We start from the raw sequence: 115,560 nt of genomic DNA, 5'->3' as shown, positions 1-115,560 counted from the left end.
AATTACGTTTGCGCCGATTATGTGCACTGTAATATAAATGACTGCTTCCATTGAATACTAATAGTAGACCGGTAAAGTGTAATTAATACCCCGTTTACTTCAGATTCTTGAAATCTTGAAATATTTCCGTAGTAATGCGTTTAAGGATTAACATCAAACTTACTTCCCATCAGTTTAGTGAGTATAACTTTATAATAACAGTGCATTGACATTTTTACAAATAATAATTTTATTTTATTTTAACACACAATACATTACAGGTGCACAACATCACGGTAAATGCTAATATTCCAATTAAAACAAGTAAATACGTTTGATCGAGATATAGATTATATTGAAACCCGTCATCTATTATCCACCTTTTTGTCTAAAATCTGCATTAACACATTGGTAAAGTGGGTTATTTTCGGGGGTCAACCTTTTATCAACTTCGACTGATAAAAAGAAACCCTAATTTTAGCGTTTTTTAAATATCGCGCTTTCGGTAAACAGTAGAGTAAATAGAGTTAAGGCAGTTATCAATTTTTTGCGGTTCATTGTCATGTCACGCGAATTCTTGATAACATCATCTTTGCGAAAATAATCGGTTGTACGGTATTGCGTATACTGTACTGTAAACCGACTGTCTTTCGCGGCTTTTGTATTTCGCGTTTTCCGTTTCAAATCATTTATATGGAGATTAAGTTTCGCCGATTTAAAAGTGAATTAAGATACCTTTGAATATAATCGTGTAAGAATATAAGAAGATATCAATTCGCGGAGATCAACTTTCGCAAAATTAACTTGATCGCGAAATTCGCGAAAATAAATCGCACGCTTAAGAAAATTGGTTTACAGTAACTAAATGCATTAACTATATATAACATTTTCATAATGATTTATAACCTATTGGAAGTTTTATTAGCAACAAGTTTCGAGTTTGCATGATTCTGGTATGTATATTGTTTGGTAACTATTAACTTCTTCTACCTGTCACCATTACATCATAGATAAACGTATTTACCCTTAGGACACATTTCAAACTCTCCTAAACTCAAAGGTTGATTAGTTCATTATGAATTCCTTGGATGAATGAGTTTATTTTGTATAAACAGTGTAGATAAATGCCATTGTAATATACCACATTACTCGTATTTTAAATTACCTTCTGTGGCTTGTTAGAAATATATCACAGATTGCTTTGTTGACAAAATCATGGCCGGATATGACGTGTACCTGACGTCATGCATTTTGGAATGTTGAGTTTGTTCAGTTTTGAATTTATTTCAGCGTGCGTACTTGTTGGTCCATTCCTGTGCAATTTCATTGAATTTTTGTCTGTCATGTTCAAACATTTTTCCAATTTCTGGTACCAATGGATCTGCCGGATTCGGATCAGCCATCAAAGAACTTATAGACAAAAGAACTGCAAGTGAAACAAGAACGAATTCAATAAAATGAAAATACACCTTAATCATTGACTTTCGCCATTTAGTATAATATAACGCCATTTAAGTATGATATGCCGCCATTTAAGTATGATATATATACAAAGTAACAAAATCATTGTCATAGCAACAATGCACATGTTTGTTTCGTTACAATCTTATTAAAATACATTTCTATTTTCCAACTGGTTTTTTAGAGGATCTCACGAAATCCGTTATAAGTCACGTGACCTTCTAGATCGACCAATCAAAGTTACGGCCTTCGGGGCCCGGAAGTTTAAAACTTTCTCCGACAGATTTTTCACTTAAGTGAATTTAAAATCATATACCGGAGTAAACAATCTGTCTGAGAATAGTTTTATGATGCCGGGCCCAGAATCTAGGTGAAAATATAGGAGACAGATTTATATACAAAATGTTAATGATAGAGCATATATAATGTTTTTTGTATAAATAGGAATTCGATCTTAATATAGACGTCATGCCGAAATGCCGTTTTCGTCTGATATAGGAAAAAAATCGCATTTGAACTGAGGTATTGGAAGCATAAAAACGTCAGAACATGACTCCTATGGGATATCATCATATTCTCTATAACACGGAGAAAATTAAGGATCTGTATCATAAACATTAACATCGTAATTTTTGTTTTACTTTCGTTTTCTACATATATATATATATATATATATATATATATATATATATATATATATATATATATATATAAAAAGTTCATAATTTTAGATTGTACATTCTTAGCATCATATATTGAAAATAAACAACATTATATTTTTGTTCTACTTTCGTTTTCTACATATAGTACGTGTACCTACCTTTATTTACGGTGAAGGCCGGTGACCACTGTGACCTTAAGATATCTACACAAATACTCCCATTACTGTTGATGTTAGGATGATATATCCTCGTTTTAAATGATACCTGAAAGTGAATAATAAACGGTTTGAAAGATAATCCATATGAAAAGATAAAGTATTTTCTGTGTGTCCATTTTTTGAAGAAGGCACTTTTTAAGAAACATCTAGAGCAAGCCAGGGTCTACATAAAAACACCTCCCTTTTGAGATAGACGGTGGTGTTAAGTATACATATGTACTATGTTTTTGTAATGAGCTAATGTGTTTTATAGCACAATCCCATTGAAATAAACTACATCACACCGAATTGCATTACCATGATAATGGACAAACCAGACGTTTACTTTCAAAACTCAGACATAAAATGAAACATTTGTGTAGATAGACAATTACATTTTCCAAATTTAGACTCACTCTACGAATGTTCACCTTATATTGTATGTTGGGTATAATTAACTTCAACCTCTATAAACAACTTGTTTCAAAGTAAGACCTACCTTTGGTGCTTTAAATGGATAATCTGTAGGAAACTTCATATCCAGGAAAAACAAACCCCCTTGATATGGTGTTCCTTCCTAAAATAAAACAATAGATACATCATGATTTGGTACAATAATACAAATAATCCAGTTAAGTATTACAATTGGTCTGTGGAAACTGAAGGTTCGGAATAGTAACACAGAGAATGTTTATGATTGAATTCAATAGAAAAATTTGGTCATTTGACTTTAACTATTGAATATAATGTTCACATAAAATTTAACAAATCTGTTAGTGAGAAAGTCTTACTATTTATTATTTGCATAAGTATACATGTACTTACTGGTCCAAATATTGTAGCAGTCCAATGAAACACTACAATACAAAAAAGACAAACTTTCTAAGAAACCGTCCATGTCATTATCTGTGACATGTGCCACGTGATACCCGATTTCCCGCTGAAATGACGTTAGCACGGTTAATCATCTTTTAACGTCATTCTATCACTAATAGAAACAATAGTCCCGCACAAACATTCTTCAGTGAATGCAGTGTGTGAAGTGCGTGCGTGTTTTGGGAGGCTGCTGTATGTTTGTGTTGTGTCTCTTTCTGATAATGAAAACGAGGCTTCAACTGTATGAATTTTTTGGAGAGAAGATTCATGCATAGGTTTCAAACATACCATCTAATTGATTATTACTTTTTGAGATTACTTTCCAAAAGTCAAAGCACCGTTTTCACATGCATACGACTGTGTTAATGTATTGTTATGTTAACAATGTACAGCGTGAATGTTTGTGTTATGACGTCACGGCGATGTGAGGTCATCACTCAAACCACTTTGCTTAGCTATAAACTAAACTATAAAGATAATTAAATGAAGAGGATACTATCCTTTTGCGTGCATCGATATAGATAAATATTAATATCCTAAAACCAAAATGGCAAAATTCGGTAACGCAAATTAATATGGTATTGTAGTGTCAGGCTAATTTACAAACAGAAAAGTCAATATCATGACGTAACAGGTGACGTAACGTCATCGCTCGAATCACTTTGTAAAAACTCAAAAGTATGAAATATTTAGTAGGACAAAAAAGAGTATTATTAATAGAGTTTGTATATTTGGGTTTTTGTTCAAAATAACAAACAAAATACGTACAATTTTACAGTTACTTTTTCTCTTTTATGTGTTGCAAGTTGACAAAATGGAAAGCATTTAAATTGAATAAAAAATTAATCTGTTGCTACAATTTAGGTTAGAGGTACAGTTGGGTGAGGTTAGTTTTAATGCAAATAATGTTACTTTTTTAATTATGAAATAGGTGTACTGAAAATATTGCGTATAACCCAATTTTCACATTTATTACTATATTATAGATAGACCAATCCATTACAGAAATATCCTATTATTGGTTAATTTGAATATTAATATTTTGTTTCGAACAGCAAGAAGAATCGACTTCAGAAATAACTCCCATGTGAAATGTTTTTGTCAAAATTGTGAAACATATCCTGTACGAAAAAAACGAAAATAACAACATTTATATAAAAATTTAAAGCAGTATAAGGAAATAAAAAGTATTTTAAAGCTACATTAAATGTATAATACAGTTTTATACTAACTGTCGTCACCAACAAGCCCAGCCGAGCAGTTTTCTGGAGGGTCGCTCTGCATCGCCATAAGTTCCTGAAACATGTTTATAATGAAATGGCTTTATCAAGTGACTCTTATTGTGACGTCTTCCAGGTTGATATAAAAAATTATGATTCCAAAAGATATTGTATTGTGACGTCATTTTATATTTTATATGACGTTACAATCACTTTCGGGGCTGATATAATATTCCAACAGACCCAGTTGTACCAAAATATTTACATTTCCGTTTTCTCTTTGCTTTATAACCTTACCAACTGCGAAATCGTTTACACTTGCGTAAACGCAGTGGTTGCCGCGCAAGAATACACACACCGGAACACTGACTTCCGCAAGTAGTGTGAATGCGCATCCGGTTAGGCCTATTGTTTCTGTATGAAACATCTTCAATAGATTGCATGTATGAATGTTATGTAAATCTTAAATTATATGTCAGCAAATAAAAAAAAAATAACAAATATTGTGTAAATGGGATGAAAAAAGATAAAGTCAATGTGGAACTATATTTTGTGTACTCTCTAAATTTGACAACATTTCCCGCCAAATTGAAGCCAGCTGTTCCGGGATTCCATCAATGGACCGGCTGTTCCAACGATGGTATAACATTGGAAAAACAGAGTTTTATTTTATTTAAACACTTGATTTGAATGAAATGGTCAATCGAAATGTAAATATAAGAAATAATTTTTATTGTTTGTTGTTTACTGGTGTATAAACTGCATTTTTTGTACATATATTTTAACATGACGCGCTGACGCGCGTCATTTAAAATATCTGTACAAAAAATGCAGTTTACACACCAGTAAACAACAAACAATAAAAATCATTCCTTAAATGTTTACATTTACTTGCCACTTCTACTATATAAACTAACCAAGGCAAAGTGAAGTATACGATGGTATAAGTGACACCCGAAACGTGACCATTATGACCTCACTAATGTTGACGTGGAGACGTCAATTGATCACCGTCAAAATGGCTGTTCCATCTTGTGGATTAAATCGTCATTGATAATCGGTTTTCCTGGTTTAGCTTAAACAATGTTAATGCAGAGACCCTAAAGTGAGTTGATAATGTAAATATAAGCATTAAGATAGCAGTTCACAGTTAGACCGAATCGCTATGGGTGATATTTTTATTAGCCAGAAAGCCCCTGTTTATTAGATGCATGAAAATTAAAAAAATGTATATGTCCTAAAATTGGTGAATTCAATCTAGAGACTAATATGCAGGCTTTATTTGCATAAAGAAATTCATAAAAAGGGTTCGAGATAGTTAAGAGGGTATCCGAATGTGCGTCTAAGATGGAAAAACTCAATACTGTAGCAGCAGAAATTGATAGCTTCGGGATGAGGTAAGATTGCACAAAACTTTAATGTTATACCTATGTCGAAAAATACTCAGTTTCGTTATCACGACAGTGATGCTTGGTTTTAAACTGGGTTCAAGAAAAAAAAATCTTCTAGAGAGGGTGTAATTTTGGCTTTTAAATCCCAATTTGTTGCAATTTTTCAGAAAAACTTGGGCTTCCATGGTTTTTACAAGCTCACAAAACTACAAAAAGCAGACCTGTCCAAAATGACAATTGCAAATGTTGTGTAGATTAAATACTGTATATATATACTTTAATATAGGTGTTATTTAAGGTTAAAAAGCTGTGTGTTCATAATTAAAGCCTGCATTTTATTTTGCTGATTTTTTAAAAATCTACTGTACACTATTACCTAAACTATCTTCTTATGGAATCTTTGGTCTATATAGATACCAGAGCTTTGCAAACAATCATCTCATAATGCGCGGTATGTCTGCAAAGCTCTGTCATCTGTATAGACCATATATGCCATAAGGAGATAATCCTTAAATGTAGCCAAAAGGAACTCTCCATGACGTCAATATACGCTATCATAACGTCATCATTCAGCATAGTATGACAGAGCGCAGCAAGTTTACTGCAATCAATATGACTCTGTCAATATTTGTATGTACATTTTTGTAAGATAGAACGTAATGTAACATATTGATATCATCAGCATTCATGTTTTTCTTAGTAATATTTCTACAGGACTACTCAAGATTGACCTGTGGGATTACTCAATATCATGAAGAGAAGATACGTATAGTCAAAGATTTACATTTTATCAATGCCATATAATTAGCTGTGATATCAGAACGACAGAATGTTGGACGCTATATTATCAGATGAAATGGCAATGTATATTTTATGGTTGCTATAACTACCGTGCTATATTCTAATTCTGTGATCATCGCGGGGTAAAACAGAGCACAGTCTTATGTTCGATAAAACTGATTAATCATGCATTAAAACAATGGGTTTTGTCAAGATTAACAATAGACTAATTAACACACTTAATTGATGAAAAAGTATAAAGTCATTCAAAAGTTATTATGTGATGCAATTCAAAAGAAGTATTCTTTACTACGGATTTTTCCTACCACTAAGGATATCGGTTTAATCAAATCTGAATGTGAATGTGAATATACGATTTTTGAAGTGCATAACTACATATATATACTATTCATCGAGGTATAGCAGGAAAAATCTGTTTCCTGAAATTTCTCTATGACATTTTCTGCAATGATTTAAATATCATACGCATGATTTTATATCGAATTCCATTGTATCTATAGCAAGTCATTAATTAATTCACTGAAACAAATATATATATTTACCTTCTTCAGTCGTTTTGAGTTGGATCCCATTTCGCTGTTTGTGAATCTGTCTAAAGAAATACCAATATGCGCCAAGTACTATCCGAGGTTTAGCAGTTATATGACGCACAGCGAAGGCTTGGACAATACATGTATTCTATTTTAGTAACACACGTCAGTAGTAGCTAACGATTGGACGGCAATACACATGAATTGACGCACATTTAAACAAATGTGTTAAGATAATCTTATTTGTTATGTTGATCTTTAAAAATCTAAGAATAGATCTCTATCATCACGACTTATTCTTTAATTAAAATTCAGTCATAGACTAATAGTAAGTAACTACGTAACGACTACTTTTAGAGAAAAAAAAAACTAAAAATAGAACCTCTGTTTCCGTAGGGAATTTCCATTGAATTCAAGTATATTGGTGTCACATAAACTTAATTTTAGATTAACTTAATTCTTTTGACAACATCATTTACACTTCATTGTGATTCAAGTGTTATTGTGTCTATGATGGAGATTGAATTACTCTAATTAATTTGTTAGTCACAAACCATGGAAAAAAATTAAATGCGCGATTCTAATGAGATCGGCATTCACACAATATCTGGTAAGCTTTAATCTGTTTTACGATGTAAATAATTATTCAAATTTTTAAATACTAATCTTCTTCGATTTTTCATCGATTTTCTGAACAGAAATTATCACTTCTTCATTTATCAATTGAGACTTAAACAATGAAATAATACTTTTTCACTCTTTGACATTTGATGTGATGTTATGAAAAGCATACGATATATACAACGGACCCTAAGGTTTCTTCAAGCAAAATATTTTGCTCATCACGGAGTGACCGCAAAATAGCCCAAAGTGATAGCCTCTTCTTTGTTTATCATGTTTGAGAATAGATATATGTTTTCTCATATCGGAGAAACAATCAAATCAGGTATAGAAAAGTCGAGGGATGATGATAGGCAATATTTTAGATGTATTCATCTAAAGAAATATTGTAAGGTTGGAACATTTTTTCTCGCACCTCGGACAGAAAATCTCACATGATACTCAGTGCTAGATTTTTCTATCTCTTCCGATCTGTCTGATACCTTAACGCCATTTTTGGCGGAATTTTACGCCATTCATGTAACAGTCCGCGCATGTGACGTCATACTCTCGAATCGGTGACGTCACACGTTTCAGACAATCAACATTATAAGTAATATGTACATTCAGTCATTAATCATACATGGTTTGGTTGTTGTTTTTAATCATTAAAACAGTATGTACCGATTGATCATCGTTTTTCTTTAATATAACCGAACTATAGTTTAACGCGGAATTACTAAATTCGCAGCGCAGATGAAATGGTCAATCGACTTTGCACCAGGAGGCCCAAGACGGGATAATTTTACACTGAACGCGTTTATAGATGGTTTCATTAAATCTTAGAGGCGCTAAGATTTTGTGACATCACAACCTCGGCTAACGCCTCGGTTGGAATTATGTTACAAAATCTTAGCCCTCGACTGAGATAACCCGATCTCGATCACTTACAGGTAAAAGATTTTTTAGTTTCATATGTATAGACTTTGAAATATCGAAATGGTTATAATGCATTGGATATCTGATTAATTACAACCATTGTCATATTTTGATTAAGGGGATATTTGCTGTCGACAATAATTTAAGGAATCGATACAGATCTCAACTTCACTAGCAAAGACCATGCCTATGCCTACAACGCACATCTGTCATCATCAAGGGCAGATAACTCAGTCCCTTACACACTTAATCGTAGTTATGACAATGTTTTGAAGCAAATTCATAAAAACGTTAGAAGGATTCGGAAAAATAAGGCATTCTATAGTAAAAAATTAAACAGTTCATCATACCGATATCCAACAGCTAACTGTATATAACATCATACCTTATAAACGTTCTTAAATCAGTGATACGCCCATTACAACACTTAATATACAACATAAAATATTCGTGGAGTAGACGTTAAAAATATTTCAATATTGTTTTTTTTTTTTTTAATTTTATTACATAAAACATTTTACATATAGATAACTTATACATAGTCATCATTCACTTATTTACTCATCTCTCATTTATTTTTGTAAACATTTTGTTATATATTCATCTTAATATAAATTCCACTAAATTTTCGCACTAATATTTCCTTTCATTGTACATATATCTCTCATTCTCTCTCAATTTGTTACAATCACATTAATACTATCATTTTCTTACTTACTCCTCTCTATTTCAATCTTTAATTCAATCTGATATTACATCCGACCCATTGGATCAGATTCCATTGCCTGCGACATATCTTAATTCTGAGCTCAATGTATCATGATGTGTATAGTAAAATAAATGTGTTTCCTTACAGATAAGTTATCATCGACCAGAACGACGGTCGTAACAATACTTGTAGTGATGAGTACAGTTCACAAAGGGTTATGTTACTCTATTTCCACTTGTAGATGAAAACTTCCCTCTGTATATATCACCCGAACTACAGTAGCACGCGTACTTTATATTTATAAATTGTACAATGTATATCAGTGCTCGAATAAATAAGCTACTGTTCCAAGGGTTCATATTTTACGTATCATTCTTCGTCACATATGGATAGTTCTTGCCTCTATTTGATGCATTTCTAACTAGACTACTGGGGTCGATAAATTAAAATATTTCCTTACTAGTTTGGCGAGTGTAACTTTCTATAATAATACGGTGACATCTATACAATTAACAATTTCATTTTATTTTAACACACAGTAAAATACAGGTGCACAACATAAAGGTAAATGCTAAAATTCCATTAAAAACTAATAAATACTTTTGGTCGAGATATAGATAATATTGAAACCCGTCATCATTTACATACCTCTTTTGTCTAAATTTCAGTTCATGAACCTGCATGAACATATTGGAATAGTTGTTTACTTTCGTGGGTCAAAATTCCTGCAACTTCATCTAACAACGAGAAAATCTAATTTTTGATTTTTAAATTTCGCGATTTCGCTAAAAGAGTACAGTAAATAAAGTTAATCATTATCATGTCACGCGAAATCGTGATGATATCATCCCACGAAAAAAATCGGCTGTATAATATTTCTATGAACATGAACTATATAAAACATTTCTATAATAATTCATAACATATAAGTAGTACTAATAGCAACAGGTTTCTAGTTTGCAAGTTCTGGTACATGCCGTTTTGCAAAATCTCAGGACCGGGTTTCTTCTACATGCCAATCCAAGATTATCATCCCAGATAAACTTATTTTACCCATTTGAACTCTCCTAAAGGTGATAAGCACATTTTGAATTCCATGAGTGAATGTTATTAAGTTACTACAAGGCTCCCATTCCACAAGCTCAATTTATGAAATTTGTCATTTTGTTGAAGCAGTATAGATAAATGACATTGTAGTTTACCATAAAATTCGAATTATAAATGGCTAATGTCGCTTGTTAAAAATATATCACAGATTGCTTTGTAGAAAAATCATGCCCAGATATGACGTGTATGCATTTTGGAACGTTGAGTTTGCTCAGTTTTGAATTAGTTTCAGCGTGCGTACTTGTTGGTCCATTCAATTGCAGTTTTATTGAATTTTTGTCTGTCATGTTCATATAGTTTTGCGATTTCTGGTACCAATGGATCAGCTGGATTAGGATCAGCCATCAGAGAACTTATAGAGAGAAGAACTGCAAGGAAAACAAAACAAATTTCAACAATAAGGAAAATAAACTTAATTCATCAACTTAAACAATTTAAATATGATATACATCTTAACACACTCCTCTTCATAACACGATGTACATGTTTGTAACGTTATAATCTGATTAAAAACAAATCGTATTTTATGTCCGTTTCATAGACGATCTTACGACATCCCGTTACAGGTCACGTGATCGACTTCCCAGGTCGACCAACAAAATTACTGCTTAATATACAATCTAATCGAAAATTTAAGAGAGCGATTGATATATCAAACATAGATAATATAGTATTTGTATGTGTGTGTAAACAGTTGGCAGATCGGAAATACTCATCTGATTTGAAGAACGAAATCCTAATGTTTTCAGAAGCTCTATGGAACGGAGCAAATTAAGGTTCTGTATTATAAAAGGTACATACTAAATTGTGCATTCTTAGCATCATGATAATGACGACAAACAACAATGTATTTTTCTTCTACTTTCGTTTTCTACATATCATACCTAAAGAGCGTATTCTAGATTGTAAACTCTTAGCATCATTACATTGAAAACAGACAACATTACATTTCTGATTTACTTTCGTTTTCTATATATAACACGTACCTTTATTTACTGTAAACGCCGGCGACCATTGTGATCTTAGGATATCTACACAAATACTACCATTACTATTGATGTTCGGGTGATATATCTTCGTTTTAAATGATACCTGAAAGTAAGAATAACACTTTGAAAGATCCATCCGTATGAGAAGATAAAAGATTTCCTGGTATAAATTTAATAATGAATCATGCAGGTGGAATCATCTAATGAAGAAGGCATTCATTGTATGACATGTGTTATATAGTGTTATCCAATTGAAATATACTACTGACATTGCACCGTATCGCATTACCATGACAATATATATACATTTTCTTTCAAGCCTCTGACACAACATGAGTTATTTGACAATGTGTAGATAGACAATTATCAATCAATTATGTCTTCCAACTTCAGTCTCCCTCTAGAATATGAAGGCCATGAAATACAATATTTGTTCACCTTACATTGTAATGGGGACATAATTGCCACATAAAAGCCACATAATTGTCGGCTATGACGGAGTGGTCTTACTACAAGAAGAAGAAGATTTCAAAATAGGACCTACCTTTGGTGCTTTAAATGGATAATCTGTAGGAAACTTCATATCCAGGAAAAACATACCCCCTTGATAGGGTGTTCCTTCCTATAACACATAGATGTATCATGAATTGGTGTAATAATACAAACTATCAATTTTAATTGTTACAATTGGACTAATTCATGTACCATCTGATACCCGATAACGTTTGTGCCGGACTAGTATTTCTTTGTAATTGTCCCGCCGAAATGATGTTAGCGCAGGAAATCATCTTTCAACCTCATTTCCTCACTAATAGAAACAATAGTCCAATACAAACATTATCAGGCATCACGTGGTACATGAATCATTCCCATTAAACCGTAATGAGCATTAGTTCAAAATTATAACTCTTGAATAGTTAAGTAGAAAATCATTATGAGGAGTTTTGGTCTTCCAGTGGAATAAAATTTAGAAAATTTCATGAAAAATAACAAATCTGTACTGATCTGAGTGAGAAAGTCTTTATATTCATGATGTATATATAATTTATGATAATCTTTATAAGAACTTTTTTCAAATTAATACATGTACTTACCGGTCCAAATATAGTAGCTGTCCAATGATATACTAAAATACAAAAGAGACAAACGTAAGTTTCTATCGAACCGTTATGAATTCATCTTGGATTTCATTAGAAACTCCTTTTAGTTTTCAGTAACGGGTGCCATCATCGCTCGAATCATTTTGCTTTAAAATCTCAAATATAATATAAAATATATAAAATGGCACGAAAGAAAGTGTAAAGTTTATATTGCGGTTATGGTACAACCCATCCTCGATACTCCAGGCACAGGGCCTCGTTACTAATGATGATATATATAATATAGGTCACGTCTATTTACATACATGCTCCAGGGGTTCCGATCACTTACGATCTCTACACCCCTGGACTATCTCGTAGTAAAACTGGAGGCAACAGAATAGAACATGTAATTTAATCATTTGATGTACATCAAAAGAGCCGTATAACGGTATGTGGTTGACTGTGTCTTTGATGTTAGGCGTCGCTCTCTCTGTAGTCTTCAAAAGAAATCTTTGCTAGCCTGTGATTGGTCAATTGTTTTCCGCCGAGCTGCCTTCAATTTCACTATGAGATAGTCCAGGGGTGTAGAGATCGTAAGTGATCGAAAGCCCTGGAGTATCAAGGATGGGTACAACCTAACAGTGTAAGATCTGAATGATAAGTTTAAATGCAAATTTAAGGTTACATCTTTTTATTGAAAAGGTCGTACTCGAAATATTGCGCGAACCAAATCGTCACAATTGATAATGAGCTAGTGGAACTAAAATCAGAAATCAAACAGCGCTAGTTACTATTGAAAAATTCACAATTATTGGTTTATTTCAATATAAACATTTTTTGTTGGAGAGCAAATACCTCTCGTGTGAAAAGTATAGTGTCAAATGGCAAAATTAATCCTGTGCTAGTAAAACGACGTTCATATTAATACAAAAAAAATGTCTTATATTGAGGTAAAAATGCATGTTTAAGCTTCATTAAATGTAGAATAGAATTTATAACCACTGTCATCAAGGTACATGAATGAATGAATAATAAGATCTATACTTACTGTCATCACCAGCGAGCCCGGCGGAACAATTTTCTGGGGGATCGTTCTTCATCGTCATTAGTTCCTGAAACGGGTGTATAATGTAATAATTGTATTTCATATGTTACACTCATTTCTATTGGTTAGATCTTCATATGTCACACTCATTTCTATTGGTTAGATCTTCATATGTCACACTCATTTCTATTGGTTAGATCTTCCTATGTCACACTCATTTCTATTGGTTAGATCTTCCTATGTCACACTCATTTCTATTGGTTAGATCTTCCTATGTCACACTCATTTCTATTGGTTAGATCTTCCTATGTCACACTCATTTCTATTGGTTAGATCTTCCTATGTCACACTCATTTCTATTGGTTAGATCTTCATATGTTACACTCAATTCTGTTGGTAAGATCTTTGAAGTTGGATTTATGAAGTCAGAGACAAAAAACGAAGTGAAATTCTTTTTTATAGACGCTTCTGTCCGTTTCCGACTTCTTTAATTCAAAAGATATTGAGAATAATGCTTAAATAAATCTTTCTTATCATCCTTTGCTTAATGTACGTATGTATATTTCCTTAATCTTTTTACGGTAGCTTTAAGTATGACCAGACAGGATAACAGCATAACATAGGAGGGCCGTGGTGAGCGAGTGGTAAAGCCACTCGCTGGTCGGTGGTTTTTCGCCGGGTTCTCCGGGTTTCCTCCACCATCAAATCTATCACGTCCTTACATGATCCTGGCTGTGTATAGGACGAAAAACTAACCAAATCAAACAATATAGAATAGAATAGATATAGAATTAGCGGTATTGATTTTCTCGTTCTAGATACGTGATAACATATGACAGTTATGTTGGATGTTAAATTATATTGACAGCGTTATATTTCAATCATGAAATGATAACACATTCTATGGTTGCTATAGCTACCGCGCTATATTCTACTTCCGTGATGATCTCGGCGTAAAACAAATCGCAATTCTACGTTAGATAAAACGTATTAACCATGCATTAAAACAATAGGTTTAGAATTAATAATAAACTAAATAAAACGCTTTGGCTATTTCTGATGAACAAGTATAAAGAGATATGCTATTAAAAATCTCTTTTACTTCCGATTTTTTCCAGTCAGATATCTGTTTGAATATTTAAGCCGATTTGGATGTTTATGTGTATATACATTAATCAAGGCAAAGCAGGAAAAACCTGTTTCCCGACATTTTTCTGCACATTTGCTGCAATGATTTAAGTATTATACGCATGATTTGAAATCGAATTTTATTGTACATGTATGTACATTTCAACCAATGTGATGATATATAACTAATCATTAATTCACTAAAACAAACATATTTTACCTTCTTCAGTCGTTTTGTGTTAGATCCCATTCTGTTAATAGTGAGGAAGTCTTCTGTCTGCGTCTCAGCAGTTGTATGACGCACATAGAGGTAGGACGCCAATCCTAGTACAATTCACATATTCTATTTTTAGTAACACACGTCAGTGGCGGCTAACGATTGGACGATACGGACAGCAAAACTGGTTGGGATCAATTTGCAATACACATGACATGACGCACATGTAAACTAATTGTCTGTTATGTAAATCTTTAAAACTTTAAATACAGACCTAGCTATCATCACGACAAATTCTTTAATAAAATACAATCATTAACAAATTAACGTATGTACGTCACTGCTATTTTAAAACTCAAAATCTTTTAACTAAAAATAGAACATCTGCAACCGTAGGGAATTTCCATTGAATGCTATCATATATGATTCATTCAGGTATATTACCTACCCGGCCTACTATACCTTTCGGCCGGGTACGAATTGGTCCCTATGTGTCGTAGTGGAGCACTGCCTCCGAAAATCACTCGGGCATAGATTTTTATACTTTTTTGTAGGTTTCCAATTACTTTATGCGTTTACATACATTTACATATTATTTCTGTCCGCTCACAAGACGTCAAATTCATAATTTGTGGGCTTACCGTATAAATTCCCTGCAGAAAGACCTTCATATGTATCATGTAAAAAAATGTCTCGATGAGAATTCGATATTTTATGTGGTTCAGTTTAGTTGCGTAGTAGGTAAGCGATATCAAACAAGTACAATCAAAATGCAAACAAACATTTTATAATGGTTTGCATAATCACTTCTTTGCTCCATTAGTAGTAATAGGCACCAATTGTAGCTCTAAAGACGACACCGTTTTCTGTCAAAAAGTCTTTTGAGCTACAATATTGCAGCTAGTATATTTATATAAGGTGTTTCATTTCGTCCCATCTGCATCACATTACTACATTTCAGTTTAACTTAATCATATTTACGACATCATTTACATCTAATCGTAATTCATCTGTTATTGTTTCCATGGTTGATATGGAGGTTGAATAATTCTAATTAGTTCACGTGTTAGTCACAAACCATAAAAGGAGTAATTGCAAAATACAAATGAGATCGACATTCAAATAAAAGACAAAAATCTAGTACACCACGTAAACCAAAACGTGTTTTCCGATAACAATGATGATTAAATTTGATAGTTTTAAATGCTGACCTTCATAAATTTTTCTATGATTTTCTTTACTGAAATTCACAATCTAATTCATCATATGCAGGCAAAATCTGCAATGGTTTATTAAAGGCCCACTACCTTTCCGGAGCAAAATTTAAAGGTTTCTTAAAAACATTAATAACAAAAGAAAATATATATAGATGGCTTAAGATGAGGTTACAACACCAAACATATGCAAGATTTCCTGTCTAATGTACGATAAAAGTGGAGATTCATTTCGCTGTTTTGCCGTCTGGCGCAGTGATAGTCAACTACCGCACGGCATTTAGGACGACGGCGGGAAACATAAAACGACCCGCGTTATGAAAATTAACATTTTATTTATTCTAATTAAACAGTTCTGAAGGTGATGATAAGTGTGCTAGTAAACGTATAGTTAATAACTTCTTCGACTCTACAAAATTATTGATCTCGTTTTACATTCCTATTTTAAAAATTAAAAGCCGTTTCGGAAAGGTAGTGGCCCTTTAAGAGAAAATGGGAGTTTTTCCATCTTATATAAAATAATTTCTATTAATGTTTTTTTTTTTTTTTTTACAAACTACCTTAACATCTCAACATGTTAACATAAGCCAGAATGCATAAGGGAGTCTAGACCACAGTGAGAGAAGGCTTCATGTATAGTGTGAAAATTATAAAAGCTGTATGACTCACCCATCTAAATCAGGAATATGTGTATTTTATGTTTGCAAATGCCTTGACCAAGTGTATTAGAAAACATAAAAAGTTCTATATAGAGTTATCGACATTGAATTAATTCCTTTTATTGTCGATACTTTTATTAGCATAAATCTTCGTGGATTCTAAAGAACATTGTTGCCTCCAGGACTATCACAGCTCCTATATGAATATACATGACTGTTGTAACATATACATCTGTTATTAGATATCTATACTGATTACAATAAAGCGTACCAATGTATATCAAACATTTACTCATATTGCCATTTTTTCGATATAAGTCGTATTGTTATTTTTTTGTCCATTCCAGTTGTTTCCCGATTATATTTGTGACTTGACCTGTCACCAATGTAAAAGTGAACGCTTCCTCTTCTGTCGCACCTGGTACTATGTCTAATATTACCTTGTCAAGAGGTTCCAGAAAAGTGAAGGGGTCCAGATAACGATTTTTTTATAATTTTTGTTTTAGACATACATATGTATATACAGTATATCCATCTTTTTATAATTTGTTCTTTTATTGTTATTTTTTATTATTATTGTTTTATCGAACCAATCAACGGTAAAGCTATCAGCTAATATAATCCTGTTCACGTGTGTGACGTGCATGCATGACTGTCCATTCTCTTGCTGTCACAGCGAAATCCGGATCTTGATGGTGTGGGTCGGTCAATAGAGTACTTATTGCGAGCATGACTGAAACGAAAAAATTAATAACGTCAATACAAAAAAGATACAAACATACAAAAGGAAAATATCAATTAACATCAATGATACAAAAATGTGGCTTTAACAAGTCTTAAGTTGATATATATTTATAATACTTGTATCCTTTACACTTTCTTCATAGATGCAATTTGCAAGAAGACAACGTGGAAGTTTCGCAAAAAAAAAAAAAAAAAAAAAAAAAAAAAAAAACCGATGAGAAAAAAATAATTAGTTATGATAAATAAATAAAACACAATGTATATTAACCTCTCACGACATTTAGCTTTTAATGAATGCGAGACATTACCAATAAACGTATGAAAAAGGAGCAATTAATCTGAAGATAAGATTTATTGTATTTAATTGATACATTAAATCTAATCCAGAAAATAATTTAGTCCAATCAAATTTCCCATTAACACAATAACAATAGAACGAAATTTGAGGGAACGTTTAAATCTTAAGTTCTTACCTGTATTTACTGTAAATGTAGACCGCCACTTAGAATATAGAATGTCTATACATATCTCTCCGTCTCTGATGTGTCTATGGTAGATTTTGGTTTCAAACTTCACCTTTCAGATCAAAGTAACATATTCACGTTGAAATAGAACAAACTTGTTGTACAGTTTTGTGAGGATGCTACACCTGGAAGGGATGCTACTTTTATTTTCATTCATTAGTTGTTGGTTTTTTGGGTTTTTTTTCTTTTTGACAAAGAAAATTCTTTATTATGCAGAAAAGTATAATGAAAAACATATAATTAACATAAAATAGAATATAAAAAACTAGATAATATTTTGAAAGGTAATCAAATATTAAATAAAAAGTGATAATCCAGAATCTATCAAGATGCTCTAAGTACACAAAATCATAGTTATGTCAAAGCTTTGAAGCAAAACCCGGTAGTGATAAAAGTTCACGAAAATGTAAAAAATTATACAGAGAAAAATAAGGCAATGTCTAGTAAATTCTGTTACAGACTGATATAGACAGTTATCATATCGACATCCAACAGCTATAACTGGGCGTGTCCGTCTGTTGATAGCCACATATACTACCCAATTTTGATATTAACGTTCTAAAAGTCAAGAATGCCTCAAATATGTCATTTAAAGAAGATTTGAAACGTAGCAGGAACAAGGAGAAGAATACCATGAAAATGGTAAATTAGTAGTTTAGTATTGCATCAAATCACAGACGCTCTTTATAGACCTCAATTGTTAATAATGTTTAAGCAAGCAGTGGCTATGGCAATTCAAGAGTTTTGTAGCATGTTAACAAAAATCATATTGAGGTGTCCAAATATAAAAAAAAAACAATTTAGCCTAAGAGGAGTAAAGTACGTAAGCGTTTTAGGCTCACGTACGACAATATTTTTCAGGATAACGAAAATGTTTTATTTGGGGGCCGCCATATAATTATATGGCGGCCGCCAGATAAATTAAGTGGCGGCCGCCAGATAATTAAGTGGCGGCCGCCAGATCAATTAAGTGGCGGCCGCCAAATAAAACATTTTCGCTATCCTAAAAAATATTTTCGTACGTGAGCCTAATACGCTTCCGTAGTAAAGTTTTATTTATTTATATATTTAATAAATCATGTAAGCACAATTATATATTCGTGTATTCGAATTCTATAATAGCGATAATATATAACGACACAATGAAAAAATCATATCTAGCTAAAACTTGCAAAAAGCGCTAAAATGAAATTCTAAAATATACCCTGGTATGCTCAAAATTATGGTCATAAAAGCAAGGCGTTAGTTTTACAACTGTATCAATAATTAGTATGGCAGTCAGATCGTTAAGAAACTAAAACCTCCATTCCATGATACCAACAAATGCCCTGCAGATCCAAGAATGTGCATGTCATTAAGTGTCTTGGATAACAATTTGATGGAGTTATAGGCATTGTCATCATTCACTGCAGATAATTTCTGATGATTCATCATTTATCGACTGTGAGTTCGATTCTGTCACTTCCGGTTCAGACGTTGCATCTGCACATGCGTAAAGTCTGGTCCATTCTTTGGCTGTGTCTATGAACTTTTCGTGATCTTTAATGTAAACTTCGGCAATTTCCGGTACAAAAGGGTCGTGTGGGTTCGGGTCTGCTATCAAGGAACTTATTGATAATAACACTGAAAAAGTATTAAAAGATATATATTCATGTATATAATGTGGCTCTCTTTACACTCTGCATTTGAAATATTAAATCTCATTGCGATTTTGGTTGAATAAAATCCTGATTACATATATCTTTTCATCGTGAAAACCAATCAATATTTAAAACCAAAACGGAAAACCAAGCTTATAAATTGATAAAACAAAATTTTAGCAAAATATATTAATATGATATGCTTTTTCATGGACTCTGATAAAGTCCTTCAATCAAATTATTTGAGAATTCCGACTGATATGATACATTTGGTACTAAAATATGCAAGAAACTCGACAACAAAGAAGTTAAAAATTTCATGTAAATTAAACCTTAAAAGTGACTTTTTTTTAATTTTAGAAACATAAAATATGTGCACTGTATGTTCATCTCATTGCCACCTGGAGACATAAATCTCAATCAAAGACCATTCTCGGGATGTGATCAGAACAACACAGCCAAGTTATACTACTACAGTTAAAGTTATATGTGCCGTATTTTTCATACTCGCGAATCAAGATGAGTTTTTAATATGTTATTCATCACCAAAATTTACCAACTTTTTGAAAATTACAGTACTTTCAATGCATAGGTTTTAATTTTACATGTACAAATAAGAGCTGAAAATGAATTTTGGCAGTACTGCCAAAAATCATTTATTTACATCAATAGTGAAGTGAAATGAGTACATACGGTCAGAACATGAAGCCAAATTGTGGTCTATAGTTTCATTACACATTTTTACAATGTTGTCGGTAATTGTAAAGTGATTTCTGCAGGTATGTTTCCATTTAAACATATTAAGGCATGAAAACAACAACTTTACAGTACAAAATTTCTGTGTTATAACTAACGTTTATAAGTCATCTGAAGCCATCTGAATGATTTTTACAGCTTTCTTCATCAAACCTTATGGTTTTTAATAGATTAACGATGAAAAAATAGCACGTCAAAATTTTCGCCCAGTTACGGCACATATAACTTTAACTACATACTGCTCAAGCCTTACCTGTGATAACCGTATTGGCGGCTGACCACTTTGACCTCAGGATATCCATACAGATCTGACCGTTAACGCTGATATTTGGGTGGTAGATTTTGTTTTCAAACTTTATCTGGTTTTATTTTCATGTTTAAGGAAAACGTATAACAGAAGTATAATGTTATCTTCCTCGACACTACAGGGGTTAATATCACTGTCATTATATTGCCCATCGTCGATATCCCAGAGATTTTTTATCACTGAACTATGTCTTGAAAACATTTCAGGAGAAAACAGTCTCACAAGCCTACACTGGCTTCCTTTGAAAATTTCATAGAGCGACGCCACAATTTATAAGCCATACATTGTGCCGTTATTAGATTCTTTTGATGGCATTTATGTACATTATAGGACCAAATTATTTCCTCTGTTGTCGAACAAAAATCATTAAGTACTGCTATGACTTAGTACAGGGGTGAATATAAAGACAGTGATAGTAACCCTTTGAATATCGAGCGATGTTATTTAAGTTATGAGGATCAACGCTAGTTAGTAATCAGATGTTTTAGATAGCATGTGTCAGTTGCTTATGAAAGCAGGGCTCGAATTTCAGGCTGTTTTACTTGCTTTTTGCAGAGATATACCAGAATAGCAAGTGGAAAAAATATACACTTGCTTATTTTAGCAAGTGGTTTTTATCAGGGATAACTGTAAAAATGACATAATTATTGTGAAAAAATTGTTGTAATAGGAATATGGGGACCCAGTTTTTTCCAATAATGTTGTATATATACATTGTTTACTTATACATCTCACATCCTCATGCAAAAATAAAGGATTTTATATACAACATAACTGTAATTTGAATACGGATATTAATTATAAGTAGAAATATATTTCATTCAAGTAAAAATTTAGGGCACTTGCTATTTTTAGCAAGTGACAAAAAATGTAAAATTCGAGCCATGGAAAGCAAAAGATCTAACACTGAAACTTAAACTAAACAACATCATTCGTCACATTCTAATTGATGAAAGTGATTCATCGAATTGTTAAATTAGTAATCTATCACAAAACATCGACGGTAGCTTTACCGTTGGCTATTTACTTTTTAAGCAAAGATGCAAAACAAAGCAAAGTTATGTTATGCAAACCTGATAGATGAAAAAAAAAATTAAAAAAATTAATAAGAACATTTACGAATCACCATGGATTATAGAATCTTTGAAAGTATGATATTTTCGCTAGTGAAAATCTCTTCATTTTAAATAAGAATAGAAAATATTAAACCATTTCTCGACATTTTGCAGATACAAAGCAGATAAAATGACCGAAATCGTAAAAATAGCATCCCGTGAAAAAATAACTTATATCCGGTAATATTATGTATGGAGACTTAAATCTGCCATCTTGCATTGTCGCACGGCCGGGACAACGCGATAATGCGACACAAGTTATCCGCCAATGCGACAACGCAACAAAGCCACACGCCAATGTGACATGCTGACTTACCTGTGGTGGTTTAAATGGATATTCGGCAGGAAATCTGATGTCTAACTCAAAGGTTCCATCGGCATAGGGTGTTCCTTCCTTTAGGTTAATATAGATATAAAAAATGCGTCAAATCTGAAATCGGGTCTCTTTTACGCTCTATATATTAACATGATTTCATATAATAATATTACAGTCAAATGATGCTTTCATGTTTCACATTTTGAAAAGCCTTGTATTATTTTACGATATGCCATATGCTATATAATGACATCACACAATCTCATTTGCAATATGTAAACAATCACGTCCTTTTTCGTACAGATATACCTAAAAACTTTATTTTTCAATCTCTTGTTCTAAAATAATTTCATATGGAATAGCATCGCATTAACAATAACTAAGAGAGTCAATTACTGTAAAACAATTTTCTTTCGTGACAACTTAATTTCGCGATTTCCGTTTCAAAACATTTCCGGGGAGATGAAGTTTAACAGACTTGAAATTGAAAGGAAATATGTGGAAAATATAAATTCGCCGAGATAAACTTTCGCGAATTTACATTGATTGCGAAATTCGCGAAAATAAACAACACGCGAAAGAAAGTTGGTTTACAGTATGAAAAATACTACATACCGGTCCAAGAATGGAAGCTTTCCAATGGTATACTGGAAAATAAAATATCTCATAATAATATATGAGAATATTTACAAAAGATGATTTACTTTACTCAACATGTGTGTAGTATGAATTATTATCGAGAGAAATAGTATCAGAATTCATAATAGTATGAAGAGTGATAGGGACTAAAACATTAGTTACTCATAGTAAATACAAAATATCAATTAAATTGACATGATAAAATCAAACTTCTATGGAAGGAAATTCCCAGAAACAAATATTACATAGTCCTTTGTAAAAGAATAGGAATGAGGTACTTTCAACCAAAATTATTTTCGCAAATCTGCCTAGCGACTGTTTTACTTTTGTTGAAAGATTAGAAAAACAATGGTTCCCTTTAACTACTTTGTCGTCACATCAACATATATAAGCATGCAGTAAGAGATAAGTGTAGAGCAAGGACTTACAGTCATCATTGACGAGGCTTGCCGAACAGTTCTCTAGGGACTCCTCGGACATCATCATCAGCTCCTGAGCTCCACGGAGTAGAGAGGAAACGGAAGTAAGAAAAGTACACATCTAGATACCAAATCGTTCTCACCATTTCATTATATACACAAAATTACAACATGTGTAAAATTAAACCATACTATTGTGATGGTCTAACAAAATATAGTCATGGAAATGGGCATCCCTAAGATTGCGTATGGTATTGCGCTAAAATCACTTGCATTCAAAATAGCTCAATACATTATGCAAAGCTTCAAGATCAAGAAAGATATTTAATTTTATAATGTTTTAAGTAAATCACAGATGTCATTATACAACATTGCTTCATTTTTGTTTGGTAAAGTAAAAACTTAAGCCTAATACTTTCATGATGGGAGTGATTTCGTTGCGATATGTGTGATAATGTGTATGTGTCAACAGGAAGGAGATAATTATTCATATAAATAACCAAAGATAAGATAAAATCTTACATTCCTTTTTAACAATGTGTATTCAGAGTTCGTTAAACTTCCCGTTGTGCTGAGAATGACGTCCCGTTATACATCCGATTGTGTATCAATGTAGTTAATCAGATGTCGATGCCATTCATCCCTGAAAATCCAGATCGGACTGGTCTAGTCTTTGATTTAGAAGAGCTCAAATGTGTCTTAGGGGTGAATATTCAAATCGATTTTTTAAGTTGTGATCTAGTTGATACACCGAAGTATAGCTTAGAACAGGCGAGAAGTTGAGATGTCTGACAGTCTGGAATACGCATGTTTATTTGTCCTGATTCTTTATCAGTCTTTGATGCATTTTTATATGGTGTAGATATCATGTAGGGGTCCTACGTCGGTGATTTTTATGTGAAAACTCAGGATAAATTTTTTTCATCATAAATTATAATTTAGTTTCTATTATTGATGATACGACGTAAAATGTAAAAAAAATGAAATAAAAAAACAACCAGGAAGCAGCATGGTATTGCTAGGCCTTGTTATTATTATTTCAATGTGTAAATTGGCTATTTTGAGAAGTACTTCCTGTTTGACATGTTATGTTATTATCGTTATTCAAATTGTTTCTTTACAAAACGAGGAAAAGATAGAGCAAATGAGCTTGACGTTCTGTCAATAGCATATATTATAATATAATTATATATATAAATATCTCCTATATAATATATATAATTATAGTGCGTTTTATATAGTATATATGTAGGAGTATTTATAAATATTATACTTCACATTATTGATAAAAATGTCAAACTCATGTCGATTGAGTTGAATAATTTCGCAATAATTGTTCGACTTTCGCATATGTACGAGTTGGGTCACAAATGTAGTATCAAATCCCCTATATGCAAGCTGAGAATTTACCATACGAAGGCAAAAAATAAAAGAGTATTTTCCCTGGTCTTCGTTACATAATTGCCCTACATACAGACACTGGACTATACTACATGTCATTTAAAATTGTCAATTAAAGAAACCGTGTATGGAAAATTATCTTAGACAACTTTATAGTGGCTAACAAAGACTGCATAGAATTCAAATGAAATCCCATTGTTCGTAATTAAAGGGTATGCGTATCATATATACAGTGTATTTATACTACTTCATGCATCTCTGACAAGTTATGAGGTGTTTAATAGGGTTTTCCTCATTCGAGAAACCATTACATGTACTTGTAGGTATAAGATTGGTATGAGTCCGGGCCTTAAGAAATATTCTTGTTTGTTGAATGTATGAATTATTTACTTAGAGTATTGTTAATATATCTTTTTAATGTTTGCTTCTAATGACATGCGCGTCGTCCATGTTGCCATTTATGCATTCGCTATCGGTTCTCGTTTTCTATAGTAATGAGTTGTCATTACGAAGATATCCCCTTACTGTTGTCAATACCTATAAAAATCATAAAATAAAATTGGTCTAGAAAGTCAACAGAATACATTAATGTTACCTTCTTGAGTCGTCTGGCTGATCCCATGATTGTTTGCAGCCGGTAGCCATTAAAGAATGAACAGCTGTAATACACACAACAGGAAATTAAATGTCGGATATACCGTGTTTAGTTCTATATATTAGTGGAGCGGCTAAGGTCGATGTTTTGGCAAAGTCGTTCAAAGTTTGAAGAAAGCATGAAAATTTGCATATCATAGGCCTGTTACGATCTGGTTAGAGCAGGTTAAAGGACGTCACCCTCGAGAACTCAACATTTGAGTAATGATGTCACAGAAGGTATATTGACTCGATGTTTCTAAAATTGGAAACTTCGAGTGAATATGCTATAGTATATGTCGAACCTTACGTGACCATGTATTAACAAATGGAAACAGAGCAAAGCCTTCGGACTATTAGGCCGTATGGATATAATGGTTCCATCCTTGTGAGAAATAGCGATAACAAAAATCCAAGATGGCTAGGTGTGCAATTTGAGAAAGATCACTTTATTACTGAGGAATATCAATAACAAGAATTGTTTAGAGATGGGGGGACAGACGGACTGACAGACAGAACACAGATGAAAGGTGATTTGAAAAGCCCACCATCATCATGAAATACACAAAAAACAGAAAGAGGTTATGATTATTTTTATTTTGGATTTCTTTTAATACATCCTCAAGTATTAAACACCTGTGCTTCTTACAAAAAAAAAATAAAAAAGATAGTAAAATTATGAAAAGTCAAAGACGTTTGAATAAAGATGTTACATAAAACTTAATTCAATCAGACATTACCTTGGTATATCATACAAATACAAAATAACTTTGGGAAGAAAATCTTTTGAAAATAATAATGAAACGACAGTCAAAAATGTATCCCATTCAACAGTTTAAAACAAAGGATGACAACATGTATCACCTTAGCGTACACCTTAAATAGTTTGAAACAATATTATATCACTGACCTTTGACCTTGAGGTCATGACCTCTAACCGCTAGGCAAAAATGATACAGTGTAGTACAAAGGTGAACTTGCGTTTGCATCATTTGCATTTAACCTTTAACCTTAACGTCAGTTTTCAATTTTAAGCAAGTTTAAACAGATTAAGCAATTTTGGTCCAATTAAAATGTATAAATTTGACGCACAGGTGCTTACACATTATGAATACAAATATATATTTTAGCAAAATTAGTGGAATGTTTGGAAAATGCAAAATTCTAATATAAAATTATGTCTAGCATATTTTTGATGAAATGTTAAAATGGCACATTCTAGAGTATGAAATGTAGCACTTTTCATTATATGATAATAATTTGTTTACTTCATTCCAGTGAGGTAAACATGGATAGAATAACAAAGAAAAACAATAACATTTAAATATGACCAAAAAAAGTGTGCTTTTTATCCTCAGAAAAGCGAGTAAAGCACAGTTTGAGTAATGGAACAATCAAGTTATCAATTCATAATATAACTCAGGAAAGGACTAGGTATGGTAAGGGTCTCTTGTGGCCCCCAAATCAGCTATTTTTCCTATTCTATTATTTTAAGATGTTAATCTTGCATTTCAAATATTAACTACATACCTGACATATTTGATAGTGCTATTAGGTAATATAGCAGTTCTAGTTGACATTGTAACCATTTTATTATACACAAATTACGCAAAATGTGAAAATTTCATCAAAATTAGCCTTTATTATGCAGTTTTTCATAAAGTTAACATAGAGTGCATTCTAGAACAAATTTTATATTTCTCAAAATGACATATTCTTCGTGTGTCTGGTAATTCCCTTAAAATATAAAGTTTGTTCTAGGTTGTGCTCTATTGCTTTTGAAAGAAAAACTATCAAAAAGTATGCCAAAATTGAACAAATTTTCAAATTTGCATAATTTATGCAAAGTTACCATGGTAATATAGCAAAAACATACTTTCTGTCAACAAAAATATCATTAAGTTTTTATCAGGGGCGTATTCAATATTTGAAACGCAGCAACTTAATTTCTAAATGCTTAATTTGAAATTTGGTAGATTTAGGGGCCAAAAAGAGCTATTAATATCTTGTCCTTTTACCCTAACACATCTGTTTAAAATAGTTATGTAGCTCAGAAATTGCATATTTTTTCATATTTCTCATGCAGAAAAATGTTTCGTTAGCACCAAGACTTATTGTAGAATGAATAGTTCATTTGACCAACAATATCTTTTGGCAGCTTTTAGATGTGCTGAACTACCAATATTTGTAATTTAACCATATTCCTCCCAAGTTATCGTCCTTCCTCTTAAGTTATCTCCCTTTCTTTTTTTAACAATCACTTAATAGCTATACAGGAATATTTAGTACCAAAACAAACATGTTCCACGCTTCTTACTAAAATGTTTTACAATTTTATAATAGGTGAGTTAAAGAGTACACAATAAATAAGTGTCATAGAGGCAATACAAAGAAGAGACAATTGGAGGGATATTATTATATCCTTCCTGTTACATATTGAGAACTACACATTGTTCATATACACATAGATATATTTCATATGTCGTTGTCAGAAATCATTTTTGTAAGTCTTCTCTAAATATGGCAATCAAATAATGGGCTTAATTTTGCATCAATTTGAAGGATACTCCAGGGGTTACTATCACTGATGTTGTATCCACCCCTGGACTATCTCGCAGTAAAACTGGAGGCAACATAACAGAACAGGTAATTTCGTCATTTGATGTACATCAAAGTGATGTTGTATCCACCCCTGGACTATCTCGAAGTAAAACTGGAGGCAACATAACAGAACAGGTAATTTAGTCCTTTGATGTACATCAAAAGAGCTGTATAACAGAACACTGTGGTTGACAGTGTGGCTTTGAAGTTGGACGTCGCTCTCTCTGTAGTCTTCATAGGAAATCTTTCCAGGCCTATGATTGGTTCAGATTTTTTCTCCTAAACTACCGTCAGTTTTACTTTAGTCCAGGGATGAATATCACATCACTAATAGTAACCCCTGGAGTATAGAGGATGCAGCTAGAGCCATTTAAGGACATTACAGGTTTAGGAAATGGAGGAAAACCACAGTACCTGGTGAAAAAAAACACCCACCTGTGGTCATTGACTGGCAGTTGCTCCACATGAGATTTAAACTTGTGACCCAAATGTTGCAGTTCATCACTCAATATCAAAATAGAATAAATAAATGCCCATACTACTCCATGTATGTATTGAAATAAACGCACTGCATAGTAATGACTATTTTTATCAATTTTTTTCGTGATTTGGAGATTAACTCAATCACCCGTGAAGATGCATTTAGGCTCGACTATACCAGTCCATTATGAAATTTCAAAGGTGAATGGATATTGTTTGATAGGTATAAATTACCTTACCTGCTATACAATCTTAGGCCAAACAATATTTTTGGTATTCATCACTATATAGAAAACATCAACTCATGCACTGTAAATACTGTATTCAACCCAATAAGCATCCCTGGGCACTTATTGGGTTGAAAACGGTATATTATGATTCACTTAGACTTTGCATAAATTGTAATTTGCATTTACATGTAATATTAAACATTTATTTTCATTCAAATGAGCAGAAGTACATCACAAAGAAAGTAAAACAACTCTGTCATGAGTGAGATATCGAATCTGAAAATATAATCTCTAAAAATAAAACTTACCGTATTCGACCCAATTAGCACCCAGGGTGATTAAAAATTTGAAAAATGAAAGGACACTTATATAATAGGACAAACTTTGGCCTAAAATTTCACAAAATTAATGAACAGTGTGTCAGTCATTGATCAATTTACAAAGGAAATCAATTAGAGAAACCTACATGGTTTTTATAGTTTCAGCCTGTAATTAAGCCAGTGTATAAGTGAAATTGAGGCTTCAAAAAGAGGGAGAGCCCTTACTCAATTTTGCACATTACAGAGTTAGCTCCCTTGCGGGTAGGTTTCCATTGTAACATTATTATTTTGTGAGAAAAAATTAAAGTTGTTTTCTCTGAAAATTATGACATTATGCTCGTAAACAGTTAACACATGATGTCACAATCAATAACTACCGCTAGGGTAAATAACTCTTTAATATGCAAATACAGAATGGGGATGAAGGCGCTTATATTGGTTCGAATATGGTATGTTCCAGTAAGCAAAATAAGGTGTTTCCATAAGTATGAATTTGATCTATTACTACAGAAAAAGATCAATAAACCGAAGGAAAACACCATACAGTAATTGCTATAAACTTATGTCACTATTCTTTAAATATTTATTGAGATAATTTATGAAATGTTCAGAGTTGGTTTCATTGGCTATCAACATATCATAGGTGGCGGAAGCTATCATTTCCTGAGTGTCGTAAACTCTGCTCCAGTCCGGCACCGTCCACCTGTAAATAAGGAATCATGGAATATATCTATTTATATTTTCCATTCCGTCTTTGCATATCACAGAATTACCTCCCTTGCGGGTGGGTATTTATTGTGACGTCATTATTTTGTGAGTAAAACTTGTCTTGCTTCGTCTTCTCTGAACAGTATGATGTTATGTTCGTAAACACATGACATCACAATCAATGCCTACCCACAAGGGCAGATAACTCTGTTATATGCAAATACAGAATATCATCATCAAAGGTACAAATTAGACTGTTTATTTTTTGAAATAGGAATTTTAAACAAGATTGATAATTTTGTAGAGCGTCAAAGGATAAACTTACTTTTTTTATCGTGACATACTAAACAATTTAATTAAATCAATTAAAGATGCTCCACCGCTGACAGAGCAAAAATGATATTCGTCATTTGAACATTAATTGGTGTTTAATCGTGTATATCTATGCTTAATTAACACCAAAAAATATATAAAATATTTTCGCCTTTGGTGCATGCGCAATCAGTACTTCATTCCATATAGGATATAGTGCCACGGGATTTTTTCGGGATGCAGTTAATTATTTTTCATATTTTTAACTTGAAGTAAAATTAGAAGCTCAAACTTTTCAGTGGTGGTAAATACTGGTAATGGTATAAAGTAAGCAACTTTTGTAACAGAAGAAAAATGCTTAATTGTCTGCTTCTGATTTTGATTGTGAAAAAAATACCATTTGTCAGCGATGGAGCATCTTTAAACATTCATTTTTAAAATGTGGGTCGTATTGTGTTTAACACTGTTGTCCTACTAATAAATTACAGAGTGTTAACTGACTATCAATGCTTATAATTATTTTTTTTGGACAATCTGATCACATAAAACACATTTAATGTATGCCTCAACTGATTTTTCAAGAGATTTTTTTTCCAATGTATCCAATGTTTCTATGTCAGTGTATCTATTGTGATGTCACAATAACGTCAGATTTTCGTGCCATTCTCAGATTTTTTTTATTGTGATATAAAAAAAAAGAGTTTGCCAATAAAAAACAGATGTAGCATGAAAAAAAAGAAAATTGATCAGCCAATCAGAAAACCAAGTACGAAAACAAAGATAATTAGTTCATTGTTAATTAATTAATAAGTTAATTATTTGATAATTAACTACAAAGAGTTGTTACCTCTCCTTTAATTCTTCCAATGATAGACACAAAAGGATTATACCTATGTCGAAAAATACTCAGTTTCGTTATCACGACAGTGATGCTTGGTTTTAAACTGGGTTCAAGAAAAAAAATCTTCTAGAGAGGGTGCTTTTGGCTTTTAAATCCCGATTTGTTGCAATTTTTCAGAAAAACTTCGGTTTCCATGGTTTTTACAAGCTCACAAAACTACAAAAAGCAGACCTGTCCAAAATGGACAATTGGTTGTGTAGATTAAATACTGTATATATATACTTTTATATAGGTGTTATTTCAGGTTAAAAAGCTGTGTGTTTCATAATTAAAGCCTGCATTTTATTTTGCTGATTTTTTAAAAATCTACTGTACACTATTACCTAAACTATCTTCTTATGGAATCTTTGGTCTATATAGATGCCAGAGCTTTGCAAACAATCATCTCATAATGCGCGGTATGTCTGCAAAGCTCTGTCATCTGTATAGACCATAGATGTCATAGGGAGATAGTTTAATCCTTAAATGTAGCCAAAAGGAACTTTCCATGACGTCAATATACGCTATTATAACGTCATCATTCAGCAAGACATGACAGAGCGCAGCAAGTTTACTGCAACCAATTTGACAATTTGCCAATATTTGCATGTACATTTTTTGTAAGATTTGTAAGATAGAACGTAATGTAACACATTGATATTATCAGCATTCATGTTTTTCTTTGGAATATTTCAACAGGACTACTCAAGATAGACCTGTGGGACTACTCAATATCATGAAGAGAAGATACGTATAGTCAAAGGTTTACATTTTATCAATTCCATATAATTAAACAACCTATGTCCAAGTGGATAGCTGTGATGTCAGAACGACAGTATGTTGGACGCTATATTATCAGATGAAATGGCAATGTATAGATGTTATGGTTGCTATAACTACCGTGCTATATTCTAATTCTGTGATCATCGCGGGGTAAAACAGAGCACAATCTTATGCTCGATAAAACTTATTAATCATGCATCAAAACAATGGGTTTTGTCAAGATTAATAATAGACTAATTAACACACTTAATTGATGAAAAAATATAAAGTCATTCAAAAGTTATTATGTGATGCAATTCAAAAGAAATATTCTTTACTACGGATTTTTCTTACAACTAAGGATATCGGTTTCACCAAATCTGAATGTGAATGTGTATATACGATTTTTGAAGTGCATAACTACATATATATACTATTCATCAAGGCATAGCAGGAAAAATCTGTTTCCTGAAATTTCTCTGTGACATTTTCTGCAATGATTTAAATATCATACGCATGATTTTATATCGAATTCCATTGTATCTATAGCAAGTCATTAATTAATTCACCGAAACAAATATATGTATTTACCTTCTTCAGTCGTTTTGAGTTGGATCCCATTTTGCTGTTTGTGATTCTGTCTAAAGAAATACCAATATGCGCCAAGTACTATCCGAGGTTTAGCAGTTATATGACGCACAGCGAAGGCTTGAACAATACATGTATTCTATTTTAGTAACACACGTCAGTAGTAGCTAACGATTGGACGACACCGACAGCAAAGCTGTTTAGGTTAATGTGCAATACACATGAATTAACGCACATTTAAACATATGTGTTAAGATAATCATTATTTGTTATGTTGATCTTTAAAAATCTAAGAATAGACCTCTATCATCACGACTTATTCTTTAATTAAAATTCAGTCATAGACTAAATTAAAGTATGTACATAACGACTACTATTAGAACAAACAAAAAAAACTAAAAATTGAACCTCTGTTTCCGTAGGGAATTTCCATTGAATTCAGGTATATTGGTGTACGGTGTTTTATTTTGCCCCATCTGCGTCACATAAACTTAATTTTAGATTAACTTAATTCTTTTGACAACATCATTTACACCTCATTGTGATTCAATTGTTATTGTGACTATGATGGAGATTGAATTACTCTAATTAATTTGTTAGTCACAAACCATGGGAAAATAACTAAATGCGCGATTCTAATGAGATCGGCATTTACACAATATCTGGTAAGCTTTAATCTGTTTTACGATGTAAATAATGATTCAAATTTTTAAATGCTGATCTTCTTCGATTTTTCATCGATTTTCTGAACAGAAATTCACAAACTCGTGATTTGCTGCAAAAATATCACTTCATTTATCAATTGAGACTTAAACAATTAAATAATACTTTTTCACCCTTTGACATTTGATGTGATGTTATGAAAAGCATGCAATATATACAACTGACCCTAAGGTATCTTCAAGTAAAATATTTTGCTCAACACGGAGTGACCCCAAATTGCCTCTTCTTTGATTATCAAGTTTGAGAATATGTTTTCTCATATCAGAGAAACAATCAAATCAGGTATAGAAAAGTCGAGGGATGATGATAGGCAATATTTTAGATGTGTTTACAAAAGAAATATTGTAAGGTTGGAACATTTTTTCTCCGCCTCGTCTGATACCTTTGCGCGATTTTTGGCGGAATTCATGTAACAGTCCGCGCATATGACGTCATACTCTCGAATCGGTACAGATCTCAACTTCACTAGCTAAGACCATACGTATGCCTATAACGCACGTCTGTCACCATCAAGGGCAGATAACTCAGTCCCTTATACACTTAATCGTAGTTATGACAATGTTTTGAAGCAAAACCATAATGGAAAAAAAGTGAAGAAAATTCACAAAAATGTCAAAAGGAGTCGGAAAAATAAGGCATTCTATAGTACAAAATAAAACAGTTCATCACATCGATATCCAACAGCTAACTGTATACGATATATAACCTCCCGTTTGACCGATAGCCAAATATACCTTGTAAACGTTCTGAAAATCCGTGATACACCCATTACAACACTTCCTACATAACATAAAATATTCGTGGAGTAGACGTTTAAAAATGTTTCAATATTGGGTTTTTTTTATTTTATTACATAAAACATTTTACATATAAATAATTTATGCATAGTCATCATTCACTTATTTACTCATCTCTCATTTATTTTTGTAAACATTTTGTTATATAACCATCTTAAAATAAATTCCACATATTTTCGCACTAATATTTCCTTTCATTGTACATATATCTCTCATTCTCTCTCATTTTGTTACAATCACATCATTCTCTTACTTACTTCTCTCAATTTCAATCTTTATTTCTACATAATATCTAATATGTTCGTAATAATAATTTGGTTGTATATTTTTTACATCACTATCATTCTACATTTTCTCATTCTATTACAGTCACACTTCATTTTCTAATATCATAATCAATTTTTCCAATGTCCAATCTAATCCAAAATTTTTTGCTGTTCTGATTAAAATAATTTTAGTTTGTCTGAATATGAAATTTTCATCATGATCAATGTTTTGATATTTAATAATATTTTTTGTTTTCCAAATCCACCATTTTGTTGTCATTATAATAAAACTGGTAATGCTTTGCTGTTCTTTGTTGAAATTAGTATTCAGTCCTAACATAATGTGTCTTTCTTCCATAATATAATTTGGGGCTAAGTTAGATAGACTTATAATGAGATTTTTAATTTTTTGCCACAGTACACTTTTTGTATTTCACTTTTTGGGCATGAATACAATAAATGAGTTAAGGTTTCTACATTAAGTTTACAGAATGTACATAAGCCGTTTGATTTATTCATTTGTTTAAGTTTACGTTATGTGCTGACAATTCTTTGTATCAGTTTCTATTGAAAATCCTTACATTTTTTATCTGCTATTGAATATTTGATTGTTTGCCAAATAAGTTCTCAATTCATATCCTCGATATTGCAGTAGTGTTTCCATTTATCTTGGGCATCTTCTTGTTCATTTTTAAGATATGTAAACAATAAGTAGGTATTGCCTTCTTTATTTTAGAAAATTCTGATATCCAGTTATGTTTGATGATTAATTATTTCTGTAATGCTTCTGGGGTAATAAATCTGCTTTCTGTATTATTCCATACATGTTTGATCTAAGATATTCTGCTCTTACACCATTGGTTAAGGAAAAGTGGTTTGTACTTTCGCTATTGCCAAAAAGATTCACATTCAATATGCCTTGCCGGGTGTGATTAGAACATTTTGGATAATGAACTACCATTTAATTAAAGTCTGCTGAAATTATCTGGTATTTTCCGGAGGTCTAACCCTTTTGCGGTGCTGCATTTTTAAACAAAGTAATCAATGTTGAACGTTTTATCATTTATTAAGTTTGGAGCCAGAGAAATCCCATGCCTTTATTTCACTATGTATAAGTCTATATCCAACATATCCAATCTGACATTACATTTTTAACAAAGTTTGAAGCTCTCTCCGACTCATTGGATCGGATTCCATTACCTGCGACATATCTTAATTCTGAGCTCAATGTGTCATGATGTGTATAGTGAAATAAATGTGTTTCCTTACAGATAAGCAAAGTTATCACCGACCAGAACGACGGTCGTAACAATACTTGTAGTGATGAGTACAGTTCACAAAGGGTTATGTTGTAGAAAACTCTATTTCACTTGTAGATGAAAACTTCCCTCTGTATATATAGATGGACCAGGTGTGTATTGTAAATACTCTTCCCATAACTGATAAAGATCAGGTCAATAACATACGATAATCAATGTGAAAAGTCCTTTGGTTCAGGAGCGATGAAAAAGACAGCCACCTGTTTTCAAGCATGCGTATACTCCCTATTTTTAGATACACATATTTCACCTGTGCAGTCTTTAGTCAGGTGAGTAGTTTCATTACACTTATAATACCTTTTACTCTCGTGAGGCACCTGAATTGGGGATGGTCTAATTGTTCATAATAAATACAGTTTGTTCTGTCATTGTCAGAATAGTCTGACGGTGTATTTCCCAAATGATGTGTTGCTGGAGATAGTAGGGATTGCATCAATCTGTTGTATATAACGTGTTCCTGTTTCAATATCTGCACTTTAATAGTTCCTCGCTTCATAGTACCAGATTCCACTTTGCCGTATTTTTCCATATATGTTGCTATATACTGGTCTGATAGTTCGATGGGAGCGTCTTTTATTGTGACTGTTGTCAGGGATCGATCAACATCTACTAGCTGTATTTGTCTCTCAATTTTAGTCTGTCTATTAATACTTTTTTACTTCGTTAGTTGTCAACGTAATTAAACACTAAATTGTTATCAGTTGAATACCTTTTATGCTATCCCTGTCATAGAGGACCTCCTCTAAGCTGCATAGAACTTCTCTATGGGCCAATCCTTGCAAACGTTTAGTGAAGAAATGCACCGTTCTATCTCGATTAACTTCACTCATAGTGAGTGTGTAGAATCATGGATTCTGTAGTAGGTTCTATACCAATATGTACCAGAAAACACTCACCATTTTTCGCCGAAAAACCCGATTACTGCATAATTGTGTATACGAAAATGAATAATTATTGGAATGTGGAACTCCTTTAGTCGTATTTTAAGAAATTAAATGTAACTATTAGAGACGAACAACACACAGCATCGATGAACGTACACTTTTCGAGTGAATGTGTCCTCAGTGACAACCAGTTGTTATGAAAATAGTCCCTTAGTTTCAAAATGGATGCGCTCGTGTTATATCCGAGGTCAATGTACGACAGTTACATCCGAGGAGTTCCGATTCTATGTTATTTTCACGGGTCCAAATTTTCGTGATTTCAACCAGAAACTATAAAGATTTTTTTTTTAACTTTTGTTATTTACCTTTCAAGGTTACATGGAATTAAAGCAATTTTTGATATTTCACCGATAAAAAATCGCGATCATGGCGATAACTAGCTTCGCTAGTGCGATTCACCTTTACACCTGAACTACAGTAGCACGCGTACTTTATATTTATAAATTGTACAATGTATATCATTGCTTGAATAAATAAGCTACTGTTCCAAGGGTTCATATTTCACGTATCATTCTTCGTCACATATGGATAGTTCTTGCCTCTATTTGATGCATTTCTAACTAGACTACTGGAGTCAACAAATTAAAATATTTCCTTACTAATTTGGCGAGTGTAACTTTCAAATAATAATACGGTGACATCTATACAATTAACAATTTCATTTTATTTTAACACACAGTAAAATACAGGTGCACAACATAAAGGTAAATGCTAAAATTCCATTAAAAACTAATAAATACTTTTGGTCGAGATATAGATTATTGAAACCCGTCATCATTTACATACCTCTTTTGTCAAATTTCATCAACCTGCATGAACATATCGGAAAAGTTGGTTACTTTCGTGGGCCGAAATTCCTGCAACTTCGACTAACAACGAGAAAATCTAATTTTTGATTTTTAAATTTCGCGATTTCGCTAAAAGAGTACAGTAAATAGAGTTAATCATTGTCACGCGAAATCGTGATGATATCATCCCACGAAAATAATCGGCTGTACAATATTTCTATGAACATGAACTATATAAAACATTTCTATAATAATTCATTACATATAAGTAGTATTAATAGCAACAGGTTTCTAGTTTGCAAGTTCTGGTACATGTCGTTTTGCAACATCTCAGGACCGGGTTTCTTCTACATGTCGATCCAAGATTATCATCCCAGATAAACTTATTTTACCCATTTTAACTCTCCTAAAAGTGATAAGCACATTTTAAATTCCATGAGTGAATGTGCTTTAGTTACTACAAGGCTTCCATTCCACAAGCTCAATTTATGAAATTTGTCATATTTTGTTGATGCAGTATAGATAAATGACATTGTAGTTTACCATACAATTCGAATTATAAATGGCTAATGTCGCTTGTTAGAAATATATCACAGATTGCTTTGTAGAAAAATCATGCCCAGATATGACGTGTAATATGCATTTCGGAACGTTGAGTTTGCTCAGTTTTGAATTAGTTTCAGCGTGCGTACTTGTTGGTCCATTCAATTGCAGTTTTATTGAATTTTTGTCTGTCATGTTCATATAGTTTTGCGATTTCCGGTACCAATGGATCGGCTGGATTAGGATCAGCCATCAGAGAACTTATAGAGAGAAGAACTAAGCAAGGAAAACAAAACAAATTTCAACAATAAGGAAAATAAACTTAATTCATCAACTTAAACAATTTAAATATGATATATACATCTTAACACACTCCTCCTCATAACACGATGTACATGTTTGTTACGTTATAATCTGATTAAAAAACAAATCGTATTTTATGTCCGTTTCATACACGATCTTACGACATCCCGTTACAGGTCACGTGATCGACTTCCCAGGTCGACCAACAAAATTACTGCTTAATATACAATCTAATCGAAAATTTAAGAGAGCGATTGATATATCATCAAACATAGATAATATAGTATTTGTATGTGTGTGTAAACAGTTGGCAGATCGGAAATACTCATCTGATTTGAAGAACGAAATCCTAATGTTTTCAGATTCTATGGAACGGAGCAAATTAAGGTTCTGTATTATAAAAAGGTACATACTAAATTGTGCATTCTTAGCATCATGATAATGACGACAAACAACAATGTATTTTTCTTCTACTTTCGTTTTCTACATATCATACCTAAAGAGGCGTATTCTAGATTGTAAACTCTTAGCATCATTACATTGAAAAACAGACAACATTACATTTCTGATTTACTTTCGTTTTCTATATATAACACGTACCTTTATTTACTGTAAACGCCGGCGGACCATTGTGATCTTAGGATATCTACACAAATACTACCATTACTATTGATGTTCGGGTGATATATCTTCGTTTTAAATGATACCTGAAAGTAAGAATAGCACTTTGAAAGATCCATCCGTATGAGAAGATAAAAGATTTCCTGGTATAAATTTAATAATGAATCATGCAGGTGGAATCATTAATGAAGAAGGCATTCATTGTATGACATTGTATATAGTGTTATCCAATTGAAATATACTACTGACATTGCACCGTATCGCATTACCATGACAATATATATACATTTTCTTTCAAGCCTCTGACACAACATGAGTTATTTGACAATGTGTAGATAGACAATTATCAATCAATTATGTCTTCCAACTTCAGTCTCCCTCTAGAATATGAAGGCCATGAAATACAATATTTGTTCACCTTACATTGTAATGGGGACATAATTGCCACATAAAAGCCACATAATTGTCGGCTATGACGGAGTGGTCTTACCACAAGAGGAAGAAGATTTCAAAATAGGACCTACCTTTGGTGCTTTAAATGGATAATCTGTAGGAAACTTCATATCCAGGAAAAACATACCCCCTTGATAGGGTGTTCCTTCCTATAACACATAGATGTATCATGAATTGGTGTAATAATACAAACTATCAATTTTAATTGTTACAATTGGACTAATTCATGTACCATCTGATACCCGATAACGTTTGTGCCGGACTAGTATTTCTTTGTAATTGTCCCGCCGAAATGATGTTAGCGCAGGAAATCATCTTTCAACCTCATTTCCTCACTAATAGAAACAATAGTCCAATACAAACATTATCAGGCATCACGTGGTACATGAATCATTCCCATTAAACCGTAATGAGCATTAGTTCAAAATTATAACTCTTGAATAGTTAAGTAGAAAATCATTATGAGGAGTTTTGGTCTTCCAGTGGAATAAAATTTAGAAAATTTCATGAAAAATAACAAATCTGTACTGATCTGAGTGAGAAAGTCTTTATATTCATGATGTATATATAATTTATGATAATCTTTATAATAACTTTTTTCAAATTAATACATGTACTTACCGGTCCAAATATAGTAGCTGTCCAATGATATACTAAAATACAAAAGAGACAAACGTAAGTTTCTATCGAACCGTTATGAATTCATCTTGGATTTCATTAGAAACTCCTTTTAGTTTTCAGTAACGGGTGCCATCATCGCTCGAATCATTTTGCTTTAAAATCTCAAATATAATATAAAATATATAAAATGGCACGAAAGAAAGTGTAAAGTTTATATTGCGGTTATGGTACAACCCATCCTCGATACTCCAGGCACAGGGCCTCGTTACTAATGATGATATATATAATATAGGTCACGTCTATTTACATACATGCTCCAGGGGTTCCGATCACTTACGATCTCTACACCCCTGGACTATCTCGTAGTAAAACTGGAGGCAGCAGAATAGAACATGTAATTTAATCATTTGATGTACATCAAAAGAGCCGTATAACGGTACACTGTGGTTGACTGTGTGACTTTGATGTTAGGCGTCGCTCTCTCTGTAGTCTTCAAAAGAAATCTTTGCTGGCCTGTGATTGGTCAAATGTTTTCCGCTGAGCTGCCTTCAATTTCACTATGAGATAGTCCAGGGGTGTAGAGATCGTAAGTGATCGAAAGCCCTGGAGTATCAAGGATGGGTACAACCTAACAGTGTAAGATCTGAATGATAAGTTTAAATGCAAATTTAAGGTTACATCTTTTTATTGAAAAGGTCGTACTCGAAATATTGCGCGAACCAAATCGTCACAATTGATAATGAGCTAGTGAACTAAAATCAGAAATCAAACAGCGCTAGTTACTATTGAAAAATTCACAATTATTGGTTTATTTCAATATAAACATTTTTTGTTGGAGAGCAAATACCTCTCGTGTGAAAAGTATAGTGTCAAATGGCAAAATTAATCCTGTGCTAGTAAAACGACGTTCATATTAATACAAAAAAAATGTCTTATATTGAGGTAAAAATGCATGTTTAAGCTTCATTAAATGTAGAATAGAATTTTATAACCACTGTCATCAAGGTACATGAATGAATGAATAATAAGATCTATACTCACTGTCATCACCAGCGAGCCCGGCGGAACAATTTTCTGGGGGATCGTTCTTCATCGTCATTAGTTCCTGAAACGGGAGTATAATGTAATAATTGTATTTCATATGTTACACTCATTTCTATTGGTTAGATCTTCATATGTCACACTCATTTCTATTGGTTAGATCTTCATATGTCACACTCATTTTCTTATTGTTAGATCTTCATATGTCACACTCATTTCTATTGGTTAGATCTTCATATGTCACACTCATTTCTATTGGTTAGATCTTCCTATGTCACACTCATTTCTATTGGTTAGATCTTCATATGTTACACTCATTTCTATTGGTTAGATCTTCATATGTTACACTCGTTTCTATTGGTTAGATCTTCATATGTTACACTCATATCTGTTGGTAAGATCTTTGAAGTTGGATTTATGAAGTCAGAGACAAAAAACCGAAGTGAAATTCTTTTTTATAGACGCTTCTATCCGTTTCCGACTTCATCAATTCAAAAGATATTGAGAATAATGCTAAAATAAATCTTTCTAATCACCCTGTGCTTAATGTACGTATGTATATTTCCTTAATCTTTTTACGGTAGCTATAAGTATGACCAAACAGGATAACAGCATAACATAGGAGGGCCGTGGTGAGCGAGTGGTAAAGCCACTCGCTGGTCGGTGGTTTTTCGCCGGGTTCTCCGGGTTTCCTCCACCATCAAATCTATCACGTCCTTACATGATCCTGGCTGTGTATAGGACGAAAAACTAACCAAATCAAACAATATAGAATAGAATAGATATAGAATTAGCGGTATTGATTTTCTCGTTCTAGATACGTGATAACATATGACAGTTATGTTGGATGTTAAATTATATTGACAGCGATATATTTCAATCATGAAATGATAACACATTCTATGGTTGCTATAGCTACCGCGCTATATTCTACTTCTGTGATGATCTCGGCGTAAAACAAATCGCAATTCTACGTTAGATAAAACGTATTAACCATGCATTAAAACAATAGGTTTAGAATTAATAATAAACTAAATAAAACGCTTTGCCTATTTCTGATGAACAAGTATAAAGAGATATGCTATTAAAAATCTCTTTTTTTACTACCGATTTTTTCCAGTCAGATATCTGTTTGAATATTTAAACCGATTTGGATGTTTATGTGTATAAACATTAATCAAGGCAAAGCAGGAAAAACCTGTTTCCCGACATTTTTCTGCACATTTGCTGCAATGATTTAAGTATTATACGCATGATTTGAAATCGAATTTTATTGTACATGTGTACATTTCAACCAATGTGATGATATATAACTAATCATTAATCCACTAAAACAAACATATTTTTTACCTTCTTCAGTCGTTTTGTGTTAGATCCCATTCTGTTAATAGTGAGGAAGTCTTCTGTCTGCGTCTCAGCAGTTGTATGACGCACATAGAGGTAGGACGCCAATCCTAGTACAATTCACGTATTCTATTTTTAGTAACACACGTCAGTGGCGGCTAACGATTGGACGATACGGACAGCAAAACTGGTTGGATCAATTTGCAATACACATGACATGACGCACATGTAAATTAATTATCTGTTATGTAAATCTTTAAAACTTTAAATACAGACCTAGCTATCACCATGACAAATTCTTTAATAAAATACAATCATTGACAAATTAACGTATGTACGTCACTGCTATTTTAAAACTCAAAATCTTTTAACTAAAAATAGAACATCTGCAACCGTAGGGAATTTCCATTGAATGCTATATATAATCATATATGATTCATTCAGGTATATTACCTACTCGGCCTACTATACCTTTCGGCCGGGTACGAATTGGTCCCTATGTGTCGTAGTGGAGCACTGCCTCCGAAAATCACTCGGGCATAGATTTTTATACTTTTTTGTAGGTTTCCAATTACTTTATGCGTATACATGCATTTACATATTATTTCTGTCCGCTCACAAGACGTCAAATTCATAATTTGTGGGCTTACCGTATAAATTCCCTGCAGAAAGACCTTCATATGTATCATGTAAAAAAATGCCTCGATGAGAATTCGATATTTTATGTGGTTCAGTTTAATTGCCTAGTAGGTAAGCGATATCAAACAAGTACGATCAAATGCAAACAAACATTTTATAATGGTTTGCATAATCACTTCTTTGCTCCATTAGTAGTAATAGGCACCAATTGTAGCTCTAAAGACGACACCGTTTTCTGTCAAAAAGTCTTTTGAGCTACAATATTGCAGCTAGTATATTTATATAAGGTGTTTCATTTCGTCCCATCTGCATCACATTACTACATTTCAGTTTAACTTAATCATATTTACGACATCATTTACATCTAATCGTAATTCATCTGTTATTGTTTCCATGGTTGATATGGAGGTTGAATAATTCTAATTAGTTCACGTGTTAGTCACAAACCATAAAAGGAGTAATTGCAAAATACAAATGAGATCGACATTCAAATAAAAGACAAAAATCTAGTACACCACGTAAACCAAAACGTGTTTTCCGATAACAATGATGATTAAATTTGATAGTTTTAAATGCTGACCTTCATAAATTTTTCTATGATTTTCTTTACTGAAATTCACAATCTAATTCATCATATGCAGGCAAAATCTGCAATGGTTTATTAAAGGCCCACTACCTTTCCGGAGCAAAATTTAAAGGTTTCTTAAAAACATTAATAACAAAAGAAAATATATATAGATGGCTTAAGATGAGGTTACAACACCAAACATATGCAAGATTTCCTGTCTAATGTACGATAAAAGTGGAGATTCATTTCGCTGTTTTGCCGTCTGGCGCAGTGATAGTCAACTACCGCACGGCATTTAGGACGACGGCGGGAAACATAAAACGACCCGCGTTATGAAAATTAACATTTTATTTATTCTAATTAAACAGTTCTGAAGGTGATGATAAGTGTGCTAGTAAACGTATAGTTAATAACTTCTTCGACTCTACAAAATTATTGATCTCGTTTTACATTCCTATTTTAAAAATTAAAAGCCGTTTCGGAAAGGTAGTGGCCCTTTAAGAGAAAATGGGAGTTTTTCCATCTTATATAAAATAATTTCTATTAATGTTTTTTTTTTTTTTTTTTACAAACTACCTTAACATCTCAACATGTTAACATAAGCCAGAATGCATAAGGGAGTCTAGACCACAGTGAGAGAAGGCTTCATGTATAGTGTGAAAATTATAAAAGCTGTATGACTCACCCATCTAAATCAGGAATATGTGTATTTTATGTTTGCAAATGCCTTGACCAAGTGTATTAGAAAACATAAAAAGTTCTATATAGAGTTATCGACATTGAATTAATTCCTTTTATTGTCGATACTTTTATTAGCATAAATCTTCGTGGATTCTAAAGAACATTGTTGCCTCCAGGACTATCACAGCTCCTATATGAATATACATGACTGTTGTAACATATACATCTGTTATTAGATATCTATACTGATTACAATAAAGCGTACCAATGTATATCAAACATTTACTCATATTGCCATTTTTTCGATATAAGTCGTATTGTTATTTTTTTGTCCATTCCAGTTGTTTCCCGATTATATTTGTGACTTGACCTGTCACCAATGTAAAAGTGAACGCTTCCTCTTCTGTCGCACCTGGTACTATGTCTAATATTACCTTGTCAAGAGGTTCCAGAAAAGTGAAGGGGTCCAGATAACGATTTTTTTATAATTTTGTTTTAGACATACATATGTATATACAGTATATCCATCTTTTTATAATTTGTTCTTTAATTGTTATTTTTTATTATTATTGTTTTATCGAACCAATCAACGGTAAAGCTATCAGCTAATATAATCCTGTTCACGTGTGTGACGTGCATGCATGACTGTCCATTCTCTTGCTGTCACAGCGAAATCCGGATCTTGATGGTGTGGGTCGGTCAATAGAGTACTTATTGCGAGCATGACTGAAACGAAAAAATTAATAACGTCAATACAAAAAAGATACAAACATACAAAAGGAAAATATCAATTAACATCAATGATACAAAAATGTGGCTTTAACAAGTCTTAAGTTGATATATATTTATAATACTTGTATCCTTTACACTTTCTTCATAGATGCAATTTGCAAGAAGACAACGTGGAAGTTTCGCAAAAAAAAAAAAAAAAAAAAAAAAAAAACCGATGAGAAAAAAATAATTAGTTATGATAAATAAATAAAACACAATGTATATTAACCTCTCACGACATTTAGCTTTTAATGAATGCGAGACATTACCAATAAACGTATGAAAAAGGAGCAATTAATCTGAAGATAAGATTTATTGTATTTAATTGATACATTAAATCTAATCCAGAAAATAATTTAGTCCAATCAAATTTCCCATTAACACAATAACAATAGAACGAAATTTGAGGGAACGTTTAAATCTTAAGTTCTTACCTGTATTTACTGTAAATGTAGACCGCCACTTAGAATATAGAATGTCTATACATATCTCTCCGTCTCTGATGTGTCTATGGTAGATTTTGGTTTCAAACTTCACCTTTCAGATCAAAGTAACATATTCACGTTGAAATAGAACAAACTTGTTGTACAGTTTTGTGAGGATGCTACACCTGGAAGGGATGCTACTTTTATTTTCATTCATTAGTTGTTGGTTTTTTGGGTTTTTTTTCTTTTTGACAAAGAAAATTCTTTATTATGCAGAAAAGTATAATGAAAAACATATAATTAACATAAAATAGAATATAAAAAACTAGATAATATTTTGAAAGGTAATCAAATATTAAATAAAAAGTGATAATCCAGAATCTATCAAGATGCTCTAAGTACACAAAATCATAGTTATGTCAAAGCTTTGAAGCAAAACCCGGTAGTGATAAAAGTTCACGAAAATGTAAAAAATTATACAGAGAAAAATAAGGCAATGTCTAGTAAATTCTGTTACAGACTGATATAGACAGTTATCATATCGACATCCAACAGCTATAACTGGGCGTGTCCGTCTGTTGATAGCCACATATACTACCCAATTTTGATATTAACGTTCTAAAAGTCAAGAATGCCTCAAATATGTCATTTAAAGAAGATTTGAAACGTAGCAGGAACAAGGAGAAGAATACCATGAAAATGGTAAATTAGTAGTTTAGTATTGCATCAAATCACAGACGCTCTTTATAGACCTCAATTGTTAATAATGTTTAAGCAAGCAGTGGCTATGGCAATTCAAGAGTTTTGTAGCATGTTAACAAAAATCATATTGAGGTGTCCAAATATAAAAAAAAACAATTTAGCCTAAGAGGAGTAAAGTACGTAAGCGTTTTAGGCTCACGTACGACAATATTTTTCAGGATAACGAAAATGTTTTATTTGGGGGCCGCCATATAATTATATGGCGGCCGCCAGATAAATTAAGTGGCGGCCGCCAGATAATTAAGTGGCGGCCGCCAGATCAATTAAGTGGCGGCCGCCAAATAAAACATTTTCGCTATCCTAAAAAATATTTTCGTACGTGAGCCTAATACGCTTCCGTAGTAAAGTTTTATTTATTTATATATTTAATAAATCATGTAAGCACAATTATATATTCGTGTATTCGAATTCTATAATAGCAATAATATAATAACGACACAATGAAAAAATCATATCTAGCTAAAACTTGCAAAAAGCGCTAAAATGAAATTCTAAAATATACCCTGGTATGCTCAAAATTATGGTCATAAAAGCAAGGCGTTAGTTTTACAACTGTATTAATAATTAGTATGGCAGTCAGATCGTTAAGAAACTAAAATCTCCATTCCATGATACCAACGAATGCCCTGCAGATCCAAGAATGTGCATGTCATTAAGTGTCTTGGATAACAATTTGATGGAGTTATAGGCATTGTCATCATTCACTGCAGATAATTTCTGATGATTCATCATTTATCGACTGTGAGTTCGATTCTGTCACTTCCGGTTCAGACGTTGCATCTGCACATGCGTAAAGTCTGGTCCATTCTTTGGCTGTGTCTATGAACTTTTCGTGATCTTTAATGTAAACTTCGGCAATTTCCGGTACAAAAGGGTCGTGTGGGTTCGGGTCTGCTATCAAGGAACTTATTGATAATAACACTGAAAAAGTATTAAAAGATATATATCCATGTATATAATGTGGCTCTCTTTACACTCTGCATTTGAAATATTAAATCTCATTGCGATTTTGGTTGAATAAAATCCTGATTACATATATCTTTTCATCGTGAAAACCAATCAATATTTAAAACCAAAACGGAAAACCAAGCTTATAAATTGATAAAACAAAATTTTAGCAAAATATATTAATATGATATGCTTTTTCATGGACTCTGATAAAGTCCTTCAATCAAATTATTTGAGAATTCCGACTGATATGATACATTTGGTACTAAAATATGCAAGAAACTCGACAACAAAGAAGTTAAAAATTTAATGTTAATTAAACCTTAAAAGTGACTTTTTTTTAATTTTAGAAACATAAAATATGTACTGTATGTTCATCTCATTGCCACCTGGAGACATAAATCTCAATCAAAGACCATTCTCGGGATGTGATCAGAACAACACAGCCAAGTTATACTACTACAGTTAAAGTTATATGTGCCGTATTTTTCATACTCGCGAATCAAGATGAGTTTTTAATATGTTATTCATCACCAAAATTTACCAACTTTTTGAAAATTACAGTACTTTCAATGCATAGGTTTTAATTTTACATGTACAAATAAGAGCTGAAAATGAATTTTGGCAGTACTGCCAAAAATCATTTATTTACATCAATAGTGAAGTGAAATGAGTACATACGGTCAGAACATGAAGCCAAATTGTGGTCTATAGTTTCATTACACATTTTTACAATGTTGTCGGTAATTGTAAAGTGATTTCTGCAGGTATGTTTCCATTTAAACATATTAAGGCATGAAAACAACAACTTTACAGTACAAAATTTCTGTGTTATAACTAACGTTTATAAGTCATCTGAAGCCATCTGAATGATTTTTACAGCTTTCTTCATCAAACCTTATGGTTTTTAATAGATTAACGATGAAAAAATAGCACGTCAAAATTTTCGCCCAGAACAATACAGTTACGGCACATATAACTTTAACTACATACTGCTCAAGCCTTACCTGTGATAACCGTATTGGCGGCTGACCACTTTGACCTCAGGATATCCATACAGATCTGACCGTTAACGCTGATATTTGGGTGGTAGATTTTGTTTTCAAACTTTATCTGGTTTTATTTTCATGTTTAAGGAAAACGTATAACAGAAGTATAATGTTATCTTCCTCGACACTACAGGGGTTAATATCACTGTCATTATATTGCCCATCGTCGATATCCCAGAGATTTTTTATCACTGAACTATGTCTTGAAAACATTTCAGGAGAAAACAGTCTCACAAGCCTACACTGGCTTCCTTTGAAAATTTCATAGAGCGACGCCACAATTTATAAGCCATACATTGTGCCGTTATTAGATTCTTTTGATGGCATTTATGTACATTATAGGACCAAATTATTTCCTCTGTTGTCGAACAAAAATCATTAAGTACTGCTATGACTTAGTACAGGGGTGAATATAAAGACAGTGATAGTAACCCTTTGAATATCGAGCGATGTTATTTAAGTTATGAGGATCAACGCTAGTTAGTAATCAGATGTTTTAGATAGCATGTGTCAGTTGCTTATGAAAGCAGGGCTCGAATTTCAGGCTGTTTTACTTGCTTTTTGCAGGTAGATATACCAGAATAGCAAGTGGAAAAAATATACACTTGCTTATTTTAGCAAGTGGTTTTTATCAGGGATAACTGTAAAAATGACATAATTATTGTGAAAAATTGTTGTAATAGGAATATGGGGACCCAGTTTTTTCCAATAATGTTGTATATATACATTGTTTACTTATACATCTCACATCCTCATGCAAAAATAAAGGATTTTATATACAACATAACTGTAATTTGAATACGGATATTAATTATAAGTAGAAATATATTTCATCAAGTAAAAATTTAGGGCACTTGCTATTTTTAGCAAGTGACAAAAAATGTAAAATTCGAGCCATGGAAAGCAAAAGATCTAACACTGAAACTTAAACTAAACAACATCATTCGTCACATTCTAATTGATGAAAGTGATTCATCGAATTGTTAAATTAGTAATCTATCACAAAACATCGACGGTAGCTTTACCGTTGGCTATTTACTTTTTAAGCAAAGATGCAAAACAAAGCAAAGTTATGTTATGCAAACCTGATAGATGAAAAAAAAAATTAAAAAAATTAATAAGAACATTTACGAATCACCATGGATTATAGAATCTTTGAAAGTATGATATTTTCGCTAGTGAAAATCTCTTCATTTTAAATAAGAATAGAAAATATTAAACCATTTCTCGACATTTTGCAGATACAAAGCAGATAAAATGACCGAAATCGTAAAAATAGCATCCCGTGAAAAAATAACTTATATCCGGTAATATTATGTATGGAGACTTAAATCTGCCATCTTGCATTGTCGCACGGCCGGGACAACGCGATAATGCGACACAAGTTATCCGCCAATGCGACAACGCAACAAAGCCACACGCCAATGTGACATGCTGACTTACCTGTGGTGGTTTAAATGGATATTCGGCAGGAAATCTGATGTCTAACTCAAAGGTTCCATCGGCATAGGGTGTTCCTTCCTTTAGGTTAATATAGATATAAAAATGCGTCAAATCTGAAATCGGGTCTCTTTTACGCTCTATATATTAACATGATTTCATATAATAATATTACAGTCAAATGATGCTTTCATGTTTCACATTTTGAAAAGCCTTGTATTATTTTACGATATGCCATATGCTATATAATGACATCACACAATCTCATTTGCAATATGTAAACAATCACGTCCTTTTTCGTACAGATATACCTAAAAACTTTATTTTTCAATCTCTTGTTCTAAAATAATTTCATATGGAATAGCATCGCATTAACAATAACTAAGAGAGTCAATTACTGTAAAACAATTTTCTTTCGTGACAACTTAATTTCGCGATTTCCGTTTCAAAACATTTCCGGGGAGATGAAGTTTAACAGACTTGAAATTGAAAGGAAATATGTGGAAAATATAAATTCGCCGAGATAAACTTTCGCGAATTTACATTGATTGCGAAATTCGCGAAAATAAACAACACGCGAAAGAAAGTTGGTTTACAGTATGAAAAATACTACATACCGGTCCAAGAATGGAAGCTTTCCAATGGTATACTGGAAAATACAATATCTCATAATAATATATGAGAATATTTACAAAAGATGATTTACTTTACTCAACATGTGTGTAGTATGAATTATTATCGAGAGAAATAGTATCAGAATTCATAATAGTATGAAGAGTGATAGGGACTAAAACATTAGTTACTCATAGTAAATACAAAATATCAATTAAATTGACATGATAAAATCAAACTTCTATGGAAGGAAATTCCCAGAAACAAATATTACATAGTCCTTTGTAAAAGAATAGGAATGAGGTACTTTCAACCAAAATTATTTTCGCAAATCTGCCTAGCGACTGTTTTACTTTTGTTGAAAGATTAGAAAAACAATGGTTCCCTTTAACTACTTTGTCGTCACATCAACATATATAAGCATGCAGTAAGAGAAAAGTGTAGAGCAAGGACTTACAGTCATCATTGACGAGGCTTGCCGAACAGTTCTCTAGGGACTCCTCGGACATCATCATCAGCTCCTGAGCTCCACGGAGTAGAGAGGAAACGGAAGTAAGAAAAGTACACATCTAGATACCAAATCGTTCTCACCATTTCATTATATACACAAAATTACAACATGTGTAAAATTAAACCATACTATTGTGATGGTCTAACAAAATATAGTCATGGAAATGGGCATCCCTAAGATTGCGTATGGTATTGCGCTAAAATCACTTGCATTCAAAATAGCTCAATACATTATGCAAAGCTTCAAGATCAAGAAAGATATTTAATTTTATAATGTTTTAAGTAAATCACAGATGTCATTATACAACATTGCTTCATTTTTGTTTGGTAAAGTAAAAACTTAAGCCTAATACTTTCATGATGGGAGTGATTTCGTTGCGATATGTGTGATAATGTGTATGTGTCAACAGGAAGGAGATAATTATTCATATAAATAACCAAAGATAAGATAAAATCTTACATTCCTTTTTAACAATGTGTATTCAGAGTTCGTTAAACTTCCCGTTGTGCTGAGAATAACGTCCTGTTGTACTTCCGATTGTGTATCAATGTAGTTAATCAGATGTCGATGCCATTCATCCCTGAAAATCCAGATCGGACTGGTCTAGTCTTTGATTTAGAAGAGCTCAAATGTGTCTTAGGGGTGAATATTCAAATCGATTTTTTAAGTTGTGATCTAGTTGATACACCGAAGTATAGCTTAGAACAGGCGAGAAGTTGAGATGTCTGACAGTCTGGAATACGCATGTTTATTTGTCCTGATTCTTTATCAGTCTTGGATGCATTTTTATATGGTGTAGATATCATGTAGGGGTCCTACGTCGGTGATTTTTATGTGAAAACTCAGGATAACTTTTTTTCATCATAAATTATAATTTAGTTTCTATTATTGATGATACGACGTAAAATGTAAAAAAAAAATGAAATAAAAAAAACAACCAGGAAGCAGCATGGTATTGCTAGGCCTTGTTATTATTATTTCAATGTGTAAATTGGCTATTTTGAGAAGTACTTCCTGTTTGACATGTTATGTTATTATCGTTATTCAAATTGTTTCTTTACAAAACGAGGAAAAGATAGAGCAAATGAGCTTGACGTTCTGTCAATAGCATATATCATAGTGTATATAGATATCCCCTATATAATATATATAATTTTAGTGTGTTTCATATAGTATATATGTAGGAGTATTTATAAACATGATACTTCACATTATTGACAAAACGTCAAACTCATGTTTCGCAATAATTGTTCGACTTTCGCATATGTACGAACTGGGTCACAAAATGTAGTATCAAATCCCCTATATGCAAGCTGAGAATTTACCATACGAAGGCAAAAAATAAAAGAGTATTTTCCCTGGTCTTCGTTACATAATTGCCCTACATACAGACACTGGACTATACTACATGTCATTTAAAACTGTCAATTAAAGAAACCGTGTATGGAAAATTATTATCTTAGACAACATTATAGTGGCAAACAAAGACTGCACAGAATTCAAATGAAATCCCATTGTTCGTAATTAAAGGGTATGCATATCATATATACAGTGTATTTACACTACTCCATGCATCTCTGACAAGTTATGGGGTGTTTCATAGGGTTTTCCTCATTTGACAAACTATTACATGTACTTGTAGGTATAAGATTGATATGAGTCCAGGCCTTCAGAAATATTCTTGTTTGTTGAATGTATGAATTGTGAATATATCTTTTTAATGTTTGTTTCTGAATGACATGCGCGTCGTCCATGTTGCCATTTATGCATTCGCTATCGGTTCTCGTTTTCTATAGTAATGAGTTGTCATTACGAAGATATCCCCTTACTGTTGTCAATACCTATAAAAATCATAAAACAAAATTGTTCTAGAAAGTCAACAGAATACATTAATGTTACCTTCTTGAGTCGTCTGGCTGATCCCATGATTGTTTGCAGCCGGTAGCCATTAAAGAATGAACAGCTGTAATACACACAACAGGAAATTAAATGTCGGATATACCGTGTTTAGTTCTATATATTAGTGGAGCGGCTAAGGTCGATGTTTTGGCAAAGTCGTTCAAAGTTTGAAGAAAGCATGAAAATTTGCATATCGTAGGCCTGTTACGATCTGGTGAGGTCTGCTACGTTTTACACGTTTTGATCAAGCTCATACGTTTTTCACGGGCCGCAAAGGCTTTCTGGGATGAAAGTCTGATGTCGGGCTTTTTTTGGAGCCAATGAAACAATATTTATTGCCGAAAATGTCATTTCAAACACGTTTTAATTACGAAATAACCGTGAGATTCCGGGGAACGTGCTTGCTACTCGTTCCACCACGGACCGTCTGGAAGTTTTGTTACGGCCTCGTACGGACTGTTACGTTTTGTTACGTCAATCATGTTTTATTACGTCCTGTGGCGTTCACCATCTGTACCGTGACTGCCGTGGCAAATTTTTTGACAGTTTAAAAATCTGGCATGGCATCCATGGTAATCACGGCCGCTCACGTTTGTCTATCACGTTCTTCTGCGTTATCTTACGTTGTCTCGCGGTCACCACGTTTTGTCCAAGGTGGCCCGATATCCTATCTCTCTTCCAAATGACATTAATGAGTTTCCACAATATCTTTTATACTGTTTGGATACATCTTGCATTTGTAGACGTGTAAAATTTGATTCTAGAACCATTATTATCTTTTTGGCATGAAAATGGGTGTGAGGCATGTTTCCCAAGCTGCTGTACTCTGACAGAGTTAAAGGTCCGCTACCTGTCCGAAATAATGAAATGTTTAAACGTTTTCTAATGACCGTAGTGAAAGTTTATCACGCTGTGTCTATTTTCTGGGAAAATAGCAGTAATACTTTGGCCATCTTGTTTATGGATCAGTTCCAAAATGTACAACTAGAGTCCAAGGGAAAACGTAAATGAATTTGAGAATGCAACCCTTCTGTACTTGTGAGGGTAACCTGACCGCCTTATATCTCTACGGCCCAATAGTCCTAAGTTTTGTTAGTCCGAAGGCTCATTAGTCCGAAGGCCCGATAGTCTGACAACAGATAATGTAACAGGAATTTAACATGAACTGTATCCAAAATGAATCAAATACTTATAACAGTTTTCCATACAAAAGACTCTGTAGTAAACTTGTTATACTTATCTGACTATTTGGATTTGACACAGAAAATGATAATAAACATCGAAATGTAGCGAATTTAAAAAGAGCATAATCTTGAAATACGTATTTGATGTTAAAGAGCAAATACATTTCATATTCAACACTGCAATCCTGTTTAACATATTCCCTAACAAATATCATTATGAGAACAATTTCTATTATTTAAGAGGAGAATAGGTCATAGAAAGGAGTCAATCTGAGAAAGGAGTAAGGAAACGCAAAAATAAGTCGTTAAGTACGTACGTGTATTATTGACCTTTGTTGAGGTACATATAGTGTCATAACGCCTTGGTATAATCAAATAATGACCGAGGATGTAGACTGAGATCTTTAATTTCTATATTAGGTATGTAATTCCTCTGAAAATGTCAAAAGAATTTTCTGACTTGTATATAAATTGCAGGTTAAAGGACGTCACCCTCGAGAACTCAACATTTGAGTAATGATGTCACAGAAGGTATATTGACTCGATGTTTCTAAAATTGGAAACTTCGAGTGAATATGCTATAGTATATGTCGAACCTTACGTGACCATGTATTAACAAATGGAAACAGAGCAAAGCCTTCGGACTATTAGGCCATATGGATATAATGGTTCCATCCTTGTGAGAAATAGCGATAACAAAAATCCAAGATGGCTAGGTGTGCAATTTGAGAAAGATCACTTTATTACTGAGGAATATCAATAACAAGAATTGTTTAGAGATGGGGGGACAGACGGACTGACAGACAGAACACAGATGAAAGGTGATTTGAAAAGCCCACCATCATCATGAAATACAAAAAAAAACCAGAAAGAGGTTATGATTATTTTTATTTTGGATTTCTTTTAATACATCCTCAAGTATTAAACACCTGTGCTTCTTACGAAAGAAATAAAAAAGATAGTAAAATTATGAAAAGTCAAAGACGTTTGAATAAAGATGTTACATAAAACTTAATTCAATCAGACATTACCTTGGTATATCATACAAATACAAAATAACTTTGGGAAGAAAATCTTTTGAAAATAATAATGAAACGACAGTCAAAAATGTATCCCATTCAACAGTTTAAAACAAAGGACGACAACATGTATCACCTTAGCGTACACCTTAAATAGTTTGAAACAATATTATATCACTGACCTTTGACCTTGAGATCATGACCTCTAACCGCTAGGCAAAAATGATACAGTGTAGTACAAAGGTGAACTTGCGTTTGCATCATTTGCATTTAACCTTTAACCTTAACGTCAGTTTTCAATTTTAAGCAAGTTTAAACAGATTAAGCAATTTTGGTCCAATTAAAATGTATAAATTTGACGCACAGGTGCTTACACATTATGAATACAAATATATATTTTAGCAAAATTAGTGGAATGTTTGGAAAATGCAAAATTCTAATATAAAATTATGTCTAGCATATTTTTGATGAAATGTTAAAATGGCACATTCTAGAGTATGAAATGTAGCACTTTTCATTATATGATAATAATTTGTTTACTTCATTCCAGTGAGGTAAACATGGATAGAATAACAAAGAAAAACAATAACATTTAAATATGACCAAAAAAAGTGTGCTTTTTATCCTCAGAAAAGCGAGTAGAGCACAGTTTGAGTAATGGAACAATCAAGTTAACAATTCATAATATAACTCAGGAAAGGACTAGGTATGGTAAGGGTCTCTTGTGGCCCCCAAATCAGCTATTTTTCCTATTCTATTATTTTAAGATGTTAATCTTGCATTTCAAATATTAACTACATACCTGACATATTTGATAGTGCTATTAGGTAATATAGCAGTTCTAGTTGACATTGTAACCATTTTTATTATACACAAATTACGCAAAATGTGAAAATTTCATCAAAATTAGCCTTTGTTATGCAGTTTTTCATAAAGTTAACATAGAGTGCATTCTAGAACAAATTTTATATTTCTCAAAATGACATATTCTTCGTGTCTGGTAATTCCCTTAAAATATAAAGTTTGTTCTAGGTTGTGCTCTATTGCTTTTGAAAGAAAAACTATCAAAAAGTATGCCAAAATTGAACAAATTTTCAAATTTGCATAATTTATGCAAAGTTACCATGGTAATATAGCAAAAACATACTTTCTGTCAACAAAAATATCATTAAGTTTTTATCAGGGGCGTATTCAATATTTGAAACGCAGCAACTTAATTTCTAAATGCTTAATTTGAAATTTGGTAGATTTAGGGGCCAAAAAGAGCTATTAATATCTTGTCCTTTTACCCTAACACATCTGTTTAAAATAGTTATGTAGCTCAGAAATTGCATATTTTTTCATATTTCTCATGCAGAAAAATGTTTCGTTAGCACCAAGACTTATTGTAGAATGAATAGTTCATTTGACCAACAATACTTTTTGGCAGCTTTTAGATGTGCTGAACTACCAATATTTGTAATTTAACCATATTCCTCCCAAGTTATCGTCCTTCCTCTTAAGTTATCTCCCTTTCTTTTTTTAACAATCACTGAATAGCTATACAGGAATATTTAGTACCAAAACAAACATGTTCCAGGCTTCTTACTAAAATGTTTTACAATTTTATAATAGGTGAGTTAAAGAGTACACAATAAATAAGTGTCATAGAGGCAATACAAAGAAGAGACAATTGGAGGGATATATATCCTTCCTGTTACATATTGAGAACTACACCTTGTTCATATACACAGATATATTTCATATGTCGTTGTCAGAAATCATTTTTGTAAGTCTACTCTAAATATGGCAATCAAATAATGGGCTTAATTTTGCATCAATTTGAAGGATACTCCAGGGGTTACTATCACTGATGTTGTATCCACCCCTGGACTATCTCGCAGTAAAACTGGAGGCAACATAACAGAACAGGTAATTTAGTCATTTGATGTACATCAAAGTGATGTTGTATCCACCCCTGGACTATCTCGAAGTAAAACTGGAGGCAACATAACAGAACAGGTAATTTAGTCCTTTGATGTACATCAAAAGAGCTGTATAACAGAACACTGTGGTTGACTGTGTGGCTTTGAAGTTGGACGTCGCTCTCTCTGTAGTCTTCATAGGAAATCTTTCCAGGCCTATGATTGGTTCAGATTTTTTCTCCTAAACTGCCGTCAGTTTTACTTTAGTCCAGGGATGAATATCACATCACTAATAGTAACCCCTGGAGTATAGAGGATGCAGCTAGAGCCATTTAAGGACATTACAGGTTTAGGAAATGGAGGAAAACCACAGTACCTGGAGAAAAAACACCCACCTGTGGTCATTGATTGGCAGTTACTCTACATGAGATTTAAACTTGTGACCCAAATGTGGCAGTTTATCACTCAATATCAAAATAAAATAAATGCCCATACTACTCCATGTATGTATTGAAATAATAGTAATGACTATTTTTATCAATTTTCTTCATGGTTTGGAGATTAACTCAATCAACCGTGAAGATGCATTTAGGCTCGACTATACCAGTCCATTATGAAATTTCAAAGGTGAATGGATATTGTTTGATAGGTATAAATTACCTTACCTGCTATACAATCTTAGGCCAAACAATATTTTTGGTATTCATTACTATATAGAAAACATCAACTCATGCACTGTAAATACTGTATTCAACCCAATAAGCATCCCTGGGCACTTATTGGGTTGAAAACGGTATATTATGATTCACTTAGACTTTGCATAAATTGTAATTTGCATTTACATGTAATATTAAACATTTATTTTCATTCAAATGAGCAGAGGTACATCACAAAGAAAGTAAAACAACTCTACCATGAGTGAGATATCGAATCTGAAAATATAATCTCTAAAAATAAAACTTACCGTATTCGACCCAATTAGCACCCAGGGTGATTATAAATTTGAAAAATGAAAGGACACTTATATAATAAGACAAAATTTGGCCTAAAATTTCACAAAATTAATGAACAGTGTGTCGGTCATTGATGAAACCTACATGGTTTTTATAGTTTCAGCCTGTAGTTAAGCCAGTGTATAAGTGAAATTGAGGCCTCAAAAAGAGGGAGAGCCCATACTCAATTTTGCACATTACAGAGTTAGCTCCCTTGCGGGTAGGTTTCCATTGTGACATGATTATTTTGTGAGAAAAAATTAAAGTTGTTTTCTCTGAAAATAATGACTTTACGCTCGTAAACAGTTAACACATGATGTCACGATCAATACCTACCGCAAGGGTAAATAACTCTTTAATATGCAAATACAGAATGGGGATGAAGGCGCTTATGTTGGGTCGAATATGGTATGTTCCAGAAATCAGAATATGGTGTTTCCATAAGTATGAATTTGATCTATTACTACAGAAAAAGATCAATAAACCGAAGGAAAACACCATACAGTAATTGCTATACACTTATGTCACTTTTCTTTAAATATTTATTGAGATAATTTATGAAATGTTCGGCGTTTGTTTCATTGGCGATCAACATATCATGGGTGGCGGAAGCGATCATTTCCTCTGTGTCGTATACTCTGCTCCAGTCCGGCACCGTCCACCTGTAAATAAGGAATCACGGAATACATGTATTAATATTTTCCATTCCGTCTTTGCATATTACAGAGTTACTTCCCTTATGGGTGGTTATTCATTGTGACGTCGTTATTTTGTGAGTAAAACTTGCGTCGTTTTCTCTGAACAGTATGATGTTACGTTCGTAAACACATGATATTAAAATCAATGCCTACCCACAAGGGCAGATAACTCTGTTATATGCAAATACAGAATATCATCATCAAAGGTACAAATTAGACTGTTTATATTTTGAAATAGGAATTTTAAACAAGATTGATAATTTTGTAGAGCGTCAAAGGATAAACTTACTTTTTTATCGTGACATACTGAACAATTTAATTAAATCAATTAAAGATGCTCCACCGCTGACAGAGCAAAAATGATATTCGTCATTTGAACATTAATTGGTGTCTAATCGTGTATATCTATGCCTAATTAACACAAAAAAAATATATAAAATATTTCGCCTTTGGTGCATGCGCAATCAGTACTTCATTCCATATAGGATATAGTGCCACGGAATTTTTTCGGTATGCAATTAATTATTTTTCATATTTTTAACTTGAAGTAAAATTAGAAGCTCAAACTTTTCAGTGGTGGTAATGGTATAAAGTAAGCAACTTTTGTAACTGAAGAAAAATGCTTAATTGTCTGCTTCTGATTTTGATTGTGAAAAAATACCATTTGTCAGCGATGGAGCATCTTTAAACATTCATTTTTAAAATGTGGGTCGTATTATATTTAACACTGTTGTCCTACTAATAAATTACTGAGTGTTAACTGACTATCAATGCTTATAATTATTTTTTTTTGGACAATCTGATCACATAAAACACATTTAATGTATGCTTCAACTGATTTTTCAAGAGATTTTTTTTCCAAATCAATATGCAATGTCAGTGTATCTATTGTGATGTCACAATAACGTCAGATTTTCGCGCCATTCTCAGATTTTTTTTATAGTAATATAAAAAAAAGAGTTCGCCAATCAAAAAACAGATGTAGCATGAAAAAAAAAAAGATAATTGATCAGCCAATCAGAAAACCAAGTACGAAAACAAAGATAATTAGTTATTATTAATTAGTTAATAAGTTAATTATTTGATAATTAACTACAAAGAGTTGTTACCTCTCCTTTAATTCTTCCAATGATAGACCAAGTGATGAGAATGGTGCTGGACACCCCATGTGCGAGTCGTTAGCAAACTTCGGAGGGAGAGGAGGCACCGACGGATCAAGCAGCCTCAATTTCTCAATCTCAAGTCTCTTATGAATGTTTTTACACACATGACACTCGAATCCTTGGAAATAATCCGGCTTGTTCTCTTCATTGAAAATATGAAAGTTATGATCATGCGATCCCCAGGGACGTTTCTTCATATGATCAATAAGTTCTTGATTTGTCACACCGTCCGGTTCTTTAAACTGTAAGTATTTCTCATATTCTTCATCATTATTGTCCAGATAATTAATAAATTCTGCTAATTCCTTCGGACTTTTAAAATCATTTACCATTATAACTGATGAATTGTTTGGCATCCAGTCTTGAGCGAAAGGCGATCCATAATAAATAGGTATGGAACCAACGTGGAGAGGCCGCATTAGCTTCTCTGTCATGTAGTCCTTGCAAACTGCATTTTCAAATGACAGATGAAATTTATAGACAGAGATAAAATCAAGGAATTCCCTGTTTTCAAAGTTTTCTGCCGGATCTGTCAAATGTTTTGGTAGATCTTTATTGTGTAAACAAGTACCATAGGAATCCACTCTTATGTATTTCATTAATTCTTCTACGTAACTGTCACGGTCCGAAGGAACACTGGCATGCGATTGAGCATAAAGCACTGGAGCCAGATCTCTCTTGATTTTTTCAGCATTTTTCTCATGAAGCGGGATTGGTTTACGTCGTGTCAGAAATTTAAGAGAATAAATATTTTGAGTAGTCACTGGGTAGTCTGACTCTCTTCGAAATGTTGCTGTATGATTGAAGAGCGATATAAAAGATTCCTTTGAAAGAATGTAATTGTTCATGGGTGATTCTTCGTGAAATAATGCCCATTCATGAGTCGGTTTCCTTGGTAACGGCAGTTTTCCTGGAGATATGTCACTTCCATAAAACATGATGCCTCGTGTTCTGTCATCTGAAAGATATTTCCTGTGCTTCGTTGAATAGCATGGATAGCCTTCACAATCAACTGAAATAAGTTCTTCTCCGTGATAATGAGGAAATAGACCATTAGTCCACCATATGAGGATAGGCTTTTCTTCATATTCTTCTTTTCCTAAATTACTTTGAAATTGCATTTCCTTCAATGGTGAATTTGGTTGAAAGGCATCCTCTTGAAATTTCATTGGTACAAAAACTACGAAAACTAAAACACAAAATAACATTGAACTACACCTAAAGCTGCGTCTATTGAAAAATTTCATGGTGACTGATGCTGACAATGCACTGTCAATGGTCAATGCAAGTATTTTTGTTTTTTCTTACATGTGATTTCCCATGTATCGTTGTTAATTTACTGGAATAAGAACGTCATTTCCTACATACTGATAAAGTTTATCTAGCTGGGATCCTTAGTTTTCACATGTTGACGTGGATTCGATGTCCTCGGTGCATGCCTTCGCTTCATGTGTAAACATCACGTACGGAAGTTGATTCGAATTCCCTTCGTGTTTATCGATTACTCTTTCCTGGTCATCAGCTGGCCTACTTTCACTTTCGTTTAACCTCCATGGATTCGAATATCTATTCCACTTGGAAGATATGTGGGAAATAACTGAGTTAGCTTTATTCCATAATATATACATGTATCTACCATACAATCTTACCATTTATAACTTCTTTTCTATAATTTTGAAAATGCTCCACCGCCAACAGAGCATAAACGGTGGTAATGGTGTAAAGTAAGTAATTTTGTAACTGAAGAAATACACTAATTAAGTTACTTTCGTCTGCTCCTGTTTTTGATAGAAAAGAAACACCATTCATTTATTCCAAACAAAAATTTATAGTTTCTTAAAACAATTGTAACAGATAAATATATACATCGATGCCTAAGATGAGGTTACAACACCACACAAATGCACGATTTCCTGTGTATGTTCAAAGTGATTCATTTCGCTGTCTTGCCGTCTAGCACATAGTCAAATAACGACGGATGGAAACATAAGGCGACCCGCGCTATGAAAATTAACATTTAATTGTTCAGAAGGTATTGATAAGTGTAGTTGTTAACGTTAAGCTAATATTTTTTAAGACTGTAAAATTATCGATCTCGTTTTATATTCCCATTTTGAAAATTAGAAGTTGTTTCGAAAAGATAGGACAATGTTGAATGATTGTACACGTTTTCCAAAACGGCTTTTAAATTTTAAAATGTGACTATAAAACGAGATTGATAATTTTGTAGAGTCGCAAAAGTTCTTAACTTATCGTTAATACAACACGTATCATAGCCTTTAGAACAATTTAATTAAATTTACAAGATACAAGTAGCTTTATTCACTACTGAATAACGTCGTATATTACAGACATGTAACCTTAGCAAAGTAGCGTTATTTCTGAGACAAACATGACAAAAGCAAAATACAACATAAAAGCATAAGTATAATATAAAAATATCACGAAAAAATGCGTTATGTTGAACATAGAAATTAAGATACATGAAAATTAAAAAAAAAAAAAACAACATAACAGCACATGAGTTTATCACAGGCAGGTAATTAGAAACAAAAATTGTGAAATAGATGAGCATCTGCATATTACACAGATGTTACTGAAAAATACATTAAGATACTATAAGAGTGTCATATACATATATGCTAACGTAGCAAAAAGTAAAATTACATAAAAGAAAATGCGAACATAAAAAAATTAAAAAAAAAAAAAAAAAAAAACTAGTTGATTGATTACAGTAAACATGAAAGAAAATATGAATTTTGAATTTTAAATACTAAAGGGACAATTCAGTCAGGCTAATTCACAGTGAAGTTACAGATGATATAATCATGGACCAGTGCCCTTTGACCATTTCAAACGCTTTAGAGTCTAGATAAAAGCATTTCTACATGGTACTATATACGAGAATGGTTTCACAACGCAAAATTTCTAACCCCCTACGTTTGGATATAAAAACACATTTCGATGCAATTATAGTTTCTTAATCGATGAGCGATAATTTACTTTTAAAAAATTAAGACGATAAAAGTCCAATTTTGACAAACACCTTGGACTTCAGCTAATTAAAATTTCATACTGGTGGTGTGGCCGATATAATATGTTTGAGTGAGGCTTCGGCTGCTAAAAACGCATATATCAGTTTTCCAGTACTTCAAGACAGTCGGTGCCCCCAGAACGGTTACGTTGAATTGAGAGGATTTAAAATTTCGACCTCTCTAGGCACAATCTTGGATTTATTTATACAATGTGCAATTTCATTCAACATGCCAATGGGATTTGGGGATTTAGGTGAAATTCTGAAATACAGTGTAGATGATTTGGAAATTTAAAGTGGTGTACAAAAACAACGAGGTTTTCAGAGAGCGGAAATTGGAGTTAATGCTGTAGATAAGTGTTAAATGGTGAATTCATAATAAGGAGGAAAACTCGATCTGGGATATATACAGAAATTCAGTGGATGTGTTTAATTCTGCATCAATAGAGGATTAAATTCTCTCTATGTACATTGTGTGGGATTTTTTTCGTAATTTGGATTAAAAAATTATGGAATATTCCGGCAGGTTGTGTGTTGTGTGTTAACTTATTATGGGATTATGCCCGGAGACATACTCTCACGTGCACCCGTACTGTGTAACTCTCCATTAAGTTACCTTTCATTGTCTTATAAGTGACTGTCTTATATTAGAGTCACATATAAGAAAGTAAAAGGTAACGTAAAGGACAGCTACAGGTAATAGTCCCATAATCCGGGAGTTAAAGTACAGAAACAACAATAGATGACATCACAACTATGTTTTAAATGTGTTTGATAGCACTACACTATTCTTACACTAACATTTTATACCAGAAACAAATATACATATACAATATCATCCTCGATACTCCAGGGGTTCCGATCACTAACAATCTTTACACCCCCGGACTAGGCCTATCTCCTAGTAAAACTGGAGGCAACAAAACAGAACAGATATATATATAATTTAGCCCTTTGATGTACATCAAAAGTTTAACGGTACACTGCGGTTGACTGTGTGGCTTTGAAGCTGTTCGTCGCTCTCTCTCTGTAGTCTTCAAAGGAAAATTTTTGCTAGCGTGTGATCGGTTCAGATTTTTTCCACTGAGCTGCCTTTAGTTTTACAATGAGATAGTCCAGGTGTGTAGAGATCGTTAGTGATCGCATCCTGAGGATGATACAATATGTAACGTTATGTGTCTGTTTTCACGTTGGCTCCAGTAACCCCCTCCTCGTCCTGTTATTTTGGAATTTAGTTTCATCATTGATATAATTAAATATAAATAAACCAATAATCATGTGGCTATACCAATTGGTAACCAGGCACAACTAGGCGATAATCTGGTATTTCTAAAACTTATCTACTTATATACCCGGAAATGAATTTCACATGGCGTGTAGTACTTTCGGGATTGTGTACATGTTTCATAGAAAAACATACTGTTATAAATAAAGATACAGCTTTGTATTTCGTTTTAATTTGTGACAGAGATAAAACCTTACTCATTTTCTCAAAAATAATTGATATGTTTGCATTGTGTAATCTTCTAAAACCGTTTTACTTTTAGGTTTTGTTATCCGGGCCGAACTTATCCCGATGATTTTGTTTATCTCCCATAATTCCAGTTATCATTACGTGGCACCATCTGCGCATGTCAGCAACCGGAAGTAATATCCAACCGTACGTGGCATCCAAAACGTAATTTTAACTCGTGTCACTATATACGTGTTTTTATCACCTCAATTGTGACCAAATCAACGATTTAACTCTGTTCATACCTTTATGAACAAGAAGGATACTCAATTCAACCAGTTTGCAGGTAAGATTTGATCGCACATACCAGAACTTGTCACCCGGCAAAGGTAAATATTTCGGCATGTTGTCGGCAAAGTGACGTCTGTCATATTCTGTTTACTGCACGATTGTCGCCAATACATATGTGTAACACTCGCTGTGAAACGATTGTTCGTTATTAGCCTCACAAATCGCTATATTTTCATAGTAGATATAAAAAATTTCTGTGTTACAGTTTTCTATGAAGAAATGTAACTAGAAAGTTGATTTTTTCCATTGGCTATCGTTAGGTATACTGTAGTGTACATGTACAGTAGCAATAAGCACTTGAACGTAATAAACTAATATCTTAACTATGCATCCTCTTCGCTAGCAACGATGAAGAGCCGATAAGTATAAAACATGACAAGGAACTGGTACATTTTACAATGGCCAGTTTTATAACGTGTATCCTGACATATATACAGAGTGTTAGAATTACTGGTGCTTTAGGAAAGACAAACTATTGTAACAAGACTGGACTTATGTCAAACATCATCAATTGCAACCTACCTGGTTGCTGGTGTTTAACCCAGCCCAGTTCTGCCAAACGCTCAATCGGCAAAGCATCCAGTTTGGAGGTCTGGAGTTTGAGCCATGGTCTGCCTGGCCACTGCATTTTCTCCTCTCATGTTAAAGAACTTATCACAGAACAAAATAGTGTAAGGGTGTCATGTGTTTGAGGACTGTAGCATGACTAGACTGGGTCAAATATCAGTTACCAGGTAGTTTAGTCGGTAGAGTAAACTGGTATTCTGACCTTGTGAGTTCCATGCCCTTGTCTGACCGCTACATTTTCTCTTCTGTTACGCTAAATATGGTATTTGACATCTTATTCCTGTATAGTTCAAATGTAAATCCCTGTTACAGTGCTAATTATGATCATGGGTTAATTTCAATATCAGACAGTACCCGCTTCTTTTTGCCGGTTAAACCTGGCTGTGGTACCACCAGATTTGAGCTAAATTACATTAGATAGCATACAGATAGTATAGCAATGTACCCCCTGAAATTGCAAATGTACTGCCTCCCCTGCCTCCCCTGAAATATAATGAAACCCCTGTGTGATTAATTTATTAGTACGTGTAAGTCCTTTTGACAACAGTAATCAATATACCAACTGTAGCCACCAATCATTGATTTCTATTCGGGGTGATTCCCAATTTTAATTTACTGGAAGTGGTATATTGTACATCTTGGTCTATATTTCTGTTGTTGAGATAATTAAATTTCACATGTATTTATTTTGCATTTCCAGCTACATGAGTTACACCTGATTATGACACAATGAACCCTCAGTTCCCCGGAAACCAAATGCCACCCACAGGGTATGGTGCCCCTCCCATGGGTGGACAAAGACCCCCAATGCCAGGGCAACCAATGTTTAACGGCACAGGGCAGCAGGGCCCACCCGGTGGTGGTAAGTATTATCTGATTGGTTAATTTTCTTATATGCTGTCGGGGCCTTTTTGGGCTGATAATGAGCCCCATTTCCAACGAAGAAAAAAAAATCCTGCAGGTTACCCCTGGAAATTCCTTTCTCAATTCATTAATTTTATTCCAAAAATTAAGTAAAAAAGATTTCAGTCAGAAAAATACCTAAAAGTATATCAGGGACTGAAATGATCTGTAGTCAAACTTGTACTCTGTAATTCATTAACCAACAGTCCAAGGGGTGATGATACAGTCCAACTTGTATCAAAGGGTCACTTAAGAGACTGACGAAAAATTGGCTGCTAAATACGGGTGGCTGGTTAAATCATGTACAATCAAATGATATAGCTATTAAAGATATACAACTATTTACATGTATAAGTTAAAAATAACTTCATTACATGTGTGTATAATGGCAAGTAGGCAACATACAAACATTCATAGTATGAATTTTGTACCACCAGCATAAAAACTCACATGACTGCTACTAAACAGAGGCTTAGCTAGATTTTATACAAAATGCTAATGATGCTGATCATGACGATTGATTGACATGAATATAGATTATAGCATTTTAGCTGTTAAGGCAGGTTAGCATGTATACAAAGAAATTTATAATGATACATTCCATCTTCGAGATAAAATTTTGCTTTTCTTGCAAAAGGTTTCCCTGGTGGACCACCAAAACCTAATATGGGGCCAGGACAAGGTCAGTTTAGACCCATGGCTAATGGACCACAGCCAGGTGGCTTTCCAGGTGGTCCTCAAGGCGACATCAACTATGGAGGGCAAAGGTAAAATATTATTCTGCACTCAAAATTGAGAAAATATGAAATGTATTGTTTATCAATCTTTCAAATGTTACACTGTGATGCTGAAAAAGACAAATTCTGATTCAATGTGTATTTATAAAGTTGATTTTTTGTGCATCTGTATACTGTTATACTCATTCCAATTGTTCTATGTGAACAGAGGACCGGCACCACCTATGGGTGGAAAACCACCACAGAATGTACCCAACTCCACAGGTCCTCCAATGCCTGGTCAACAGCCCCCAAATTCTATGATGGGAGGAGCGCCCCCAAATTCTATGATGGGAGGAGCGCCCCCAAATTCTATGATGGGAGGAGCGCCCCCAAATTCTATGATGGGAGGAGCGCCCCCAAATTCTATGATGGGAGGAGCGCCCCCAAATTCTATGATGGGAGGAGTGCCCCCTAATTCTATGACAGGACACAACGCTCCTCCTAATATGATGGGGGCCAGGCCTCCTAACTCAATGATGGGGAATCCAAACATGACGGCCCCAGGGCCATCACAAGGGGGTCAGTTCCGGCCCGCTACCCCTGGGCAGTTTCCACCTCCTCCTGGCTCTACACAGCAGGTCAGTGTGGACAATTTGTATTTTGTAATATTTAATTTTTATAAATTAATTATTCACATTGGAAAATGGTTGTATTGAAGTGTTGTAATTTTACTTCCATGTAAAATCTGTTTTGTTACTTAAAATTGCTCTGTACTATCAATCTATTTCACATTCTGAATTCTTTTTTGCTCAAATTCCATTTTAATTTACAATTTGTCTATTGTGTCAATGTCTTTGATTTTAGATTACAAATCAGATGGGTGAGCTGGCAGTATCTAATCAGCCTCGAACAATGGATGTGAGTTTTATCAAGTTTTCATCCTGTTGAGATAACCTATTGTTCGTCATTAGAAGATGAAAATTTGAAGTTTTAAAATAACTGTTAATGAATCAATAAATTCCAAAACAAAATATTGATGTCATCATTAGCAGTCAATACTAAATATATTGCTTGTTTGTATATGTATTAAGGAAAAATCCATTTGATTTAAGTTTTGTAAATTTCAGTAATTAAAAATTAAACTGTTTATTTTCAGATGTCTGGCAGTCGAGGTGGTCCTCCATCCGGTCCAGGAAATGCTCCTCCCAGTAATTATGGACAATTTTCCCAAGGCCCACCTTCCGGGCCACCATCTGCACCACCAGGTCCACCTTCTGGACCACCTTCTGGCCCTCCTTCGGGACCTCCTATGGGATATGGCTCCGGTTCTCATCCACAGACTTCTAGTGCACCTGGTTTCCCCCACGCACCGGGGCCAGCAACTTCAATGTCAGGAGGGTTCACAAACCAGGGCCCTCCTACATCAATGCAAGGAGGGTTCCCCAACCAGGGCCCTCCTACATCAATGCAAGGAGGGTTCCCCAACCAGGGCCCACCTACATCAATGCAAGGAGGGTTCCCCAACCAGGGCCCCCCTACATCAATGCAAGGAGGGTTCCCCAATCAGGGTCCTCCCTCCTCGATGCCAGGACATCCCCCTTCTAGTCAATTTGGTGCCAACGTACCTCCAATGTCTGGTCCCCCAGGGAGAGGCCAGCAGTACATGGGTGGGGCTTTACCAGGAACAACCCTCCCTCCTCAGACAGGGTACCAAGGCAGTCAACCGGGAGGAATTCAACAACCAGCTCCAAGGAAACTCGACCCAGATCAGATGCCCAGCCCAGTAAGTAGAACTCAATTGGACTTTGTATCGGGTGCTTTATTTTGTGAAATTTTCTTTAGTCACCTACAGTTTCTGTACAACTGAATGTATTTATAATGTTTATTGACAATGAAATTTTTTGAGATGAAAACAAATATATTGAAAATAGGTTTCACAAAGTAAATGTAAACAGTTGAAAAAGACCATAAATAAAATTATATTATTGAGTATTGTATCATCTCATCACTAGTACCATATCATTTACATCTTAAATGTTTGAAAATCAGAACACTGATTTTGAACTGTTACACATTATCTTACAATCTACAGATACAAGTAATAGAAGATGATGAGGCTAACAAAGGCGGAATGTTTGCTACTCTGGAGAAAGGTGTTGTTCCGCCATTAGTGACTTCACAATTTACCGTCCAAGATCAAGGTATGTGTACATGTTTCAATGATAGTAAGAATCAAGTCCATTTTCAAAATCGATTGATCAATTTTAAATTTATTTTCCATTAATTTTTTATTCTTTTCCTTAATCAGCCTATCTTTGTTCAATGATGTCTCAACTCGATGTTTATTTAACAATTAAAGGATTGTTAGATTGCATTTATTGGAGATATAAATGCAATCTGGGTGGCAGATCTGGCACCCAGATTGCATTTATATCCAATAACTGCAATCTCGCAATCCTTTAATTGGTTATATTTACATTTTACTTTCTAGTTCAAAGTAAAACATAATTTAGATGCAAGTGAACATTTGAATTTCCCGCTTCAGCCATTTAACCTCAACAGCCAATATCAATATGATAGAAATAGTCCCTATAAAAAATTTAAAACAAAACAAAATTAAAAAATTTTCAATAGCTTTTCAATTTACTTTCATTTATCCAGAGATTTAAAAGATACTTTTATAAGTTTCATAACCATACTGGTTCATTCAACTACAATGTCAATTTTCCCACACAGACTAAAATGGTGTCAGTGAACAAGACCCGCATCCATTTATATAGATATTACTACACCAAGTCTAGACTGTATTTATTGGCTCATAATGCAGATCACGATTATCATTAGAGTAATAGGAGTCATAGTGGCAAAATGTAAATATTTAATTATAAAAGTAAGGCATATTACAATTGCACTAATTTTATCCTATCATCAAGACTTTGTGTGGAAGATTTTGGGGGAGAAAATTTTAGTTTATTATATAATAACTTGTGAAACATTTGTCAATTTTTCAGGCAACTGTAATCCACGCTTTATGAGGTCGACCACTTACACGATACCTTGTACAGCAGACCTCCTTAAGACAAGTCACATCCCACTGGCTCTGACCATATCGCCATTCGCAAAGCTTAATGAAGGAGAGGTATGTCTCGTGACACACAATTACAGTAGAATTCAAATTTGATTTTTTTTTATCTTCGGTACTTCATTTAAGGATCATGCAATAGATGTATGCTTGTTAAAGTTAAACTAAATTCTTGTTGATGTAGCCAGTTATTTATCACAGTACATTGTAATGATTGCAAAAAGGTTGAGAAATTATTTGATATCATATAAACCTTAAAAGTCAGATCATGAAAATGTAAAATTGCCAAAGATTTATTTTCTTATTTTGCCTTAAAGTTAAGAAAATATTTAACCCATGTGTAAATAACCGACTGAATTTGAAAAGTTTATCTTTTGAAATCTTCATCTTCATATTTATCCTCATTGCACATTTGTATTCTATTTAATCTGAAGCATTTTACTCAATTAACGTGCATTACAGAATCCGCCCCCAATTGTGAATTTGGGAGAAGTTGGACCAGTGCGGTGTAAGCGATGTAAAGCCTATATGAATCCATTCATGATGTTTATAGATGGTGGCCGAAGGTTTCAATGTGTATTCTGTGGGGCTCAAACAGACGGTATGTTAACATAAAATTTCTTTTCAATGGAAATTTTATTATTGATTTGACAGCATCTTCAAGAGCATTTTCCATTGAAAGATTTCAGAGAAAAAATCAGATTCATAAAAAAACTGGATAGATTGTCGGTTAGTCTGTATGTACATATTAATTTGCTGTAAAAGACACCTCTATATATACCTCTATCTGTCTATAAAGGACATATTTTCTATTTGGTGTCCTTTACATAGTCAGGTCTGGCTACACGTATTTTCATTTATATTCCTTGAAGTGTATACTGGACATTTGAGATAATAACCTATTAAATCCTAGATGCAAATTTACTACTTTAGAACCTACATTGTTCAATTAAAAAAATATATCTTCAGCCTTTTGTTCTGAAGAAATCTTCTAGTCATTAGTTATTTTTGATACATTAATCATTCTGTTCTGACTTGTTACAGTACCCCCAGAGTACTTCCAACACCTTGACCATACGGGTAGGAGAGTAGACGCATACGACAGACCAGAACTTTGTCTCGGCTCGTATGAATTTGTAGCCACAAAAGATTATTGCAAAGTGAGTATCAAAACACTGCCTGTAAAATTTTCATCTGTACATTCTACCTTTAAATTGTGAAGTGTTACATGATATTCAAAATAATATATATATGTTAGAAGTTATAAATCAACATGTTTAAACAAGTTGATTAATTTGATGTACCACAAGCCTTTAGGTATTGGGCAAATGACTCATCAAATTGTTTAACATTTGGATTTGGCAGTACAGGCATTCATTTGAACATTTATAGATACCTCACCCTTCCCCATTTATATTAATACAATAGAGTATTTGTGATGTTAATAATGATTCAATTCCTCTATCAGAATGGCGCCCTGCCCAATGCCCCTGCCTTCATCTTCATGATCGACGTGTCATACAACAGTGTAAAAAGCGGGCTTGTTCATCTCTTGTGTAAAACACTCAAGGAGGAAATTCTCGTAAACTTACCCAAGTAAGTATCATTATAGAATTCCTCTATTTTGCATATTAACGTTTCAGATAATAAGGTTGATGTTTCATTTCTCATTTCATAGTGTTTGGTATTCTATCTCGAATAAAAAATAATTATAGTACAAATTGATACCAAAAATGAAATTAATTTCCTTTGTGTATGGACAGCCATTGCAATATGATTTCATTTTCAAAATCATCATTAAAGAATTTTAAAAGGAGCATAATTTTGAAATGATAATGATTATATTATTATGTAAAAAACAATTTTCCCTTATATCCCCCTTACATTGTTATAATTTATTTTACAGGGAGGTTGGTGCAGAGGAATCAGATATACGTGTTGGATTTGTCACATATGCTAAAGAAATTCACTTTTATAATGTTAAGGTAAAATTTCAATCTGGATATTTACACCCAATATTAAAAAACTAAAGTTTCAATAAGGATGCTCAAACGTTAAGTTGGATGTGCAGTAATGTAGTACTTTGATATTTGTTTAGTTGAAAAGCTTGATACTGTACTTTGTTATAGACTGATATTCCAAAATGAATTTTTTCCATGATAAAAACTTGAATTGCTCACAATGAACACAAAGAACACGATGTTGTATGTAAATATTTAAATAAGATAAATATTTTCTTAAATACAAAACTTTATAGACACACAACATGTTAAAAGTTACTCTTTCACTACAGGGAAACCTCGCCCAGCCACAAATGTTGGTTGTATCGGATTTAGACGATGTTTTTGTACCATTATTGGACGGTTTCCTGGTTAAGCTGTCGGAGTCAGAGGCTGTCATTGATAGGTACGTTAAAAATATGAATATTTCTGAAGTCATACACTGGTATATTCAGACAAAATTTGTTGAGCTATTTTCATATTAGAATTTTAAAATATCTAGATCATGCATGTAAATCATTCCAAACTGTATTTATCTTGGAAGATGTAATTATATCATTGGGTATATCCATTTCAATCAAAAGCCTGTTTATTTTTTCTTTCTTTGATGCAAAATCATGGATTATTTTACAATATAATAAACATAAACATTTATAAACATGAATATAATTACAGTGTTGGTTTTTGTTTGAATGTTCTTTTCTCATGAAAAAGCACAAGAATTCAGAGAAAACTGTCTAAGAAAAGACTTAGACTAGTAAATTGCTATACAAGCTCATTCGTTGATTTGTAAACTCCTTCCTTTCTTTTCAACAGTTTACTTGCCCAGATCCCAGTGATGTTTGCAGAGTCGCGCGAAACTGAAACCGTACTTGGACCTGTCATACAGGCTGGCTTGGATGCCTTAAAGTCTGCTGACCGTAGTGGAAAACTTTACTTATTTCACTCATCACTACCCATAGCAGAAGCTCCAGGGAAACTGAAAAACAGAGACGACAGAAAACTCCTCGGTACAGACAAAGAAAAGGTAATTCACTATCACCATACACGTACATCTATGGCTGCCAATGTGCTGATTTTAGTGTCATCAGATTATTGTTCTTAAATAATTTGTTATTTATTCTTTCCTTACCTTGAAGATGTGAAAACGAACTCACAACCTGAGGGGTAACTCATTTATGTCTAACCCTAGGCTTGTAGGGTTGTAATTTCGTTTTCACATCTTCATAGGTAGGAAAATATATTTCTCTCATATACAATGAAAAAGAGGATCTTAAAGAAGTATTTTCACCTAAATGCACATCGATATTGATGACATTGAAGTCATGAAGTCACATATTTGTCTTGAGGTTCAAAGGTTAACACATGCAATCTGTCAAACCCTAGGGTTTGACGGAGAAATATTTCATGGCTAAAACAATCTGTCATACCTGAGGGTTTGACAGAGAAATTTCCTGGCTAAACAATCTGTCATACCCTAGGGTTTGACAGAGAAATCTCCTGACTAAACAATCTGTCATACCCTAGGGTTTGACGGAGAAATCTCTTATGGCTAAAATAATCTGTTATGCCCTAGGTTTTGACAGAGAAATCTCTCATAGCTAAAACCATTGGCAAATATAACTGAACCAATGGTGGGTGAAAATTTTATCAACTACTAAACCAACTTTTAAACTGTATTTATTTTACAGACTTCCAGACATATTCTCAAACATTGAGCTATTTTATTTTCTTTGATGTCTATACCAATTTTCATAGACAATTAGTAATCTGTTGCTGTTTGTTTTACAGACAATCCTTACTCCCCAGAACAACTTCTACACCAAGTTAGGACAGGAATGTGTGGTAGCAGGCTGTAGTGTAGACATATTCCTGTTCCCCAACGCCTACATTGACGTCGCCTCCATTAGTGATGTATGCCGACTAACGGGCGGTACTATGTACAAGTACAGTTACTTCCAGGTAAGGAAACTCATACTCTTAAAAACATTCATCAAGTTTGTGTGAAGTTTCATTATAATAATATATTAATGGTGTCATATATAATCTTGGAACATATTGACTCTAACATTAATGACAAGGGGAAAATCAAAGTTATATTTCAATAATCCTGATATCTTGATCTGCCATAAATTTCATTGAATTATTATGCTGAATTATGGAAGCTTTAGAGTTTTGAGCAATTGCTTTATTAATCGCTGTTCTGCCTCCTGTCAAACTCATCTCCTAGAAATTCCAGTTCAGTCTAAAAAATCAGTCTAAAAAATGTTTTCTTACCAATTGAGATACAATGTGACAGCTTTCTTTTGTTTTTGCTTTAAAGTCTGATAATGAAAAAGTAAGTGCTATCTGTTTTCCTTTCTCTCCATTGCTGTTGTTCTGTTTTATCTTTCCATCATGCTTGGTAAAGCCGCTATGTATTATTACCCATTGTGTGGGAACATGTGCATGTTTGGGTTGACGGTGGATATCTCTCTAAAATAAAAAATTCAAGCTGAAATACCATCAGAAGTTTTGGAAAACAGATGTTATTTATAATTTAATATTCATTTATCAATTTTATCCCATTCACCCATGAAGACACACTGGTATTATAAATTTTTCATTTTTTTTTGGCTGGGCTAGTAGATATTTAGGCCGGGCTAGTGAGATTTTGGTGTCTACTAGCCCTGGGCTAGTGCTTTGAAATAAATTTTTACACCCCTGCGCTGTCCTGCTTCCTGTCAAACTCATCTGGAAATTCCAGTTCTCTGTTAAAAAAAATGTTTTCTTACCAATTGAGATACAATGTGACAGCTTTCTTTTGTTTTTGCTTTAAAGTCTGATAATGAAAAAGTAAGTGCTATCTGTTTTCCTTTTTCTCCATTGCTGTTGTTCTGTTTTATCTTTCCATCATGCTTGGTAAAGCCGCTATGTATTATTACCCATTGTGTGGGAACATGTGCATGTTTGGGTTGACGGTGGATATCTTCTAAATGAAAGATTAGACCAGTCCATTATGAAATTTCAGGGGTGAATATTTTGTGCAAAATTTTCCCCTAAAATGAATGGGATACAAATTTAAGTGGTTCACCATTTATAAGCATCTTGAAGAAGCCATTTTAATCATCATTGCTTTAGATTTTTCTTTTGGATGTTAAAATTTGAGTCCTACACACAATACATAAGAAGTGTAACTAAGGATAGTATATTAAAGAAGCACAAGTAGAATTCTTAAATCATTTCCCTGCATGGCAAAGGGAAACTTATGCTAAACTTATAGACACTTGAAGGATTTGAATTATCATTGAACATACTTGAACATACAGAAATTGAAGAACTATTTTAGAATTGGGCATTGGTGACAATTGTTTGGAACGGTAGATGGTGATGGAACTTGTAAGACTGAATTGCTAGTGCAAGCATACTGATTATAAATTAAGAGAATGTTACAAAGTAAATGGTGAGGTTGCACTTATCTGTGAAAAAGCTTATTTCGTGTATTGTATTTCCCAAAACCTGCACATGATAGTTAGCTAGAAACTGCTACAGTATGTAGCAACTGGATAACTGCCTTTTTGTCAATAAAGAACTTATACAATTGAACAAATAATTTAAGGAACTTTAAGTAATTTTGCCATGGAGAATACACACCAAAAAAACATTAAAAACTGTGGTTCCCCTTAATATCTAGAAATTAGACTCTATAAATAAGTTTTATCAGAAAAGTGTTAAAAAAATCTACGTTCCGTCATTAAGATGAGAGTGAAATCCTGTAAGACTGGGAAAAAAACATGTATTATAAGATTTGAACATTGACTCATGCCCTTAGTATTGTTTCTTTAGGCCGACTTGGATGGAGCAAGATTCATGGAAGACTTGAGATTGAATGTGGAAAGTCAGCTTGCTTTTGATGCCATCCTTCGTGTGAGAACTAGTACAGGTAAAGATCTGTCCTATAATGATTAGAGTTACTTACCTTTGTTTCACTCGGTCACTCTGTAGCTAAACTCAATTTGCCCTATTCTGCTCCAGAACGTAACTTTTTTTCACATCTATACTCTGGACGATCATCTGAGAAAACTTTTTGTTTTTGAGCGCCAAACAAGTTGGACAGGTGAAACAAAGGGAGTTACTTGTAGATCTGAAAGATGCTGTCAGTTCTATTGTTTTAAAAATTGAAACATGAAAGCTTGAACAATCCATTCTATTATGAATGAACTTTGAACTGAAATATCAAAATTGAAGATTTTTTTGTAAGGCAACATTCTTGTTTTACACATATTCTAGGTATACGTCCCGTGGACTTCTTCGGTAATTTCTACATGGCCAACACAACAGACGTGGAGATAGCTGCCATGAGTCAGAGCCAGGCTATTGCTGTGGAGATTAAACATGATGATAAACTCAACGAGGCAGATGGTGCTTTTGTACAGGTAAATGACTTCATCCTCACTAGCGTTTTTTATACTGTAAACAACATAACTCATTCAGCCCTGAAGACACATTTAGACTCTTCTGAAACCAAGAAAAGACTAGTCCATTATGAAATTTCAGTGGAAATGGGTTAAACTATCTTTCGATCATATTTTAAAACAACCTCACATAAAATCTTTTCACTTGCTAATATTTCCTTGCTCCAAAGTTTTTGATGGTTTTTTTCAACACAACTGTTAAAGTCGAGGTAAAGAATTTGTAGTATAGTTTAAGTTTCTTTATTACTGACTAAGATTTTTGATTTTTTTTTTACCTCCGGTGTTAAATGCCAAATATATAAGTTAATTTGAAAATCCAAGTTAATCATACCTGTAAAGGCTGTTTCACTATTTAGAACAGTAAATATTTCTTCTGAAGCACATGATCATGGCTGGTCAGTATTCTAGATTTTGGTCTCCCAAAAGCTGCTCAATGATGTAGTTTCTGCTTCTACAAACATATTTAATTTACAAGTTACATTGGCCTTGAACGGGGAGAAAAAAAATCATGTTAGTCGTTCATTTTATAGACTCGAAAGCTGACTAGAGGTTTTTTTTGTGTGTACAGATAGCGGTGCTGTTTACCAGTGTCAGCGGTCAGAGGCGACTCAGGATACACAACCTCTCGTTCAACTGCTGCATGCAGATGGCTGAACTCTTCCGTAGCTGTGAGCTAGACACACTTATCAACTTCATGTCAAAGCAAGGTTAGTGTGTAACATCATTTAGAATGATATTGTGAAAAAAAAATGTTTATATTTTGTGTGGCAAATTAGATAGGACCATGTAGGTTGGTACACAGATTAAATGTCTTAAACTCAAAATGTGGTTGATTTCTGGTCAATTTCAAGTCAAGATTTCTTGACCTGAAATTCAAGTCAATTTCATTTGAAATTCTGATGAATTTCATGCCAATTTTGGGTCAAGAGATATTTATCTGAAATTCAGGTCAAGAAATCGCCTATTCTGCTCACTTCAAGTCAGTTTCTGATCAAATTCAGATTTAAATAGGAAATTTTGCCTATGTATAAGAAAAAATATAAAAGTTGGTTTTCAGGAAAATAATGCCAAAATGTACCGTCTGAAATGCAGAAAAAATGGACTTGGCAATATATTGATATTGATCTTGTTTTTATCATCTTCACTACAATAAAGTTTGTCAAACTTGAATCATGTTTTTTGTTGACAGCAATAAGAGAGACGCTCAACTCCAATCCCCGCCAGGTGCGTGATAATGTGATGAACCAGGTCGCCCAGATTCTAGCTTGTTACAGAAGGAGTTGTGCCAGTCCCTCGTCTGCAGGCCAGCTCATCTTACCAGAGTGTATGAAACTGCTTCCTCTCTACTCTAATTGTATCATTAAAAGTGATGGACTCCAAGGAGGTAAGGTGCTGCCGGGTTAAACTCAGACACCCCTGAAATTTCATAATGGACTGGTCTAGTCTTTGATTAAGAAGAGTCTAAATGCTTCTTCAGGGGTGAATGAGTTATTATTTTATTTAGTGTTAAATAATCTGATGCTAAGTGATATTTTCAATACCATTAAAGAATGATCCTGATCATTGTATGTTAATGTGTGGCTTTGGTGTTACAAGATTCATGCCTAAATATGAATTAAAGTACAAAAGAAAACAACATTTTGCTGTGTATCGTAGTGATAGTCAAAAGAAGACCATGCCCAGAAACAACACAACATGGAAATTAGTGTAGCATTAATAGTAAAATGCTAATTTTGGAATCTAAAAAAAAATTCTTCACCGTTTTGCAATTGAATTTCAAAAATGCAAATCTGTATAACCAAATTGAATTATCAAATGAAAATAAGGGAATGAATAAGAAGAATTTTAAGCATAGCCTGCCAAAGGAGTCATTTTATTTATCATTGTAATCAAAGTGAAAAAATAATGAAATACTAAAATGTAATCCAACACAGATACTTTGAGTTTATATTTTAGTGGTTCAGATTTTGTCTCTGTTTGCATGTTGGAACTTAAGAAGATGGATTTAGTACAAACTTCAGGATGTTTTATAGTTTTCACCATCAACGGGGAAAAAAGAAACTCTATATTAGAAATTGCCATTTCTACTTATTCTTAGAATTTTATCTATGTCACTGCATGTGACACACCAAAGTTGTGTAATAAGCCTGATTGTTGTTGTTACAGGGTCCGAGATATCAACAGATGACCGCAGTTACCTGATGCATCTTATAAGTGCAATGGACGTTAAGTCATCCCATGTGTTCTTTTATCCACGACTCATCCCTCTGGTAAGTCTAAAATAATGTGTGTATACATGTACGAGAAAAGAGTGTTTGTCATTTAGCTCACGAAATGACTGCTTTTGGACTTTCATAGAAAACTGTTTTCGGCTGAGTAGCTTCGGAGGACATGTTAAAAGACAAAGGATGGATAAGAATTAGCAAGATTTTCATTCTGAAATGCATCCAAGTATCATACCATTAAAACATCTATCAGAACTCAGATGTGGAAATCATTATTAACTTACATAGGCCTAGACTCTTCAAGAAGAAATCCATTTTGGAGCCCTCAGCTTTCTAAATTAAAAATATTAACCGATATTCAAATTCTTGTTTTCAGCACAATGTAGAGAAATCTGCAAAGATGCCACGATCTATTCGATGTTCAGCTGAACGGCTACAAGACAATGGAGTCTACCTTTTAGGTTTGTGTATAGAAATTATAAACATTTACTCCAATGTTGATGGTAACAATACAATGTATTGTTACACAATTTATAATAATGCTATTTGAAACCAAATTTCTTTTGAGTGCAATTTACTTTCACAAAAGTTTATCTCCCCAAACTACCATCTCTTTCATATTTATTGATGGGAATTTCTATTCAATTTTCCAATATATGAACTTTAAAGTTTGCGAAAATAGTGATATAGTCAATATTAAAGTAAATTGATATTTATTGAATTAATTTATTTATAATTCTGATTCTACATAATGACAAGCAAAAGGTATACATCAAATGTTTGAAGTTGTACAAGATTCAAGATGTCCTATTAAAATCTGAAATTGTTGAAAGTAAAAATAAAACATATTTTAATGTGTATTGTGATACAAAATCTATACCTTGTATAATATAATGCCTTTGTTTTACAGAGAACGGTATTTCAATGTTTATGTGGATAGGCCACAATGTTGACCCTCACTGGATACAAGAAATATTTGGTGTACAGAGTGCGGCGCAGGTCGATATAGACAAGGTATGTGGTGCTGTGCTTAACTTTGTAGTCAATCACTGTGCCATAATATAATGTTGTGTAATTGCTGAGTGCTTTAAACAATGAGTTGTAAGAACTTCATTTAGAGGCTAATTTTTTTTTTAAGATGCTGATGGGCAATAAAGTCTAAAATGGCAAAATGGAAAAAGCAACATCTAATTTAGATGAAAGTTGACATAGTTTCATGTGGTGGTCTACACTTCATATCAACAGCAGTGTAAATGAATAGAGAATTCTGTATAAAAAATTGCTTATAAATATGGACTTTGGCATTCCACATAAAAAAATTAGAATGGATTATGTTGATTTAATGATATGGAAATTAATGTTACACGACGCTCCATTGGTGGATAACATTGATGTTTATTTATGTATTTCCTTCAGTGTAAATTATTGGCGCTGGACAATTCATTGTCTCAAAGAGTGAATGAAGTTATACAACAAGTTCGACAGGAAAGAAACAGATATATGAAGGTAAATTGTAATACTTTTTTATGTGGAGTTGACGAGTTAAATATTAATGACAAAATGATGCTGTCCAACATCTAGAAAAATTGCGAGGGCAAGCCTAATAAATACTTGATGTTAATGAAAAAATGATGTTGTCCAACGTCCTTAAGAAAACTTTTGGGGGCAATCCTAATAAATACATATTAATGAAAAATGTTGTCCACATCTTCTAGACAATATCTGGGGGCAGCCTAATAAATACTTGTTAAATATTAATGACAAATGAGGAGTTTACTTTTAGTAATAAATGTATATGACTGATTATTAATGTATACGTTTACTTTTAGTGATAAATGTATATGACTGATTATTAATGTATACGTTTACTTTTAGTGATAAATGTATATGACTGATTATTAATGTATACGTTTACTTTTAGTGATAAATGTATATGACTGATTATTAATGTATACATTTTCCTGTTACAGTTAACGATTGTGCGACAGCGTGACAAGCTGGAACCATGGTTCAATCATTTCTTGGTGGAGGACAAAGGACTAAATAACAGTGCCTCCTACGTAGACTATCTGTGTCACATACATAAAGAAATTCGAAGCTTACTTAGTTAATATTCTCGTCAAACATCATCGGACTGGAACCAGCGTAAAGGGTTGTGACGCCCAAGTGTTCACTTACGAAGGAATGCCTACAATAAATACCTGCTGTTTTGTCAGAGGATAAGTAATGACTGATTCAAGGACTCAGCAGTTCCCTGTTAACAAAACAACGTACAATGGCTGAATTAAACAACTTACAATGGCTGAATTACAAATACTTCAGTGTGTGGAGCTCTTACCCTCACAGAGGCAGCTCCAGGTTTCCAACCAAAGGATGTTACCTCCTCGAAATCTTCATAGATGATGATAGGTTAAAACTAAACTGAGTTTGAGAAGATAGCAGAGCTTTAAGATGCAGATCTTCATAGATGAGGATAGGTTAAATTGTTAATGTCCTTCACTCATAGAAGGATAGGTTAAATGAATGCTTTCAAGAATGTTCCCTCTTCTATATCTTCATAGATGAGGATAGGTAAAATTGAACTGCCAAGAAGAGAGCAGAGATTTCAAGAATGTTCCCTCTCTATATCTTCATAGATGAGGATAGGTTAAAATTGAACTGCCCAAGAAGAGAGCAGAGATTTCAAGAATGTTACCTCTTCTAAATCTACAAAGATTCGGACAAGTTAAAACTGAACTGCCCGAAAAGACAGCAGAGATTACAAGCAGCCTTGAAATTTTTTGTTTCACAAATTTCTATGGAGGCTACGTTGGGGATGCATTAATTTCTTAAGCTCCTGGTTGAGTTTAAGTTTATGCCTCACTGCTGTAGTTCAGTTTACATAGTCATTGCTGTAAGCATTACATGATCATATGACGTAAAAGTTGATCAATGAAGCCAGTGTCAATTTTTAAACAATTCTGTGTAAGATCGCTGTATTAAGTTTGTGAGATTCATGTGATCAGTTTCAAGAAATATTCATTCATGTTTTTTCTGTTGAAAGTTATTTTGGTATTTGTTTCTGCCACAATTATGAATTCTCATTTGTATTTTGATTCAATCACTTATTTGAAAAATATTTTAAGATTATATCTACGACAGTAAAATATACCTTGTAAGTTGTATGTGTTATTAAAATAGGCTGATTTATATCTGGGAGACATTTGATATCGATATAAAAGAATTCAAGCCTCAAGTTGCATGGATATAATTGTTAATGATATCAAATTTGTAGATAGAAATCATTCAAAACTATTGGATTGAAAATCGTTAAGTATTGTATAGACGTAAGATGTACAACAATTTATTTATAAACTTTGTATAGAGCATTTCATGGATTTGTTGTTTTAATCTGGATAACAATTCTAGTCTTTGACAAATTACCAGTTACTTAAATACGGTAACTTTGTCAAATTAATGAATCTTTTTTCATTTGTGATACAGCTCCATTATTCTGATAAAATAGACAGAACCAGGGATGAAATAGTTCCTAAAACATTTTATTTATCTAAGCAGTCCATACGGCTAGAATTACATGAAAAAGAGAGGTCGTTTTTGTTCTTTTTTTTTTCTTTCTTTTTTAAATATGGATATTTTTACATTAAATGGTGTCAACTATGAAAATTAATCTTAGGTTGTTAAAAAAATGAATAATTATTGAAATATTTCATGTTAATCGTACTTTAATCACATTTTCAGAGAAAAAAATTGTATTAGCAGAATTTATTTTTGCTTTAACAATTTAAAATCTTCACTGCCATTGTGAATTTGTGGATTTTGAATGTGTGAAAAGAAGTGGTGTGGTATAAAACTAGGCATTGTCTGAAAACAATATGGCAACCAAACTTTATGTTAATTTTTTTTTTCTCTAGTGCTGTACAAGTGATAACAATGGATGATTTACATTTTGTTTGTGATTAAACCTGCTTGTATGTATATATGTCTCCTGCTTTCACAACAATATCCAACCTTGAGTCTTTATGTTAAAGGCTGATGATCATCCTTTTGTATGATGACTCCCAACATATTGTAATTATGAAGCTACCTAAATGTTAGAAAACTGCAAACAAAGTTATCGTAGCAACTAATTGCCTTTATCATTAAGATAAACTAGAAGCTTTGCTTATAACCCAGATTCCTAAACTTTTGCAATGTAATTATTCTCCCCTGCCATAGGTTATGTTTCCCAGCATATGTGTTATATATATATATAAGGTATGCATGAGATTAATGTACTATGTATACATGTACCCTGTGAATCACATTGAATGGTCATAAATGAAATGTTGAGAGAGGAATAAGTGATTGGTACATTTTATGAAAGGATTCATCCTAGCCACTTGCAATCTTTAACAAATTTAAATACAGGTTCTATATATATGTTCAAATTAGTATTGTCAAAGTAATAATAAAAAGTCAATCAAGTATTCTTACAGTCTATATGTAAAATGGAGGAGTGTAAAAGTGCATGCAAGATTTTTAGCTGAGATACCGGCTCTATAGAAATTATAGATTGTTAATTGACCTTTCATCAAGGTTCAGAACAGTATTTAAAACATGCTAAAAATACAGTTAATTTAGCGATTGCAAGATGATAAGTAAATTTCATAATCTTAATGAAGAGAAATTCATCCAAGTATCATTAAATTTTGAAGACCCTGATTTCAATATTTTCAGTATCATAAATATTGGATGAATCATTGATAGCAGCAAGTGGCTTTGTCTATACATTTCTGGATTATATATTATTATATGCCATGAACTAAATATTTTTAATTGGGAGATGTATGATTATATACTCCCATTAGAGTTTTTGTTGTTGGCATTTAATTTATCACATATAAGTTTGAACGATTTGAGAAATATATCTCTGTGTTAATGAAGAGAAATTTACACATGGAAGAAATTATAATTATACTGTTAAAAAAGATGTTGTTAAAAGTTTAAAAGTATTTGACAAAGCTTTAAACATTGCATAATTTATTTCTTTAAAATATTTATTGTTGTCAATAGGTTTCCAAGGTAATGGTAAATTTCCTTGCTGCTGTTCCATTCTTCAATCTTACATAAATCGTTAGTTCTAAGCGATTTCACACAGGACAATGTCATCATAGTTTGACTTTAAGTTAAATCTTTGTTTATGCTTATGACTCAGGATAAATGAGAGTGAAAAAACAAATTTGACTTGAGTCCTGATATTGTGACCTGTCCCTGTATTAAACATTCACATTCAAAGACCTTGAAATATGGTTCACTTGTGTAATTTCTATTTCAACATAATACCTGAATATTTCACCAATACTCTTGTATATAAAGTTAATATGGTGCTTCTATGATGATATTGAGATACTCCGTCAGGATCATGTGTCTCTTCATCTCTAAATGATTAGATAGACGTTACTTCCTGTTTCATTTGAATGTTTCTCAAGAAATATATATACTATTGTTAAGTTCAAAACTGTTACTTAAAAGAAATACTTGAAATTTTCAAATTCAAACATATGTCAAGTCTGGATGCTGTATTTATAATTATCTCCCATGCATTAATTCATTTTAAATTAATAAAGTACTTTTTGAAGTAATTTTATTAAATCAACATCTTAGCCTTTCTAACCTCGATATTTATATAAAGAATAAATGTATACTGAAAATTCAGATGAGGATATCAACATTGCTTTATAAGTTTTTTGATTCGATTGCTTGAAATTTACTGTTGAGCAAAGAATCATGGAGACGCTAGATTGATTTTACAAGTAGCATTTTCAGTTGCATGTTATTTATATATGTCTACACTGTGATAGTAGTATCATAAATGAAGCATGCCTTTTTGGTCCGCTGTAGGACTTTCCTCTGCGGGCAAGGCAAAAAGGCAAGATTTTGTCAAAATAAAATATAACTGATGAATAAAAGTGTTTTTGTTGTCTGAAAAATAACATCTTCAAAAAAATTTATGCATCAAAAATTTTAACAAATCTTCAAGGAACCCCATAGATAGGTGGTTTATCTTGTGGATGTTGCTGCTGTAGTCTTGATGCACTGGTTCATTGAATGGATGTATACCAGCTCTGATCCCTCCTCTAACTGTTATAGATTACTCTGGAATTATATACATCCCTCATATGTATGTCGTTTATTATCCTATCTCATGGTTTGTTTTTGCAAAAAGTTTGGTTGTCTTGGTAATTGAGACATAGCTTTGTGTAAAATGGACATGCACTCATAATATTTCAATGGATTTTAAAAATTTGATCGGTGGAAATAATTCACGTACCACTGGATACCTGATAAAGTTTGTGTGGTACTATTGTTTCTAATTGTGATATAATGATGCTAAAAACAGATTCTAGTCCCGCACAAATGTTATCGGGTATCATGTGGTACATAAATTAGTTCCATTAGCCTTACATGTATTCACAAGTTATCACAAGCCCTATACTCTATCTCTGGGTCACAAGCTTGAATTCCATGTGGGGAAAATGCCAGGTACTGACTGTAGGTCGATGGTTTTTCTCCAAGTACTTTGGCTTTCCTTCATCAACTAAACCTGGCAGGTCCTTAAATGACTTAAAAGGATGTTAAGCAAATGAAACCAAACAATACCACAGACAAAAGACGAAGTTGAGTAACTGTCATGGTAGGCTAAAATTTTAAAATATATTCAATGACAATAAACACTAGATTAAAGCTTGTACAATTTTATTTCAGTTTTGTACGTTATTCTCAAAATATAATTCTAGTTTGACTTCATAATGCAAACATAAATTAAATACAAGGTGTAAATAAATATAAAAATTATGTACAATTAACTGCACCATTTAGAAGTCAATTGGTCCACACTAAAATTAATTTCTTTAATTATTTACTGGCCAGGAATCTTCTTTATCTTTGATATTTAGAGGGAAAAAAACATCAGTCATTCCTTTTTAATTGATTCCTCAAAACCTTTTTCTAACAAAGTATAAATACTTTGATACTGCATGCATTAACACATGAGCTGAACCTTACAATTTTGAAATGACACAAACTTAAAAAATTCAAATAATTTGTTACCGATAATTATTCAACATGAAAATTTTTGATTTCCAAGTCAAATTTATATTTTTAAAAATGTCATTTCATATAGCAAACAATATTTATTTATAAACTATTCAAATACAATGTACTCCAATTCAAACATTTCAATCATTAAACATTGTCTCAATCTAAAACAACCTGGTAAGTAGGAATGACCTTTTTCAGCCTGCACTTGGGGAAATGAACAATTTGATGAATCAAGTCTTGTCAAATGAGACTAATGACATGCAATATGATTTTCATGGCCTGAACCCAATTCTTATGACGTGAATCAAATTTTTGCCACCTGAATCCAATTAATTTTTGTCACCTGAATCCAATTTTCATGACGTGAATCTGCTACCATGATCTAAATCCAAATATCTTCTCCCAAATCCAATTTACAAAACAAAGATATCCAATTTATGTAACCAAGTTTTCGTCACCAAAATCCAATATTCATGACCAGAATTTCACAATTTTCATGACATGGATCTATTTTTTGATCACCAAGTCCAATGTCCTTGACCTGGATCAAATTTTCATGACCTGAATGTTGTACAAAGAACTGATAGTGTGTTGTCCTTCAGTTGTAAACCAATACTGTCCAAATAATGCTGAAACCTGCAACAAAGTAAAACAACAAATTAGATGAATATAATCTACCACAATTTTCATGAATTCATAATCACCACAATTTTCGTGAATTCATAATCATCACAATTTTCGTGAATTCATAATCACCACAATTTTCATGAATTCATAATCACCAGTTTCCATGAATACATTACAATCACCGCAATTTTCATGAATTCATAATCACCACAATTTTCATGAATTCATAATCACCATAATTTTATCATTAATTCATTTAATCTACATCAATAGTGCAATAATCACAATTTTCATGAATTTGTAATCACCACAATTTACATGAATTCATATAATCTATATCAATAGTGCATAATTTCTGACATAAAGAATCAAAACAGAACCACAATAAATGGCTATATAAATTCCATTTATATCAATCCACCATAAAATTTACTCTATAGATTATCGAAGAACTTTCCTTGTAAATTGTACAAATTGGCTTGATTTCAGATAACATGTGTTATGGAGGAAATTTCGTCTATGGAGTTATATCATTAAATATCTACTGAACTCCAGGACTCAGTTTCATCAACATTCCTCATCTTTAGGAATACCTTCACTTAAAATTCTCCATAGGAAAGCATTCCAGATTTTAAGCAAAACATCTTGCCTTAAGATTTTTCCCTTAACTAATGCTTTTCCATGTAAAATATGAAGTAAAGAAATTCCTCAAAGAAATATTTGTGAAAATTGGCACATGACTTCACTACCTTGCAAGTCTACAATCCTTGAGATAGGGTTATATTAAACCAACACATACCGTCGTTTGATTTTGGCCTGCTCTCGTAGCTGCTCCGATTTACATATAGTTCTGAGAGTTGGCAGGTATTCCTGATGGATTCCACCGGCCGGGATACCGAGTGGTAAACATGTCCGAACATTACTGCTCGCTCTACTGGTGGGCGTGTCAACACTGGGGAGTAGAAAGCACAAATATTTAGTCTTTTTGGTTTTTTTTTAATCTTTGATCTCTTCAAACAACAAATTTAGTAACAGTTTCAAACACCGTAAAACAACTTTCTTTCGCGGCAACTTAGTTTTGCAATTTCCATTTCAAAACAAGATCTTGAAGATTAACATATGTGGATTTTAAATTTGACTGAAAATTACAATGATGTAGGAGACGATTAACTTTTGTGAATCAGTTAATCATACGCAAAAGAAAGTAGATTTATAGTATATAACTATAAATGTAACATGTAAATGCCTCCGCACCATAGACATACACAGGATATATTTTTGTGTCATATGCCTTAAAAAAAAAAACTAAATTTATTTGAATGCAAAATACAGGGATACTGTATAGCACTTTAAAGTCGTGGAGTAAATATTTTGCGGTTTCCTATATGGAGCATATTTGCGGAAGCGGCTCACCAGTTTCTATAATGTTTGGAGTAATTATTCTTAGGTAAGACAAAGAATGTCAAAAAATTTCGCTGTTGTTGAGAATCTAGATTTCAGTGAAAACACAAATAATAGCGAAAATAAATCACCCCTGAAATTTAAGCACTACATAGCAATTTTATCTGTAATATATATGTCAATGATTTTGATATACATGATACATACCTTTTGTTTATGTGGTCCTTGCCCTGGAGTTCTTCGGGCCTTGGGGTGTCCTCTGTGATGGGAACACAGATATGTTCCGAAGCTGTTATATCCGATTTCATTTCCTCATGTGCCTTGTACATTCTCCTACAACTATAAAGCTGTATATCTGAGTGGAAGTCAAACTTTGACCCTGACCTCTCACCTGACCCTGCTAACCTTTCCTCTAACGCTGCCATAGAGTCCGTTAAAGATAAACTATCGTAAAAACTGTAAAATGACTTGAGTGATTTCCCCACCAACGCAGATTCTTTAGGATCAAGAGTTTTAGCCGGAGTCTCACTTTGACTCTCTTCGCATTCCATTGGCTGATTTGGCAGATTATCTAGTCCGTCGTTTGACGTCTCGCTATCGTACAGATCAAATGTTTTTATTCTGCGATGTGATTTCTTTTGGACCACAGGTTGTGAAGGTTTGAGCGGAAGTGACTCGACCCTGTTGAGCGGGAGGAGAGAGAGGTGGTGACGATACAGAAGATCACATTTCAGTGTATGGTACTGATCACAGACGCGACGAGCCAACGTCACCAAACTATCGTCATCGACCTGGAATATCAATAATTAACATGTTTAGTTTGTTATATCGTTATTCATAAATATAGAGTAAAACACATTTACAACAATTTCATGGTTATAATTAGTAATTTTTATTCTCCATCAAGGTTCCTATAAGATGTCTATAATGTGTGTATAACAAATGATGCTTATAAAAAAGTGATTCTGTTAGCCAATAGAGGTTTGTTATAACTGTGTTCATTGTAAAGTCATATAGAGTCCAAAAACGATAGACTACAGATAATAATGTAATAGGACAAAAACATGCTTCTCATTCACATATTTTAATATGCAACAATATTCAGAAAATATTTGATGAAATTTGATACAAAGAAATATCCAAAGGAAATTAAATGTAGCAAAAATAACAGATAATAACAGATGAGAACAAAAGGTATACAAAGTCAGTGGAGTTGTGTAATTGCTGTCATATTTTTTTAGGATTTTACTATGGTCGCAAAAATTTGATATGCAAAATACAGTTATTGAGAAATGATTCATTTTCTCTATTTAAAAAAAAAATAAAAAAAATTAAGATCTTTGCCCACATAAATGTTAAACTGGGTTAACAGATTTTCAATTCATGGTTCCTTACCTGCACCATTAGTTTGAGTAGAGATAAAATATTCCCATGGTCCTTCAGCGTCAGTCCTTCTAACGACGTGGCGTGACCGAGGTGTACCAGAGGAAGTCGGTCCTTCTCCATGTCCATGTCTTTACTGCCTTCGTTAACGAGGTCCTGATTATAACGAAGCGGTACCGGAGGCATGCTGTTAGACTCCTCGTCATCACTGATAAATCTTCGTTTCTGACACACAGGTTTTAGACAGACAAAATCGTCGTCGTCCTCATCGCCAATACTGGACACTTGTTTGTGGAGTGAGTTATTTTTTGTATTGGCAACATTTTCCTCTGCCGATTTGTCAGTTTGTGGTGTTTGTTTTACAGTCCTGTGTATACTGCGTCGGATACCTTTTACACCTCCCCCTGATATCACCCAATATTGAAGCGAGAGGATACATCGACGGATATCGCCACAACACAACGACACAAGATTGTACATATCAAAGAAATCGGTCCTCACATTCTCCGCCAGACACATCAGTTGTAAATACACGGCAATGTTACGCTGGAAAATAATAATATATTTTTTCAAATTTATTATATTTCAAGAAGTCATAACTGTACACAAACTTACATGTATTTTTACAGAATTTCATGTTATCATATACCTACTAGGACTTTTTCGTAGCAATTTGATTTTTGTGATTTCTTACAGTCTGTGACATACGTGATATTCAATCACACATATGAGTGGGTTGATTTACCCTATCATATTTCAAAATTGAAGAAAGTTTACAGAAAATTGCAATTAATAATAAATGTGTTCAAATACACAAGCTAAAACTCCCCAAAGTTTGCTCGAAATAACTAATTCACCCCTGAAGACACATTTAGGCTCTTCTAAATCAAAGACTAGACCAGCCCATTATGAAATTTCAGGGGTGAATGAGTTACAGGTAGCATAAGTTCTATATTAGAGTATCCATTCTGTAATTTTATAATTTAATCTTACATAAGGTGGCGTTTTGAAGCGGTACTGGTCAAAGCGTCCTTCAAATTTATTGACCACTCCTGAGTCACTTGTGGTCAGTATGATGGGGATCTTAGTTGTAGCCATGAACTGTTGTACTGCGGCCCAGAATCCATGGTCCGTTGGGAACACAAGATCAATCTGTGAAAACATAGAATCATCGATGTAAAGAATGTAGAATAAGTTGTGTAGTGGTTAAGCCATTTGGCTTTCATTTTGCCGGCTGGGGTTCAATCCCTGGCACTGACATGAAAAGGTCAAGGTAAAAAGTCAAACAACTCTGCCATGGCAGCCCCATTATGAAGCTTAACCAAAAAAAAATCTTCAAACTACTAGCATTCAACAATCATACTCAAAACCTACCTCCTCAAACAGAATAAGAGATGTACTGGAGAGATTCAGACTGCCGTCTGCTTTAGGGTCGATAGGAGCAGCACTCTCCGGTTTCTCCTTTGTCTTGCTCTTCTTTGGTGTTTTCTCATCAATATCCATAGCTTCTGAATCACGCTTCCGTTTTTTCTGTTTTGCCGATTCTTTGTCCTTTTTACTCTTGGACTCTTTCCCCACATTTCCAGTTTTATTGGAAGAGTTTGACGTCTGCTTGAAGAAACTTGAGAATGCTGAAGGTACTTTGGCACTAGGTTGAGTTGAACTTACTAATTCTGCAATATCAAAATTCATACTTTATTCTTTTTTTTCTTTCTTTCATCAGATATATAGTGCTTCAACAGTTAGTTACCATGGCATTATTTAAATAAAGATCTGAATAAGACAAAAAACTTAAATGATAAAAATCCCTCATATGAAAACTGTATTTTTCTTACCATAACTCATTTAATACATTGTTCATTTAACCTTTTCCATTTAAGTCAATTATATATCTCCTGTATACCTTGATTGATTGGTTGATAAATTAACGTCATATTAACAGCTGAGGTCATTTTATCATGCATGCGATGTGACAAATGTGTGTGTGTTTTGGGAGACTGCAGTATGTTTATGTTGTATTTCTTTGTAATAGTGGGTCAACTCATGTCTTTTTTATGGCGCAATCTCACTGAAGCATGCTGCCACAGACACAGAGCAAGCACAACAGATATCAAACTAAATAACTTCTATTAATTTTTTTTTTTAAATAACATATATATGATCTACTAAATAAATTCTATGGATGAAACCTGTGAAGTTTGTGTTTTATTGAAAAAGCCATCAATAAGTATCAAAAGAAAATGCAACAAACCCAAGAAATTGATTATTTTTGTATAGAAACCACTCACTTGAAGGTGGACATTTTGTAGGCGTGTCAGTTCCTCGGGACACTTGGTGCGACTGTGTTGCTTCCTGTAGCTGGGACAAGATTCGCTTTCCATTTCGAGTCGATGAAGCGTTTACCTCAAACACCTGTAAAACATTAAGATAATTTCAAGATGTAGTTAAAATTTACACATTTTCAAGCCATGGACAATTCTTTCATTTATTAAATTTTTTCTATTTAGGAAAAAATATCAATAATTTGATTTAAGTATCATGAAAAACTTTAATTCTTGAAATATTTGTTTAACAAGTTTCAGGATTCCTTTTTTCATGCAAATTACTGAAAATATTTCAAAGTAAAAACACTAATACTTGCAGAATCAGTAAATTGTTAAACAATTTAATTAGTAAATTGTTAAACAAAATTCGTAAATTTTTAAATAAGTTAAATGGTAAATTGTTAAATAATTTATCTAAATTTAAATCAAAGTACTGAAAGTACTAAATGGCTCGGTCTCGAGGATAGGAGGAATATATTTCTAAGGTCAATACTACTGTAGTTTTGTTCAATAAGAAATAAGTTTGGCTGGTGTTCCTTCCAGTTTGGACTTTTGAGGATTCCTTGGACACCAAGGTGTAAAATAAGAGACACATACTAAAATCTTGGAAGCCCATTCTAATATTTCCTATGATGTTATATGTCAAATGATTTTATAACACCTTTAGCATTTTCCTTGTTAATTTGATGTTAATGAAAATATCCATTCTTAATGACTAATGTCATCAAGTTCCTGGGACCACGTACAGTATCAGTTAACAAGTATTGTTTTGCAGCAGAGAAAGACAAGAGGCAAACTTTTCTATGTCAAAATGTTTTAGATATAGAATGTCTGTCCTCTAGAAGACTTATCAATATCACCATGTGACTTTTGAATAAATTGGTGAATTGATCTACTTTTAACAAGTTTTGTAATTATTCTTTTGTAAAACAGCAAGTTGATTGATATACATTGTATCCGAACTTCAATTCAAACCGGATAACTTGTTAGCTCACCATAGACCATGAAATTGTTTGTACACTTTCTTAACTTCAGGATTGTTTTACAAAATTACAAATGAATTTTTCTACACTTTTTATTTTCAAATCCCCATACCTCTGATGAGTAAAATAAAACTGTCATTACAAGTGAATCAAATATTTTCAGTTTAAGATGAACAGGAAGAGATGCATTCCTTTATTTCTTATAAATAGCAAACACCGATTTAATTGTTTGTTCAGCAGGTTTTTTCCTTTCTTTAAAAACGCTACCATTAACATTATTTTCTGTACCTAGATATGTTAACAATTCTTATAAATCTAATTCTGTATTCCATAACATCAACTGGTGTTGTTGTACCGATTTACGTCTTGAGAATATCACAATTTTTATCTTTCTGATATTAAGCTCTAATTTCCATGTTATGCAATATTGTTAAACTTCATGTAACATTTGTTGTAGACCATCAGATATTTCTGATATCATAACAGTGTTATTGGCAAATAATATGATAAAAAGTTTGGGATATATTCCAATATCATATACCGTAAAAACTGGTATAATTTGCGCAGGTACTTTTTAGGGCTGAAAATGCTTAAAAAATCTACTATCAGTATATTTAGCGCATCAAAAAAATGGGGAAAACAATGTCCAGGGAGTCCCAAAACCGATGTATGAAGGTGACAATTTCAATGCAAAATATTCCCCATAAATGCTTGACAACTTGCACAAAAAATGTTGTATTTAGAAGAAATAACATATGAAAACTGCATTGTGTTTGTTTTCTTTTATTGGCCACCGTAACCTGAAACTGAAATATCTAGCAGATGTCCAAAACATCGGCGGACTGGACCGCCGTTCTCCTTGCACATGTCAATGTTTAAGATATTACACATGAATAGTAATCAGAAATATTTGAAAAGAGTAGAATATATTTACTTAAATTGGCACAATAAGTAATTAGTGTGTTTGAGATCATTAACAATCAACAGCAATCAGCTAGCGGATACGTAGTTTAGCTTCCAACAATCACAGTGTGCATAATTTGTCAAGATTTGTAAGACAAAATATTCTTTTCCACCAGGTAAGATTCTAAGTCATAAAGGTAGATTGAAAATAGGAAGGGAGATAAAAATAACCAGATAAATATTTGTAGCGGGATCAGACTGGGTTGATTATCGGTGATCAGGTAGCTCAGTCGGAAGAGCTACATTTTCTTCTCTCCTGTTACAGAATTGGCATCCAACTAAATAACCAACGGCTGTGGTGTTTGAAAGGGTCTCGTATGTATTCAAAAAAGGAGGGAGGAGTGTAGCGGGACTGGACTGGGTCGATTATCGATGACCAGGTAGTTCAGTCGGTAGAGCACTCATGATAAGCTAGTGTTCGGAGAGTCCCGGGATCAAATCCCGGTCTTGCCGCTACATTTTCTCCTCTCCTGTTACATATGGTACCATACTGTGCATGTAGATATTCAAGGTAAATCAACAATGTTCGCTGATCTTGCATAATTGCCTTACAGAGTTATAATGAATGTAGTAAATGTATGTCTCATTGGTGTGATTGATTTAAAGGCAGTTCATGTGGTGACCAAAAAAAAGGTAAAATCAATACTTTCAGAGTGATAAGAGAACATTGATAGTCAAGGCGGGGAAAACATAAGACGACCTGTGTTATACAAATTAATGTTTAATTGATTTTCATTAAATTGTCTCGAAGGTGATGATTAGTGTGTTATGAACGATAAGCTTAATATGTTTTCGACAAAAAATATAAACAGCTAATGTCATATTGTGTTTTAAATTTAAATAATCTTTTATTTATTCATTTCATTTCAAGCATGTACATGTCATAGAATATAAACAAATATCAGGTATATGCTTAAATCACATTACAGTTAAATTCACAATAAGGAATTTGAAGATGATGATAGTAATTATTTTCGGATTGAAAATGATTACAATATAAGCTTCCACAGTTGAAAATTTCTTCTTTTTGTTCACACAATTCTTCTCCTAGACTGTTTCCAGTTGAAATGATACATGCGTGCTGACATTCTGTTAAACATAAGGAAACAATAAATGTATTAACAGAGTAATTACTGAAAAGTCTGATATCATATAATTAAACATTTTAATCATAAATATCAATACCAGCATAGAGGAAATATTATTGAAGTTTAATTCCCGTTGTTCTTCAGTCCTCCTGTTCTTACATGTAAGAGTTTTGTCCTTCATAAATTGATTGTAATATAGCAGTTGTTATATAATATGCACAAAGAAGTATAAATATACACACGTATCATATGTATGGGTACAGTGGTAAATTAATAAGTTATACAGAAAATGATGGTGCTGATCATGAAAAGCGTAAAGTCTATTTTGTTGAGTAAAAAAGTTAAAAAAAAAATAACATTGTTACACCCTAAGATGTAATCACACTAAAAACAGTGATCATGTGGGCATTTGTGCGATTGCATTTGTAAGACTGTGTCAGATGGTAGAGATTAGTTCCGCTCGAGTGATCACACAATGCAAGCGTCGGGAGTATGTTATGTAAGTTTTAATTGCTAATCTCTGATGCTTGTTGGTAAAATATAACTCAGGATAATTGCTAAACAATTAAACAGTTTTCTCTACATTTTTACAGATTGAAACAGCTTTTTAAGTGCTGTTTTACGGAAGAATTATGAAAAAGAAATCGACATTTTCGTCGATCTAGTAGTTCAAAAAATATCACTTCGAGTTATATGAACATTCCATATATGATTTATGTCATTCGGCCAAAAATTTACTTCGTATTACCTAGTTTAATGAATATGCTGTATGTATATGATCAGAACGTCAAGCTCCTGTGGTGAAAATAACTTAAAATGTTTTAAAGTATGGTTTAGTGGTAATCTCTGAACGTGCTTTAGTATATAACGTTAGATATAATCTGATATTTATACATGTGCTTATGAAATTATCGATAATTATGGATGCGGTAAATATTCATACCTTATTAACTGCCGTTAGTTTTAAGATTACGCCACCTTGTACATTTACAAAATGTTCACCGTCTGTCACGTGCTATTTTATCAGTAGACCAAGTTTGTCCAAAATTTTGTTAGAGTTGTCTTTCTTCCATTGTAGTAAGGCCATGTGCCATAACACAGCCGTGATAGCATCTCCATTTCGCCATGAAATGTATTTGCTCCGAGACAAATTTGATTCAAATTACAAAATTCATTATAGTATCAATTTTGATGTTCGAGGTGAAATATTGATTTCATTTTTTTCCGTTTGCGGGATAACTGTCACTAATAGGGAATAAACGTCTAGGGGGAACCAGCTTCGGAGCGAAGCATTTTTGGGACGAAACGTCTTCATTCATTGTAAACACCATTTTGGGGACGAAAAGTCTAGATACTTTGTAAACAATTCAGGTGAAAATTTTCAAACAGAAGATCTTTTGGATAGTGTATATAGTAAGGTTATGAAAGCCGTAATATACTATTCCGATTTCTACGTTACAGATACGCTTATTTCAGTAACTTTCATATTCAAAATTTGCTATTTAAAATTCCCGGTAAAATCAAAGTTGTTGAATACGCTGCCGCTAGGAGCGCTAGTATCTGCGAGCAATTTCTAAGCCAATCATATTGAGGAAATTTGACTGTAAGAGAATTTTGCAACCACGATCACAATGGCGAGGTGACCCTCGCCAACAAAATTGGCTGCCTCAGTTCTCTCTCTTTGAATAACATCTGGAGCATTTAAATTGACCAAGACAATGTAGATATGAGTAACGTTGCCTTACCTTGAAGCCCAGTTCGTGTGCCAAGCCATAGACAGTGGCGGTTTTACCAATACCACTGGGTCCATACAACATGGCAGTGTTACACAGTCTGTCGTCTTCATCATCATCGCTGTCATCGCTGTCGAGTGCAAAGTCGCTATCGTCGTCCCACCAGTCATCTCTATTACCTGTGATCAGCAAACATAGAATCTGACTGGTGTATTCATGGTCATCCTTGATACTCCAAGGGTTACTATCACTGATATTATATCCACCTCGGGAATATTTTATAGCAAAATTGAAGGCTCTGTGTGCGATTACAGGTGAGAATTTAACGTTCACCGAGTCTGCATTTAATTTGAGGTAAATGAAATTGAGGCCTCAATAATGGGGAGAGCCAATTATAGGGATGGGTCGATTATTGGGTCGAATATGGAATTTGCAGTCAAAACATTTTAATGATCCCAAACAATCATTCCTACCTGAATCTTTATTCTGTTTGCCTTTGTTTTTCTTCAGCTCTAGTTTCTTGGCTTTGCGAGCTTCTTTGTCCAGTCTCTGTTTCCATTCCACTAGCCAGCTGTGTAGCTTCCTCACCTTCGCTGTGTTACCCACAACTTCAGTCGAGTGCAGTGGGAGATACTTGTCCGTCCAGTTCACTGTAGGAACTGTATCAAAACGTAAATAACAAATTCTACAAAACTGACATTATATCTAATTTCCTAATGAATTAAAATCAATAAATGATAAATTTGAACGATACGTTACACGTATATTAATGAATGAAAGTTATTGATTTCCAACTGAATGAATAAATGACATATTCTGCACAACTTACATAAATGCACCGAACTTAAGCAAACATGAAGAAAATAATTTTGAAATAATCTGATATTCATTTCTTTCTTTTTTGATTGTGCTTATGAAATTATCGATAATTATGGATGCGGTAAATATTCATACCTTATTAACTGCCGTTAGTTTTAAGATTACGCCACCTTGTACATTTACAAAATGTTCACCGTCTGTCACGTGCTATTTTAATCAGTAGACCAAGTTTGTCCAAAATTTTGTTAGAGTTGTCTTTCTTCCATTGTAGTAAGGCCATGTGCCATAACACAGCCGTGATAGCATCTCCATTTCGCCATGAAATGTATTTGCTCCGAGACAAATTTGATTCAAATTACAAAATTCATTATAGTATCAATTTTGATGTTCGAGGTGAAATATTGATTTCATTTTTTTTCCGTTGCGGGATAACTGTCACTAATAGGGAATAAACGTCTAGGGGGAACCAGCTTCGGAGCGAAGCATTTTTGGGACGAAACGTCTTCATTCATTGTAAACACCATTTTGGGGACGAAAAGTCTAGATACTTTGTAAACAATTCAGGTGAAAATTTTCAAACAGAAGATCTTTTGGATAGTGTATATAGTAAGGTTATGAAAGCCGTAATATACTATTCCGATTTCTACGTTACAGATACGCTTATTTCAGTAACTTTCATATTCAAAATTTGCTATTTAAAATTCCCGGTAAAATCAAAGTTGTTGAATACGCTGCCGCTAGGAGCGCTAGTATCTGCGAGCAATTTCTAAGCCAATCATATTGAGGAAATTGACTGTAAGAGAATTTTGCAACCACGATCACAATGGCGAGGTGACCCTCGCCAACAAAATTGGCTGCCTCAGTTCTCTCTCTTTGAATAACATCTGGAGCATTTAAATTGACCAAGACAATGTAGATATGAGTAACGTTGCCTTACCTTGAAGCCCAGTTCGTGTGCCAAGCCATAGACAGTGGCGGTTTTACCAATACCACTGGGTCCATACAACATGGCAGTGTTACACAGTCTGTCGTCTTCATCATCATCGCTGTCATCGCTGTCGAGTGCAAAGTCGCTATCGTCGTCCCACCAGTCATCTCTATTACCTGTGATCAGCAAACATAGAATCTGACTGGTGTATTCATGGTCATCCTTGATACTCCAAGGGTTACTATCACTGATATTATATCCACCTCGGGAATATTTTATAGCAAAATTGAAGGCTCTGTGTGCGATTACAGGTGAGAATTTAACGTTCACCGAGTCTGCATTTAATTTGAGGTAAGTGAAATTGAGGCCTCAATAATGGGGAGAGCCAATTATAGGGATGGGTCGATTATTGGGTCGAATATGGAATTTGCAGTCAAAACATTTTAATGATCCCAAACAATCATTCCTACCTGAATCTTTATTCTGTTTGCCTTTGTTTTTCTTCAGCTCTAGTTTCTTGGCTTTGCGAGCTTCTTTGTCCAGTCTCTGTTTCCATTCCACTAGCCAGCTGTGTAGCTTCCTCACCTTCGCTGTGTTACCCACAACTTCAGTCGAGTGCAGTGGGAGATACTTGTCCGTCCAGTTCACTGTAGGAACTGTATCAAAACGTAAATAACAAATTCTACAAAACTGACATTATATCTAATTTCTTAATGAATAAAATCAATAAATGATAAATTTGAACGATACGTTACACGTATATTAATGAATGAAAGTTATTGATTTCCAACTGAATGAATAAATGACATATTCTGCACAACTTACATAAATGCACCGAACTTAAGCAAACATGAAGAAAATAATTTTGAAATAATCTGATATTCATTTCTTTCTTTTTTGATTCAGTCAACACAGATGCATGCCAATCCTCAACATTCTAGTTGCTACTATCACTGCCATTATATCCATGCCTGGCCTATGACATAGCAATTCTGAAGGCTATGTGAGTGACAACAAATAGGCAGACAGTTTGATCCTTTGAATTGAATGACATATATTGTATGATTTTGAAGTTAGGCATTCGCTCTCTGGAGTATCCAGGATGGTGGATACCCTATTTTCAGTGAAGTTTTGTGAACAGTTTTGCCCCCTTACCTGTGTCCTATTTATTAACCTTTTTATATGTCCTATTTATTGACCTTATTACCTGTGTCCTATTTATTGACCTTACCTGTGTCCTATTTATTGACCTTCTTACATATGTCCTATTTATTGACCTTCTTACCCGTGTCCTATTTATTGACCTTCTTACCTGTGTCCTATTTATTGACCTTCTTACCTGTGTCCTGTTTATTGACCTCTGAAGAGGGTGCATCCTCAGCTGTTTGGAGAGATGAATTCCCCCCTAACTCCACCACTTGAGGAAGCTCCAGACTGACACGTTTCCTCAAGCTTCGTCGAGGAGCTGCCTTCTCATTTTTTTTCTCCTCTGCTGTCTGTGTCTCAGTTTTCCTGTCCACCTGTTCTGCTTCCTTGGCTAAAACAAATGTTTTGATAGGATTAAACATGAATACATGACATTGAATAGTTTTACTGGTGGGGGAAAATAACCCCCTTAAGAAAATAACTATTTCCAGGGAGACAATACTAGATGTATCCATCCCGAGGGCCAAAATTGTATAATATAAACTAGTTTTAATAAACAGATTTTGAGAATGTCACTGAAGAAACAGATACATTCATTAACACAGGAAGCTTTCAACAACCTCTCCGCTACCGTATCATGTGTTAACTGTGAGCTAGTCTTATCTGGGACTTCAGACAGCAAATACAACAAAGGCAACCTTGATGACTTGCAATCTGAAGTTACTTTTGTAGCATTTACTTAAATCAAAACTATCTTTTTATATGCAATCTGAAGTTACTTTTGTAGCATTTACTTAAATCAACACTATCTTTTTATATGCAATCTGAAGTTACTTTTGTAGCATTTACTTAAATCAACACTATCTTTTTATATGCAATCTGAAGTTACTTTTGTAGCATTTACTTAAATCAACACTATCTTTTTATATGCAATCTGAAGTTACTTTTGTAGTATTAACTTAAATCAACACTATCTTTTTATATGCAATCTGAAGTTACTTTTGTAGTATTAACTTAAATCAACACTATCTTTTTATATGCAATCTGAAGTTACTTTTGTAGTATTAACTTAAATCAACACTATCTTTTTATATGCAATCTGAAGTTACTTTTGTAGTATTAACTTAAATCAACACTATCTTTTTATATGCAATCTGAAGTTACTTTTGTAGTATTAACTTAAATCAACACTATCTTTTTATATGCAATCTGAAGTTACTTTTGTAGTATTAACTTAAATCAACACTATCTTTTTATATGCAATCTGAAGTTACTTTTGTAGTATTAACTTAAATCAACACTATCTTTTTATATGCAATCTGAAGTTACTTTTGTAGCATTTACTTAAATCAACACTATCTTTTTATATGCAATCTGAAGTTACTTTTGTAGCATTTACTTAAATCAACACTATCTTTTTATATGCAATCTGAAGTTACTTTTGTAGCATTTACTTAAATCAAAACTATCTTTATAACAAAATATGACATCTAATTATATACATCAATCTATACATCTTATCATTTGTTCTTTAAAAAATAAACATTTATATTCCTTAAGAGTCATCATGAAATGGCACAAATACTAGAGGAAGTGCGTTGAGTTTTATTTTTTATACATCTTATTATATACATCAAAATTATCAAGAGGACAGAACGCGATGTATTCCTGGACAAGACTTACCTTCTTGCTCAAAGTCGTCCCTCTTCATCTTCAGGACTGAGAAGACTTTGTTGATGGGGTAAGTGGGACAGCAAGAGGATATTTCGGCTAAGATTTTCTCCACATCTCCATCTTCTATGCGAACATGTTTTTGGAATTCCTATAAACAATATCAACACTAATATTCAATGTGTTATTCCTTCAGTTTAAGAATTCCATCATGTGGTTTGTTTTTATAAATCAAGGATGTTTTAGTGGCGACTTAATTTCTTGTTTTAATACCTAAAGACATCTTTGCGGAGATTAAATTTTGCAAAATAGACTTTTTGCGGAGATTTACTTAACATGAATTTAAAAAAATTTTGCACCAATTTAGTTTGTGATTTCTAATTGCCTGTAATATTTAGTCGCACACAAAAGTTGGTCTACAGTATATACAGACAGTCCTACAGGCTTGACTTAGACGTAACAAAACTTTAAGCAATGGGAATGATTCATGTACCATGTGATACCCGATAACGTTTGTGTGGGACTATTGTTTCTCTTGATGATGGAATGACATCAAAAGATGATATCCCGCTCTAACATCATTTCAGTGGGAGATTACGGATAGTTACGTTCCATCACCACTGGAGATACTTGCCTCACACAAAATCATCGGGTATCAGGTGGTACATGAATTATTCCTACTATACCAATTATCTCACATGACCTACCCTAATACGACTACAATCAGGGGGGCTTGAATCTGTGCCTACAAGACCTTTCCACCATTCCATTGACTTCTCCGAAAGACTTTCCATATCCAAGTTTCCAAGTTTAGGAACAGTCACACTTGACAGGTCCCAAACTTTGACACCGTGGCGATTGGTCATTTCTGATTCCTTCTGCTGGGTGTGGTTGACTGTAGGTAAGGGCGGATAATCCTCAATGATAATAACGTCGTTAGTGATGGCTTGACGTCGGAGTTCGTCTGGAACCCCACTCATAAGAAACGCACGTTTTAATTTTTCAGCCTCCGGATCCAGCACTACAACAGGTTTCTTTTCTTCCTTGGCTGCCTTTCCACTCAAAAAGATGGAGGCTAATTTCCCTAGTAAGTAGTAAAATATAGAATTGAAAAGAGTTTTTATTGTGGTTATAATGATATAAATGCAATTGGATACAGAAATATTATTCACACAGCTAAAATGTCCTGTGAGTCATTATGTGATAGGAGTACAGTTTTTCTCATTTGGCCTTTTGAAATTCTCAGAAACAAGCTGATTATTTCCATGATTTAGAATATTAATTCAGTTAAAACTACATCAAGTATATATGATGTCATCTGAAACAACAAATTTATAAAAATATTGCAGTTTTAAATTTGCTTAGATTAATTCACAGTTGAGTTGCAGGCTTTTTTATGTAGTTCCCACAAACCTTTTTTTCCTTGTATTCAGAAAAGGCTCTTCAAAAAACTTCTTAAAAAACATTTTAATATATAGAACAATAATTTTGAATTATTTTGTTTTTACACAAACTGCTACAGACCTGCTTTCTTTGAAGGTGTCTTCCTGCCCTTGCTAGGCGTGCCTTTATTAGGTGTGGCTTTAGCAGAAGTAGATTTTGTCCTTCCCTTGGCTTTAGGAGTTGGGACTACACAACCATCAACTTCGTCGTCACTGTCCACCAAAACAATAGATTCTTTTGAGACTTTGTCCGACAACCTTGAGCTACGCCTCCTACTGGCTGGTTTGGCTTCATCAGCAGATTCTTCCTCCTCTGGCATAGATTTCTTAGACGACCTTTTTATTTTATTCACCGTTTTTGTCTTTGAGTTTTTCTGTTTCGCCTTCTGAAGTAACTCCTTAGCTTTGGACAACTTGGTATTTTTCTTTGAAAAAAATATGTAAATATAATTAAAATGAACATTCATAGGAGTAGATGAGGCCAAATGTGTCTCAAGAGTTGAAAGAGTCATGAATATTGTTGACTTACTATTATATGCCCTATTGTTGCAGTCATTTTATAATACAGTATTGGTAAACAAAAGACAAAAGTGGCTATTTTTGTTACACAAGATTATTTAGTGCATCAGAATTAAAGAAAACAAATTATCAAAGATTTTTCTTGGCTAACTGTTGTGTCTTATGACTATTACGTAAAATTCATGAAAAATACTTTGGAATTTCCAGAATCTATTTAAAGGTTACTATAAAATATGAAGTTTGTTTTATTACCTTGGCCTGTTTAGAGCTGCGCGGAGTAAAATTTTCTCCGTCCTCTACCCCACTGCTACTGCTCTTGCTGTACCTGAAAATTAAAAAAAAATCATGATCACCAATTCTGCTTTGCAATTCAACATTACTACATGTACAACATAATATAATGCTCTTTTAATGTACCTTCTAAATTTTTGTTTTTTTTTTGACATTCTGAAAATGCTCTGTCAACTTTAAGCAAAGTTACTAAAGATTTCAATTAATACTTTCTAATAGTTTCCAATTTTGGGGGCAATGGTGGCCGAGTGATTAAGATGTCCCGACAAATTACCACAACCTCTCTGAGTTGCGAGTTTGACACCCATGTTTTGCAGTTGCCAGGTACTGACTGCAGGTTGGTGGTTTTTCTCAGGATACTCTGGCTTTCCTCCACATCTTACCTGGCATGTCCTTAAATGACTCTGGCTGTGAAGAGTATGTCAAATCAAAACAAATGAAACCTTTTAATACACAGATCTCGTATTGCCATGGATTTCTGATATCATTCTACCATTACTGCCAGCCAGCTCTCAATATTTCAAAGCAATAACCGTATTTGATCCAATAGGAGCCCAAAACACTTATAAAGAGTAAGCCATTAATCAATATGCAAAAGAAATCAAATTGAGAAACCTATATAGCTTTCAAAGTTTTAGTGTGCATTTAATTCGAAGAATGTAAGTGAAATTGAACCCTTTAAAAGGGGGAGGGCGCTTATATTGGATCAAAGATAGTATGTCAAAATACAAAGTACTCCTTTTCTTAATCTCACCTATTAAACTTCATTCGAATTGGTGTTTTTTTCCCACTACCAGCGCCAATGATTGCAACTCTGTACCGTGACCGAAGCGAAGACCTACGATCAGACACATTCTCAACATCCTCCGTCACTGCTGTTTTCTTTCCTTTTTCCTTTGTAGACTTCCTTCTGGGAGTTCCTGCTTTGTCGGGCGTCTCTTTGTCCACTCCAAGATCGAATGTCTTCTTTGCCTTCCTACTTTGTTTCTTGTTGGGTGTTCTATCAAACACAGGAGGGTTGTCGACATCCACACTGTCCTTTTTTCTTATCCTTGTGGAGTGAGTTGGTTTCTAAAATGGGACATGTTCAATATTCTGTTACACAAAAATTAATTAACAGAGCTCTATTTACACAAAGTACAGCATCTCCTTAATATTTCCGTTTCAGCCCATCCAGAAAATTTTATCTAGGTGAATTCAACAAGTTAACAGCATACACACACGGCAAAAATTCTGCTTCAAATAATATTGGTGAAATTTAGGTTTCAGATTTTCCATTTAATTTTCTTCTGTATTTTTTTTTTAAATCTATCGAAATTATTACTTTTCACATTTTCCAGCGACACCCCATAATCCTTGAAATTACTTTTTCTCATATCCGATATCCTTTTATTATTTTCAATAGTATGATCTTATGCCAGAGTCTGTATCAAAATTCCTGGTTTTGTGCAAAACAAATATATTCTAGGTTGTTATTTGTTTGCTTGATGATAAAACTGATAGAAATTTTTTCGAAAGCCAGCAATTTTATAGTATCAGTCTGGTTACTGGAAAGACAGTGACATATATTTTTTACAGCTATCTAATACAATACCTACCATCGGTTTTTGTACTTGGAGTCCAGCTTTAGAGAAACCGAGTGTTACTTGTGTCGTTTTGGCAGGTATCTCAGGCACAGTGGCACTCTGTAGAAAACATTTCTTCCTCTCCAACTTACTAGCATCCTCCACCTCTTCTACTACACACACACTACTATCCTCCGACATACAACTGTCCTCGCACGACGACAAACTCTCCACCGAACTTCCAATTTTGTTTTCTAACTTCACAAATTCTATATCATCAGAAGAATCCTTTTTCACGCCAAATAATGATTTTTTGCTCGAGGGTGTACAATCAATTGTTATGGTTTCTGAACTTATAATTTCAATCACTTCTTCATCTTTTTTTGATAAAACAGACGGTGTTTTCGTTGACACGTGATTTGACGATGTGTTGTTATTTGGAGAAGGTTCAGAATGAATATCCACCTTGATTGTTACTTGGCCAAGAATTTTTGGATCGGTTGGAGCAGTTGGTGCAGCTGCCTTATCAACCTTTTGAAAGAAATTAGAAATGGTTGGATAGTTTTTAATGTACAAGTCCTCTTTACTCTCTGTTGTCTCGTCTTCATTTTCATCTTTTTTGTTTGTTTTCTCTAAAACAACGGCTTCTGATTCTTCATTATCATCCGTTTTAGAAACTTCATTATTACCTAAACTTTTAATGAAATCTTCATAACACATTTCAGAAACAGTTTCATTCTCATCATTATCACCTTTTCCCTCTTTTTCTTCTTCTGTCTTTTCAGATTCCTCGGATATCTTAGTTGTTACAGTTTGTTTATGTTTTCCCTTTTGTTCCAATACTGCCTTTTTAGCATCAGCTGACTTTTGTAAATTTTTACCACATTTTTTGTCAGGAGTTGATATCTCTTGATCACAACCTACCCCATTGTCATCTACAATTTTTGATATTTTTTTCTTTTCTTTACTCTTTCTTTCCTTTGTTTTTTGTTTATTTGACTCATCTGTGTCTGCTCTATGATCAATATTTCCATTCACTAAATTAGAATTCTTCATGCCGCCTTTTTCCGTGTTGTTTGTTCCTTCAGTTTTTACCGATACTTCTTCCTCACACTTTTTTCTCTTCTTTCCTTTTCCTTTTTGTTCTTCTTCAAAATCGTCTCCATCATTTCTTTCCGCATCCCGGTCTACTTGTTTGCGTTTCTTGCCAGGCCCCTTCTCGCCCTTCTTGACTAGATTGCCATTTTGTTTTTCGGTTCCATTTAACTTCTTTTTATGCTGCAAAAGATAAAGACAAGAATAAGATGTAATCATTTATCAATTTTTTAAGTTCTCTCTACCCAATCTTATTAAAATTAGAATTGTAATTCCGCTCCACTATGATGCTCAAAGTTATGCTACAATACAAGATCTAACAACTCTCCATTCTGGGTCACCTTAGCATGACCCCTATGGTTAACCAATCAGCGTGTAGCCCAAGAAATTCTAATTTTAATTAGATTGTCTCTATCCAAAAGGTATATTGTAGCTAGTATTCATCAGATTTCCATCTCATATATTGTATTGTAGCTAGTATCCCCACTTAGTATTCAATTGCACAGAATTAAAGTAACTTGAAAATAAAATTTCTAATTCAACTTTTTGTCCTTTGGAAGCTAGAAAGTCACAAAAATTTGCAAAAACTATGATCTTAAAATAATAACTTTTTCAGATTTTGATACACATTAAAAACCTGCCGTGGTCATTAGATTGACCTATAGAACCAATATTTCACATATACCAATAGTTAAAATCTCTGAGATATAGGACCTGTTTTTGTTCAGCTTCCTTCTGCTGTGCAGTTCCGAAGTAGGACAAGAGATTGGTGGGCTTCTTGATAGCTTTGCTTTTGTCTGGAGATTTGAAGAAATCCAGAATAGATCTCTGGGGAGACTGCAATTCATTAGAAATCTGCAAAAAAAAGAAAATATTGTTTTTAAACATGTTTTTTGTTGAGTCAGTATTTCAAACAAGAAACCAGTTTACTTCCGGAAGCAATGCATTTGAATGAGTAGGGAAATATTTGGATTCTTACACACAAAGTATGCTTCTTTAACTGAATGCCTCCTTATTTTTAGTCCAGGAGCTTCATCATCTTTCAGGAGAGGCAGTTCAATTGCAATTTCAGGGGGTATTTTTCTATACCATCTGTATGCTATCTAATGTAATTTAGACCAAATCAGCCAGGTTCAACTGACAAAAAGTACCTGGTACCGTCTCATAATGAAACCCCTGTTAGTCTCTTTTAGAATTTGAAATCATGTTAGTCTCTTTTAGAATTTGAAATCATGTGTTTTTCAAACATTATTTTTTTAACAAGTATAACAGATACTTTATGGATACCGCGTACATATGATATATCCAACCTTATTGTGAAATGATTGTTTTACTGAAAGATCTTATCACAAAAAATATGAGAGAATATGGAACTCAGTATGGTACTTGTGGCATGAATATTCAGCTCTACTACATAGTGCTAGCAGAGAACATCTAATCCAATATCTCCCTGCTAAGATTTCATGGCATAAACTTCACTATAAAATACCAGTATGTCTGCCTGATAAGTTCTTGGGCCTGATGTTTTCTAGTTCTTGTTTTTTTTTTTTTTTTTTTCAATCTGCAATATTGACATACAATATGTTTATGGCCTGTTATGACCAGGTCTGTCGTTAGGGGTGACTATCGCCTACAATTTTAACTATTGCAATACTATTGCTATCGAGGGAAACACTTTTGCGATAGTTTAACTATTGCAGAATTAAATTGCAATAGTATTGTGATAGTATTGCACTCTGAATTTGATTACAATCCGGTTGATGAATTGGCCACTATGATATACATCAAGTGCAGTCTTGGTTTAGAGTTACTTCCCTTAACCTGCTAGCGTCAGTACCAACTCAAACGCAATGAAGATCGTGATTGAGAATATTGTCGGTACTTGTGTTTGGATTGAAAAGCATGGAAAAGTGACATTTTATTTTGACTGTTAGTCTGTAACTGTATGAAACCTCTGTGAGTACATGATTTTAGTCCATTAAGTTACAGAAAAATCTGACTATTGAAACTATCGATAGTTTGGCGTACTATCGGTAATTGTTATAGACTTTTTGAAATTGCTATCGATTAATCGAGTTGAGAGGCATACAATCGCAATATATCAATTGTCTGATGTATAGTTACACCTCTATCTGTCGTGTTATAAGAGTGAAGCTCTCACACGTCGAAAATCGAAGCTCTGTTCCGGTAACATGTATGCAAGCAAAAGTACATATTGAGATCAATGACCTGCATACATGGATAGCTAAAAATTTTCGTACTTCTGGTTTAACATGTTCCGGTTGTGCATTGCTCAGGTAATGCACTCCCCAGTAAATAAATTTTTAACTAATGCAAATGCATACACTGGTAATGTAACATTTTTTTTATTTCTAAAAAAAGATAATTATAACACTTTGAAAATTAAAAGCTATGGAATGCAGTCAAAATATCCACCAAGAGAAGATGAGCACAAGGAACCCTGATGTCACATCACGTCAACAAATGGCGCAAAATCATAGACTTCCCATACGCAGCACTCCAGGCCTTACATGGACACAGAGAAATCCGAATCTTTGCTAGACAATTATTATATCATACACTTTTATAGTTTAAAGTACATCCTTTTATTTCTAAATAATGTCTTCTACATAGATAGAAAATAACATAAACAAATAAGAGCTTCGCTCTTCCCATGCCGTGCATGATTCATATAAGTTACCTGTTCATTTTCCTTCTCTGATACGCCTTCTTCCATAGTAACACCCAACATGAATCTAGAATTTAAATGGGTTTCTCTATACGAGGCTATCGTCAACGAGATTCACTATCAAATCATTCTGAAAATACACAAACAACACATGCTTATCCACTAAAACATTTCATATATAACGAAAATGTGAGTATTAAACTATCAGTAAGATGTTTCGAAATGATATTTATCTATCTATATAAAGATGTCAGTCAAATAAACTAGCCTTGTGCCAATATATATCACAAATAAAATATTTGTCGACAGAGCACTTCAGGCTTGGGCCGAAGTGACATACGATCGATGTGATTGACTGTTTCACTGTATTCGATTTATGATTAGGATATGGGAACAGATATATGAACATCAGACATTACTTGCTTCTGGTCTTCAATATATTTTTAAACACCGATTTGCTTACTATTTCCTTGTCTCCATGTTTGTGTACCTTTCAGAATCGTCCATGTTGGCGCGAAAGGTTGTAGTAATCTCAGTCACGATGAAGCTTAAGAATGTCCGGTGGGCGCTTTCAGTCAGAGCGTGTCATTGACGTTGACAAATTAAAAAAAAATGAGCCGATTAGGCCTAGTTGTTCGCTTGACCTGTTGATTTTATATTGTTTTCAGACGAGTTTTGACAAAGCCCTCACAGGCCTGTATCATAAACTGCAAGCCCATCAGGATTTATGCTTGAAATAATTACTTCTACAAACGGTCGAACCGGTTGTTCCGAATAAACGAAAGCGGCCCTGAAGACATCTCGTTGGCCTTCAAGATTTCAAGCTCCAGGCCTAATTTTAATGCCAGTAGCAAAAAAATTGGGCAAAATCACAACCTTTCCGTATAACAATGGAAATATCCTGTGGTAAATGACCCGGAGTAATGTGTCAATACTTTTATTTATTTTTCATTTAGCAGAAGCTATTTATAGAAAGTCATTATATATATTAATTGGCATGTAAAAAAACCCACAAAAAACCTTTATACCATTACTGTATTCTTCAACATATTATCTTATCCCTCACTTGATCAATAATTGGTGTTTAATCGTGTACATATATGTCTAATTAACACAAGAAATAATATAAAATAATTTATTTTGCCTTTGGTGCCGGCATAATCAGTATTTCATTCCATATGGGATATATTATAGTACCACGGATTTTTTCGGGATGCAATTAATTCTATTTTGTAATTTTAATATGAAGTAAAATTAGAAGCTCAAACTTTCCAATGGTGGTAATGGTGTAAAGTAAGAAACTTTTGTAACTGAAGAAAAATACTTAATCGTCTGCTCCTGTTTTTGATAGTGAAAAAATACCATTTGTCAGCGGTGGAGCATCTTAAATATATCACGCGAGAAAATGTAAATTTATTACTTTCTATATCCATAAATTAAAAAAATCAAATTACCATGATCTTATTCTGGGAATTCGAAATAAGAAATCCTTCACGCCTAAATCAATATTATAACATAATATAATAAATATCATAAAGTGCTGGACGACTGTGAATTTGAACTTTTACATAGTTAAAATAGAAACATATACTATACATTTGATATGTCATGTTTCTGGATATGTCAAAAAATTTAAGAGACAAATGGAAAACGCAATCTTTTAAATTAAATTGATAAATACGTACCTTTTGGCATAGTTTTTTTTTCTTTTCTTTTTTCCTTTTTTTTTTTTTTTTTTTTTTTTTTTTTGAAGTTAGGCAATAAAAATAATTTCAATTTTGCACTACACGGACACATTTTTGATATTAAATGCATTTTTTTTGTTCTTCATGGCTGAATAATTTAGTTATTGATACAAATTATGAATTATAAATTATACTTCTCGATACATGTATCCCTTTCCCTTTGCAACTCTGGTTTCAACAATTCAGACCTTGCAAGACACAGCGTACTTTTAGACATATATATATTTTTTAATCTTTTTTTAAGCGTTTGGCAATGTTTGTCGCGACATCCTATTTCTTATGATATTAAGAGAACATGTTTGAAAATTGGTCCAGTTTTTTTTTTTTTTTTTTTAGTATTTCCAAAAAGAACACAGTCAATCGTTCTCGACGGTATACCGTGTTCTTATGTACCAGTACAGTCAGGGGTCCCTCAGGGATCCGTCCTCGGTCCACGTTTATTCATGTTATAAAAGTAGCAGTAACTTCTTTATCCATCTCATTGCAGTAATACTGTTCGCCGAAGACACGCATTTGTTAACCCCATTGTGTAATCTCGACCTTCAACAAGATTTAGAGAAATTGAATAGCCGGGCGGGAAAAGCAATTTTATCATCTAATATGAAAAGTCAAAGGTGGGGGGGGGAGAAAAAAATTAACAGCTTATATCTTTATCAAAAATTGTCAATGTCTCCAACCGTTAATGACAAAGAATTAACAAATTAGACATGTCACGATGTGTTCTGTAAAAAGAATCATTTGGTTATATTCAGTCACGAGAACTTTAACTTAGAGTTACCACGTTGCTAATATAACTATGTACTCACAAAACTAACCTCTAGCTAGTTAAAACAAATGGGGATTATTCTATATTCAATAAACTGTAAACGTTTAGAACTATCCAATAATACCACTACATCAGGTATGTGACACCTAAATATATTCAAAATTAAAAGAATAAGTTAAACAGAAAAAAAGTGCCCGAAAAAAGTCGATTATTTTCATGTATCTGTGCGCTATTCCTGCGGTCTATCTTGAATACGGTTTCAATAGACGTAATTTCGGCTAAATTAGCTAAAGTAGATAAAGTATACCTAAGGTATATTTTGAAAGCGTCAGTGTTCATGTTTGGGGTCCGCCAAGGAAGTGTGTTAGGCCTTCTTATATTTCTTGTTTATTTTGCACTTTATTTACTCTGACCTCTTTCGGAAATTCAAAGACAGAATAACTGTAATCTGACCTTCATGAAATTGAGAAATGGACTAACACAAAACTGCAAGCACGCGAGCTTTGGAAATCAAATCAAGTATCAAGATAACTTATGTCATAATCAATTGTAGGATGCCATTACAGTGTAAAGGAGAAGTATTCCATGAGAGACTAGCCTTCAGCTATAGACTGAGATTTCAAAGTAGAGTTCTAATACTATAAATAACCCCATCCCTACTTTGAAACTAGAATGAGACGTGTCACAGAGTCAAAATATTCTAGAGAGTTGTGGCCTGTTTAGCTCTCAGTGAAAATATCAAACAAGCTGCCAAATGAGTAAACAAAAAGAAATCTTATTTTCAGAACATTCACATAAATTAAACGAATAACATCATGTTTTTGTTTCTTGATATACTATATGTTGACACAAAGTCAAAATTGTTTTTAAAGGGACAATTCACTCAGGCTAATTCTTTTACATAACCAAGAAGTAAAATATGACATAAACTTATTGTTCTATATTCTCAATGAAACATATAACAAGAAATATTGACAAATTCCACGTTATTGTTTAGTATTTTAATTGATACTGTTGTAATTACAAATCGTTGATCAATACGATTAAGCAGGTACAATATGTACGCTGTACCCATACGCGAGCCAAAGTCATGCACGTTAAACAAATGAACTATTAAACCACTGAGGAGGTGATAAAATGAATTTTTAGGCAAGACGATTCGCCTAATAAGGTAAACACGCTACTGTCAGAGCGATTTGAGCAGTTCTAGACAAAAGTTGCATTACTCTTCCAGCAAGGGACAGGGTTCGGCATACAAGATGTTCGACCACAATGTGTAAAGGCGGACAGCGAGCGAGTTTGAATATTTCACACGTATTTCACCTCCATGGGCTTTACTGGCATATCATAGTAAAACCGACTGATCTAATTTCCATTAGGACTGGTTTTTTCCGATATATGTACAAATTTTAATGTTCTCTTAGACTGAATTGTCCCTTTAATGTACTGTCATGCCTATACAAAGGAGAACCACTATATATATATAAGAGTCTAGAGCACTTAAGATGCATTGATGCTATATTTGCGTTACATTCAATAAACATAGTCTTTTAGCAGTTACAAACGTTTATACTGTTGTTTTGTTGACTTTCAAAAAGCGTTCGATCTTGTCGATCGTATACATTTATGGTTTAAATTATCAAAGTTATGAATACGAGTGAAACTCCCCAAATTGATGAAATCCTTATATGGGCATGTGAAATCATGTGTAAGTCTTAACAAAATCGGTCTCTTTCGAGGAGAAATTCTCTCCTCAATACTTTGTTATACATTAATGATTTTGAATCCTTCTTCATATTATTGTAATTCGCAATATGACTTTCAAGATCTGAAATTATTTCTGATGCTTTATGCTGACGATATGGTGTTATTTTCGGAGACTGTTCAGGGTCTGCAAGATTTACTAGATAACCTATACAGTTGCGTAGGAAGATGAAACGTAATGGGGGGGGGGGGGGGGGCAGTCCTCAATATTTCGTAAGAACCCCCCTTCGCGGTACCCACTGGAGATAATTGATATACTTTTTTTTATATGTTATTACATAAAATCCTTGTACACATCTATAGACATTGGCGTCGCTAACAAGAAATTAATGAATACGCAAATTAGCTTGCAAGTTTGAGGGGTCCGATGTATCTCCTGGAAAAATATTACGATGTAGAATGACTGAGATGAGTTTTACGATGTAATTTGATGATTTTGCGAGCGCCTAAGGCGTGATATTTTGGTGTTTGGGGGATCGGGGTCTCCCCGGGAAAAAATCTACGATTTAGAATGGCAGAGATGAGTTTTACGATCCATTTTTCAATGTGCGAGCGCCGAAGAGGCGAGATTTTGGTGTTTGCGGGGTCCGAGGGTCTCCCCCGGGAAAAAAAATTTACGATTTGGAATGGCTGAGATGAGATTTACGTTGTATTTTGATGATTTTGCGAGGCGCCGAAGGCGTGGTATTTTGTGTTTGTGTTGGGGGGGGGGGGGGGGGGGGGGGGGCGAAGGCGCGAGATTTTGGTGTTTAGGGGGGGTCCGGGTGTCTCCCCCGGGAAAATTTTTACGATTTAGAATGGCTGAGATGAGTTTTACGATGGATTTTGTTGAATTTGCGAGCGCTGGAGGCGTGAGATGTTGTTATTTGGGGGGGGGGGGGGGGGGTCGGGGGTCTCCCCGAGAAAAAATATTACGATTTGAAATGGCTGAGATGAGTTTTACAATGTCTTTTGATGAATTTAAAGCGTTCTTTACACGGTAATTTTTCGATTTAAAGTTACCTGCATTTAGAAACACACATTGTTGTGTAACTCAAAATAATAATGAATTGATTGTCTTGCTAAGACATATAAAAAATTAATATTTTAAGAAGCATTTTGTTTCAAATAGTATAATCCCTTGATGGACATTTTTAGTCTAGTTCGTGTGAATAAGTGGGGGCGAAGGCGCGAAATTTTGGTGTTTAGGGGGGGTCCGGGTGTCTCCCCCGGGAAAATTTTTACGATTTAGAATGGCTGAGATGAGTTTTACGATGGATTTTGTTGAATTTGCGAGCGCTGGAGGCGTGAGATGTTGTTGTTTGGGGGGTCGGGGGTCTCCCCCGAGAAAAAAATATTACGATTTGAAATGGCTGAGATGAGTTTTACAATGTCTTTTGATGAATTTAAAGCGTTCTTTACACGGTAATTTTTCGATTTAAAGTTACCTGCATTTAGAAACACACATTGTTGTGTAACTCAAAATAATAATGAATTGATTGTCTTGCTAAGACATATAAAAAAATTAATATTTTAAGAAGCATTTTGTTTCAAATAGTATAATCCCTTGATGGACATTTTTAGTCTAGTTCGTGTGCATCGAATTTTCATTATTAAAGGTTCGAACATTCGAACGTTTTAGGAAACGTGCCGCGCAGCGGAAAATTTTCTAAAATGAAGTACAAAAATGTGCAGGAAGACCCTTTTTTTCTTTCAAGTGTGCATTTTTAGAACATTTCACTCGGCGAAAATAGGGGAGGGGGGGGGGGCAAAAAAGACATGTTTACATTCTTTATTGGAGGCATCTCCAAAATGTTATATATATAAATATATAGTTGATTATATAACCTTGCCTTTTTATCTTACGAAATATATATTGACAAACGGTATAGAGTTTGTCTTAGGCCAAAAAAAAAAATATGTCTGTCTATGGTTACCCGACCGATCCTAATTTTTTACCCCCGACCCCGACTACTGGAAAACCCCATCTGTATTTAAATTAATTGGGCTATTAAGAGTGAAAAATATAAAGGAGTTATGAATATATATATGTCTAATTAACACAAAAAATAATATAAATATAATCTATTTTGCCTTTGGTGCATGCTCAATCATTACTTCATTCCATATAGGATATAGTGCCACGGATTTTTTTCGGGATGCAATTAATCATCTTTTATATTTTCAACTTGAAGTAGAATTAGAAGCTCAAACTTTTCTATGGTGGTAATAGTGTAAAGTAAGTAACTTTTGTAACTGAAGAAAAATAATAAATCGTCTACTGCTGTTTTTTATAGTGAAAAATACCATTTGTCAGCGGTGGAGCATCTTTAACCTATCTGGAAAGACTAAAAAACGATATCATTCAGTCAAATTTTGACGACCAGAATCGTTTCCTTTCTCGTCCACAACCACTAGAGGTAATGGCAAAACGTTATTTAAAGATGCTCCACCGCCGACAGGACATAAATGATATTCATCATTTGAACAGTAATTGGCGTTTAATCGTGTATGTATATGTCTAATTGACACAAAAAATAATAAAAAATAATTTATTTTGCCTTTTGTGCGTGAGGAATCAGTACTTCATTCTATATAGGATATAGTGGCACCGAATTTTTTCGGGATGCAATTAATTATTTTTCATAGTTTTAACTTAAAGTAAAATTAGAAGCTCGAACTTTTCAATGGTGGTAAGGGTATAAAGTAAGTAACTTTTGTAACTGAAGAAAAATACTAAATGGTCTGCTGTTGTTTTTGATAGTGAAAGAATACTATTTGTCAGCGGTGGAGCATCTTTAAGAGGCGGACCAGGACCAGAATAACACAAAGTACATACTTCTGACGGCAGTAGTTGTTATTCCTGTATTGATTCTGTTCAAGACAAATGGCAACTTTAACAACTTTTAGCGCTACATTCGAAATAGCGCAATGCCGCGACTTTCGCGAGTTATTAGGACTACTGTTTATTATAATTATATATGAGTTAGATTATAATAATCAGTAGCCGGAATAAGCACCCTTCAAACATAACTAGAATTCACGGTCTTGCAGTGTTTTTAATCACGTACAATTAAACAGCCATTTGGCTTGAACAACTGAAACACTTGGACTGTAGGTGAGTAGGTCCTTGAAAAATACATTATTTTGTCAAACATATTTGGTATTTTGAAATTCAAGTCGATTTTTTTTATTGCTCATCCTAAGAAGAATTCTAAGCATGTATGATCCATTTATACATTTATGCTTTGATGACGTTGATGCCTTGATGATATATTTATAAATTTGGGTAAGATTTTGTGGCCAAATATCATTTATTTTCGCTCATCGAGAATGTTACATACAACTTTGACACTGATTACGACTTCCCGGACGGCTAATCCTGCTAATCTGTACAAATAACTAAATTGCATTACTTCCGTTTCTGTAGTAATAACGACACCCGTTTCCGCTCTGAAGGGCACGTGTCCATGCCAAGGTATATCTACTCTCTTCAATAAATAAAATTTCGTCTAAGATATTATTTTTATATTTTCTTATTTTTCTTTGTCTCGTTCTTTAT

At 33.5% G+C, this 115,560-nt stretch overlaps 8 protein-coding genes and 1 long non-coding RNA gene across 15 annotated transcripts; 2 read left to right on the top strand and 7 right to left on the bottom strand.

Annotated features, from left to right (window-relative positions):
* Positions 1-205: 205 nt before the first annotated feature.
* On the bottom strand, positions 206-32,463 carry LOC138323931 (ubiquitin-conjugating enzyme E2-17 kDa-like). Of its 2 annotated transcripts, none has more exons than XM_069268877.1 (6): positions 32,185-32,463; positions 4,408-4,471; positions 3,125-3,156; positions 2,799-2,876; positions 2,261-2,366; positions 206-1,405 (listed from the first exon to the last, which is right to left on the bottom strand). In XM_069268877.1, exons 1-6 carry the CDS (start codon positions 32,212-32,214, stop codon positions 1,266-1,268), a joined length of 450 nt encoding a protein of 149 aa, XP_069124978.1. In that variant the 5' UTR covers positions 32,215-32,463; the 3' UTR covers positions 206-1,265. The 2 variants fall into 2 exon arrangements, with proteins under 2 accessions (XP_069124978.1, XP_069124977.1); XM_069268876.1 differs by lacking the exon at positions 32,185-32,463 and adding an exon at positions 7,130-7,302.
* Positions 9,870-15,045, bottom strand: LOC138323929 (ubiquitin-conjugating enzyme E2 D4-like). Its single transcript, XM_069268874.1, has 6 exons — positions 14,937-15,045; positions 13,592-13,655; positions 12,556-12,587; positions 12,006-12,083; positions 11,459-11,564; positions 9,870-10,840 (listed from the first exon to the last, which is right to left on the bottom strand). The coding sequence occupies exons 1-6, from the start codon at positions 14,964-14,966 to the stop codon at positions 10,701-10,703; spliced, it is 450 nt and encodes a 149-aa protein (XP_069124975.1). The 5' UTR covers positions 14,967-15,045; the 3' UTR covers positions 9,870-10,700.
* On the bottom strand, positions 9,870-42,099 carry LOC138323930 (ubiquitin-conjugating enzyme E2 D4-like). The gene is given in 8 exon segments (XM_069268875.1): positions 9,870-10,042; positions 37,040-37,837; positions 38,465-38,486; positions 38,488-38,571; positions 39,010-39,087; positions 39,560-39,591; positions 40,601-40,664; positions 41,951-42,099. Coding segments are annotated over 7 exon segments (450 nt in total). The 5' UTR covers positions 41,981-42,099; the 3' UTR covers positions 9,870-10,042; positions 37,040-37,697.
* Positions 17,391-25,528, bottom strand: LOC138323927 (uncharacterized). Of its 3 annotated transcripts, none has more exons than XM_069268870.1 (6): positions 25,263-25,348; positions 23,276-23,339; positions 22,824-22,855; positions 22,209-22,286; positions 18,024-18,126; positions 17,391-17,539 (listed from the first exon to the last, which is right to left on the bottom strand). In XM_069268870.1, exons 1-6 carry the CDS (start codon positions 25,287-25,289, stop codon positions 17,415-17,417), a joined length of 429 nt encoding a protein of 142 aa, XP_069124971.1. In that variant the 5' UTR covers positions 25,290-25,348; the 3' UTR covers positions 17,391-17,414. The 3 variants fall into 3 exon arrangements, with proteins under 3 accessions (XP_069124971.1, XP_069124970.1, XP_069124969.1); XM_069268869.1 differs by lacking the exons at positions 17,391-17,539; positions 18,024-18,126; positions 25,263-25,348 and adding exons at positions 18,134-19,697; positions 20,724-20,829; positions 23,789-24,383; XM_069268868.1 differs by lacking the exons at positions 17,391-17,539; positions 18,024-18,126 and adding exons at positions 19,201-19,697; positions 20,724-20,829 and having other exon boundaries at positions 25,263-25,528.
* A 1,845-nt stretch (positions 42,100-43,944) lies between the features above and the next one.
* LOC138323928 (uncharacterized) lies at positions 43,945-52,457 on the bottom strand. 3 transcript variants are annotated; one of them, XM_069268873.1, is made up of 6 exons: positions 52,250-52,333; positions 50,297-50,360; positions 49,845-49,876; positions 49,231-49,308; positions 45,038-45,140; positions 43,945-44,558 (listed from the first exon to the last, which is right to left on the bottom strand). In XM_069268873.1, exons 1-6 carry the CDS (start codon positions 52,274-52,276, stop codon positions 44,434-44,436), a joined length of 429 nt encoding a protein of 142 aa, XP_069124974.1. In that variant the 5' UTR covers positions 52,277-52,333; the 3' UTR covers positions 43,945-44,433. The 3 variants fall into 3 exon arrangements, with proteins under 3 accessions (XP_069124974.1, XP_069124972.1, XP_069124973.1); XM_069268871.1 differs by lacking the exons at positions 43,945-44,558; positions 45,038-45,140 and adding exons at positions 45,148-46,711; positions 47,746-47,851 and having other exon boundaries at positions 52,250-52,457; XM_069268872.1 differs by lacking the exons at positions 43,945-44,558; positions 45,038-45,140; positions 52,250-52,333 and adding exons at positions 45,148-46,711; positions 47,746-47,851; positions 50,810-51,191.
* Positions 52,458-54,289: 1,832 nt separating this feature from the next.
* Positions 54,290-60,621, bottom strand: LOC138323926 (alpha-(1,3)-fucosyltransferase 11-like). The gene is made up of 2 exons (XM_069268866.1): positions 59,156-60,621; positions 54,290-58,010 (listed from the first exon to the last, which is right to left on the bottom strand). Exons 1-2 carry the CDS (start codon positions 60,454-60,456, stop codon positions 57,860-57,862), a joined length of 1,452 nt encoding a protein of 483 aa, XP_069124967.1. The 5' UTR covers positions 60,457-60,621; the 3' UTR covers positions 54,290-57,859.
* A 3,250-nt stretch (positions 60,622-63,871) lies between these two features.
* On the top strand, positions 63,872-80,443 carry LOC138323925 (protein transport protein Sec24C-like). 2 transcript variants are annotated; one of them, XM_069268864.1, is made up of 25 exons: positions 63,872-64,042; positions 65,315-65,476; positions 66,155-66,284; positions 66,463-66,874; positions 67,101-67,154; positions 67,393-68,019; positions 68,329-68,437; positions 69,248-69,375; positions 69,781-69,919; positions 70,363-70,478; positions 70,787-70,914; positions 71,225-71,303; positions 71,612-71,724; positions 72,135-72,345; positions 73,110-73,280; positions 73,642-73,656; positions 75,144-75,240; positions 75,588-75,733; positions 76,341-76,479; positions 76,962-77,156; positions 77,939-78,042; positions 78,374-78,458; positions 78,908-79,011; positions 79,414-79,503; positions 79,968-80,443. In XM_069268864.1, exons 2-25 carry the CDS (start codon positions 65,344-65,346, stop codon positions 80,106-80,108), a joined length of 3,666 nt encoding a protein of 1,221 aa, XP_069124965.1. In that variant the 5' UTR covers positions 63,872-64,042; positions 65,315-65,343; the 3' UTR covers positions 80,109-80,443. The 2 variants fall into 2 exon arrangements, with proteins under 2 accessions (XP_069124965.1, XP_069124966.1); XM_069268865.1 differs by lacking the exon at positions 73,642-73,656.
* Positions 80,444-80,519: 76 nt separating this feature from the next.
* Positions 80,520-83,945, top strand: LOC138323923 (uncharacterized). The gene is made up of 2 exons (XR_011208603.1): positions 80,520-80,568; positions 80,644-83,945. It is a non-coding gene; the product is annotated as an uncharacterized lncRNA (long non-coding RNA).
* Positions 83,946-84,936: 991 nt separating this feature from the next.
* LOC138323922 (ATPase family AAA domain-containing protein 5-like) lies at positions 84,937-108,304 on the bottom strand. Its single transcript, XM_069268862.1, has 19 exons — positions 108,208-108,304; positions 107,757-107,874; positions 105,770-105,910; positions 103,994-105,238; positions 103,150-103,466; positions 102,357-102,429; positions 101,668-102,010; positions 100,851-101,227; positions 100,156-100,294; positions 98,666-98,863; positions 97,797-97,982; positions 97,336-97,502; positions 90,777-90,900; positions 89,863-90,161; positions 89,482-89,640; positions 88,501-89,034; positions 87,313-87,896; positions 86,504-86,656; positions 84,937-85,713 (listed from the first exon to the last, which is right to left on the bottom strand). Exons 2-19 carry the CDS (start codon positions 107,805-107,807, stop codon positions 85,632-85,634), a joined length of 5,172 nt encoding a protein of 1,723 aa, XP_069124963.1. The 5' UTR covers positions 107,808-107,874; positions 108,208-108,304; the 3' UTR covers positions 84,937-85,631.
* Positions 108,305-115,560: the final 7,256 nt, after the last annotated feature.

Source organism: Argopecten irradians, chromosome 5 (assembly GCF_041381155.1).
Source record: "Argopecten irradians isolate NY chromosome 5, Ai_NY, whole genome shotgun sequence".
NCBI lineage: Eukaryota > Metazoa > Mollusca > Bivalvia > Pectinida > Pectinidae > Argopecten > Argopecten irradians.
This window is presented reverse-complemented; position numbering and strand designations above follow the sequence as displayed.

Bases quoted from the DNA above. Each gene is read 5' to 3' on its own strand.
- LOC138323929 (XM_069268874.1), bottom strand. From the start codon at position 14,966: ATGGGATCTAACACAAAACGACTGAAGAAG. The intron at 13,656-14,936 runs GTAAAATATGTT...CACCCGTTTCAG, and splicing joins ACACAAAACGACTGAAGAAG to GAACTAATGACGATGAAGAA. The intron at 10,841-11,458 runs GTACGTGTTATA...TTTTCCTTGCAG, and splicing joins GGCGTTTACAGTAAATAAAG to TTCTTCTCTCTATAAGTTCT.
- LOC138323927 (XM_069268868.1), bottom strand. From the start codon at position 25,289: ATGGGATCAGCCAGACGACTCAAGAAG. The intron at 22,287-22,823 runs GTATGTAGTATT...ATTAACCTAAAG, and splicing joins AAGCTTCCATTCTTGGACCG to GAAGGAACACCCTATGCCGA. The intron at 19,698-20,723 runs GTAAGGCTTGAG...ATACTTTTTCAG, and splicing joins CGCCAATACGGTTATCACAG to TGTTATTATCAATAAGTTCC.
- LOC138323931 (XM_069268877.1), bottom strand. From the start codon at position 32,214: ATGGGATCCAACTCAAAACGACTGAAGAAG. The intron at 4,472-32,184 runs GTAAATACATAT...AACATGTTTCAG, and splicing joins ACTCAAAACGACTGAAGAAG to GAACTTATGGCGATGCAGAG. The intron at 3,157-4,407 runs GTTAGTATAAAA...TTTGTATTGTAG, and splicing joins TGGGCTTGTTGGTGACGACA to TGTTTCATTGGACTGCTACA.
- LOC138323928 (XM_069268871.1), bottom strand. From the start codon at position 52,276: ATGGGATCAGCCAGACGACTCAAGAAG. The intron at 50,361-52,249 runs GTAACATTAATG...CGTGGAGCTCAG, and splicing joins CAGCCAGACGACTCAAGAAG to GAGCTGATGATGATGTCCGA. The intron at 49,309-49,844 runs GTATGTAGTATT...ATTAACCTAAAG, and splicing joins AAGCTTCCATTCTTGGACCG to GAAGGAACACCCTATGCCGA.
- LOC138323926 (XM_069268866.1), bottom strand. From the start codon at position 60,456: ATGAAATTTTTCAATAGACGCAGCTTTAGGTGTAGTTCAATGTTATTT. The intron at 58,011-59,155 runs GTAACAACTCTT...CCTTATTTACAG, and splicing joins TTGGAAGAATTAAAGGAGAG to GTGGACGGTGCCGGACTGGA.
- LOC138323925 (XM_069268864.1), top strand. From the start codon at position 65,344: ATGAACCCTCAGTTCCCCGGAAACCAAATGCCACCCACAGGGTATGGT. The intron at 71,304-71,611 runs GTAAAATTTCAA...CTTTCACTACAG, and splicing joins TTCACTTTTATAATGTTAAG to GGAAACCTCGCCCAGCCACA. The intron at 75,241-75,587 runs GTAAAGATCTGT...CACATATTCTAG, and splicing joins TCGTGTGAGAACTAGTACAG to GTATACGTCCCGTGGACTTC.
- LOC138323922 (XM_069268862.1), bottom strand. From the start codon at position 107,807: ATGTTGGGTGTTACTATGGAAGAAGGCGTATCAGAGAAGGAAAATGAA. The intron at 105,911-107,756 runs GTAACTTATATG...TTTTTTTTGCAG, and splicing joins CAGAGAAGGAAAATGAACAG to ATTTCTAATGAATTGCAGTC. The intron at 97,983-98,665 runs GTAAGAAGGTCA...GTTTTGATACAG, and splicing joins GGTCAATAAACAGGACACAG to TTCCTACAGTGAACTGGACG.